General features: G+C 39.0%; 1 protein-coding gene across 2 annotated transcripts; it reads left to right on the top strand.

Annotated features, from left to right (window-relative positions):
* Positions 1-2,773: 2,773 nt before the first annotated feature.
* Positions 2,774-64,618, top strand: LOC139714796 (G-protein-signaling modulator 2-like). 2 transcript variants are annotated; one of them, XM_071626450.1, is made up of 15 exons: positions 2,774-2,951; positions 11,435-11,732; positions 12,542-12,677; positions 22,578-22,720; positions 45,797-45,920; positions 47,023-47,138; positions 48,227-48,382; positions 52,821-52,929; positions 53,509-53,594; positions 54,292-54,335; positions 56,562-56,623; positions 58,322-58,495; positions 60,208-60,346; positions 62,200-62,402; positions 63,444-64,618. In XM_071626450.1, exons 2-15 carry the CDS (start codon positions 11,506-11,508, stop codon positions 63,609-63,611), a joined length of 1,887 nt encoding a protein of 628 aa, XP_071482551.1. In that variant the 5' UTR covers positions 2,774-2,951; positions 11,435-11,505; the 3' UTR covers positions 63,612-64,618. The 2 variants fall into 2 exon arrangements, with proteins under 2 accessions (XP_071482551.1, XP_071482552.1); XM_071626451.1 differs by lacking the exon at positions 58,322-58,495.
* Positions 64,619-103,856: the final 39,238 nt, after the last annotated feature.

The following is a 103,856-nucleotide window of genomic DNA, read 5'->3' as shown; positions in this document are numbered from 1 at the left end:
ATTTCCATGACACTCGCCTCAACGTATTCATTAAATTCCTCCATAATATTGAACACAAGGGATAAACTTTTTCATTATTGGATGATATTTGGCCGTGAAATTTGACCACGGAAAAAAACAAAAATGTAAGACTGCCCATGGCGTCAGTCTAGTAACACAGGGCTCCGTATAGAGCTTGCTGAAAAAGTTGCAGTAATAGTCAGCACTGTGCCGCTCGTGCGTGATGTCCATTATTCCGAAGGTCCGTTATGCCCCTGTCACACTTTGCCGGATAAGGCAACCGCATGGGAACCGAAGGTCGATTTTTGGCATCCGTTGATATCCGTTAAAATGCGTTTCATGTCCTTTTTATCCTTTGGATGGACGTTTGTCTTCCGGTGATGTTCGTCAGAGCGGCCAAAAAACTTTGTGCATGCACAAAGTTTTTCCTCTCCAAAAAACGGATAGCGCGATCCGACCCTTGTCCTATAGTTGCACATTTTCGTCTCACACTACGTCACCTATTTGTTCCTCGTGCGTTTTGTCCTGTGGGCAAGCAGTTCATATTCGTTTTTCATTCGTTTGCGCACGTTTCACTGTCCTGTCTGTATTGCCCCAGTTTCGTTGTTTACTTGTTTGGTTCGGCCCCTATACCGTGCACGTACGCTCCTCTAAAACGGAAACTTTGCACTTTTTGTCCACCGGATTGACGATTTGAACAACGGATGAGCAAAATATCGCCCGTTTTTGTGCGGTGGGCCTGTCCGGCAAAGTGTGACAGGGGCTTTAATCCAAAAATGAAATAGGATTCGTTAAAAGTTCGTCGTTCCGGCCGAAACAAATTCCGTATAGGCCTACCTATGAAGATTCGCTAATCCCAAAAATTAAAAAGGGTTCGTTATTCCAAATATCCGAAAATGTAAAGTATTATAGGTGTGTTCACTAACAGGCCTTCAGAACTTCGAACCTTATTTCAATTTATTCCGGATCAACGAACCTTCTGAATAATGAACCATATTCATTCTCGGATTAACGAACTTCGAAATAACGAACCACATTTCGTTTTCGGAAGATTCGCTGAAAAAGGGTTCGTCACATTCCGAATATCCGAAAATGTAAAGGTGCGTATATAGACTATATAACAAACCTTCAGAATTTCGAACCTTATTTCAATTATTGTGTATTCCGGATTAACGAACCTTCTGAATAACGAACCTTCTGAATAACGAACCATAATATTCCATTTTCGGAATAACGAACTCATCAGGTGACCCTGCTCGTAATTCTCCTCAATCTCTTTATTAGAAAAACACATAAAAGTGGCCGCCGATGGAGTCACCATTGGCGTATATGGTTTTGTTTTGTTTTTGCTCTGTTTTGGGGTTTTTAAGTGGTGACCACACACTATAATATTATTTCTTGTTATAGTCCCGGGCCATCAGCTGGTCAAACGTTAAGCCTATTAATGGTGAAAATATGAATGTCTATTCCATGGATTCTGTTTAAAATGCTATTTCAATGAAGCATTCGGTATATTGTCTTTGATTATTTGAAGTTCATTTTTTAAAATCGATCTTGACATTAGCAGGGAGCCTATAGGCCTATTTCCCTAAACCTTCTATCATCAAAATCACTTGAGGTTATGAACTGAGGGATTTTCATCTTGTCCTCGTAGAATCCATATGTCGTTCTAGAACTATCTCTGCATGTATCTGCCGTAACTCAAACGCTGAAGTGGAATATTGGACTGATCGAAAATGATGTATTTATATCAATTCGAAATTGGTACATTCATCTCATTACTCTCGTTTTAAAATGGGCCCACTTGACTGCATAAAATCAATCGCAATTACATGAACCTAATCGAATTCAGTGCGCCGAATAATTAACATAACCAGTCTCTTTGAGGCTTTTTTTTATATGTTAAGCTGGCCTAAATGGCTCTTGTTGTTTTTTTTTTTTTGTTAACAAATATCAAAAGATCAGGAAGAATAGTGGTGGGCATAATGAAAGAGCTGGATACAAAAAAGGATAGACGGATGTAATATTAAGATTTTCATTGCTTGTTTTCTTTTGATTGGTGAAAAATATTTTCGTTTCTGTGGCAGCTGTTCACAATGATATCGATAGAAAAGTAGGCCCTAGGTACCTATAGGGGTTGCATATGGTTTTTTGTTTTTTTTACAAGCTATGCAACTAAAAAGTGATTGACCATCTTTTCAAAATACATTGTCTTCCATTTGCACTTATCTTACATTTTGTTTTAGCACACTGTCCTACTCCTATTGTAAGAATGATAGGTTTCCTATAGTCTTACTTGAGTTTGCGTCTGTCTAATTCTGTTGACATTGTTTGTTTGTTTGTCTGTTTTAGCCAATGCATCAATAACACTATTTCAAGTAATGTATTTTCTTATTTGTTTATCTATGGCTCTGCCTTTATTTTTTTTCCTGGTACTGTTCTAACAAAATTATAGGCCTATATAATAGATACGCTCTGAAATTGAAATGGAGACAACGTGTTACGTGTTTTACAGTAATCATTCAACTGCACATTTTTCTAGTTGCACCGAAGTTGCTCGCCTTTGCCGATGGCATGATTGAGCGTACCGTGACCGATGTACGGTAGTAACAAGTGTTGTAGCAGCCGCACCAAACCGAAAACTGATCGACGGTTTTCATTCAATCCGCCTTTGCTTTGACGTCCTTTCATTTACCGAGCGAGCAGAAAGCGACGAAATTTCACAGCCAGTTGAATGATCGAGCTGCGGTTCTTGAAGACGACAAGAAGCGGACGCCAGCAGCCAGCTAGCTAGCAGCTGCTCCTTCAAGCCTGTGCGCATAAAATAGATTGTGCTGAATGAAGAGATTTGCTGGTTAAATTTCACATTAACTCTCTTCGCTTTCAAGATTTGTGCACTCTTATACCTCGTCGGAGGATTTCATGATGTGCGGAGAAGAAGCCACGGAATGGTAAACATTTCACTGAGCTCTTCATTATTTGCTACCCTGGCATTGCCATGGGCTTGGCATTGCATTTGCCTTTGCTTTGGCTTTGCGTCGCCCATCGGTATCAGAACCACCTCATCCTACGTTTAGAGCGTCTAAAGTTAGTCAGCAGAAAGAGCTAGACAAAGGTTCTAACAGTTAGTTTTATTTTCTACCATTGATACCAGGCACAGTTAGAAGTGTCTTCCAGACCATTTTGACAGTTAAATATGTCAATGTCAACAATAAACTGGCGTGTGGCACTGTAAACGTTAGACCTTGTTATTATCAATCATATCGTATGCAAGATTGATGAACATGACTCGTGAGTGATGAGTGTTGTGAATGCGGCAACAAAGTCAAGGGTGAGCATGGTGAGTGTGAACAGTGTCAGTGCAGTGGTGAACAGTGACAACAAACACTTTCTGGAAATTCTAAATTCTATTTCTGAACGTTACCAGCCAGCTGCCTTTGTTTGCATGTCAGTGAGTGAGTGTTCCAGGGCAGAGTGGTCCACGACGACCACAACTTGAGATTTGAACATGTTGCAAGCTCAGAGAAGCTCAGTAGTCAGAATCTGAGAATATCGCAGAAATTGTATGTGCGCAGAGAGCATGTATTACGCAAATTTTATTTCGCAGCTTATCTCTCTTTTTGCAGCTTACATTCACCCTTCAATGTTCTCTCTCATGTTTTGCACACAAATAGTACCAGATAGTTTGATGTTTCGTATGTTTTGCACATATTTTTTCACATGTGTGGATACCTTAATTGGTCCTTATTTTGAGGATGTTGCACAAGAATTCAGTCCGGGAAACCCGCTCACGAGGCCTGCTCCCCCGTACGAGCACTCCTCCGCCTCACGAGGCCTCCGGAGAGCCTCATTACGCCCCTGGGGAGAGAGACTCATGAAGCTCCCTGTTCAGTTCGGGAAACCCACTCACAAGGGGGGCCCCTCCTTATAAGTAACCCGTCCCCCTTATAAGTAACCCCCGGGGCACCCCTTATAAGGAGTCTCCACGCTTTTTTGCAATGCAACGCGAAAATGAAAGGACTGCGGCGATTCGCTTGATTATGTCCATAAAGCTTCACAAGTTTCCTAGTTACTCACGAAATTTGAGCAAAATCGGTTTGAGGCATCATATCTAAAATCATGGATTTAAATGCGATGTCAAACGACCCCTGCGAATGCTGAAATGCGAGCGATTACTGGCGTGAGTGTCGCCAGGCGCGGCGGGGCGGCAATGCTTGAGTGCAGACGTGGCGACTGAGTACAGTCGCCATGTCTGCACTCAAGCATTGCCGCCCCGCCGCGCCTGGCGACACTCACGCCAGTAATCGCTCGCATTTCAGCATTCGCATGGGTCGTTTGACATCGCATTTAAATCCATGATTTTAGATATGATGCCTCAAACCGATTTTGCTCAAATTTCGTGAGTAACTAGGAAACTTGTGAAGCTTTATGGACATAATCAAGCGAATTGCCGCAGTCCTTTCATTTTCGCGTTGCATTGCAAAAAAGCGTGGAGACTCCTTATAAGGGGTGCCCCGGGGGTTACTTATAAGGGGGACGGGGTTACTTATAAGGGGGACGGGTTACTTATAAGGAGGGGCCCCCCTTGTGACTGGGTTTCCCGAACTGTGTTCACTTTTTATTCATCTCACATCTGACATATATATTGTCGCAACTATTCACGGTGAATTTTTGTTATACACACATGTCCACTATCCATGATGAAAAGAAGAAAAAATTCTTTTTTTAAAAATAAATCTTTACAACAATCAAGTTTTAATCAACCGATGCACAGCGACCCATCGAAACACGGGCGCCAGCAGGTTCGCTCAATGCGAGGCTGCCGCACCTAGCGACCTGATCCGACTATATATTTTCGTTGCTTTTTTCTGCGGCTCTCACCTCTCCGCGCACGAATCAGCCTCGCGAAGGTGAAGTCTGACATCTTTTTACAAAAATTCGTAATGAGAAAAATAAAATCAGTACTAACCTGATATTGTGCATTATCAGAAATAACTATTCCACACTGATAGAGTAGGTGGGTACTCCAGTTTGTTAGCAAACTGATCACTTTGTAGGTATGATGGGTTCACTTTCTTTGTCAATTCCGCCATCGGCCAACCTTTGGGCGCTTTTTCTGGAATCATGCCGCAACGCGACGTCACATCACATCATGCATCCAGCACATACAGACAGCGTGCAAGCTGTGAGATTTTCAGAGCAAGCTTGCGCACGCACTTGAGGGTATTTCAGAGCGAGCTTGCGCATGCACCGGAGGGTATCCTCTGGTGCGTGCGCAAGCTTGCTCTGAAAATCTCACAGCTTTTGTGCGCTGTCTGTATGTGCTGGATGCATGATGTGATGTGACGTCGCGTCGCGGGATTCCAGAAAAAGCGCCCAAAGGTTAGCAGACAGCAGAATTGAGGAAGAAAGTGAACCCATCATACAAACACCTACAAAGTGATTAGTTTGCTAACAAACTGGAGTACGGTACCCACCTACTCTGTCAGTGTGGAATAGTTTTGGGAATATATGCACAATATCAGGTTAGTACTGATTTTATTTTTCTCGTACAAATTTTTGTAAAAAGATGTCAGACTTCAGCTTCGCGAGGCTGATTCGTGCGCGGAGAGGTGAGAGCGGCAGAAAAAAGCACCGAAAATATATAGTGGGATCAGGCCGCTAGGTGCGGCAGCCTTGCATTGAGCGATCTGCTGGCGCCCGTGTTTCGATGGGTCGCTGTGCATCGGTTGATTAAAACTCGATTGTTGTAAAAAAAAGACAAACAGAATTTTTTCTGCTTTTCATCATGGATAGTGGACATGTGTGTGTAACAAAAAATCACCGTGAAAAGTTGCGACAATTTATATGTCAGATGTGAGATGAATAAAAAGTGAACAGGGAGCTTCATGAGTCTCTCTCCCCGGAGGCGTCATGAGGCTCTCCGGAGGCCTCGTGAGGCGGAGGAGTGCTCATACGGGGGAGCAGGCCTCGTGAGCGGGTTTCCCGGACTGAATTTGAGCATGTTGCAGCGACATGCTGAAACCCCTGGTGGACCACCCTGTGGTCATGCTTGCTAATGCCAGTTTAGACCAGGGAGGTGGGAACTTCTCTTCCCACCTCCCTGTTTAGACCTAATGTAATGTAACGTAACATGACCAAAAAATCTGTCTGTCCAGAGGAGTGTTGTTTTTTTCTAGTCATTTTTTTCCCATTTTATGGCTCTCCAGAGATTGTTGGAGCCAGTGGCAGTAGGAGTGTAGGACAGCCTTCATTTGGTCTGTATAAGGAGGGGATTTTGTAAAGCCAGACGTAAACATAGTCTTCACAGAACAGATCTTTCAGTCAAGTCTGGACTCTAGACCATTGACATTGACTTTGTCCAGTTCTAGACCTTGACATTAATTATAGTTTGTAGTTCTAGATCTAAATTTAATTTGATTTAGGTCTAGAGCTACATGTATGATTTCAATGCATGGTGTATTCCTATTTTCCTATTCTTGTGTATCTTTCAAGTACAAACAACGGGGGAGCTGAAGTTAAATGACAATATACCATATTTAATATTCATGAGTAAACTCGGCCACTAGCACGCCCTCATTATGAGTGGCCAAGTTTACCCGCCAGGCTGAGCGAGTTTGCCCATAAGTACATGTAGGGTACAATTGTAGGCCCTACATGATATTAATTTTATGATGATTATCGGCACCTGCACTAAGGTTAGACCTCCTGTGCCAAAGACATGCATTTGTACAAAGGTTCCACTGTGCGCAATGTTTTAGGTTTCTACAGGCTATTCTATGTAGCAACCGGTCGAATTAAGGTGGCTTGCAGGTTGAAAGTAGTTTGCTGAGAAATATGCGTACTATGTGTGAGTGTGTGTACAAGTGTACAATTTGTATGTGTGTGGTGAATGCAGCGCCCTCTAGATCTGTCTGTCTGTGTTCTTGTTTGCTCAAGGAACTTCATTTAATTTCCTATATTTAACTGACTTCACAAACTTGCCTTTAAATCATTTCTTAAAGGGATGGTACAGTATTGGTGGAGATGAGAATTGGGCTTTTAACTTTTTGCAAGATACCAAGAAAACATTTATGATATACAGTCAAACTCGGATACCTCGACGTCGGATAAGCCGAATATCACTTACCTCGGGGGCAAAATGAAAGTCCCGATTGTTCCTATGGAGTTTCCGTGTATTAAAATTCGCGTAGCTCGAAAAAGATAACTCGAAGTTCGGTTACCTCGAAGGGAAATCTAATGTCCCGATCTTAATTAACTTATTGTTTTTCCCAGCATGTTGCTCGAATCGAAATTGCAAACATCACTCAGCATCTCCGATTAAGCGCGCGTGGACAGCGAAGACATGTCCAAATGTTTTCACACTCGATTGTAAATATTCTGAGACCAGAACAATCGCGCGCCCAAGAAGAAATACCCGATACACAGCTGACAAGGAAAATCCCCAACACCTACCAACACACGTACATGGTATGCACATAGCACCCGTGCCAATGGAGTGCTTTACGATAGCACCACGCGCTGCCTCATCATTTGCTTTTCTTTAATCACTGTGTTTTGATTTTTGATCGAGACAGTCATACCGTGCGCGTAGATTTCTCAACCGTCGGGGCGCACCTGCTTACGTTGACAGTTACATCTTTGCCATTAATCACGCTCCACTGTCAAAACATCAATCTCCCTCGTAGTGCCTTTTCTTAAACTATTTTTTTTTTTGCCTTTCACGAAGTTTACTTCCCCGAGAACGCAAGCACAGAAACTTTTTTTTTCCAGCAATGCGATTATGAAAATCTGGAAGTATAGGCCGATCACAATGAAGAATAGAATACACAGGGCTCCGCACTAAGTTTTATCGGGCCACCAATATCATTGATTTTTATTTTCTGGTGGTCGAAAGTAAAATCTGGTGACCAAAAAAAAAAAAAAAAAAATCAGGAAAAACAGAAGAACTAAATCGGTCCTACTAAATATAGACAAATTAATATTAAGCATTATTGAAGTGATACAGATGCCCATGTCTAAAACAAATGAATAGAAAATTCAATCATCTTACTCTGTGTTTAAAGATTTGACAAATAGGTGTAGAGATTATTATATAAGTTGATGCCCATATATTGAGGAGGTCAAAACTTACGTTTGAAATGAGAAAATGGGAGGATTTGCTGACATTTGTTAGCATCCGACATTTGTTTTAGCATTGTAAAAAGCCGAAAGTTACCGTTATTCATTTTTAAATGTAAAAGCAAACAACCGACATTCATTTTAGAATCTTACGGAGCTGAATACTATCCTAATCCATTTCCAAACGTGAAAGCAAACATCCGCTATTTGTTTTAGCATCTAACTGAGCGGATTAATACCATTAATCATTTCCAAATGATAAAGCAACAATCTGTTATTTATTTTTGCATCGTACGGAGCAGAATATTACCGTTATTCATTTCCAACATCCGACATTTATTTCATTATCGAACGGAGCCGAATGTTACTGCTGTCCACTTCCGAAAGTGAAATGAATCATCTGGCAATTATTTTATCATCGCACGGAGCCGAATGTTACTGTTTTTCATTTTTGAACGTCAAGGCAGACATCAGACATTTTGGACCATAAAACGTATAGCTGAATGTTAGTGATATTTATTTCGAAATGTACCGTAGCAAATATCCAATATTTTTTTATCATCGTATGGGGCAGAATGTTACTGCTGTTCACTTCCAAATATGCCAAACGTAAAAGCAATCATTCGACATGTATTTTAGCATCTTCCGGAGCTGAATGCTATTGACATTTACTTTCGAACGTAAAAGCACACATGTCCGGCATTTATTTTATCAGCGTACGGAGTTGAATATTATTGTTATTCACATCAGAACATCAAAGCAAACATTTAACATTTATTTTAGCATCTTCCGGAGCTAAATGTTATTGCAATTTAGTTTCGAGCGTAAAAGCAAACATCCAGCATTTATTTCATCATTGTCAGGAGTTGAATATTATTGTTACTCTTTTCCGAACGTCAAAGCAAACATCAAACATTAATTTTACCATTAAACGCAGCTGAATGCTATTGTTATTCATTTCGAAATTTAAAAGCAAACATCGTACAGTTATTTTAGCATCATATGGACATGATGGAGCAGAATATTACTGCTATTTTCTTCCGAACATAAAAACGATCATCTGACATCTATTTTAGCATCTACCGGAGCCGAATGCTATTGCTATTTACTTTCGAAAGTATAAGGAAACATCCGACATTTATTTAACCATCGTACGGAGTTGAATGTTATTGTTTTTCATTTCCGAACGTCATAGCAAAAATTCGACATTTATTTCAGCGTCTTCCGGAGCCGAATGTTATCCTTATTCATTTCCGAACGCAAAACCAAATATCTAACATTAGTTTTAGCACCATACGGAGCTGATTCTTATCGTTATTCATTTCCAAAAGTATGAGCAAACATCCGACATTTATTTTAGTATCATACCGAGTCGAATATTGCCGTCATTCATTTCCACAATTAAACGCAAACCTCTGACCTTTATTTTAGCATCTTACGTAGCCGATTGTTACCGCTGTTCATTTTCAAAAGTAAAGGCAAACATCCGACTTTTTTTTTTCCTTTTTTTGGTGGCGCGATCGGGCCACCAAAATCTTTATTTCTGAAATTTTGATTTCATTTCCGATTTTCACTCAAAAGTTGATTCAATTCAAATTGACAAGCATGCAAATAATCAATAGGCACTATAACAGACACCATGTTGAATATCGATAAACGTCGAACATCGATAAACATTGGATAAGTCGAAGAAAATTCGACGTACGCGTACCTCGAAATTCGCGTACGTCGAACCATTTTCTTCAGTCCCGACGAATTCGAGGTATCCGAGTTTGACTGTAGTACAGAGCATACCATTTTAAGAGGAATTCAAAGTTTATTTGATGAAGATCGGGTTTGGAATGACTGAAACATCCAAAAACAAAGTAAAACAAAGCGATAGTAATGAAGTGTGGGTCCCACACATTATTAGAATCGCTCTTTTTGGGATATCTCGGCCATTTCAAAACCAATTTTCATCAAATTAACATTTAATTCATCATAGAATTACATGCTCTTTCATATTTCATAAGAGGTTTTCTCATTATCTCACTTAGGAATGTTAAAAACCTGAATCCTCACCTCAACCAGTGCTGTACAGTCCCTTTAAACAACCTACAATGATTTCTAGCTCCTGGTTACTTGAAAGCTGCGTCACAGGATATTATTACAAAGTAGATGACTAACTCCAGTCTTAAGATTACCCAGGCAGTGAGCATTGCGATTGCTCGCGAAGAGTGAGTTGTTTTGAGTGACAACATGAAAGTTGACACCTACATGTACAACATGATATTAATGCTTCCTGATCTGATAATCAATTTACAAATGTTATGTAGTTGAAATTTATGTGAGTGATTGGTAAAAAGCTATGATGTATTTCCTCTGATTTTTGTGCAATTTTGACATGCGGAATTTGAAATACACTCTACTGTACCTACACCATACATGGATACAAAAGTACATTGTACACTAAGAGTACTTGTTCTTTTGCATACAATACTTATTATTTGGTCTTACAGTGTAAGTGCAACATACAATTGTACACTTTGTATATGAAATTAACCATGTGAACAGTGAACTTGCACCTGTGCAACATGTATCCTACTACTCCTAGCTGTACTGTTGTGTACTATTATGTAACTTTGCCATCCAGTGTAGATGTGGATACGTGAAGACTTGGTGGTTAGCACACTGTAGAGCTGTGAATACATAACAAATCAGATCTAGTCAGAGACTCCAACCCCAAGCACCTTCTGATCTGGAGATTCTCCCGCCCGAAACCCCTAGCAAACGGGAGACTCCAAGTTGATGTGTGCGAAGCGCGAAGTTCCTAGGGTTCTAGATGTTCTTTGGTGCTATCTAAGGCTTATTTTTTCAACATACGATAGCAATAAATAAGAAATCCTTTCCACCGGGAGACACAGAGCCAGGGCGGGAGAACGGGAGATTTTGCAGAAATGGGTTTTCGGCGGGAGATCTCCCGTTGAAAACGGGAGGGAGAGTTGGAGTCTTTGTCTAGTGAGTCACATGGTTGGTGTATAAAATGAAAACATTCAGAGCTGCATACACTGTAAGTGCAACTGTGTACAGTAGCAAAGTGTTTAGGGTAACCTCAACTCACGTGGCATTTTGTTCTTTAGTAGATATGGAACAAACTGCAACTGGTATTACATACGCTGTAGTATAGTATTGAAAGTCTGCACAATCAATCAGCTTGGGAGAAATTTTAAAAGGCTGTCGAGTGTCATTTCTAGATATGATATGTATACTAATACAGTATACTAAACATGCATGTTGTATTTTCTCTTGTATTCTTTTCTTTGTATATCCACAGACAATTTAGATTTTGTGAAAGAAACAGCAACTCTAGCTCTATCCTGTCAAACCGGTGACTAAAATTGTGCCATGCAGAGCGAAGCATCATGCATGGAGCTAGCCCTGGAGGGCGAGCGGCTGTGTAAAGCAGGAGACTGCAGGGAGGGGGTGCGCTACCTGGAGGCAGCAGTAGAGGTCGGGACCGACGACCTGAAGACACTCAGTGCCATCTACAGCCAACTGGGGAATGCCTACTTTTACCTGCAGGACTATGGAAAGGCACTCACCTACCACAAGCACGATTTGACACTCGCAACGTAAGCATCAGTAGCACTGTAATCATTATTGAAATTTGTTTATTTTTTCCACAACACACATCCTTGAATGTTTATACTGCATATATGCCATATATTTTACTTAAGGTTTTCACTTTCACAAATCTCACGAGATGGGTGCAATTTGCAAATTTGACAACATGCGAAAATATCAAATTGTTGGGAAATCGTGATTGGCAAAATTTCAGACTCACTAAATATATGGTGTGTACAGTAATCAGAGCTGGATCTTTGCAAACTTGGCAGGAAGAAAAGAGAGCTGGGACAAATTATTTGTTGTATAGGGGCCATTTTTTTCTCTGTCTCTTTCTTTAAAACACAACAACAAAAGAGAAGAGTGGCATGCTAAGTTTTCGCTTCTTAAAGTAGCTTATTTGGTATTTTTCTATAATACCAAATATCACATTTTACCAAGAGTTTGAAACCAACCAGAATCACAATGTCTTCTGGTGGCTGACATGTGAGTAGCTAATTAAGAAAGAGATGGAAGGAATTCAACCTTTAGTTGTGGTGACCTTGTATAAAATATTCTTTTGGATACTGTATTGTATTACAATATGTTTCACAATCTTAATGTATTGACTGAGTTAATGATAGAGCTGACATCTAAAGCAAAGTAAATTGAAGGGAACAGAAATTAACATATCGGGTACTTTCTGTTTTTTTAGTTTACACAGTGTGATATTGTTTCGAGATGAAACGTTATGACGCCAGTTGACAGAACTGATGAGAAGTACAATGTGTGATAAATGTAATGTAATTTATGTATGAATGGTCTCTTCACCAATCAGCAACATTGGCGACAGATTGGGCGTGGCCAAAGCCAGCGGCAACATCGGCAACACAATGAAGGTACTGGGCAAGTTCGACGAGGCTATCTTCTGTTGCCAGAGGCATCTGAATATATCCAGGGAGCTCTCGGACAAAGTAAGAGAACTTGTTGACTCTTCACTGTTTACACTGTTTTATTTGGGGTTTAAAGGGATGGTACAGTATTGGTGGAGATGAGAATTGGGCTTTGAACTTTTTGCGAGATACCAAGAAAACATTTATCGTATAGTACAGAACATACCATTTTAAGAAGGATTCAAAGTTTATTTGATGAAAATCAGGTTTGGAATGACTGAAACATCCAAAAACAAAGTAAAACAAGCGATCGTAATAAAGTGTGGGTCCCACACTTTATTAGAATCAATCTTTTTTGGATATCTCAGCCATTTCAATACCAATTTTCATCAACTAAACGTTAAATTCCTCATACATTGTAGAATTACATGCTCTTTCATATTTCTTAAGAGGTTTCTCATTATCTTACAAAAATGTTAGAAACCTGGAATTAGGTCTCAACCAAAACTGTACGATCCCTTTAAGATTATGCAGTAATCTGGATCAATACTTCATTGCCAACTGGATGCTCTTTGGAAGAAATCCCTACAGTATATAATGTTTCATGCAGATCTCTACGGTTCTATTAACAGGCAAAAAAAAGTATGAAAAGATGGTGAATTGCTTTTTATGTGACACAGTGGAATACTGTAAAAGTTGATATTTTCGCGCGACTACTTTTTCGCGCTTGGCCGGGTAAGAAGGGTTTCGTGTGTTTTTAATTCCGCGGAATCAAGACATCACGCACAGGAACATATGGCAAGCAAAAATATTCGCGTGCTTTTATTTTCGCGCTATTTTCTGGTTGCGCGAAAATTTCAACACCGCAAAAATTTCCACTTTTACAGTAGTTGGTATCCTCAAGGAGTTTTAGCTTATTAATGTATAAAGCTAGTACAAAACATAGTGATACAAATCTTATGGATAATGCAATGTGATTGAGTGTGGTAAAGTATACTTTGGTACGTGTAGAAAATGTCTGGAATCGAGACTATCTGTACCCGCTTGAATGGGTAGAAAGCCAATGTTTATCTAAATGTGTTTTTCTTTAATCAGAGTTAGTGCCACTCTATATTGCGTTTTGGCTCTCAAGGTAGCAAGCACACCATTTCTTTTCCTTTCAATTAACTATATTTGATACAAATAGAGAATGTTATTGACTGCGCTGTGATTATGGATGAACATGTTGTTTGAAGGCAGTCATAACACAAGGTCTTATCCATTGTGATGAACATGAAGTTACGAAGGTTATGGTTAGCTTGCAAGATTCTGTTTGCATTCAGGAAAAAAAAAAGTTGTGAAAAGTTACACCAGCACTTTCATTTGGTTTGTGTTACGTGAGACATCGGATTTGATTCTGATTTAATATGAAAAGGAAAAGCTGCAGAATAGGGCTTATGAAAATTGCCTTTAGCATTTATGTAGCAGTGTAGGTGTGCAAGCAGGTTTTTTATCTGTTCATGCATTTTTATGTAGGGAGTAATCGTGGGAAGTCCTTGTAGTAACAGGAAATGCTGACAATGGGTGGATTAAAATGACCAAGGATTGACTGATTGCTAATTTGCTTGATTGAATTATTACCAGTACGGTACTTTAAGAGTGGAAATTTTTGCAGCATAGGCAGTAGAAATTTTCATGTATTTCATGTGACCAGAAACCAGCACTTGCAAAAATAGAAACACACAAATATTTTTGCACGTCATATGGTCAGTTAATAAAAGTCTCGATTCTGCGAAATTAAAAACGGTCTAAATTCATCTTCCCAGCCGAGTGTGAAAAACGACTCGTGTGAAATTAACCACTTTTACAGTATTAGATTGATGGGTAAATGCATACAATGTATGAAACGCTGACACTGTTTATAGAGTACCTCCATTGACAGTCCTACCTAATTGCCTTCAAAATATGGTTATTCACCATAGGTTTAACATACATTGTATGATTCGCTTGGTTTCGAAAGGCTGTTACTTCCTATAGATAGTGTGCGATTTGGTAATCCAATTTTAGCAAGCAAAGTTAGCAGTGTTATACAAGTGGTCTTTGAGACAATAAATCATTATTTTGTAGTAGTGTAATACATGGAGGATATATTTACAATGTAGCATTGTTGACAGTTTTACACTCCCTAGTGGACTTGCAAAATTAACAACCCCCAAATGGGAGGGGGGGGGGGGGGAGGGGCTACACCCCTCTACAGCCCCCCTGGTTCCGTAGCCCATGATTAATGAAAGTAGAACCACTGCACGCAAGTACATGGTGTATACAGTAGTTCAAATGTATGTGGTGCCAGTGTGTTGCAGAGCCTGCAGTTTGCAAACTGTGGAGACAGCATAGTTCAAAAGTCATAGAATCAAGGTTTTTGGTACCGGTACTTCCTTTTGTAATGGAAATGTCATATCGTTGTTGTGGTTTATTTTGTGTCCTGTATCAATTATACACTGGATTTGGATTAGCTTTATAAATGATAATGTACCCTGGCTGAAGGATAAATATGTGAAAATACTGCACGACCCTAGGAATTGGAAAAAAAAAATATTGGCTTTGGCATGCAATACCCCCTCAGAACCAGGAAAAAAAAAAAAAAAAAAGGAAGGAAAAAGCCAAGCTAAAGATCTTGAACACTTTTAGAAAATATTTTCCTGTCTGTCATTATTCAACAACCTTTTCTACCAGCAACAAACTGATAAACTAGTGTTCAATTCCATTTTTTGCTGATTTTGCACAGGCAGCATTTATAATACACTGTTGCCTGATCCTGATTCAAACCATGACACCAAAACAGCATGCATTGACAACTAGGCATTTCTTGCTGGTACAAGACTCCTATTTTAAACATCCAGGGCACAGCTACTGTGATATATCGTATTCCTCTCAGGTAGGCTCTGGAAAATTGTCTGCATCCATCTCACTGAATCCATTAAAAATACACCCATCAATTTCCCTTCATTTGTTGTACAAGACCTGTTGTTTCACCTGGCTGTGCAATCAAAAACAAAGAGGAAAAGTTCTGCAAATGATTTCATGGTCACATGACCCTGATACCCACAAAAACTAGCTGGCAGGACATCAGAACCTGTATCATTTACTGGGATCCAAAATGTAAGTAGTAGTTGCAATTGTTTTTGTCCTCATTTATTATCATTATTATTTTAGTTCTGTCAGTATTTGTTCAGCATTTTAATGTTAACATCAACAGTTCTCATAAAAGCAATGGCATCATATCACTTTAAATCTTCTTGCTAGAATGCAGATAACCAAAGAATGATCCTGTAGTCAGCCTGGAGATGTACAGAGAGAGAGAGAGAGAGAGAGAGAGAGGGGGGGGCGGGGGGGGGGGGACAACATTTACTCTGGGTAGGCTTATACGTAAATCTAAAAGACACTTCAGGCAGAATCACACTGGCAAACATGTTTTAGGCCTTTTTGGGTGATACGTACAGATGCAATCGTGTTTTCAAATGCATTCAGAAATGCTAATTTGAAATGCCATTCAAAGGGCGATTTGAAACGTTTTGAAACCACGATCGCCTTTCTGCCAAACGCAATGACGTTTTGAAACGCGTTTATATCTCATCTCCGAGCTGCCATGGTCAACATCCAGCTGTTTCTGGTTGCGGAGAAAGCGCACACCATTTGTGTTTTCTACCCATTGTTCGTGTGTGAATGATGAAAGCATGTTTGGTGGTTCGCAGTTGACCTCTACTTCCCGGGTCGAATGGCGCAAGCAACTGCGCAGTGACAACACTCGAATCGGGATTGTATGTGTACAATGGTATCAGATAAACGCGACAGAATATCTCAAGAATCGTGTTTCAAACCACGTTTGTAAACACCATTCCAAGCGCGTTTTGAACTGTGATTCTCTCTCTCGAGTTTAGATAAGTGCATCCTCTGACTATCAGTTCGTCCATCGAAATAGTCTTGCTCTGGAGTTAATGCTATAGGACATTATAATGCAAATAGAAGGCAATGGAAGGAAAACTGTGGAAGCTACAACTAAGTTGTACAAAGTAGGGATGAGGAGCACTTACAGTGAGGAGAAACTGAATGTGTTTCGAATCAGTTCAGTTTAATACAGTATCAAACACTGAACCGTTATTATCCAGTGAATATGATTGTTGTGAGACCACTCCAGCCCTGAAATATTACATGCTGGTGACATCACGCTCTCTTGAGTTAACAAGTAGCTGAAGCATATGATGTATTATCAGGCACTTGCATTTTGATTCGAAGCAGAAAGGTGATTTACCGGTAGTACCCAGTACTCCATTGTTGCATATCCTGTGTCCCCTCTTGTAATAAGTATGCTGCTTTGGTAGTCAGCCTTCCCCACTATAATCCCTCGAAGCTACCATTCTATTCAACTCGAAAATCTCTATTGTGTCAAGGGTGTCTGGACTGGGATCCGTCTTTTGTTTTGCTTTGTTTAACACTTGCCCCCACATGCACATACAATTGTGTAGCAAGGACTTGGCAAGTGTTCTTTCTGGCAATGGGTTGGGTCACTTCCACCTCCCTGTTGTGATGTACAACAAAGTTTGAGATGAATCCACTCAAGTGCAACCGCCCGGCCCCTTCATCCTTTAGATAGTCTATTGTGATATCAAAGAGAAATTGAGAGGAAGGAAAATTGAGAGGAAGGATTTAAGTACATGTAATCCCAATGCACTGGCGTTGGTTTAAATTTCTGCAGATACAGTGTGTGTGTGTGTGTGTGTGTGTGTGTGTGTTTTGTTGTTGTTGTCATTGTCGGAAGGGGGAAAGGAGGGGATTACTACCCAAAGCCAGAGTAAAAGATACCACAGGGCCTAGTGTTTGATTTCATTCGTTTATTTCCCTTTTTTTTTAAATTAAAATGGAATAACAAAGCTCTGCATTCCAAAAAGCATGCTATTACTGCACGTATGTTAATTTCCCTCAGTAATGTTGCATGTGATACAGTATGATACAGGATAGACAAGAGGATGCATTTACATGAAAACATGATTGTGATTTGACTTGAGTGGGTAAAGGTGCATTATTGAGCACACTGTCTCAATGCCTTTAAAGTGAAACATTTGTTGTTCACTCTAACAAAACTTCAAAGGGTGTGTAAATAAAATCTTCTTCTGTTTTGCTATTCAAACATTTATTTACAACCCCTTACCACTAAACGTTAAATATATTATGAGGCACTTGCCTTTTTAATGCGAAAGAGAAAGTGTTCAATTTACAGTACATGTTTATATTCCCCTGTTCTTGTCAGTATACAATTGCAGCAAATTACATTGTACATTTAGTGGGAAGGTACATTTTTTACTTTTGTATGTAGGATAAAACTGCCATAATCAGTAGAATGTACATGTAAGGGAGCAATGGAATGCTGTTTTTTCTGCATTGATGACCAAAAAATTTGAAACTACATAGGACCTTGGTTATCAGGCCAGCTATTATTCAGATTTCTCTATCATCCCGATGTGTTCACACAGTAAAGCTGAAAAAAAAAAGTGATCTTTCAATCTCATTTAGAACTCCTACAAATTTCACACAATTCCCAATAAGAAAAATGCTTCAACTTCCATGAGAAAGCAACAATCCTCTTTTAAAAGTACAAATTGTACGTGTAGGCTTGCAGAGATTACACCACTATTCCCGAATACGCTATGTCAGGTACCTACATGTTGTACTTAGCTACATTGTACCAATGGGTCATCAGAGCATACTGTAAAACACAATATATTCGCGGCATGAAATTTTTGCGAATTGGAGCCGACAACCTTTTTTTCGGCATGAAATTTTCGCGAATTGCCACTGGCATTCAATGCATATAGTGTAGACTTACTGTGACCAGCCCCATACACATAGCGTAATGGGGCTGCGGACTGTTGCATTCAGGATCATGACAGGGTAGTATCGCGGACAAATATCAACTTAGAATCGAAAAATGTCTTCAATTTGAAGACTTACCAGTGAAGTTGAAGTATTGACAACAGCGTTCGTGCAGCGTTTGGTTCTGTCAATAGTCCCTTTCTGTTCGAATTGATGACTTAATGTTACTCAGTCGAGAGGAACCTGGGAGAGCTACACTGAATTGACAGCTAGCGCATGCGCACACAGACATCTTATCCAGTCAATGGATTTGAAATTTGTGCGCATGTGATGTGTGCGCATGCGCTGGCCGCCAATTCAGTGTAGCTCTCCCAGGTTCCTCTCGACCGAGTCACATTAAGTCATCAATTCGAACAGAAATGGGACTATTGACAGAACCAAACGTTGCACGAACCCTGTTGTCAATACTTCAACTTCACCGGTAAGTCTTCAAATTGAAGAAATTTTTCGATTTTAAGTTGATATTTGTCCGCGATACTACCCTGTCATGATCCTGAATGCTACAGTCTACAGCCCCATTACGCTATGCGTATGGGGCTGCTGGTCGCAGTTAAGTGTAGACCAGAACTTTCCCGTGCATTTTAATTTCGCAAATCTTGGCGCTTGCGAAATGCGCAAAATTAAAATGCACGCGAACATTCCTCGTTTTACAGTATACAGTACATCTTCTCCCTTATCTGGCCAAGTCACTTACGGATTGGCACCAGTCCTGACATGGCCAGATAACAGAGGTTGGACTGTACACAGTTTCCCCTTGATGCAATTGTACTCGCGAATGTTTGTCAAAATACTCAATTCATTATCATGGCAACCTTGAATTAAGATACAATGTAGTATACTATGTACAACGTGTACTTATTAAATCAATCAGCTTGACATTTTTTATCCTTTGTAAACTGCTGGAAAACTCAACCTTTCGTGTCATAGAATACATGACTTGTTCGTTTGTACGTATGTACGTATGTACAATGTATGTATTTCTGCATAGTGTGCATCTTGTAAGCACGGCTAAGAATGGAATAGATGTGTGTTGATAACATGATGTGGTTATCATGGAAACATTAGAGGGGATGGAGTTTGAAAGTGGGCATCTTCTGTTTCATTTCATTTTTTTTTTGGTATAAATAGAAACACTGCAAAATGTCAGAACAATACAGTTCATGTGGTATTAACATTTAGCTAGAATACGATGTAAGACCTGTCAAAAATTTAATGCACTTTGGTTGACGTCACGCTCTGGACAATTTCATCACTAATCTGCTACACATCGGAGCAACATCAGAATCGGCAATCACTTTAAGTGGAAATGCCAAATTTGATTGAGGGACAGAGAAAGAGAGGAAGAGAGGGAGAATATCTCGAGAAGATGTTTACATTTTGTTGTTTGTGTTCAATGTTTATGTGCATGCTTCTGTAGCTGGAAAGGGCGTATCACTAGAACACTAGAAATCTGTACAGTACATGTACAAGATAGCAAATTGATTTGTATCAGTCAGATGTTCCGGACTACACTGTAGTTTGCAGACCTGTACAAACCTTGGTTGGTCTTTAAAGGAGTCTGCTCCAAGACTACCTGTACATACACCACTGGTACTGTCCCATAGGCCCTGTACTGTAGCCTCTCTCAGCAAGGAGCACTGACAGCGAGTGGAGGGAATAGATACGAAACAGATGCTTTGGCACAGACTCGTTTACGTCCAACAAGTTTTTGCGCCTGCAAACTAATTTCGGACTGCCTATGTATCCATATGAGGTAAACCATGCTTTAATCGGCGTGCATCACTTCTCTGCTACTTTTCTGTCATTCAGAGCTAGAAGGCCTTTAAATGAGTATTGCATATATAGATCTTCACTTTCTGACAATACAGTATGTGTGCAACTTGATGCATACTGTGTTAAATGACTGGAAAGTATGGAATAATGAATGTCGTTAAGGCAGACCATATTGTTTGGTAGCAGTGCTATTAACCCCCCCCCCCCCCTCCATAATGATAAAAAAGAAACAACAAAGACAAAGCACCTACACACATACGTTTACAAATTGTACATGTACAATACAATTGTACTGTATGTAGTTTAGGAGCTGTTTCTGATCTCCTTGAGATGAATCATATTTCAATTCTTTAAGTGCAGCTCTGCAGAATGTCTAATTTTAAGTGGGCTTTCATCATGGATAGATTCTGAAAGTGAAATTAGGTAAAATGAATGATACACTGTAGATACAGTGTATTTCGTCAATGGTGGGTTAAGAATCCATTTTCTTTGCTCTCTTTTCCACTAATAAATACATGTATGAAAGCTTGATGGAATTTCATGTCTGACTCTGATAACACTTCTATTCATCACTCTGTTTTTCTTATTTTATTTTGTTTCATTTTTTCATTTAGAAGTCAACTTCATCACATGGAATTGCACTCTAAATTTATGAATATCAGCAGTTAAAGGGAGTTCTGGTGAAATTTCCATTGTAGTATAATGCATTTTACTCAGTCATCTGAAAGAAATATTAAGAATTACAGCCACTCCTCCCCCCCCCCCCCCCACCACTCACTCTCTACAGATACCGGCGCTGTAAACTCCACATCTAACATAGATGTGGCAGACCCTGTCTCATGGGGGCAAATTAGTGATCATGTTTTTGCACTTACATGTAGTTGCCATATTAGGCCATAATTTTTGTTGGGAAGTGTTTGCATAGATCATGTTTTTATAAAAAATTCTGTCAATATTTGTCTCCAAATGTAGCAATTAAGACATACTCAGTGTATTAATCATGTATTTGTACATTGCCATGCTCTGGAGACACAATAGTTGGTGCAATATTTTGTACATAAGCCTCACAAGGCTAGATGACAAGTAATATATTCATCCTCATTATTCCCTAAAAATGAGGACAAAACTTGTTGATTCATGTTAGTACTTGTGTACATGCAAATGAAGCTGCTTTCTTGTTCTCCTAGGAGATCTTTGCAAAACTCCATGCATAAAATTGCATTACTCTACTGTGTTTACTCTAGTGAACATACACAGACATACAACTGTACAGTCCAACCTCTCCTATCCGCCCTCCCCTTATCCAGATCTCTCTATTATCCGGATGCAATCTCGGCATGATTTTATTTTTTCGATCTCATAATTACTGGGAAAGGGGGGATTTCAAACTCAAACAAAATTCCTACACAAACTCACATGAATTAGATATTATTCGCAACATAATGAACATACATTCACATGTAATTCTCATCTAAATAACATGCATTCAGACTTTCATTCAGAGTTTGTGTATTAAAGGTGAATCAGATGTTCTTATACAACACCTAAAAAGAATGTAGCTATCCGATTGGTCGATTGCCCATCATGTGACATTTAGTTAAAAGTTCCATCGCACACTGTGGCTGGCAGCCGTGCAGTTTTGTTTGAGTAAAAATGGATAGCACATGGCTGATGTCACCCATTTCCATTGACTCCTGTTTTAAACTCACGATTGACTCGAAGTTTTTGTTCCATCACACGGCTCTGATGTCACAATAAACAAACATTTGCTGCGCTCACTCAACAATTACAAGCGCACTTAAGCTCATACTTCTGTCACTCTTTTTTTGTAAACAATTTCGATGATTGGCTTCGCGTCCACGTACGTACACGTACACATGACTGTGACTGTGTGGTCACTCATTCGTCTTTCACGAAAAATGGTTGCCATTTCTCTGCTAAATCCAAGAATCTGTGTGGACCACATTCTGTTGACGTTTGAGATGTTGTATATTGATATTACAAACAGTGTATGGTCTTTACTCGTGCAATGGAACAAGATTTTGCACTCGGTGAAAGATGAGGCGCACTATTTAACTCAGCTTCACCTCGTTGAATAGAGCGCCACTATCTTTCACCTTGTGCGAAATCTTGTACCATTGCACTCGTTACCATTCACTATTTGTATAATATTACATGTCATGTTCACATTTACAAATTTGTTTCTCCTCATGTGTTTGTGTGTGTATCTAATGATGGTTTTATGTTATAGTTTGTTATTATTATTATTATCCTTTTTTAATGTCAATTCAACACTTTCAGATAGGAGAAGGGAGGGCACTCTACAACCTGGGTAATATCTACCATGCCAAAGGGAAGCATGCAGGGCGAAGTGGTCATCAAGATCCAGGGGACTTCCCCCAGGAGGTTACTGACTGTCTGAAGGAAGCCATCCAATTCTACCAGTGAGTCCACCTTACTTATTAAATTCCTGCTCAACCATCTAGCAACTTTTCTTTTTGTGTTTTTTGCTTTGTTGAATGTTTGTTTTGATTTGTTTTGCTTCATCTTATATTTGTTTTTCTGAACTGTTCGTTGTTTTTTTAAGTGTGCACAACATATAAAGAATGTTGACTGTTTTTGTTATATATCAAAGACATGGTTGAAATTGTGTGGCAACAGAGGTTATGCTGTATCTCAAATAAATGCAGTGAGCTTTAAGATCTCCACTACAAGCTTCAGGATTTTAACCTTGTAACCTCAAATGTGTGTCATTCCTAATTTGTGAAAGCAAATTAATTGGTCAGCCACTGCATGTACTGGCAGGTTACATGTACACACAAGGCCAAGAGTACATTGTATGCTGAATTTTATTTTATGTAGTTACTTATCGGTTCAGTTACTGTCAAGGTGCTACATTTATATGTTTTCATTTAGTGGGTTCATGTACTGCTGGTAGTCCACATGGGCATGGCAAATCCTACTGGCACCAACAGGGTCATATTAGACCCTGTTTTACCCCTTCCCGTTCTTTCAGCCAATCAGATGAGAGGATTCTCAGATTAGGCTGTGTAATGCATGGTACAAATACAATCCCCGAGACCATTTGCCAAGGGCAAATAAAATTTACTGTCACTCCTGTTGGCGCTTGCCTACAGTACAGTACCAAAAGTATGAGGTCTTAGCCTCTGCTATGCTCATTTTGACAAGTGGATGACTTTCTCTTTTTATGCTGTGGTACATCTGGTTTAGCCACATGCAAATGATAGCTCTCGTTCTTCATTTTAGCAATCATTAATGAAATTGAAAGCCACGCTGTTTACCATCAGGAACAGTGATTTGAAATGTGTTCGATTTATCACATTTGATGCATTACATATGTAGGTCAGTTGTATCACAAAACCTCCTACCATATGGAATTTGCAATAAAGTCTAAAATGTAAGGAGATATCACTATTTTTCTCAATAAACTATAACTGTAGATGGTTTATTCTAGAAACAATTTTTGTAAAACTATTGTTCACATTTTGGAAATTTAGCAATACTTAACACTGATTATGCTGATCAACATTTTTACATTGGTGTTTCTATCCCTAACTCACATTTTAGAGCTAATTGAAAGCACTATTTTTAAAGCTGTTTTTTCTACATCTGCAAATGGTAAATAATGCCTTCAAGATGTAAATCTAGATAGAGACTGTCCCAAAACTTGAAGCATTGTATTGAGATGAAGTGAGCAATCCAAGGCTTTTTTGTATATCACACTGGCCCAGTGGCAGTCAGTGTATTTGTCCAAATGTCAGTTTTGGTCTCCTATATTTAGTCCACATTTATTCCTTGCAACATTTTCTCTCCTCTCTTCTCAATTTCTTGTGATCATGTGCCGCATTTAATGTGTGGAGGTTAAACAGCACCATTTTCTTGCTGTCACTATTGGCATGACAATTTATACTAAGTGAAGTCGGGCATAAAATCAAGTACAAGGTCTGGATTCTGATTGGTCGTAGGCGATATCTCGTTAAATGTTCATTGCATGCATGATTTGAAATCAGGCTCATTTTCATGCACTACGTGGCTGACTCGTTATGTTACTTGGTGTTTCTAGGTTAATAATACAGGTGTCTCCACAAATGAGCCACATTTCAATGCAATGGTAAACCATGATACTGCAGCATCAATCCCCACAAGTGCTGCATGCAGAATGCAAGCATGCCCCCCTCCATTTCTTTTTTTTTTTTAGATAAAGAAGATGAAGAAGAAGAAGAAGAAGAAGAAGAAGAAAAGTTAAAAGAAAAACGGCTCCTATTTTAAAGGGAGGAGTTCATGTATCAGCAATTTCCAACATAATCGTTTCCATAAGGCTGGGATACAGGAGTGTATTGGGTTGTTTGAGCTGGTAAGGTTTATACCGGTTGCAAAAAGAGTTACCCAAGACTCTAAGATGCAATGCTTAAGCTTGAAAAGCACTAACATAGGATGAGTGGGATGCATTTCCTTTCCTGCTGTCGAATTGATAATCACAGTCAGTGAACGTTAAATCCTGCTTTTCAAAGGAAGAATATGGACATTATGAATTACATGGTTTGGGAAGAGAGGGAGGGAGGAAGCATCATAATGCTACCAAAACAGAAACACCACCGTTCAATATTCATCGCTTCTCTGCCAGATGATGGTCACACAATTGTAAGCCACGTTCCAGTGGACAAGACTCTCCATAGTTTTGAGGTGCAAGAGCATAAGGACAGGCAGGGAGAGCTTCACCCTACAGTTCGTGTTTTAGTGTCTGTAGCAACGCTGGTCTGTAGGCACAACAACATGAAAATCAAACTGCTTCCAACCTGTCATTTGGATGCAGTTGCACTAAATGTGAGGATTTTGCAATTGATGATTGCAATACTGTATATAAGCTGTTATTTTTGCGAGGGTTTGATTTTCGCGAATCTCAGTTGGATTGCAAATTTAACAACATGCGAAAATGTCTTTATGCGCTAGGGTAATAGCGCATTTAGTTTAGCGTTGGCATCAGTTCATGAAAACAACATGTCGCGAATATGTCTATGACCTCCTCATTTGTGAAAATATCTGTACGCGAAAATAACAGCGTATACAGTAAATCAGTGGTGTATCCCTGATTGAGTCATACTAATTGATTCACGAAAGAACGGTTCTGCAGGCCAGGCTATGTCTTATTCTTTATCCTTCTACACACACTTGAACTTGAGGGTTTTTAGTCTTTGGTTGGAGTGTGTGTGTGAAATTCTTTCTTTTAAATCAGAATTCAAGATATTGCTACAAAACTGGTAAAGTTGTTTTCAGTTGCATTCAAGACCATACAAGGATGAATGGACTGAAGTTAAGTCATGAGAGCAAAGGTCAATCATTGCACAATCAAGGTCAAAGACCCCCATCCCCCCCCCAAAAAAAAAAAAAAATAACGATAATGTGCAATTATTGCTGTAAGGGAGGTGAATAAACATCCAAAAAGTTGATGCCATGATGACCTGTAATAACAGCAGTTCACCTAGTCAAGCAGCTTCTTAAAATGCAATATTACAGACTGTAAGTCATTTTCTGATAAAGTTAGAAAAGCTGCCAGGATTTCATCAGCTTATGAATATTCTAAAATGTTGCCAAGCGTGATGCATTCATTTTGAATAATAACTGTCATGCATGATATGGGCAGTCTTGGATGGGGGCTAAAAAGTGAGGTCAAAAGCAATTTGAATCTTGTTAACTGTTTCTTTGCTTTGAGATACGCAGAGTCAAATTCACACAACCCAGCAGCCTTCATTTCTGTTCTACTGGGGGCGTATATAATCTACCCGTTGGCAACTTCCAGGAAAAGTCAAGAATATGAAACAAATTCACAGTTTTTTGATGCCGACATGAATGCTCCACTCGACACCCTTGTTTACAGAGTTTGCAACCTGGTCCCATACATGTATCACTGGTGTCATGTAATGCAGGGATGCATTATTGACCTGTCAATCATGTTGTGTATTGAAGGACTGATTGCAATTCGCAGTAGCTGGCTCATCTTCTTGACTTGATTTGAATTGACTTGAGCCTGATTTTAGTTTTTTTTTTTTGCTGCGGGTGTCACAGGTTCAGGGGTAGGCGGCAGGCGGCAGGCGGCAGGCGGCAGAATTGTGTACTGACAAGTTTTAACAAACTTGAAAATTAGACCCGTATTTTCATCCTGACATTATAAACCTTGCCCTGCTTTCTCAGCTTGCAAGTTTAACACACCATATGCCACTGTATCTGAAAATATCTAGGTACTGTTGTAAGCTGAGATTGCCCCTTCCTGATATAGAATATATTTTTGTACATGAGGAGATATCCAGTGTGTGTTTCCTGATCTGTAGACTTGGGCTGTTTTCATACGTACCAAGGGTGCATAATTTGAATCACTTTTCTAATGCCGATCACTAGAATCATGATTCAAATGAGACATTTTGGCCATGTGTATGTAAACTGGAATCGCAGAGGGTGATTTGAATCGTAATTCCTACTGTAATTCAAATGACACTCTGGAGGTGTTCTCCCATCACGATTCTCCAGAATTTCAGAACAAAACAGTCGTGTGTATGGATTGACGCCAAAGTTGTGTTTTTTTTGGGGGGTGGAGCTTACGGAGACCTTTCTACGACTTCCGCCAAAAAACCGCGCTCCTGAAATTCTCGCACTGCAGTCAGTGTGCATGCTACTTATCACTCAAGAGTGATCGATAGAAACTCAGAAAGAAGCCACACCTCCCCTCCTTACTCTGAAATTCAAAACGGCAGAATCTGCAAAGCCTTCCTCGGTCATGTGTACGGACGATCATTCCAATTCCAATTGTAATCGTAAAATTCAGCATTGCAATTATGTACATGTATCTCGACTTGTGTGAAATGGGCCTGCGAGAGTTGTAGCTGTATTTAAGTCCCGACACAGATATGAAAACATGACAATATTTTTGGTTCTCTCAGGACTGGTAAGGTGATACACCATTGGTGCTGTTTGCGACTTCAGCATACTACCTGCATATTTTCCCTCCGATCTTGTCAATGGCTCATCCTGTTTGCTACGGTTTCATAGGAGGGGTTAACTCCCATATTCTCTCCCTGCATATTTGTACTCATTGGAGTTGTTTACAATTGTGAAAGTGTATCTACTCCTGTAAATTCCCAAATTATGGGCATTAAAATTATAATGTTTTTACTGCCATGGCATGGTCATTAAACTTTTCCTTTCCTATACTCTCTGTATAATTTGTGTTGATTGGAATTGCTTATCAACACAATTGTTCAGTGTAATTCCATCTGCAAACTATCGAATTATGGGCATAAAAATTACATTTTTTTTTTACTGCCATGGCATGGTTATTAAACAGAATTTTAATAGTGTTGATGTAATAACTACTCTTAATTATGTGCTCATGTGTGTGTTTTTTACTTTTGAAAAAAGTACATTTTCTCACGATTCACAAAGAAATGATCGCTAGAGCAGGAAGTATGAAACAAACGCCAATTTTTCGTAGCCAGCGGTTGATTGTGTGAATAGCAGTATGATGGGAGAAGGGAGGAAAAATGTAATTTAATGTATGTATTGTAGAACCAGAAATTTTCGTATGCATTTTAATTTTGCGAATTTTGCAAGAGCCAAGATTCACAAAATTGAAATGCACATGAAAGTTCTTGTCTGAACTATATATGCATTGGATGCCAATGGCAATTCACGACGATTTCATGGCGCAAATATATCTTGCTTTACAGTAAGTAAGTTTACTGTAAAACTGCTTGTTATTCAGGAAACAGGAAGCACTTCCCTGAGAAATAGGGCCCCTCAAAAAGTCAAAGTCCAATGAATGTCTTGTATGCAACGTCCTCGCCAGGCGTTTTACGCGTGGCGGGCGCGCCACGCGTAAATTGTGGCAGCCAATTTTGCGCCACGCGTAAATTGTGGCGACCAATTTTGCGCCACGCGTAAATTTGGACTACCACGCGTAATTTTCAGAGTTTTTGTTATCTTCCTTCCCCTTTTTGTAATTGTTCCCATTAAAACAAAAAATCTTTTGCAGTTTCCTTCGAACGCATGCTCGACAGTTACATTGCTCGGCGCTCGCTTTAGCCGCAAGATCGTCGATCGTGTGCGATGTACCCGCATCGCACGCGGTCCATTACCTATTCCACTTTGCTTGCCAGCATACGCAGGTGCACAGTGAGCGCAGTATTATACCACGTTCACCGAGATTCCGGTGCAGAAATTTTACGGGCGCTTCTCTCCGATCACTGTGAGTTGCACTGTTACTACACGTGTACGCGCGCAATCCCCGGAGCAGCAGATCGCAGATCGAGCCATGTGCGAGTGATCCAGCAACCAAAGCTGCCAATGTTTGGAAGCACGAACTACTGTAAAAGTGGTTTCTTTCGCGGTAGTTTTATTTTCGCGCTTTTCGCGCTTTGAGGTTGAACCGCGAATTTAACATCACGCGAATATGTTTTGAACTCGTCGCTTGTAACAACGCTATCATTACCGACCGTGAATTCAAACACACGCGAAAAAGTCGGCACCGATGGAAACCGCGAAAGTTTCTGTATGCGAAAGAAACCACTTTTACAGCAGTAGTATTGTACTCAGCAGCTCTAAAATTCGTATTTTTTTTTTCATTTCATACGTTTCGACCTCCCTTTTTTCGGATGTTTGCCTTTACTTTTGGAAATGAACAGCGGTATCAAACAATCGGCTCCGGAAGATGCTAAAATTAATGTCGGATGACCTCTTTGACGTTCAGAAATGAATAACAATAATATTCAACTCCGTACGATGATAAAACAAATGTCTGATGTTCGCTCTTATGTTCGAAAGTAGATAGCAATAAAATTCAGCTCCGGAAGACGCTAAAATAAATATCGAATGTTTGCTTTGACGTTTGGAAATGAATAACAATGATATTCAACTCCGTACGATGCTAAAATAAATGCCGGATGTTTGCTTTTACGTTCGAAAGTAAATAGCAATAACATTCAGCTCCGGAAGATGCTAAAATGAATGTCGAATGACCCCTTTGACGTTCGGAAATGAATAGCAATAATATCTAACTCCGTATGATGATTAAATAAATGTCGGATGTTTGCTTTCACATTCGAAAGTATATAGCAATAACATTCGGATCAGGAAGATGCCAAAATAAATGTAAGATTACTGCTTTTACGTTTGGAAGTGAATATCAGTATAACATTTGGCTCTGTACGATGCTGAAATAATTGTCAGATGATTCATTTCACTTTCGGATGCGGGCAACAGTAACATTCGGCTCCGTACGATAATAAAATAAAATAATGACGGATGTTTGCTTTTAAATTTGGAAATGAATATAACGGAAATATTCTGCTCCGTACATGCTAAGATAAATAACAGATTCTTGCTTTTACATTTGGAAATGATTGACGGTATCAATTGGCCCAGTTAGACGCTAAAATAAATAACGGATGTTTCCTTTCACGTTCGGAACTGAATAAGGATAACATTCTGCTCTGTAAGAAGCTAAAATGAATGTCGGTTGTTTGCTTTTACATTTGAAAATGATTAACGGTATAACATTCGGCTCTGTAAGGTGATAAAATACTTGTAAATGTTGGATGATTGCTTTTACAATCAGAAATGAATAACGGTAACTTTCGGCTATTTACAATGCTAAAACAAATGTCGGATGTTTACATAATGTCTACAAAATAATGCCCCCACTTTCTCATTTCAAACGTAAGTTTTGACCACCTGAATACACATGTGTAGGTATCAACTTTTATAACAATCTATAAACCTATGTTAAATCTTAGAACTCAGAATAAGCCATACGTTTTTATATATAGGCTTTTTTTCATTTTATTTGAATTTAAACATTTTCCCAAATATTCCAGTTTCTTTTCCCATGATTGAAATCAGACTGTCTGCCATAACGATGATTGCTAAATGTCTCGCTGTGTGTGGATGTGCCGATGTGCGAGACACGTCCCATGTGCTCTTGCCTTGTTTGAGGCTACTTCAAGTTCAATGAATCGAATGCGCCGCAGCTGCGCTTTATGGCTTGATTGCGGTAACAGTTTACATTCGATACGAAGAAATCGTCATGTCTTGTACGAGCAAAAACAAAACCAAACAAAAACAAGCAAGCAAACAAACAGACAAGACATAACAAAACAAGAAACAAACGAATGTTGATAGCCAAATCATCTCCGTATATAGTGGACCGTCACAGTTCATAGGTGAAATTCTTTCAAACTTTGAAAAGTAATACACAGTTTTAATGAGCCTGAAATTGTCGTGATTTTACTGTCTAATCGGGTAGTGGCTGCATATCACATACTATTAGTGAATTTCTGTCTGCAATCGAGACGTGTCCTTTCATAATTATTGTCTTTCTGTGATTCAATAAATCGAGTGATTAATCAGTTCCTTTCTATAGTTCAGGAACATCTAAAATAATCAAGTATACACTATTATCCCGGATTACTAGTATGATCGACTGTTCGATGCTTCTACTGTGGGCCAAAAGAAAGACTAAATTAATAGAATCATGATCTTTGTAATGATTCCTTTAATTCTACTCTCGAGCTAGTTCTTGGAAATTTTTGCAAAGGGGGGGGGGGGGGAGGATGTCAAGCGTCTTCGATCCGGTTAGATTTAACTTTTTGTTGTGAGGGAGACATGTACATGATTTTTATTTTCATCATTCATTTGAGGGGAAATACAGCAAAAGAGGGAGACAAGAAATAAGACGAAGACGTATGCATGTTCTCCTAAATTGCGTGATCTTTGAAGTACAGTATACTATAATATGATGGAAAATAGACGAAAGAATAAAATGTGATACAAACTTACACTTTATTACTTGATAAGTACTAACGATTATAAACGAGATCATAATTTCGGACTCTATAAATGCCACATTTTAGTGACATAAAGCGTTGATATAGTGTGATGTCACGGACTCTGCCATCAGTTCGTTCCACTCATACTTTCTTCTTTTAAATCATTTTCCTTTTTTTTCTTTTCTCTTAAATTTCGCGATTCTTGAATGATAAAATAAAATAAACTCTAGATAAGTCACATTCTCAGCGACGCAAGAAAGCTTTGATAAAACGCAGCTTTCATATAGCGGGATGCCGGGCTTCTGTTATCTTGTTGCACCGGTATTTTCTTCTTCTTCCATTTTTCTTCAAATCAGTGTAATCCTTGAAATAAAAAAAAGAACTTAATATAGCGCAAAAGAAAGTATGAAAGCAATGCAAACCCTCACTATATTAAGTGATAAGTATCCACAATATTGTCATAAAAGAATCGATAATTTGGGAGATATTTTTGAAGTCACATTTAGTGCGAGGCCGCTGACTCTGCGCTCAGTTCGTTCCACTAATACTTTCTTCTTTTAATCTTTTCTAGCTGTTATTTTTTCTTCTAAATTGCGCGACTCTTGACATAAAAAAACACAAAGGAAATTATACAAATGCGATTGAAATATATGCTTTAGTTACGTGATAAATATCAACAATCATGTCATGAAAGAAAAGAATTTCGGACACTTAAGTCACTTCACAGAGACGTTTAGTTAAACTAAATGCAGAGTTGATAGAGCATGGATGCTGCTTCCTTACGACAGTTGCACTATTTTTTTCTTCTTCATCATCTTCGTTTTCTTTCCACATTCTTCTAAATAGCGTGATTTTTAAAGAACAGAACAAAAAAAAAAATGAGACGAAAGGAAATAGTGCACAGATGCAAACCTTCCCTTTAGTTACATGATGAATAACAACAATTACGTCATTGTATGATGAAAGAAAACATAATTTCGGACACTGGAAGTCACATTTTCAGCACCGCAAAGTTAAGCTATAAACGCAGCTTTGATACCGCGATGCCGTTTTGTTATACTTGCATCAATATTTTCTTCTTTTTCTTTTCTTTTTCAAAACTTCTTCGTTTGCTCATTTTTTCTTCTTAATCGTGTGAGACTTGAAATAGAGAAAGAAATGGACAAAAATAAAGGATGAAAGCGATGGAAACTTGCACTTTATTACGTGACAAGTATCAACAATATTGCATTAAAGGAAAGATAATTACTACGACTTTTAGTCACATTTTCAGCAACGCAAAGTTAACGTAAACGCAGCTTTTATGGTGGGTTGACGCTTCGTTATAGTCTAGTAGCACCGATATTTTCTTCCTTTTCCTTTTTTTCTTCAAATCAGTGCAATCCTTAAAATAAAAAAGAAACGCAAAACAAAGTGTAAAAAAAAATGATGCAAACCGATACTTTATTAAGTTATACACGTATCCACTATTGTTATAAAAGAAAAGATGATTTCGCAGACTATAAGTCACATTTTCAGCGACGCAGAGCCAAGCTATACGCAGCGTTGCAGTGTGATACCGGTCCGTTAGAAAAATAAAAAGAAAGTATGACTGAAGTGATGTCTGAAATAAATGAAAATCAATCATCTTACCGTTATTCAGAGTTCTAAGATTTAGCAAATAGGCTTATAGATTACTATAAAAGTTGATGCCTATTTAGGTGATCAAAACTTACGTTTGAAATGAGAAAGTGGGATCATTTGCAGACATTTGTAAACATCCGACATTTGTTTTAGCATTGTAAAGAGCCGAAAGTTACTGTTATTCATTTCTGATTGTTGAAGCAATCATCCAACATTTACTATAATATTTTAGCACCTTACGGAGCCGAATTATACCGTAAATGATTTTTAAATTTAAAAGCAAACAACCGACATTCATTTTAGCACCTTACGGAGCTTCATGAATGTTATCCTTATTCAATTCCGAACGTGAAAGCATGACATCCGTTATTTATTTTAGCACCTAACTGAGCCGATTGATACCGTTAATCATTTCCAAATGTAAAAGCAACAATCTGTTATTTATTTTAGCATCGTACGGAGCAGAATATTAACGTTATTCATTACCAAATTTAAGAGCAAACATCCGACATTATTTTATTATCGAATTGAGCCGAATGTTACTGCTGTCCACTTCCGAAAGTGAAATGAATCATCTGGAAATTATTTTAGCATCGTACGGAGCCGAATGTTATACTATTTTTCATTTTTGAACGTCAAGGCAGACATCAGATAGTTACTTTATCATCAAACGCAGCTGAACGTTACTGTTATTCATTTCGAAATTTAAAAGCAAACATCCGACATTTATTTTAACATCTTATGGAGCAGAATATTACTGCTATTCACTTCCGAACGTAAAAGCACTCATCTGACATTTATTTTAGCTTCTTCCGGAGCTAAATTTTACTGTTATTTATACCTTCGAACGTCAAAACAAATTTCCGGCATTCATTTTATCATCGTACGGAGTTGAATACTTTTGTTATTCATTTCCGAACCTCAAAGCAAACATCAAACATTAAATTTACCACCGAACGCAATTAAATGTTACTGATATTCGTTTCGAAATTTAAAAGCAAACATCCGACAGTTATCTTAGCATATGGAGCCGATTGTTATACCGCTGTTCATTTCCGAACGTAAAAGTATTCATCTGACATTTATTTTAGCATCTTCCGGAGCTGAAAGTTATTGTTATTTACTTTCGAACATAAAAGCAAACACCAGACATTTATTTCATCATCGTACGGAGTTGAATAGTATTGTTATTCATTTCCGAACGTCAAAGGGATCATTCGACATTTATTTTAGTATCTTCCGGAGCTAAATTTTATTGTTATTTACTTTCGAACGTAAAAACAAACTTCCAGCATTCATATTATCGTACGGAGTTGAATACTATTGTTATTCATTTCCGAATGTCAAAGCAAACATCAAACATTAAATTTACCATCGAACGCAACTAAATGTTACTGTTATTCATTTCGAAATTTAAAAGCAAACATCCGACAGTTATCTTAGCATCGTATGGAGCCGATTGTTACCGCTGTTCATTTCCAAAAGCAAAGGCAAACATCCGACATATATTCTATTATCGTACGGAGCCGAATGTTACTGCTGTCCACTTCCGAAAGTGAAATGAATCGCCTGTAAATTATTTTAGCATCGTACGGAGCCGAATGTTATACTATTTTTGATTTTTGAACGTCATGGCAGACATCAGATATTTACTTTATCATCAAACGCAGCTGAACGTTACTGTTATTCATTTCGAAATTTAAAAGCAAACATCCGACAGTTGTTTTAGCATCGTATGGAGCAGAATATTACTGCTATTCACTTCCGAACGTATAAAAGAACTCATCTGACATTATTTTATTTTAGCATCTTCCGGAGCTAAAAGTTATTGTTATTTACTTTCGAACGTAAGAGCAAACATCAGACATTCATTTCATCATCGTACGGAGTTGAATAGTATTGTTATTCATTTCCGAACGTCAAAGGGATCATTCGACATTTATTTTAGTATCTTCCGGAGCTGAATTTTATTGTTCTTTACTTCCGAACGTAAAACAAACTTCCGGCATTCATTTTATCATCGGACGGAGTTGAATACTATTGTTATTCATTTCTGAATGTCAAAGCAAACATCAAACATTAAATTGACCATCAAACGCAACTAATGTAATGGTCCTGTTATTCATTTCGAAATTTAAAAACAAACATCCCACAGTTATCTTGGCATCGTATGGAGCCGATTGTTACCGCTGTTCATTTCCAAAAGCAAAGGCAAACATCCGACTTTTTGGTGACCCCGGGCCACCGTTAGTGTCGAGCCCTGCATATATAAGATCTGTTACAAACGGAGGGATGATTTCGGACACTTTTAGTACCATTTTTTTAGCTACGAAGCTGTAACGTTATAACGCAGAGTCGACAGTGCGATATCGCACCAATTTTGTCCCTTTCTCTCTCTCTCTCTCTTTGTTTTGTTTTGTTTTTGCATGCTTCTCACGCACGCGCATGTCGGTGTGTAAGCGCCGTTTCTTCCCTCGACGACCCGACCACGTGTTCAGTTTGAGCCACCACGCGTAAATATTTCAAACTACCTTACGGCACTTTTCCGCCACGCGTACTTCATTTTTTGGCGAGGACGCTGCTTGTATGACATTTTCTTTCTTTTTCACTGACAGCAGGACTTCATACAGAATTTCCCTTGTTCTGTAGTATTTGAGAAGCATTGGTCAGCTGCTCACACATTTCCATGTATTTTTTAGGGGAAAGCTGAGGCAAAGACAAAAATGCACTGCCATTAACCCCCCAGGGGGGCATTTCATGAAGGAACTTGTCGGATAAAATATCTGACAAGTCAATTATATCCGACAAGTTCAGAGAAATCAGCCAATCAGACTAAAGAATTTCTCAAAACTTGTCGGATATAATTGACTTGTCAGATATTTTATCCGACAAGTTCCTTCATGAAACGCCCCCCTGAAGTCATTATATTCATGATTAGTTCATGTCAGCGGCATTCTGTATGGTTTCCAAATGAAAAAAGTAACTCTCTGCATCATAATTCTCTATCTAATAACTGGCAAGATACTGCATGCAGTGTCAGTCCAAAGTAGCTCCATGTTGAGATGAGAGGCATCTGATATGATTAAAGGGTGTGTACAGTTCTGGATGAGGTGAGGATTTAGCTTTTCACGTTTTGCGAGATATTCAGAAACCACTCTATGAGATGTCAAAGAGCATGCAGTTCTAAGGGGTATCAAAAGTTTATTCGACGAAAATCGGTTTTGAAATGGCTGAGATATCCAAAAACAAGGTGAAACAAAGAGATCCTAATAAAGTTGTGGCATGTCGCCTTTTGTTATTAGCACTTTTTTGGATATCTCGGCCATTTGAAAACCAATTTTCATCAAATAAACGTTGAATCCTTCTTAAGAGTACATGCTCTTTCATATTTCATAAGAGGCTTTTCATTATCTCACTTAGGAATGTTCAAAACATGAATTCCCACCTCAACCAGTACTGTACAGTCCCTTTAAAGTGATGGTATAGTTTTGGTTGTGGTCCTAATAAAAGATGGGTCCCACCTTTTATTAGGACAACTTTGTGTCTGGATATCTCTGTCATTTCATAATGGATTTTCATCAATAACTTTGAATTCCCCTTAGAATTGGATGATCTTTCATATTTCATAAGTGGTTTGGTAAATATCAGTTTTGAAATGGCTGAGATATCCCAAAACTAGGGTGTGGTCCTAATAAAAGATGGGTCCCACCTTTTATTCGGGCCACAAGCAAAACTATACCATCTCTTTAAAGTGCTAAGTCATGCTGTAGATACAGATTCCTCATTATGTTATCAATTCATGGCTCCTATCGAAGATTACATACAGAAATGTCTCATACCTGTAGATCTCTAATATGCACTAATATTTGAAGTGCACCCTTTATGTTTGGTATACTTCCAACCATTTTTTGTTGTTGGTTGTTTTAAAAAAGAAGAAGAAAATCACATTATCAGTTGTAAACACTGCCTTTGTGCGGATGGACCACAAGACATCTAAAATATCAGAGGAGAGTACCATACTAACCAAGCTTCCATTTGATGTCTACTCATAAAGCTTTATTCACACACAAGGGTTTCATGTGCATTTTCTTTTTGCATCATGGTGCAAAAATTGATTTTATCTATCCCTGTTCACACACACACACACACACACATGCAAAAAAAAAAAATCTTTTGGCTGCAAATGAAGGGCATTGAATGTCCATACTGCTTACAGTAAATATGGCTAAACAATGACCAGAGTGTGACCGTGGGCACCAGAGTGCATGGACCAGGGGGGCATTTCATGAAGCATTTTCTCAGATATTTCGTCTGACAAAATGTTAAAAGCTACTGAAATCCTTGCATCTGATTGGCTGAGAGCAAATTTGTTCGACAAGTTGTCGGACAAAATGCTTCATGAAATGCCCCCCTGGTGTGGCAAGTTGCGTTATGAGATAAAAACAAAGAATTTATGGTTTCTTCACATGCCCTCCACCGCACACTGCACAGGGCAAATCATTACAAGATTTTTAAAAAAAATCAAAAAAATCAAGCTGAACCAATTTTCGTATCAGATCAGTTTATACTACGTTAATAAAAAAGAAAATAACAGTTCAAGTTTGATTGGGTTTTATGATGACAATTAAATCATATAATTAAATCATATACACTGTGCCTCCATCTTCCTGGTTTGACATGATTCATCTGCAATGTTGTTGCCAGCATTGTGTTGACTATCACACAGTTACATGGCAGCGATTACTGTAAAAAAGGAAATTTCTGCATATTTCGTGCAACCAGAAGCTTACACAAAAATGAAAGCATACAAATATTTTTGCTTGCCATATGGTCCAGGAATTAATGTCCCGATTCTGCGGAACTAAAAACAATCGAAATTTATCTAAAAGGCTGTGCATGAAAAATTATTCATGCAAAAATATCCCTTTTACAGTAGCTTACATCAGGTGTGAGGCAATCTGAACTAGATGTGGACATTTTAAAGCTGAAAACATAGGATATTCAATAAAGATCTTTTCTTCAAATAGTGCGTTGGTGTCACGACAGTATGAAAATTACTTCTAACTTGAATTCAAAATCTAAACCATGCTTGGAGATTGCCTTAAAACAAAAAATGTCTGTGAACATGATCAGTGTAAAGATGCTATATAGTGTGAATACTGTCACACAATATCAGTGGATTTCAGCCCTAGTAGATGGAATGTACCGATGTACAGCGATCAGCTCTGCGGTTGTTACACTCTTATCTCCCAGTTTTTCACACATAGTTTACAGTTTGTGACGTGCATTTGATGTCCATGATAATCCTTTCATACTGACATACTGTACTGTACATGTACAACTATATGTGTGTCTTTGTCTGGGCCAAGGTTACAGACCCTGAATTCTAGTACAGTCTGTACCAAATAGCCTCAACACATGGCGTACCACCTGCAACGCTCCTGTTGTCTATTCCTTTAAGACTCATTCTTGCACAGTACAGGCTGTTAAGGCCGTAGAGGTTGCCCCATCATGTGGTGTGTCATGGGACAACTTGTCCATATCCATCAATTTCAAGGTCCTTCACCCTAGAATATACAGCATCAAATGTTTAGGCACAGGTCCAGCCTATATAAAGACAAAATCTGCAATGTGCTTCAACTGTTTCATGCAGCACGAAAACCAATACATCAGACTGCGTAATTCTTAAATGCTATGGATTTTACGTTGGTCACAAACAACAGTGGTCTCGTTTTTTTTTTTCCTAACATAACCGTGTGGCAAATATTACAGAAAAGATATTTTGAACGCAGTATGGACATACTACCACAAGTCATATACAAGTTTCTTTTTGTGGCAATAAAGGAAAATGTAAAAAATTAACACTTTTTTAGCTCGACCAAATTTTCTTTTTTTGGAGGCTAAGTGTCAACGTTATTTTCACAGGTTTATCCTCAATAAAACCCAAAATAACTAACATTGCCAGTTAAAGAATAGTTTCTCCTTCAATTTGCAGGACATAGAATTTATCATTTGATGGCTTCTGAGGCGAGATATTGCGATTGTCCTGCAACACTTCTCCAGCGGTTTTGCATACACCAGCTGTTTACTTTAAATAAGGCTTCGAGGTCATATTCTTTTGGTGAGTTAGTTGCACCGTATCAGCGCGCTTGCATACAGACTGCTCAGTCCATGTGCTCTTGACAGTGTACACATTGTATCTAGCCCAAAACTGAAAAGAAAAAAGAATGTGATATGTATATCGCAAGCTTTGTGTTGCAGCATTACTTTAATAAAAGTCAAACATCACATATTGTGCTGGCAGATATTTCCCAGTGTAGAGTAGGCTCAAAGTTTTGTTTGTCTGTTTTTTGTGTTTAGACAGTACTACTAACTCATGAATGTGATTTCTCCACATTGCATTTCATCCAGAGAACATTATGTCCTGTATCCATGTGACTGGGCAATTAAAACGTAATGCATGCACAATGGATACATTGTACTTCATACAATCAGAGTGATTGCGTCATGTGATCAAATACAGTATATTATGTGAGTACGTACGTACATGAAGTTGACGGATATTTGTGGAGGAAAGTGTTAATGGTTGGGGTAGGGGAACACAAGTTTCTCTTTTTATCTCAAAAGCTTTGAATGAAATATCTGATATTCCCCCTACACCTTTGGCAACCAGTTTGTATTTTGAGTTTCTACACTCTTTATAATGCACGTAAGATACCTCTTCTCTTAATTGGCAGCTCCATTGTGGAAACAGTAGAATGCTATTAACGGTGTGACGTCAAGACCTGCCAGAAAACTAATCAGCGAAGGTCGCAGATACAATGTAGCTCACTGGAAAGCATGCCTCGCTCTTTATGTGGTGGTGTTGTCTGATTAAACACCATTTGCGATAGTCATTGGGGTCAACTCTCCGCGCAACAAGTGGAATGTTTCTTCATCAAATCAACCCTTTCTTCATCAAATCAATCTTTTAATCATCAAATGGACCCTACGCAGTGATACCGAGATACCCAATGGACATCTCTGTTCTCTTATTAATTTTACTTGACTTTTAGTTGTTGTTGTCATATATAATTTAGATTCTGCTGTGCAGATTTCATGTCTTGGCCACAGTAAGCTCAATCTATGTTTTTCATTTTTTTTTTCTTTTCGTCTTAGGTCTTTTATATTATTGGTAGATGTGAATTACTGGTATATTAAATGAAGTCAGCTAATATTGTTCTTTAAAATCAAATATGTAAACAAGAAGATTAAATATGTTGTTTGACGCACGCATTTCGAGACAATGATTTCTAAAAATATTGCAGAGAATCCGATTGTATTCTTTTATTGGGGGGGGGGAGGGAGAGGGAACATACGATACATTATCTGGTCAAAATCTAATAGTCTTTTGTGTTCCTTTTCTCCAATTTTAGTGACACTTTTCTCCATTCCACTCTCACTCATCCCTTTGTTGTCATGTATCTGTATATCTCACTTCTCCATCTCTTTTTTTTCTCCCCCTTCATTCATCTGTGTCATCTCTCCCCCTCTCCTCTCTTTCTCTCTCTTTTCTTGCATCTCTTTCTCTTTTTTTTTTCTCTTATCTCTCTCTCTCAGTCTTAGATTGCTCCCCTGTTTAGAGTAGTGTGACTCTTTCTCCGACACTATTTCCCTGTGCCCCCACTGTGTCTGTTCGCCACTTCCTTGGCTTCCCCCGCCTAGGTGATATCCTGAGTGTCGTCCACTTCAGCCACATGGTATGCAAGCAGGGAGACAAGCGGTGCTAGGCTGTGATTTATCGAGCAGGTCTCCTGCTCAAGCGGCTGGCTAGCGACTGGAGCCCTCCTCCCTCCTCCCCCCCCCCCCCCCCCCCTTCCACCATGGCACAGTGGCCATCTTTCCTTCTAAAGCGCTCGTGAGGGCTCAACGCAATTGTTTTGCCAATCTCCCCTCGCCAACGTCCATTAAATTCTCACTTGTTTGTACACCTCCCCTCTGATATTGACGGAGTTGTGGCAGGATGCGATCATTCTGACGAGCCGCACTTTTGAGAAAGACAGAAGTGCTCGAACAAAAAAAGAAACGGGAAAAAAAAAGTCAAGACTGCTAAGCTGCGAATGGGAAAGCGTCATAGCGTTATATCATCATGTCTGGTAAAATGCATGCCGGTGCAGGTCTACGACACGTAATGACATTTGTGTGCAGGCTAAACGCTGATGTTGTATTCAAGAAGATAAAATGGCACTTGAGTTCAAGCAGTAAGAATAAGTTGAGTGTGCAAGACTTCACTCTGCACAGTATTCGTGCTCTTTTCTTCCTCTGTTTCTTTTTGTTTCGTTTATTTGTTGTTGAGCTTACCAATATCAAATTCAGTGCACTCTATGCGCTTTTACCGAAACTTGTGGGTGGTATGGTGAGGTGTGTATGTGAAAAGAGTTTGTGGCATCATCACATGATGATAGTGTCACATGGTGGCACCGCAAACTCTTTCCACAAGGGTCTACGTTGAGTTGTCTTCCATTTTGATCTTTTTAGTTTAAAGACAGTACGTCAATTGAGGAGTCGTGTGGTTTCCAGGATTCTGTTTGAAAACTCAAATCCTCTATTTTCCCCACTTCTTACTTTCCTATCCCCTCCTCCTCCTCCCCTCCCCACGCATACACACCCCCCATCCATCCCCTTCCAACTTCACAGCGTTCTATGTCTGCCGCTGGACAAATGAAGCCAGCTTTTCATGAGGCCGAGAGAGAACCGAATTATGACCAAAATAAATTCCTGCAAATTTGCACATTTGTCGTGCACCAGGGATCTGGGGCATGGGTGTGTTGTGCAGTACCTGAGCACGTACTAGGGCTAATTGCTTCGGGGCAAATGCTAGGTATTGTCCACCTGTTGCGATTGTTCATTAGCTCAAAGTGCTCCCATCATTGTCATCTGAGCAGTTTGCTATTCATTCAAAGTTTTCTCTGTCCCAGAATATGACTGCCAAACGCTATTTGGAAATTAATTTTTGAAGGACGCATGCTAAACTGATTACAAAGCAAGTTCAGCGTAACGTTGTTGTGATGTTTTTTTTTACATTGCGGTGAGAGGTAAACCACAGGGCGCTACCTACATCAGCAGTTATTAATATGTAGATATATCTTCTACCGATGCCCACCCAGACATAAAGTTGCCATTTATTGTAAATATTGTCCCATTAGATTACTACACTGAAGGATTTGTTTCCATCATGGACAAAGACTTTTTTTTTAATCACTTGCCTGGTCCAGCAGGCAGATTTTTGCATTGTTGCAGAACACTTGCCCAAACATGAATTTCACTTGCACGAAAAGAAATGTCAGAAAATCATACAGAAAATCATGTGTAGGTCAAGGGCTTTATAAAACACAATCGTTTGAATAAACAGCACACATTGATTTTCATGCTTTTAAAACACAGTTGAGTAATAGTGTAATTTAAACAAAGTTGGTTCAATCAAATGTTGGCATTGCATTGCATTGGGGCTTCTTCACGTAAGTGTTGGAAAGTTGCTGAAATGAAAGTAAAGTGCATTGCATCACTAAAACAGTGGTTATCTTTGAGCCTCTGTAATGTTTGACTTTATGGGTTTGTAAGGGGAAATAAGTGAAAAAAAGGTGGCTTCAAACATTTTGCTTGCCTAATTTGGCCAAACATATTTTCTCATTGTTCCAAAACACTTCCCTGACTCTGATTTTTACTTGTCCCGGGCAATCGGGCAAGCGTTTATGTAGCACCTTAAGATATTAAACGATACATGGACAGGACAGTCCAAGCTGATCTGTGTATCATGTAATGGGACATCTCAAAGACATTCACCCATCAAAACAAATACTGAAAAAGGATGAGAATATTTAATAAATTATCATTTCCATGCTTGATAGCCAGGAGAAAAATACACTTGCAAAAGATAGCGACATTTGACCAATGATAAGAAAAGAAGATATTCCCCATGGTTTGTGGGACTTAGAAAAATGTGTTTTTCTTTTTCTTTTTTAAAGTCAAAACACCTCTTAAAATATGTTTTAGCTTCTTTGGTAATATGATAGGTACAGAGCTCAAGTTTACAAAAGAATGGTTTTATTCAAATGAAATATTTGATGTAATCAGTGTTGGCGATGTCACATTACTTGTGGGACAGTTTATAGTACTTATGGTTATTTGAATACTGTACAACATATGTCATGAAAGTATAATATTTGATGGTTTCACGTTTGCAAAGTTCATGAGTTGACTGATAAGCACAGGATTAACAATACAGCAGAATGCTTCCCTCTCTTAACCTGTTGAGGACGAGTCCTGAGTATACTCGGGCAAGTGTCTAGATGGGAAATGTGTGTTGTAGCAAAATCAGCCCATCCTCAACAGGTTAAGATACAAACATTAATAAGCAATGTGAAATCGCCTCCGAGATATTAGGGGGGGGGGGGGTTCGGTAAGGGGGCAGGAATCGAGAGCCATCGTAAATCTCAATGCCTTGTGTGATTGTCCTCCGGTTGTGTTAATCATGACCGATTTATAAATTTTCAGAAGCAGTTCGAATGTCGTCCATGGTGCCTCAAAAGACAAATGATGGCCAAAAAGCCCCTCAATATATCTCGTCAAGAGCTTAATGCCTCACCCTTTGCGTTTGTATTAAGCCTGAAGGGTCCAGAAATGTAGTCATGTAATGATATCAAAATTGCTAAAGATATTTCTCAAAAGATTTTGGACAAATTACCTATTAAATGTTACATTATGACCCTTCAAATTGGCTACCGAATGGCTGTCATCATAGACTATCATGTACAATGCACGTCATATACTGAAATTCATTTTCCTGTGGATTTGACTCGTACAGTAGATGATGAAAGAGTAATTCAAAATTGATACCTACATGTAGCTATATACTCGTTGGTAAGGTGATTGTGATCATTGACATAAAGACCTTAAATTTACACATTCATTCCCAAAATTCAAATTTATCATAGATTGTAAACAGTATAAATCCAATTAAAAACTGTTATTTTCTCACCACTCCTGCTGGGTGCCTTTATTAACAGGTATCTCACCAGTCGAGATTTCTCTTTCCATTTTTTTTTTTTAAATCGTACTTGTGCTATCATCGTCCTTCTTTTGTACTTCAGCCTTGCTTTCAGACTGCTCATTTTATTTCTCCCACAAATACCCAATCCACAGGTGTTTTTGTGATCTTGTGATCTTGTGTTCTTTTTTCTGTTTTATTTTGCCTGGTTGCCTTGCACAGCTTTCACTGAAATGTCTCCATTGGTATGCCTCTGCCACAAACTGGTACTGGAGGCATTATGTTTTCCATCTGTCCATCCATCCATCCGTCCATCTCTAATCGATTTTGTGGACAACATAACTTTAGAGCCGTATGAGGTATCCAAACGAAACTTAGCATATTAAATGTAAGTGTATGAGTTTATGAAGCTGTGCTTTTCAACTTTTGGGCACACATGCTAAAGGTCAAAGGTCAAGTTTAAATGCTAAAATGTCACAATTTCTCCTACATGTATATCTCTGCAATGCCTGAATAATGTCATTACAAAACTTAAGACATGTACATGTATATGTTACCAGATTAAGATTCTCTAGGAAAAGTTTTGATTCAGAAGGTCAAAAGTCTACTTTATATGCTTAAAATTTTCCCCCATATTTCGGAAATGACTCAAGATATCTGTAGAAACCTGATACTTATGCATGTATTGCCTGATATTGATTCTTTTTAATGGAACTTTTTAGTTAGAAGTCAAAGGTCAAGGGTCAAAGGTGATGTTAAAATGGATGCTGAAATTATATACTACATAATATTTTCTCCATATCCTGCAAATAATAGAATGTGTACTTAGCAGTGTACATACATGTGATTAGATTGGTATCATATCTAATACTATTTTCTACATGCTGTGCCACACAGTGATTATCTAGGAAATGTTTTGGGCCATGGGTCCAAGGTCAAGTAAAAATGCCAAAATTTCACCTGCTTCCCACATTTTGAAAGTGGCTGAAAGCTTTGTCATGAAAACTGGTGTATTTCTAATTACCAGATAATTATTATTTGCCAAGCATAATGTGATATTGTCGTCTCACATTGGCAGTATGTACAGTAGACCTATTGGGGATAGTGATGTGATATGGCTGGGGCATACCAGTTGCCATAGCGACATTTCTAGTTCCTGATCGCTGCAATTTTTCAGTGTCGAATGTGAAGGGCCCTCAATGGGTACTTACACTGCAATCATACAAATCATGATGGGTCATTCCCTCTGATTGACTGACTGTGTTTCCTCGTTATATGTTTTAGCCGTAGCGACTGGCAATATTCCAACACTAGACTGATTTATGATACTGTGTGTGCAATGTGAATATGATGCAGACTGAGAATTAACAGCCAGTAGTCTTCGAGACAGACTGTATTACTTTTGCTGAACTCTTCCAGGAGTATCCTCCTTTTTCTAAATGGAGGATAATACATGTTTATTTAGCATGCTGATATTATTTCAGAGAGGTACATGATCTCTGTAATGCATACATTTCTCTGTGCTTTGCATGCCAATTGGAAGACAGCTATCAATGCACCCCAAATTCTCTCTTTTCCTTGTTGTGGTGATATAAAACCTCCCTCAAATATGCTCAGTTTGATGTTCGACTGTGATTTCATGTGAGAATTCGCTGTATCTGCTGAATCATTCCGTCACGAGCCTTCAGTGCGAGAGGTCCCCTGCTGTGCATCTAATGTTGAATGGAGATGTAGTGTACAAAGAACTACAGGGCATTCAACACCAGGCAATCAAGTTCAACTCCCAGAACTCATGTTCCCCATAGAATATAAGAGTTCATGTCCTCACACATCAGTGGACTGAGTCTCAGGGTTTTTTTTTTTCTCTCTCTGTTAATTTTCAAACAGTGAACCCTAGATAATAAATCTAATTCTCTGTATTCATTTTCTCCCTCCGTCTATTTTCTCTTCCTCTCCCCCCCCCCTGTCATTTTCCTGATGCTTGATGTCTTCCCGCGCCATCCCTGTCTATCTGTTTGTTCGTCCGTCGGCACCAGAGCAAATCTGGCCATTGTCAGAGAGCTGGGAGACAGAGCTGCCCAGGGCAGAGCCTGCGGTAACCTTGGCAACACGCATTATCTTCTGGGCAACTTTGAGATAGCGATACAATATCACACGGAGGTAAGACTTGTGGAAAACGAGAGAAAGAGAGAGATTGGGTAGTGGGGGCAGAAAATTAGGCAGCAGAGTGGCAACCGTCCACTCTGCTCACATACTTCTGTTTTGGTCAAATTTACCAAATGGTAGAACAAATAACAGAGCTGCCAAGTCTTCATTGCTTCAGCAGGAAGCTGCCTGACAACGTCAGTATCTCCTCGTGTCTAGATAGGAAGAGAATATGAAATCCCCCTGATTAAGGAATTATTTTTGCCCTTTGAGGTACATGTAACACACAAGTAATCTGCTCATTGCCCTTTGGAATCTCCCTGATTTTGATGTGTGAATGTTGGCAGCCCTGAACATGAGAAATGCCAATTTTTGTTTCCCTGTTCATTTCTAAAATTTCTTGATTTTACTTCTAAACTTCACTTTCTAACTTGTGAACAGTTTTATAGACCTATGCAAAGTGCACATTATGTGGGACAGGTTCAGTTGATATTGGCACCAGTCAGTGTAAAGTTGTACGGTATCTCTCTAAATATCTGTCTCTTTTGGTATTTCCCTGTCTACCTGTCTGTCCTGATAGCATTGATGATTAACCCCTGCTAAATACCAGTGGGTAATAGGGTTAGAATAAAGATCAGGGTTAGGGTTAGGGTTAGCAGTTGGGTTAGGGTCAGGATTAGGATAAGGATTAGGATTAGGGTTATGGTCTGGGGAAGTGTCTAGGGTAATTGTCCTAGAACCCTATACAGAGAGAAAAGGGAGGATGAATTTATAAAGTAATAGAGAGGGAAATAAAGCGAGTAATAAAGGCATGTAGTAACTAGTAGTAAATTGCAATCCATACCATACATGTGAACCTGTAAAAGATCAATTCACACCGGAATGGAATTCTTCAGGTATTCTGGTGAAGAAGAATAAGAAGTGAATCTTCTGGTAGTGAAATTTCCTGTCCAGCAGTGCAGTATCAGACGACGAAATGACGTCTCACTCGAATCGATTCGCTCTCAGGTAGCGGGGGTATGTTGGGGTGCATCCTGTTTGAATTGTTAGCATGTTGAGCACACGTAATGGCTGTACCTCTCTCTCTCTCTCTCTCTCTCTCTCTCTCTCTCCCCAGCGGCTCTCCATAGCAAAGGAGTTTGGCGACAAGGCGGCAGAGAGACGTGCCTACAGTAACCTTGGCAACGCATGTGTCTTCATGGTGGATTTTGAGTCGGCAGCAGAGTATTACAAGTGAGCAAACCCAACTTTCCATGGCCACAATGCTCTGAGACAGAAATTAACCCCATGGGAAAGATGGCCATGTTCCTTCAAAACCTTCCTTCAAAGCTTATCATTCAACAAATTTTGCATTACTGTAAAAGTGGAAATTTTCGCTGTGTTGAAATTTCGTGCATTTCGTGCAACCAGAAACTTGCGCGATGATGATAAAAGCACGCAAATATGTTTGCTTGCCATATGTTCCTGTGCTTGATGTCTTGATTCCGCTGAATTTAAAAACACATGAAATTCTTCTTACCTGGCCAAGCGCGAAAAAATTAGTCGCGCGAAAATATCCACTTTTACAGTACTTGATGACATTTTTTTCATTTCTTGTGAAGGCAAATATTCATTGACTAGCATGCAAGCTGTGGCCTTGAGTTCACATTGTAGGCATGAAGTCTGGCTCATCATACCTCATGGAGTCTCCTCTTTCCATTGGCAATTTCCTGATACTTTTCTCCTGAAAGTTTTGTCTTGCACATTGTTCTATTTTTTTTTGTTAGTCTTAATTTCTCTTAAAAAAGGGGGAAATGCATACATTGCAGATCCAGATCATTTATTTCGTACCAGGTACTCTAAATTTTGCAGATGTTACACCAGTCCTTGATAGACTTCAGATTAAGTACACTCAAACCTGCCATAGCGGCCACCTGCCGTACACGGCCAGTAAAAAAATCCCCCCAAGAAAAAAGCCACGCTAGAGATCCTTTCTTTAGTGGCCACCTGTCTGCAACAGACACTTTTTCGTCTCATGTCCAGCTGGATAGCTGCTGTGGACAGGTTTGACTGTGGTTGGAATGCCAGAATGCTTTATTATTATTATTATTATTATTATTATTATTATCATTATTAAAGTAATGTGTATATCTTTTTCAGATTTGTTAGTCTAATATTATCTGGGGGAAATGTACACTTGTACTATGATGTAAAGTTAGATGTGTATGAAATGATGTGCTGAGCGCAAAATAATTTCCTCTCTATTCTCTGAGATGTTGAATCATGTTAACACCTTTGTGTTCATTTGCGCGTGTCTGTGTGTACTCGATAAAATTTTGTAGGAAATCCTTGCACATCGCTAGGCAGCTGGGCGAGCTCGCGATGGAAGCGCAGGCATGCTACAGCCTCGGAAACACATACACGCTCCTACGGGAGTACGAGAAGGCCGTGGAGTACCACATGAGACACATGGAAATAGCCCAGCAGCTCAATGACAGGTGAGTTTCTTTTTCCAGTCAAAATTGGCTGTATGATTTCCAGTCTTTCTGTATCATAGTAAGCCATCTGAAAGAGTTTCTGTATATGCCACATATTTAGCAAGTCTAATTTTTCGCGAATTGCGACTATAGTAAAATTCATGATTGTGGAGTACAGCACTGAATGGAGAAATGTATGTGTACACGTTGCATTCATGCCAAGATCAGAGTTAATGATTTTGTGTCTTGCTAAATTCACGAATAGCACCCTACTAATGAAATTTGCCAATATAAAAACCTCGCGAAATAAATGATGTGTACAGTGTACAGTATACTGTAAAATAAGGAATGTTCGCGTGTATTTTGATTTTGCAAATTTCGCGAAAGGCAAGATTCGCGAAATTAAAATGCACGCAAAAGTTCTTGTGTACACTATATGCATTGCATGTTAGAGGCAACTCACGAAAACTTCATGCCGCATAAAAGGCTATCGGCTCCAATTACCGAAAATTTCATGCCGTGAAAATATCATGTTTTACGGTATACTTGTCCCATCACAGGAAAAATTTTAAGGTCCATTGGCTGCCGGTAGTCAAGTGCATAATGATGTCTGTCTCGCAGTCGGGAGGTGGCATATTCAAGTCTCAACCAAATATAGCGGGCCCATGATTTTAAAGGACAAGTCCACCTTCATATACATAAGGATTGAGAGAATGCAGCAATATTAGTAGAACACATCAGTGAAAGTTTGAGGAAAACTGGACAATCCGTTCAAAAGTTATGAATATTTTAAGTATCTGCGCAGTCACTGCTGGAAGAGAAGACTACTACAGTGTATGATGTCACATGCGTACAATTAAAGGAAAATAAAAAGAGAATTTCACAAAACTTTACTTTCTGAATAAAGTGCACATTTCTTTGACTTGCTACTGACGTATGTTAAGGGTAATTTTATTCCCCCTGCCTTCTGAAAGAGAGAAGTCGAGTGTTCTTTTGTTATGCGAGAAAAATGGAAATACGTTGAATTTTCTTTATTCTTTCTTTATATCGTTGTACTCATGTGACATCACAAGCTATAGTAGTCTTTTCATCCAGCCGTGACTGAGCAGAAACTTCAAAAATTCATAACTTTTGAACGGATTGTCCGATTTTGCTCAAACTCTCACTGATGTGTTCTACTAATATTACTGCATTCACTCAACCCACATGTCTATGAAGGTGAACTTGTCCTTTAATGAAGGGTAATTTGTTACTCAGTTGCAATAGAAAACAACTCAATGCAGGAATTATTAATTCTAATTGCCATCATTTTGTTTTTGCTCTCTTGCTGCCTAGCACACCAAGTTTCTGGATTGTGCAGTCCATAGTTGTTTTCTGGTAGTTGAAAGTTTAATCAGTTGAGACACAAAGACTCAGCGTGGTGTTTGTTGGTTCATTTGGCACATGCATTGGATGTGATTGTGTCTGTTGTCCATTACTGGATGATGGAAGAAGTGAAATATGAAGGAGAAGAGACAGTAGGAGAATTGAAGAAGCTGATTTTTGAAATGTGAAAGAGTGAATCGCATTTGACAAGTCTCCTGTGCCACATTCCCACAGGTATCCGTGTCATATTCTTAGCTTTTCATCGGAAATGATGTCTGAGTCTGAGTGGAGGCATGTGTCATTTAGCGCTCCGCCAGAGCCAGTTTGCTGTATGCCTGAGTTAGTCATTAAACCATATCTGGGGCGTATTTGTCACATTATGAGTGGGACTTAATCGAATTCTCCGTGGATCATATCTGGACGTGAAGTGAGCCAAAGCCCCTGGGGGGAGCCCTTCACCTCAAGAAAGGTTCCCTTCCTCCTCCCCCTTTCTTTTTTGCCTCCCTCCTCTTCAGTGCAGTACATGTATTTTCCACTTCACGATGCCGAATTTGTGGAATATTCAGCAGTATGATGACTCACAGTTCTGTTTGATTTAGCAGTCAGTGAGATGTGATTTATTGCAAAGGAAAGAGATTCAGTCCATATTGTATGTGGTGCATTGAAGTGCACTGATGTGGAAGGGACTTCTTTTGGTGGGGAAAGAGCAGTGAAATGCTTCATCGTTCAGTGCACCATCATTTCAACCGATCGAAACCCTAGAGAACTTTGCTGTGTGTGCTGCAGAAGTCATCACCCTCTTGACGTTGTCAAATTGGCAACTCTGACTGTCACTGTGTATCTTATCGGAGAAATGGAAATGGTTTGATTCATGACGTCTGAATAAGATCAGACTGAAATTTACAATTTACAAGAATGTACAAACTTTGTAGGGAGAGAAAAAAAATTATCTTCTAAAATTTGTTGCCAATTTGGGTATCAGCTATGAATTAAGTAATTAAGAGGCTTCTGTACCTGAAACAAGCTGTTGATACTGTATATGAACAACAAAGGGCTAAAGGGACAGGTAAGTTGTTATTATGATTATCATCTTTTTTTTTCACAGGGTCAGAACACTTATGATCACATGGTTTTGATCCTTTCCCTGTCATGTTAAAAAATATAATAATGTTGTCCATGAATTGTTACTGCAGCATAAAAGCTGACAGCCAGTGATTTTCAAAATCATTTCTTTGATAAAGACTGTTCATAACATAGTAGAGATAGATTTATTATGTTTGTGGAGGAGCTGCTGTGTTTTCTCTTATGTTTTTGTTAGGGGAGGGGGGAGGGGAGGGAGAATCAACAATCAGGTCATAATTTTTGTAGGTTGAGATGATGAATTGCCATCTTTGCCTATTACAGTATGTGGTTGCAGATGTGTTAGCAGATGTGTAGAAATATGGGAAATTGTAAAATTCTTTTTTTTTTTTTCAATTGTTTCAGGTCCATATTTTCTTATGTTGGAATATTAAGTACATCAATCTGTTAATCTGTAATTCACTGTTTTCATTACAGCAAACTTGCACACAATGTGGAATTATATTCTAATATTTTTTTCCATTCATTCTATCAGTACATTGATTAAAATGCTGTAAACCAGAAGTGTAAACTAAATCAAATGTCATTACTGTGCATTTCTCATGTCTGTACAGTTTGTAGTAACACCAATATTGGTTTGTTTTGAAATTGTGGGGGAGGTGATAAATTTATACAAACATAGAACTTCGTGGACTGAGCTGAATCATGTTCATTTTGGTTTAAAAAGAAAAAGAAAACTGGAGAAAAAAATAAGCATGCAAAGGTTTTTGACAATTTGTAGTTACAATCAATTTGCCTGCGAACAAACATCACCGTGAAATTGAATCGATTATGTAATTAAATTGTTTGTTCAAACACTTCTCCCCTTGAAAAACATTTAGTCTGGTAAATCAAGTCACTCACAGTTTTCTGTCCTCCAACCAAATGGCAATCTTTTATGTTGCTGCATTTTCTTCCTTACCGGTAGCATTTAAAACCATGCAGCTCAGACAAATAAAAAAAAAGAAAGAAAAAAGATAAGCACCTCTTTATATCTGTGCATTGATGCATGTATACACGTCACATTGCATATTATATTCACGGCTGTTATGTCTTGGTGCATGAAATGCCACTCGATTCCTCTGTGTGTTTGTGGGCGTGTGTAAGTGTGTGGATGTGTGGGCGGATGGACGCAAGATGTCATTTGATTTCTGCCTCGCAAGCCTCTTTATCCACTTTGTTCCTGTAAAACATTTCCGCGCGAAGCTGAGTAAGGAGATTCAACCGTAGTCGATAGGCAAATCAGAGGAAAGAAAAATGACATATTCAAGATATTTTTTTATTGTGTGTCAGGAGCATATGGTTTCTGCTTCGATGGCATCAGTGCCATATCGTCTTGGTGAGAGCCTCCAAAAGGATGCGATATTAGTCAATTCGTTAATGCTCAAAGAGTCATTGTATTTCATTTGTGAATATTTTTCTTTTGTTTTTTGCAGAGAAGAGCATTCACCCAGTAATCGCTCTTACTTCAGCTGTTTTGAGCACAACTGACTTGTTCTCCCCCTTGAGAATTTCATCGCGTATAACAAATAGGGGTACTGCACTGCACTTTTCATGACACAAAGCCGCTTCATATTCCTTTCTTTCCAGTGCTACATTACTGTACATGCCAGACTTTTATGAGTGACTTCAAGTCTACCCTCCTCCCTTGAGGCTATTGCCCCAAGGTTCTGTAAAGACCTCTCGAGCTGTTGCTCTCGTAATTAGAGAAAGTGACCTGAAATCGGGCGGAAAGTCCAACGTCATTTTCCTAAACTCCAGAGAGCAATTATTAGTGGCAAGCGAGCAGAATAATGGTTGTTTTACATTTATGCAGTTTTTGCTTGCGAGGCACAAGAGAAAAGGATGAAAAAGGTTAATGTGTTTGTATCAGTTTTCATGCTGTAAAACTTTGAATGTTTCTTCTCCCTCATGTCATTTTCCTGATATTCTTTCTTTTCTTTTTTTTTTTTTTGTCTTCAATCTTCCCCCACAGGGTTGGCGAAGGGCGAGCATGTTGGAGTTTAGGCAACGCCCACACATCACTCGGCAACCACGAAAAAGCTCTTCACTATGCAACTCAACATCTCCAGATATCAAGAGAGGTACAGTAATTACTGCACCGAGAAAACATTCAACTAAGTTACAGTCAATAGCAGCTGTTTGTCTGGTATTGCTGCCTGTCCATGGCTAATGGAATGGTGATCAAACTTTACTCATTGCTTGAAGCTGAGGACAAAAATGTTTTTTTTTTTTCAGAAAGGAGGACTCAGAGATTAAAGGGAAATATCAGAGCAAGTTCATATTGGCCTTCACTCCTAGATTTGTACCAAAGGAAGAAACACAAAACGAAATTCTTAATAATCACACAAAAGATCAGAAAGTGGTGGAGTTATGAACTGCATCCTTTTGCAAGAAAATAAGAAGCTTTATTATATATACCGCCTTGCATTCCTTCTGGTAATTATGAAGTTTGGGATATTGATAAAAACCTCATCTTTGCAAATCTTACTCCTATTTTGTGTTATATATCAAGCTTGAAGATTAGCAGTTATGAAATGACCTCATATAGATTCACTGCTGTGTGTATGGTCCCTCAAAACTGTAAGGAGGTATTCCCGCATCATTCATGTTATCACAGAGAAATTTGACCACAGTTTGCCCACATTTAAATAATTGATTAGGTGGGTGACCGGACGGGGGAAGTGACCGCCCAGATGAATCTCGCCGATCTTAGGAGTCTGTTTGGCATCAGTACTGGTGATACCAGGTAGGTACAGAAAGGGGGCAACATCTGACCCGGCCGAACTTCCAAACTTACTTTTCCATTCAGTGATGGTTGTTATTTACACCAATTTCTTTACAGTAGTTATGTTTATTTTGATTTTTATGTTAATGTGTGGTCAGGACCCCTTCAGAAATCAGCCCAAGCTATGGCTTCGGGAGCAACCCTTCCCATGGATGAAGAATACAAATTCTAATGTAAGTGAATACGAAAGAATAATAAAATAGAATAGGCCCAATTTCCAAGTATGTACAAAAATAATTGGTGTGAAGGTAGCATTTGATTTGTTTTCTTACAAAGAGTCACACCCTACTACAATGTATGTCAAGCATAAAAGAGAAGTATTGCTAGTGTTTGTTAATCTAAATCATCAATCAATGTCAGTGCAAGATCAGTACAAATATCAATTATTTGGATGAAATTGTATCAGAAATATCTCATCATCGCCATACAAAAATCGTGCAATTGCTGATGTGAGACATGAATTTGGAAGATTTTACAATGTTTGACCGATTAACACCTGCTCATCCAAGTGCATTTTGGAATGTTTTAGAATTTTACAATGTCTCTTTCAAAGGAATGTTTCATTTGTTTTACACATGATAGCGAAAAGAATATGATGATTGTATGTGTAAGTGTTTTTGTAAGTTCTGGCATAAATAATCTTTTCATTTTCTTTCAGTGAGGCCAATACACCATGTAAAACAACTACACAGACTGTGAGAGGTGAGCATGGCTGTAATAAATGTCGTACAAGCTGTATAGATAACTCATTAATTTGATTTGTCACAAATGTGTGGTCAGACCGTGTAATATTCTGTCTGCACTTTGAATTTTGAGCAATGGTAATATGTATCATGTCCAGATACGTATATCTCCCAAGACAAAGACTGCTATTGTATCTTGTGTTAATAGCCCTTGAAGCTCCAAAAATCACATTTTCTGTGTTTGTGTGCAGTATTGTTTTATCATACTGTATAAGCCATCTATTTAGCGAGTCTAATTTTTAGCGAATAGGAACTTCCTAGTAATTCCGTGAGTGGTTGAATTTGCGATTGGGGATTGCAGCAATGAATGGAGAAATGCCCATCGCGTTAACGTCGTGATCAGAGTTAGTATTTTCGCATGTTTTAATATAGCATCTGACTCACAGAATTTGTGAAAATATAAAACCCCACAAAATCTATGGTGGATACAGTCGTTTTTGTTTTGTTTTGTTTGTTGGTTTCATTGTTTTTGTTGTGCTATTCTTTGTTTGTGTTTCAGAGGGTACAGTAAAGACAATTCCTTTCATTTGGGCCCTTCCATTGTTCATATTTGATTGTTTTTTAGTTGGAGAAGTTTTGATTTCTTCTTAATTGCTAAATTCTCAATTTGGCTGTACCTTTTCAAAGATGAAATATATCTGTTTCTTGCAAATGAACAAATTTATTTCTAATTTGTGCAGCTTTAATGAATTAATCCATTTCTTTCTCATCTTTCTCCAATGTATGATATGTAAATAACATTCAGAGGTGCCAATTTATGAATGATGAGATCATAAAATTTCTGCAGCAAAATTCTCCCAGCACTTGATGACTAGATTTTAGAGGGATGATATAGTATCGGTTGAGATGAAGGCTGAGCTTGCTCATAACTTTTTTGCAAGATACTAAGAAACCACTTTGATGAAATGTTGCAGAGCATACAATCATAAGAGGAATTAAAAGTTCATTTGATGAAAATCGGTTTTGAAATGGCTGAGACATCAACAACAAAAAAGTAAAACAAAGCGATCCTTTCAAAAGGGGAGTTCCACCTTTTATTGGCATTGCATTGTGTGGGATATCTCGGTCATTTCAAAAACCATTTTCATCAAATAAACTTTGAATTCTTCTTAGAATTATATGCTCTTTCATATTTCATACGAGTTTTCTTATCTCACAAAAAAGAAGAAGTTGGAAACCTGAAGCCCCATCTCAGCCAAAACTATACCATCCCTTTAACCCTAAAAAGACTGGGGGGGGGGGGGGGGCCTAAAAGGCCCCCCCCCTCGACATTTCGCGCGATTACTCAGCAACACGCAATGCTCTCACCGCGATGCTCTATGACTTTTTTCTTTCGAGTTTCCCGCACATTTTGACACCAAATTTGTGACACCTGGGGGTACGGTTCTGAAGTTACATAACTTTTTGTACATGCACGTGAGACCGAAAATGGCTCAAAAATGTGATTTTGTGTACAAAGTCAATACAAATTGAGTTTTATCACATGGTTCATATAAATATGCTTATTTTTACTCTCAATGGCTAAAATCAATTTGTTTTAGTAGTATTATGCTTCAAAAAGGGTCTGCCACAAATTTTGCTGAAAAAAACAACAAAAACAAAAGGTCGAAAAAACAAAGAAATACATAAGAAATTCATAAAACAATAAAATAAATAAGAAATTAATTTTGATACCGAATTTTTTTTCAAGTACATTTGCTAAGAATGCTACAAAGAATATCTAGACCAAAAATGAGCACTTTTGGAGCTTTATTTACTGATTTAGATAAAAAAGTCTGATTTCTCACATAAATTAGCATAATTAATCAAAATAAAATAAAAGAAGACTATTTTGGAAAATTTGAATATACGATCTTGTAGATTACATCGCACACTACCATTGTGCAAATTTCCGCGGCGATCGCGCGATCCACGGCCGAGATCTTAAGGGGGGGCCCTTTAGGCCCCCCCCCCCAGTCTTTCGAGCTACCAAAATAGCCCAGTCTTTTTAGGGTTAACCTTTCACACTTACATTATTTGTAAGTGTAGTAGAGTGCTCACAGACATTATCTAGCGTAAAAGGACTGCAACATACAAAGAGGGAGCTTGGAGAACAATATTAAATGCCTGATTGGGATGAGCAAGTGATAATCAGGTGAATGACATGATTTTGTTTTTCCCCCCCATGAACCTTGACCTCTCTCAGGAGCGAGACCAAGGAGAAGAAGCATGGAGAACTTGGAGCTTGTTGCCATGACGCCCGAGAAGGTAACCATCTTCAGAGCTCTGTGGATAGTTTGAAGTCTGTCAACTTATCTGGGAAGGGTTTATTTTGTGCGTTTTGCTTTTTTTTTTATATTCATGTCACGATTGACTAGGACAGCAAGATTCTGTAAAATTGTTGACCTGCTTTTGTTAGAATTTGTTCTTATTTGAAATAGATTAGGAAACATGTGACAGCTCGCTGGCATGCTTCTCATAGTTTCCTCGTGATTGTACTTTTTTCTTTTCTTTGAATTTTCCTGTTAATTTATTGCTGCTTGAATTTCTGTTCTAAGCTGAAGGCAAAAGGCCTCATCTGATGGCATTTTCTCTTGGTGATATGATTTGATGGTACAATGACTGGGCTTTTGGATTACTGTTGTTGTTTATGTTCTCTCTGTGCCTTTTAGTGGAAAATACTGGCCAGAATTCACAAAGGACATTTTTATCAAATCTGTGGTTTGAATAAGTCCATGGACTAGAACAATTCCAAACTGATGGGTACCTTGCACATGCACATGTAAGCGAATGTTCACTGTAACATATTTTTCGGCAGACCTTGGGTGTATTTAGGCAGTTGCAAATATACGTAATCCACAGACTAGATTTGAATTAACTTTGTGAATTCCAGCCATTTTAGTTACTCCTCTTCCTCTTCGTTCTTCCATTGCATGGCTACGTTGAGCACAACGTCTTGTGATGTGATAGTGATTGTAACAGACAAGAGCACTGTTGATGTTTTTATCTATTTTACTTTTTTTTTGTCACCCATCCCTCACGTTCTGCCCCACACTCTCAGTGTAGATGACCTCATAAACAAGCCTCCATTAGTGGCAATTACCCGCCAGATCCATAGAAACCACACTTTGGGAGATTGACGTTGTGTCTATTCATTATAATTTTCACGATTCAATTTTAATGTTTCATACGGAAGAGAAAAAGGCTATGCTTAATTTTAGCCCTCATTTACCTCAGACATCAGAGAAAAATCACAAATTTTTGAAAAGAAAAGAATAAAAAAATAAAAGAATGAAAAAAATCAAACAAAATAATCAGGGTGGATCTTTAAACAAAGCAAAATTTAGAGTATTGGAATGATTTCAACTGAATCATGGGGGCTTGCGCTCACAGCAGAAATCCCATTTCACCAAGCTCCTTTTCTATACTCTTGAGGGCTTCTGCGTGCAAGTTTCATTTTGATTTTCTTTACATTTTGGTCAACATGTCAATGTTTTATTATTTTTTCCACATGTAGACAGTTTGAGTGACTTCCACTATCAGTAGTTGTTGAGTAATTTTGGGGTATTTACTGCTTAATTCTCTTTTAAGAACAGGATGGTACAGGATGCTGTTGACGTGTAGAGTTTTTATTTGAGCTATCCACAAGAGGGTTGCAAGTTTTTCAAATGCCATCGGGAAGATGGGAGTGTTCAATCAGAATTTGCCATGTAATATGTTTCTTTGTAGTGGCACTCTTTTATGAGTTTTCACAAATATGCACAGAAAGATGTGGTTCGTCATTGTCATTTTCCCCTTGAATTTGATTTATGCTATGTTCTTTTTCCCAAATTTGTATTTCTTTTTATTGATCATGGGGAATTCATCACCTTGGTGCTGTTTAGAGTATACATTTTCATGTCCGATCATGGTATTGCTTTCTTTCTTCATGTCACTTACAATGAAACTTACCACTCCCCCACCCAGAAGACTGAAATCAACCCAGTTCCCAATGGCAAAATTAAACCTGCGGGGAGTAAGTCCAAAAGAAAGAATGGCAAAGAAAAGCTGAGCCATAAGGCCTCCAACGCGTCCAACGGCAGTGCCAGCAGTGGCGCGTCCAACAAATCGCAAGCTAACTCACAGGCTCCGGCGCAGAAGGTATTACAGGCTGCAGAACACAGCATCGCAGCACTTATACTTTTCCTGCCCAATTAACCAATATCCACAAACCTTGAGAAATTATATGACTGGTAACAACATTATCTGTGTGAACCTCTTATATTGTATACACCAAGAAACCCATCACTACTAACCGTATATCATTATCGCCATGCAAGCTCTTGCTGTTGATCCCCCCCCAAAAAAAACAAAAAAACAAAAAAAAAAAACAGAAAAAAAAGTAGAAGGTCACACTAAGACCAAAATATACACAAACTGATTGAAAGTAGCACATAGAAGCACCCTAAAAGTTCAGCAAAATGAAGTGACATTCCTAACATTTTATTTTATAATTTGTGACTTCCCCCCCCCCCCTTAGTCTTGTTTCAATAATTTTGTAGATCATGCATGTCAATTGACTCATTTTGTCCTTAGTTTGTTGTATAGTGCATATTACATCAGTTGCATGAAATTTTTGTGTTGTCACTTCTCAATAAAATATTTTGCTACTTTCGATGTCCATCATTTTTGTGTCAAATTTTGTGAAATATAAACCGTGGCAAATAATAGTTATTCTCTGATGACTGGTAAGTAATGTGATGTGTTGTGTACCTTGATGATTATTATGATTGTGTGTGTCTTGGTCATTTTATAGTTTTTATGTTGCATGTATCACAAACAATTCTTCTTTTTCCTCATGGGTGGGGAGCAATGAAGAATGGTAATATTGAGATAGTAATCATGAAAAATACTGTGAAAGTGGAAAAATTAGTGCTATGATTATTTTGGTACTCGGCCAAGGAAAATAAATTTTTTATGTGTTTGCAAAGTCGATTTCATGCCATGCTTTTGTAGACAGTGAAAGAGAATTTTACATGGGTGAAGTTACAGGGTGTTATCACGTTTCTGCCAGGGATAACTAGCCTTCATGAATAACATACGATTCTGGCCACACTCAGTGTGGAACATTCCTTTAACCTTGACCAAGATAAAGCCAACCTGACTCTCATGTAAGCATGAATATTCCTTGTTCTTACTGAATCTACAATTCTCTCATGACCGCATGAATCGCGGCATGACTTATTCATGAGAGTCATCGTTACGCCAGTAATTCAAGCGAGAGCATCGTTCAGAGTAGCATGAAGTGCTGGTCTGAGGCAAAATTCAAGAATCAGATACACTCCAGTATCAGTCTAGACAAGGTTGTGATAGGCAAGTCTTTATTGTGAAATGAAAGGGAAAAGGTCTAGGTCAAAGGTCATTTTACTGTATCAACAATGTCACTTTCCAGCCAAAACGTAAATGAGGAGTGTCTAGCACTGATATGACTTTTTTTTTTAAAATGGTTAGAAATAAATAGAACAATATTTCTGTTACTGATATCCATATGGGCATGTATATTTTTTTCTGTGCAAGGGTCAGAGGTCAACTATTATGGTCAAGTATCAGAATCAATGAACCTCCTGTACATATTATAAAGGACCATTCCTTCTGTGGGGTATAGTGATTTGATAAGAAGGCATAGACATCCCAAACAACTGTGCTTGACTGTTAAATTGATCTGATTTATCTCTAATTTTCTCTACTTGCATTTACTAACTATACTTACCCAATCTCAATCTCTTTTTACAACTGAAAAATGTCCTTTGACAGCCAGCAAGGTATGAAAATGTGTGTCAGCAGTTGAGTTGATTTCCTTCCTTCTCCCGCAGGGTGGAGAACCCACGCAGATGCTGGATGACACAGACAACTTCTTCGAGGCCATCAGCCGTTTCCAGAGCAACCGCATGGATGAGCAGAGATGCTCGTTTGGGAGACTGCAGAAGAAACTTCAGGATGAGGAGGAGAATGGTGAGAGATAGCTTGACTAGACAAGAGTTGTCTTCACTGAAATTTGTTTTCATTTTTATAGTAGATGATGTCAGGAAATCACAATGTGCCAAGCAGTCTAGTTTGTCTGCTGTGAACAGAGGTACATGTGTAGCATCAATCTGTGTGTTGGTTGATTAATCTTTTTACAAATTTGTTGCACCATGCAGTAAGTGTAGGTTGGACTTTTATGAGGAAATAGTACCACAAGACATCTCATTGTCTTATGGAATGAAGCCTAGGGGAGCAAGCATGAACTTGACAGATATATAGTCAATGTGTTTATCAGGGCAAGCAGAAGCACACTTATCAACTAGAGAAGCACTCTGAGAGCGCAGATCTCCGCCAAGCATGCAGCTCATTTCCATCACTGATCTTGTTCTTCCGTAGAGATATCATTGATTTCCACCCATACCTATACTATAGCATGCTGAAAGTATTTATAATAGTGTGCTGAAAGTCTCCTGATATCCCAATACTAGTATACAGTTTGTAGAAGCCTTTGTTACGTCATAAATCCTCAGCTGCACAGTGCGCCTCGCCCTAGCAGAAACTAGAGCGCGCACTGCAGTGCGCGCATGCAAACCTCAAATACGCGCAGCCTGAACTCCCAAGTTCATTGACCCTACCTGCCAAAATATAAAAAATCCTTCATAAATTCCCCAAAAATTCTCGGATAACTACCAAAAGTTAATCGTTTGTTACTTGTATCATTCTAAACCTTTCCTGCAAGTTTCATCTAAATCCGTTCACTACTTTTTGAGTTATTTTGCGCACAGACAAACGAACGAACGAACGAACGAACAAACCAACGGTAATGAAAACATAACCTCCTCCCTTATGGCGAAGGTAATAATTTAACCCTTTCTGTGCCAGGGACTTTGGACAGTGTGTGCAAGGCTTTGCCAATCAGCATTCAAAGCACACAAAGGGTTACTTTGGAGTTCTTCATGCTTTGAAGTCACCTCAGCCATTCTCTGTCAGGATTCCCCCCAAGTCTCTTTGCTCTTTGCAAAAATCAGCTTTCATGCACAGTATCAGGAGGTGATCCAGAGTTAGTAACCATTTACCTCTGAAGGGTTTTTTGAGTAGTCTTAACTTCATGATCATGGATGTATGGAGATATGACTTGCAGAGTAAGGTCATGCAGGGATGATCAGAATCAGGCAGAGAGGAGCACTCGTGTTGGCATAGGTGCACCCTGAACATGCACTCACAAGCACTCATGCTTGAGCAAGGATGGCAGTATGCTATTCTGAGTTCCAAGTGGTTAACCTACTTTCTTCCTAACAAACCACCGCCCACCAATGTATCAGTATGTCAAAAATTGTCAAGTAAAAAAAAAAAGATGTGAAGTAATTTGTTACTGTAATGACTATTGGTCTCATAATCAGTCTCAAAGTATGAGAGTGTGAAGCTCTGAAAGAGTAGATGTACTGAGTGGGAGATTATTCCAACTAGCACTTGAATTTAGACTAGTCAACAGGCACTATCAATAGGCATCAATCGCACAGATTGGATATTTTTTTTTTGTGGATGGTTCTTGGTACTGAAACAAGATGAGATGCAATGTATGCGAGCATATGGTACATAGCGTGCATCCCTTGTTCTTCGTGATTGCACCGCTCCTTAACAGCTGCAATGAGCAGACATTCACATGAAAAGGGCATGTATGGATTTCATTCTCAAATGAACTCTGTAAGGGATGGGGCATGAAATTAATTTCTTTAAACTATGGAGGAACTTGGCAAGCGATGAGAAGCATATTTGGGGTACCTCTCAAGTGCTCTTTCATCTCACAAGAGTTAATTTTCGGGGTATTTATGCACTTCTAGGCCTACCAGAGAAGGAGGAGCTGCTGGATGAGATCGCCAAACTCCAGGGCAACCGGCTCAACGAACAGAGGGCGTCGTCCAATCAGCGGTTACCGGGGCTACCGGGCCTGAGGGCCAACGACAACGTCCTGGGAAAGCTGCTGGCAAAAGGAGAGCTCACCGGGCCGGACGATGAATTCTTTGAGATGCTCATGAGGTGTCAGGTAAGAGCTAGTTTAGGTTTTAGGGAACATTGGAGAACATTTATCTGTTCATTTTAATAGTACCAAAGTGAAATGTCAGTCTTTTGTTATTGCTGTAGTTACAGCGGTAATGTTCACAGATATTCAGTCCAGGTGAAATTGTTTAGAACCAATTTCCATGGCAACAAATGGCTATGACATCACACCTTGGTACTCTGTGATGGGATGTTGCTCAGTGAACCCTGAGTTTGCTAGTCTCATGATTTATGTATTTAATACAGTCCTACGTACTCATTTCTGAGTAGGTCTTCTAATTCAGCACAACTTCATAATAGTATGAAAAGTTTGCATTGCATAGCAATCGGTTCTTAACAGTGTGTCAATGGTTGATATTTACTGAGCTGCCACCAAATAGCTGCATTTTTCCAGTTCCATGAAGAAATGAAAAAAAACCCACAAGTTCTAAAGAGAACTTCAGATTCTGTATTGATATCGATATGCTTTGAGAGCCTGAATCTGTGCCAGTTTTATCTTTTTATTTTGGTTTGGACTTTGAAATTGGGAACATTTGTAATAATTGCTTTTCAACAACAAAAAAAGGAAATGTAAAATGCATATTTAAATTTGTTTGTAAAAAGTATATACTTTACTAGAGATCATGGTATGTCTGTCATTGTTGATTAGATATTGGCAGGTTTGTGCATGTAATATTCTTCAAAGACCCTAACCTTCATTTGAGACCACTCATCTAAAAGTTCAGGTCAAGCTATAACCTGTTATGCAGTGGGGGAAATTCAATGCCATGATATGATTTGAAGATATTATGACCTTTTTACAAGATTTCATGATGGGTAGTATTCATGTCCAAATTTTAGGTTGCAAGAGTAGCTGGCTTAGTTCTACTTCAACTGACCCGCATTTCTTGTCAGGGGTGCTGTCTTTGATGTCCTGCACAGTTTTAGCAGCTCATGTCCTTTCCAGATTTCTGCTCTCGTTTCACACTGTGAGGGTCACAGCTTCTAATGTGCAATGTTTTCCACCGTCTTATTTTGCGTGCTGCAGGGCGCGAGGATCGAAGACCAGCGAAGCACCTTGCCGATGCCAGCCCCCGCCCCCACGGTGCCTGACGAGGACTTCTTCTCCCTCATCCAACGAATCCAGTCCAAGCGCATCGAGGGACAGCGGACCATACCACCGTGGGAAAAGGGTGCAGAAAATTGTAGCAAATAGGAGGGACTGTTCCTCTGGGGAGGGGCGTGTACATGTCTTCGTAGATCACAAACTTAGCTCTTACATACCAACATCAAATTTTAGGCTGTAAGATATCTCTAGCAATCAAAGAGGGGTGTGATACTTGAATCAGGTGAAGTGGACTTCAGTAAAAGAGATTTCCACTATCTGCAACCAAAGGAGGAGTTCAACTGTGTAGGGCTTGACATTAGAGGTGTTTACATGACTGATTGCGTGTTGTTATTGCTGTTGCTTAGACCAATAGACCCAGGCAGTTTAACTGTCATAGATCGATCAGATACTCAGATGTATAAACAAGACATATAGACCAAACCAACAAGACTGGGTACCATGGCAACGTATATCCCTGTGAAGATTTCCTTTGGGAGGCTGTGGAAATCCTGAAATGCTTGTATCCAATGTTTTTGAGAAATGAATAATTTTTATCATTAAACCACCAACATTTAGGCCAGCAGAACAAATGATGTGCCCAGTTAATATCAAAGTTGATATGAGCACAAATGTCAATGTGATGGTGAAACCATAATTGTAGCTTTCCAGGCTGCCAGATGTCTATTCCTACAGCTGTTTCTATGTCGAGATCCCTCGTGATGTTGCTGAGCCGTCTGTTTTTGAGGGGGTGCTGAGGGAAGGATGGGGGATGGTGAAGCAAGATCAGAAATGACAGTGTGTTTAGAATAGCAGAAAGAGAGAAATGAAACAAGCGACTTGAGAACTATCAATCTCTTTGTAATTCCTTCAGAATATCATACACTCCATCTTGTTCATATTTCAGGCATGGCTTCTTTTTCATTGTGCGTGCATGAAAGCACCAGCCTCCCATAATCACGTCTTGATGGGAATGTTTGCGTGCTTGGTACCCAGTGGATTAATCGCAATGCCATGCATAAAGATAAGACTAGTTCCCAAAGCTGAGATTGTAAATTTTGGATATGTCATGCATCTAGCGAACTTCCATGTTATTCTATATCACAAGTCTCATTGGATGCTCCATGCCATTTTCTTAGAAAATTCTTTCTGTATCATTGATCTCCTGTTTTACGTATGATATTGGTGATATGTTGGAATTTTGGGCCAGAGAGGGGTGAACCCATGTGCTTATGTGGATGTAAGAATCAATTGATAGATGTAATGATAGTGGACAAGTGTAACAACGTACTAACTTTTACATAAGTATCCGAACTGCATCACCATCATCATTCTAACACTGACACCAGTATAATGCACCCACCATCCCCAGTGTTGTCAGGCATTTCATTTCTCTAGTGGTTCTAACACCAAGAATGTCATCATGTCCATGTCGGGTATCTTATGTTATGAGTCCGGTCGTGTGGTGACCTCATTTTGACCCCATCTGTTCACACTGTGTAGGGTCGTCCGTTGAGCTCAATACACATAATTGACCAATTGCTTGTAACTTTCCTGGAAGAATGTTCCCAAGGGCGGGATAGAGTTCATCATGGGACATCTTGGATGTTAACTGGAATCGGGTGTGGCTGTACTGGACCTCATATTTTCCTTTGGGTGTGAACTCAAGCACGACAGAGAGAGAGAGAAAGTGAGAGCAGCATGATACATGTAATATTAGTTATGACGTGTATGGTCTGTAAATGTTGTACTTCAATGAATATCCCACCAATGAAAGGCACTGACTGGAACTAGCCCTGTGTGTGCCATACCATGGCCTTTGCTGGAGCTAGAGGTGGTGTCGTCTTCAAGAAGCTGATCACCTCTCGTCTCCTCTCTGCTGCCTCCACCGCCCCTCCGCCTCCTCCCGCATTCCAAAGAAAGCATCACCTCCCTCACCTACAGAATTTGTAGCTATTGTAGCTACACGTTTTGGAGTCTGCTACCAGCCTGATTCATGTTTAGTAGACCCAGCAACGTGGGAATGCCATTGAATGGGAAGGCTGACCCGGTTCGAATATATTCGAGAATCCCTGTAGCATAGTGTGTACAATGTACAGTTTCATCACTGATCTCTTTGGGTGCGTTCGAGCGCTCTCCTAAAGCGAACTGTACCGTACCTTACCCGCGCCAGAGGAGTGCTCGAACGCTCCTAAAGTGTACCGTACCGTACTTTACCGAGCCAAAAGTGGACCACTTCCCAAAGTGCTCCAAAAGCGTACCAAAGCGTACCAAAGGTTCGCTGTAAAGCATGCGCGTATCATGCGCATACGTCACAATGCAAAGACATCATTCTCTTTGTTCGGGACAGCTGTAAGTAGGTCAAGCGCAAGGTCAATGACATTCTTGCTGTACACAAGCGTGACCTTTTCTAAAAATAACTTGTTGGGTACGCTTTCTCAACAGAGCGCTCGAACGCTCCAAAACTAGCACAGTTCGGTACGGTACGTTTTGGTTCAGTTCGCTTTGGTTCGCTTTAGAGCACTTGAACGCACCCTTTGTAAGTACACACACAGCCGAAGAATCTCAACTTGAGTCGACCATTACCGATGAGCGTACACTTTGATTCACATATTTGCGAAGTCCTGTGCTATTTATGGTTTCGATTGTATCCCGGTAGGCAGTAAATGAACCGGGCCAGCCATGACTCTCCATGGTACCGGGTCTTTCAATGTCTGCTCCTGACTCGCAAGAGATGGAATTTTCCCAGCTCAGTGACTGCAAGTCCTCATTGTCATGGCTGAGCTGTGTCTCCATGGCGACCGGAGTGCATCCTCCAAGATGTGCAAGGAAATACACTGCCAAGATAAAGAGAAGAAAGCGAATTATACTCTATGCCCAGAGCTTTACCCGTAATGAATCATTTATGCTTTCAGTTGTATTGAATAACAGATGCTATGCTTCTGTTTTCTTACATCATATTATCACTGTGGCTTTAGAGTCAGATTGTGAAAACATGTCAACTATACATGAAAATATTTCTTTAATAGTTAGGTGAAGAGTTTTTGAAATTAAGTGTTTTTTGTGTCCAGAGCAAGTGTTCGTACATGTAGCTGGACATCTAATGAATAAGAGGTTGAATGTTGTTATAGTTCAGTTTGGGCATAGGTGTGAGGAAAGACCAAAGTAATTAGATAGTCCAAACGAAAAGTGCACACAGGAATGAAATTCATGGCGAAGTGCCTCAGTAAATATTTTTGTTTGTGTGTTTGTTGTTGTTTTTTTATTTTCAGTATTGATTTGTTATTATGTTGAAAGTACTGTGCCAGTTCTCACCTAGGGACCAAATTCATTTGTGTATGAAGCATGCCAGCACTCCACTCCTATCCATTTTTATTTTTAAACTTCTTTTTACAGCCAGCTGATATTGCTGCTTTTTAACCTTCCCTTACATCAGTCTGAAACTGAGGGATGTTTTAATGTGTCCCTAATGGTTTTGCAGATACAATTTGACAGGGATTTTTTCTTTTATGAAGCATTTTTGTCTGTGATTGAAGTTTTGTGATGTGATATAAAGTGGCACTGCCTACCTGTGAATAAGATATGAGTACAGGCAACTTCTCTGTTATAATGAAATCCTTGGGACCAGCAGTTTCCTTTCGTTATATAAAAAAATTTTATATCCGAACAAATAAGGTGTTTAAAGATATATAGCTAATAATTTTGGGCCCTGAATTTTACTTCATTGTATCCGAAATGTCGTTATAATCATCAAGATGTTCATTGTAATGGGATTGCGCTGTACACTATCATAACATAATGTCGTAGATACTGTAGAAGAAGGTTAACAAAACATTGCCCCACACCCCCCCCCCCCAAACGTATTAAAGTGATATTCCCTTCTAAAATCTATGCTGTGAATTTATGAGAGAATTTTCTTGACCAGCTTTGCATCGATGAGAAAAAATCATTAGCTTTGGATATGGCTAGTCATACAAAGAGCTTTTCTGATTGTTGCTGATTTTGAGTGTTTTTTCCCCTTGTTTTTTTGTTTTGTTTTGTTTTGTTGTTGTTTTGTTGTTCTTTGATTGGTCTCCTATGTATTGCCCTTTTCCTGGACGTTCCCATATCCAAGATTGTCATGCATGGTAGGTTTCTGTTGTTTATAATATGCTCACTGACAATGCAGTCTTTTAAACGTTGATACCAAAAGTGGATCAATTTCACTCTAAAGCCAGTCTTGTCAACAGCAGTTTGAATGAATTTTTAGATATAATATGTGACATGATTCAGCAAAATTTGCAGCGGAAGATGAACTTTTAGTAAATATATATATATACACAGAGAGAGAGAAAGAGAGATAGATATTAGGTAGTTGCAAAAGTTTGGGTAAATAGGTCCAGGGGATGTGAATGGTAGCAGAATGAAATCACCTGTTTTTTAAATCTTTTGATGTGATTAGAAGCAGAATTGTGATTCCTCTGTGATTTTTAATTGCCATTAGGGATCTTCAATGATGTGATTGTTTTGACAATGTGTAAAGGAAATTCCTTGTTCTAACTTATATTTTTGTAAATTATATGTTATATTTCATAATTTGGTTTTTATAGATATTCATAGAGTTTTATATCTCGTTGATGGTGAAAAAAAAAAATGTTGCAGCTTAGTGACATTTTAACTTCCTCTTGGTATCATAAATGTAGGAAATGTGAGAAGGAGTTCCTGCTAGAAATTTGAAAGTGACTTTAACATGAATCTTGAGGTGAATTTGTATGTTTTCCTCGGATATCACTTGTACCTTGTATCTGTGTTCCAGACTTGTAAATAGCTGTCTGTACATGATGTGTTCTCGCTATACCTGCTATCTAGAAGAGTGAAGCTGTTTGAATTTGTATATCTGTGGCAAGGTAATATATATAGTTGCATATGAAATGTTATGGATGGTGGTAAGCAAAGATAGAAAATGTATATACTACGGTATGGCAAGCTGCAGAATTTGTCAGGTAGAATTTCCAGAATATGCCAGTGGTGTTGGCGTCTCCCCATGCACACGTACTAGAATCATAATGCTGCCCTTTTTCTATATCACCTTTGACCTTTGGTCTCTTTATGTAATCTTAACTAATCAAGGGGTTTGAGATCGTCAGAACGTTACAAGAGTGTAACGGTGACTCGTGAGTCACTTTGCGTATTAACCCATAGAGGACAGGCTGATTTTGTTACAAGACACATTTCTTACAGAAACCTGCCTGAGTATACTCAGGACTAGTCTCTAATGGAGCAAGGAACATTCTACAGAAACCTGTGATTTCTTGGTACATGATAGCAAGTTTATCTGTGTAAGCACTGTATGTCATGTACTTGACTGAGTTACTGATAGGGTTGCGGTTTCCCCAGCATATAAAAAAAAAAGAAGAGAAATTAGAGAACATTTGTAACCAAAAGAATAAGCACCTTGACTGTAATTGCCATATTTACAAGCATTGCCATGGCTAGGCTCTTCAAGTTAAAAGTTTCCCCCTTTTCAGCAGTTTTCTTGTCTCTACCTTTCAACTTTGGGGCAGAGAGCATAAAGCCAGTGAAAAAAAAAAATGGAAAAAATAAAGCTCATAGTGTTTTCCGTTAGCATTTCGGGTACACATGTGAGTTATAGCTCTTGTCTGCACAGGAGAGGTTTTAACCAATGAGTAGGCAAAAGGTCATGTTATGCAGCAAACCTTGGTGTAAGGATGCTACCACAATTCTTATCAGCTCCAAATTCTCTCCAATCTCTCTCTATCTCCCTCTCTTGTTCTAAGCTCACTCAATCTCACCCTTCTATTTTCTGAATGCCAAACAGCCTCAGAGCAGTTTTCACTACTCATGACATCTGAAGCAAAGTTATGATTCAATGAAATTAAAAAAAAGAATAAAAGAAAACAGTTCCTGGCCATCCAACACAAAATTAGTTCAAGCAAGTGTTTCTTGATTGACTCTCGAGTGGATTTCCAGCATGGTTATCTCCAGGGAAAAACAAAAAATGGTGCTTTAATAAAATAAAAAAATAATACAGAGACAAAGAACAAGTGCGTTAGCATGTGATATAGCATAACGTTTTGGCTTCAGGTCCGTGTACAGTGTATTGTTAGTGCTTCAGCAATAGCTTAGCATTAGCAGCCAGCATCCGATGCAGTAACCTGATAGTGTGTTATGCCACCATCCATGACTAGTCTTGACCAGCCAGTTTTGTAATGTGGGCCAAACCAAAGCTCTGAATCTCTTCTTTTTATTTATTTTTTTAAATTTAATTAAATTTAATTAATTTTTTTTTTTAATTTTTTTTTTTATTTTATTTATTTATTTATTTATTTATTTATTTTTTTGGGGGGGTATTTTTACTACTGAGGAAACTGATGTAGTGCTCACTGTGGCTTGAGAGGTAATTATTAGCTAAATGTGCATTGTGGGTAAAAGTATATGTCTTAGATTGTGAATACATACAATGTACAAACTGATACACTGTGCCACTGACTGGAGTGTACAATAAGCCTTGATGGATTTGAATTTGTTCTAGACCTCTCACTGACAGAAAATTTGTGGTTTGAACAGGTCCTCATTTTCTTTTTTAATACCATAGTGTCAAGAGTCTTTGTGTTTTGTTTTTGTTCTTATTTCATTTGTCCTCTTTTATTCTGGTGGTAATTTTCTCCGGTCCCTGTAAGATGTGTGGAGTGGTTGTTAGTTACCTGAAATTTTCAAGAGTCTGTATCAGTCAGCTTATATGTAGACCCTATGTGTTTCTTACTGTGAGATTCAGCTGTGGTTGTAGAATGAGATAATGGGTGAGAGCATGCAAGTATGTTGTGTTTGTTCTCATATTTGTGTATGTATGTATGTATGTGTGTGTGTGTGTGTGTCTGTCTGTCTGTCTGTCTGTCCATCCATCTGTGTGCTCAACTTTTTTTCTGACACCACAAGGTGGTGCCCTATTCTGCCCGAAGCTCTATTAAAGTAACCACAGTACATGTGTACATTTACATCAGCCTGTTCTGTGTGTGTCAGTGTGTGTGCTTGACAGGAGTACAGAGAGTTAATGGGGAGGGGGGTTATTTTCTTATATTGTATGCTACAGATATTGCTTTGATGTATGCAATACAGGTCACTCCCGTTATAACATACAATGTAGGGTTGGGGGTACCACCTATCGTCACCCTAAGGATCTGTAGCTTGTTTATTCTAAAAATATAACACAAATTCGCCTAATTCTTACCTCAAATATGCCGTAAATACTGCAGTTTTGAATGTCGTGACCGTCTCGTTGATTATGAATCTCCATTTTAAAATAGCGCAATTTTAGTGTGTGTGTTCCGTTTTCTTCGCGCAGCCAAAATGGGTACCTTGCGATCGGCACCCCCTCCCCTCCATAGGTAATACACGTGAATTTCACAGCATAGGTAATACACGTGAATTTCACAGGCCATAGGTAATACACATGAATTTCACAGCCATGCGTCGTTACTGAGCGGATGTGTAATTTTTAGCTTGGTTTGTTACTTTGTTTTTGTTTTTGATTTTCGTTTCTTCGTTTTTATTGTCTTTATAGCTAATGACACTTAATCCTGCGCGTACCTTTTCATTCTATACGCAAACAGCCATGATACGCAGGGTGCCGATGGGAAGGTGCCCTGCCGATAGGTGGTACCCCTACCATACTCCTTGGGACAGGCACTTTTGTTTTGTTACACAGAAATTTTGTTATTGCCAAACAATACAGAATATAGAGATATAAGCCTTTGTATATAGACAATAATTTGGAGATCTGAATTACAATCATATAGTTGCAGCAAGAGTTTCATTATAACCCTGTTTGTTAAAAAGGGAGTGCACTGTATTGCAGTTGCACACTGATAGGTAGTGAAGCTCTAACAAGTACAAATTGTATCAGAAATTGAACAGATACCTTGTATAATAGTCCCTGTCCTTGTTCTGGTTTCCTGTGACCTTTGACATCCGCTTTTTCTCACATAGTACCCCTGTAAATTGACACGAATCCAATCATATGGTGCAAATTTTAGTCAGCCCTGAATACATCCGCTTGCAATCAATTCTAACTGTTGTCTGTATTGTTAATAAGTCTGCATTCTTATTGGGCCAGTAATTACTGGTAATTTAAATCCCTGGGAAAGTAATATGCAGATTGTGATTTTTAAGCACGATTTCTTGAAGCTACAATGCTGATGTGAATTCCGACCAGTGGATAGGGGATTGGATGAAATGGTAGAAGGGTACACTGTGCAAGTGTACAGGTAAACAAGATTTTGACACAGGCTTCCAATGTCATATTTGATCTGTACGTACAAATTTGTATGTCTGTGTTTGTGTGAGCAAGTGTTTGTTCATGTATGTCTCTGCCTGTGTGTGTGTGTTGTGTGTGTGTGTTTGTTTTCAAGACATAGTATTTCGTCCGGGGGCGTGTTGCTTCCATGACAATGTGATTGATGTGATGTGACAGTAGAGCCCTGTTTGGGTCATACAGTGTAAGCTGGAATCCATCTCAAGAAGTAATACATGCTGTGATAATTACTTGACTGTGTAATGAGTGTATACACGCTAGAATATTGTTAGTCCAAAGTTTAGAAATGTGGATATCTTAGCAGAATCTAGCGATAATGTGTGTCTGAGGGTGTGTCTCCTCACACAACTTATGGAATATGTAGTCCCACCCATTGCCTCAGTGATCACCAGAGATCTTACAAGTAGGCAAGCTCTAAATTACACTGCATTCTCGCAGCGAATGGAATTACTATACAATCTCCTGGAATTTTTACAAATGTAGCAACACTGACAGACTGTACAAACTGCACTGAAAGTTGCTGTGGACGTACATGTACAAGGTTGTTGAAACTGAAGATATGTTGCAACACGACTATGTTAGATACTATGATATGTTTGTGGCAGGCCCTGTGTTGTTTCTAACAATCTCGTGTGTGGCCATGCTGCGTGCAGACATACATTTGTACACTTGACAGGTACTTTTGCGCTGCATTTTATGCTGTGATTCACAGGTAGAAGACACTTTCATGTAAAGGTGTATTTTCATTTTGCCATCATCCAGTATTGTGCTGAAAGTGCAGAATCAGACCTCACAGTGCGTGTCAGTTTCTTGTACCGTGGGCAGGCAGTGTGGCTGATATGTTTGCCGCACCAGCGTGAACCAGGCACTCTAACGTAGGAATTTCTGTCACGTGATCAAATGTCAATACGCTAACATCGACCACCGTAGAACATACTTTGCACCGTGTTAACACTGTACTGACGACTGATGACTTGACCGAGATGTTGTGTATTAACATAAACCTGCACTTGTTATCAGGGAAACCGGAATTCTGGTATCTCATGGATGTGGTGTAGACTTCTCAACAATAATAAAACCATTTGAAATGAATTGATTTTCAGAAAAAAAAAAAGAAAAGAAGAGTGGTCCATGTTGCTTCATTTCTTGTATGTGTCATCAACCATTTCATTTCATAATCAGAGTACAACAATGTATGTGTGCATACTGTCAAACAAGAAACATTCGCCGCATGAAACTTTCACAAATTGGAGCCCACAGCATTTTTCACGGCATGAAACATCTGCAAATTGCCACTGGTATCCAATGCATTGTCTGTGCAGACAAAACTGTTCGCTCCCATTTTCCTGTCCAGAATCTTGTCTCCTCGCAAAGTTTGCGGAAGTTTCATGTGTGCGAAAATTTCTGGTTTTACATTAAATGGAGACTAGAAAGCAGATGGGAGATTTGAGCACAATGATAACTCACGCAATTAACCTGACATTGTTTAATGGACAACTCATTGTGTATTAATTTGTGTTTGTGCCACCCTTTGTGACAGACGTACACCATTGTTTCCAACTTTATGGTTTCAACTCTTCAGCTGTTTGTTCTTGTTCTCACTCCATTTGTCGTCACGTTCACAAACTGTGCGTCCTGCTTTAGTAAGTGTACCGTGTTGACTGACATTCGTGTACGAGTGTGCTTCATTACGTCATGTGGTAAGCGCATGTGAATGTGTATGTTGTTTGGCGACAACTCGTGGAGGTTTTGTTGTTTTACACATTAGTTTTATATTTTCTTGTTCACTGTGGTTGATTTCTTTGATGCCAAAATAAACAGAGGGTATTGATCAAAGTTGGTTGATCAATCATTTTACATCTGTACATGTGACTGATAATTACTCTGCATGTCTTGATACACCCACGTAGTTCAGAAAACTGACTTGGCGTGTGTTTCTCTGTACATCTTGTCCCCACCTGTCTATCTGTCCGTCTTTCCGTCTCCAGGGGCGTCGTCTTACATGTGTTTCCTTCAGTTTGAGACGTCCCAGATGCGAACCTCTGCTTGCTGTTTCTTGCGCAGGCCCATCCTCGAGTCCGACCTTTGACCTCTTCCATTTTGCATATTTCGTACATGCTCAGGCTGTGCCTGTGTTTGTTTGTGTGTGTATATACGTGTCTGTGAGTGTTCTTGTAAGAGGCTTCATTTAGGGATACATTGTAGTGTTTCACTCCAGGCAACTGGGGATACATTTCACACCAAGTGTATGCCCATATGTTCAGTGTACTTTAAAACAAATGAAAAAAGTGCCCTCTTCAGGCCCTTGTGGTACAGTACCTCAGGGGTAGATGTATGTACTCCACCTGCCCATTCTGTATACTAGTATATAGTACCTGCAATGTAGGCAAATAGTACCTCACACTACTCAAATGGGGAAATTCTAAAATGTTCATACTTAATTGTTGTGTATGCACCTGTGCAACACATGAAGCAATTTTTTTTTTCACTTACTGTACAGCTGTAGGCCTACTTAAGTGAATTTGAATGTTATTTTTGATAGTTTTCTATAGCAGTTGGTCAATTGATTCAAAATACAGAAACATAATTATTTTCAGAAACATATAATGCAATATGCCTTGTTACCCTGAGCAAACTATCATATCCCCATTTGAAGCCTTTTTCGAGAATGGGTGTTTGTTGGTGTGTGTATGTTTAGTTGACACTGGTTTTTATCTCACGAGTATTTTTTTTTTTTAATGCTTTGTTTACCTAGACAGGCCAAAGACAATTTTGTTTCCCCAGGTTGTATATCTTAATTTGCCTTATTTCTTGTTATTAAAAGACAGTGACATCCTGCATCTTAATGAAAATGTGTACATGTACGTGGGTATATGTTGTGTGTCTGTGTGTACATGTATGACTGCAAGGATGAATTGATGAACTTAGGGGTCAAGGGGAGGTAGGAGGTCATGCCTGTGGAGGTCAAAGGTTAAAGTTCAACATTGTAGGACTACTGTATGATTAGAGAGCGGTTTGGTGCCGCTCCAAGTTGGTGCAATGACAGGTTGTGGTAGAACAAGTCACTCTAAATATGGGACACTGTGTACACTGTGTAATTAGTGAGTCTGAATTTTTGCGAATCGGGACTTCCCGATGATTTCGCGAGAGGCTAAATTTGCGATCGTGGAGTACAGTACTGAACAGAGAAATGTATACATGCATGTCACATTCATATCCGGATCAGAGTCAATATTTTTATGTGTCTTTAAATTTGCGAATAGTAAGTGACTCGCGAAATGCGCGGAAATAAAAATATTCAGCATATACAGTAGATGGGATGGAAGTCCTCGGTTCAAGTTAATGTCATGAATCAAGAATCTTCAAGTGGTACGCCAGTTCATAGTTCCACTTCGGGCATGAGGAGAAAAAAAAAGGTCATTTGTACAAACAGGCATGATAATTTTTATTATAAATGACATTGAGATAAGCATCTGTGATGCAATGATTATTCATGTTATCCTTGTCAATGCTGCTTGCCAGCACATCCACCTAACAGCAGGCGTGATATTTTGGCCAGATTGACAGAAAAAATTTGATAAAGTAGGCAAACCAAAACACAGAAATGGATGCTTCCCCAACTTGACGGAGCATTCTGATCACCTGGTCTGGTACACGTAGTATGCAAGTTCATTCTTTATTTGAATATGAATACCATAAAATGTTACATCAGGCCAGCATATGCATTATGACACTTTTAAAGCGAGTGAAGTGCCTAACCAACAGAGAAAATATAAAGGTAGTTTATACCAATGTGCAAGTGATCTAATTACGCACGGGCTTATTTCAAGCAGTTTACTTAGTCGATATTTGCATGCTTCTCTTATGACTGAACAATCTTTCAAGCTTGTAGGGGGCACAATTTTGTGGGTGTAATACCACTTCGATACAGTACAGAGAAATAAGGTGAATTACGGTACTATCGCCTTCACGAAGCAGAGAGTTCCGCTGTCATTAGACAAACTGATAGATTTTGAGAATTCTTTGTCACATTTTCATAAACCAGCACAAGAGGGATGTTCCAACTGAATACCAGCTGCTCATCTTCAAGTAGTCAATTTGAAGTCAGACATGTGTGCATGTCATTTACAATTCTGGCGAGCTTTTGTGAAGGTGAACCCTGTTATAACAAGATGCCTGGGACCACTAGACTCTTTTATTTCTTTTGAAATTTTGTTAGCATATGTTTGTACTGAATACGGTACAAGACGTGTGTTTCAAACGTTAAAGGACAAGTTCACCTTCATAGACATGTGGGTTGAGTGAATGCAGCAATATTAGTAGAACACAGTGAGAGTTTGAGCAAAATCGGACAATCCGTCAAAAAGTTATGAATTTTTGAAGTTTCTGCTCAGTCATGGCTGGATGAGAAGACTACTATAGCTTGTGATGTCACATGAGTACAATGATATAAAGAAAGAATAAAGAAAATTCAACATATTTCCATTTTTCTCGCATAACAAAAGAACACATGACTTCTCTCTTTCAGAAGGCAGGGGGAATAATATTACCCTTAACATACGTCAAAAGCAAGTCGAAGAAATGTGCACTTTATTCAAAAAGTAAAGTTTTGTGAAATTCTCTTTTTATTTTCCTTATATAGTTGTACGCATGTGACATCATACACTGTAGTAGTCTTCTCTTCCAGCAGTGACTGCGCAGATACTGAAAATATTCGTAACTTTTGAACGGATTGTCCAATTTTCCTCAAACTTTCACTGATGTGTTCTACTAATATTGCTGCATTCTCTCAATCCTTATGTATATGAAGGTGGACTTGTCCTTTAATGAACTCGCATCGAAACCGTCCGACTAATTGAAATTTGTGGGTCTGTATGTGCAAACACATCATGGAGAAGGAGAGGTAGGGGGAGGGGGGACAAAACGTTCTACAAATGTACTCGTTTCCAATAACAATCTTTTTATGAATTCCTACCATCCACATGGTAGTGGAAGCATCCGTTTATCATCGCTAAAGAATCCATCGAACCTTATCCTACAACCACAAGCCCAAAGTGGCAGATAATGCATGAAATCCTGTTGTATCCGTGTTTATCATACGTAATGGGGTTTGCCTGTATAACATTTCTTCGTACAAGAATTGCCAGAATCGTAAGTCGACCATTTGTTATTGGACCACGTAATGTTGTGTAGTGTGTTTGTGATAGCAGGTATGAGATCAGTTTCCCTAACAGACTTTAGTAACCTGTACAAAGATGGCTGTGCCTCAAACTTCATGTTTCAGTAAATCTTTGCATACAAGATAGTAGGTGGAGATGACTGGCATAAAATTTCTTGTGAGGGAGGTGCATTGTACATCGCATTGTAAATGTACAGCAAGTGTGTTATTATTAATCTGTTGTCAGTACATTGTAGTAGCATTTTCTTAGAAGCCCTTATCAATGGCTGTTGTGGAATGAGTATTAGGGAATACCGCATCATTTTTTCCACACGATGCGCTGGTTAAAACCCTTTTTCAACCAACACGTGAGTGATTGTCTTGTTATTGTGGTCTACAAACTGCTCATTTTAAAACACTTATTTCAATTGTCTGCATTTATGTCATTGTGTGCTCCCTGCAACACAGAGAGTGTGAATAGTTATGGACTCGAGGCGAATATACACACACACACATACTGTAAAAGTGGTTTCTTTCGCGTGCAGATACTTTCGCGGTTTCCATCAGTGCCGACTTTTTCGCGTGTGTTTAATTTCGCGGTCAGCAACAAGTCTGTAAATTCAGTCGGCAAAAACTGTTTTATTTCGCACATGAAAACCCAAACTATAATCCAATTATTCTTTTATTTATTAAATTGAAATTAAATTAAATGCAGGCTTACCTGAAATCTTGTCTCTCGAGTACTTTATAACATGCTTGTACCTATTATCGCTGCGTGTGTGTTGACCATCAATACACTCAATGCGCGGAATCTTCGTGTGTGCATGTGCGCAATAGCATTATAACAAGCCGCAAGTTCAAAACATTTTCGTGTGATGTTGAATTCGCGGTTCAACCTCAAAGCGCGAAAAGCGCGAAAATAAAACCACTGCGAAAGAAACCACTTTTACAGTATACACATACACATAGGTCTGTGGGGTACACTTTTGTTATATCTATATCAATAAGGTATACCGGTAACAAAAGTAAAAATATTGTTTTGTATACCGCCCACAGTGGTTTGTTTAATCTGAAGTTATTCATTGTGCTGTATTGGTCCTCATACCAACCAAGGGAGGGATATGAAAGAAAGCACGCACATACATGTACGCACACATCCACCCACACACATAGCATTCTTACACTACTCACTCCTGACTTTAAAAAAAGATTGGCGCTAAAGAGAAACATCCTTCATACTCCATTTTCGTAGCCCCACATGTACACATCTGTGTGTGCTTTGAGCTACTAACTCAGTGGAAAGGACTTTTCAAGGCAAACAAAGTACAATATACACTGTATGATACTATGCTCCCATGATCCAGTCATATGGAGTGAATAATCGACTGCAGAGACTCCAACTCTCCCGCTTTCGATGGGAGATCTCCCGCCGAAAGCCCAGTTTTGCAAAATCTCCCGTTCTCCCGCTAGAGATGTAATTTCTCCCACTCTGGCTCTGTGTCTCCCACTTGAAATGATTTCTTACTTAATTTCATCGTATGTTGAAAAATAAGCCTTAGATAGCACGAGAGAGCATCTAGAAACTTAGAGCTTCCAGGGCCCTTCAGCGGGCCCTGGATGCCGGCCGCAAGGAATTTCGCGCTTCGCGCTCGTGATGTGTGCTTTGCGCACATCAAGTTGGAGTCTCCCGTTTGCTAGGGGTTTCAGGCAGGAGAATCTCCAGATTAGAAGGTGCTTGGGGTTGGAGTCTCTGCTACTGATATTTCTGTGATGTATCTGTCTAGGCCTACAACGACAGGTTGCTCCCTATTGCTAATTTGGCATGCTCTGGCTTACTATTGGTCATGTCTACAACTCCTCAAACTGCCACTTGCAGATTCAACTCGATTCAACCACATACCGCACATGTACAGATAAACCTTGTTAAAATGAGAAGGACACCACTAACAATAACATGCGTGCTTACAAAGTGTTGACAGGAAGAAGCAATTAATACCATATTAGCTTTGCCATCGTTGAAGATATTTCATTTATTGTGGATCACTGAAATTAATGCATGATTTCCCCAGCTGGGATTAATAAATATTGCTGACATTGCCAATATGTTGATTCATACATGTTCACGAAATGAAGAATTACAGGGGAAAAAATCTGGACAATTTGTTAAAATGTCAACTTTTGCAGTGTCGACTTCAGTGAGGTTTACTGCAGTGGCAAGTCATGGTTTGAAACGTGACTAAACCATGCTTGATAATGTTTCAACGACACATGAGCTCTGCATGTGAACACCAAAGAGATTACAGACGACGGTATGGAAGCAAGTTTGCAACTGCAGTCACACGCTGGAAGCATGGAGACCAAACTACAATCATGGATCTTTGCCAGTTCTTCCATAAGAGCGTAATATACCTCCTCTGCCATATGCTTGGCAAATTGACAGATAGTTCCTGACAACATACCGGTAAAAAAATCCCATTTTCAAGCATCTTTTCAAGACACCAATTCAATCTTGCTTTATTTTTCATGCAAATGCCATGTTCCTCTCGTACAACAACAAAAAAAGTTGCCAATAACTTTCCCTTCTGTACAGCGACTGAACAAAACTTCAAAAGTTACCCCAAGTATGACTTGGCTTCATTCATACAGAACACATCCACTGGATCCCATGCCTGCAACGATCACGAGCTCTGGGTCAAAGGTTAGCTTTGAATAGGGTCGGTCATGGACAGGTTTCAACAATGAGGGAGCTACACCCAAACATCCTGGTGCTTGTGACCTAATGCCCATTGCAACACCGCAGCTCTCAGTGACCGCACTTTCCATGCCAGCAGCTGGTAATGGCCAACATGCCCCATGCTTCTTGAGTTGCCATGGTACCTTCTAGCTCACAATTACTAGATTTCTCTTCTGGGAGGATTCTGGTTTGGTACACTCTGACTCAGTGCTGCCTCTGCAGGTCAGAGGTCAAAGGTCAGAGGTCAGAGGACAGCAGGGCTGTAGTTTGGATCAAGGTAGTTGTAGTCGCCAGACATCCCCGTGAAGCTGGTGTAGTCAGAGTCGACGAAGCCACCCGATTGGCTGGAGTGGACAGCTTCCAGTTGATGAGAACTTGCGTGCACCTCTGACTGGAAATCACTGTAGGTATGTTTGAAAGAAAATATATAGGAACAGACAAGTTTGCAAATCAACAGAAATGAGAAACTGAGAGCATTTCACTATATTCTATGACAATCTTCTCACAATTTTCCTTTTCAGTCACTGCACAAACTGAAAGATGTACAGCTGTAAAGTAAACCTCCTGTACCCCAAGTAAGAAACTGTGAAAATGATGGTGGTATCTCAACGTGATGGTACATTGTATCATGCACAGAATAGTTTATTATCTCCACCCAGGAAGGAGGTTATGTTTTCATTGTTGTTGTTTCACTTGTTTGTTTGCAAATAACTCAAAAATTTGTGAACGGATTTGAATGAAACTTGCACGAAAAGTGATGGCACAAGGAACAGATTATTAAATTTTGGTACTGATCCGCATATTTTTTATGGGTTTTTAAAGGATTTTCTATCTTTTGGCAGATAGGGTCAATGAACTTTTGAGTTCAAGCTGGGCATATTTGAGGTTTTGCATACGTGCTCTAAAGCGCATGCTCTGCCTGGGCGAGGTGCCACGCAGCTGAAAGCTGATGACGTAAACAAAAGGCTTCTATATTGGGAAATTGCCTGTATGGGTAGAAATGAACTGCTTGGCGAAAGTCTGCGCTCTACGAGTGCTTTTACATTTGATTGTCTGTCTGTCTGCCTGTTTGTCTGTTTTTATCTTGACCTGTAAAACAATCTATCTACACCCATGTATCTAAATATTGATATACTGTATACAAAAAGAGGGGGGGACCTAATACACTTGCTTAGGAGAGTCTAATGGATGACACTATCGTTTGATTGAAACAAATATGTATGCAAACACAACTTCTCTGATGGTAAGGTTCGTAGACTGATCATGGGGAGGACCAGACCATGAAACATATCCTGGTCCGCCCTCTGGTGCCCCATTGGTGCATCCAAGACGATGTGGCCGCCCTAAACGACACACGAAGAAGATGTGTCAAGAATTGGACAAGTGTGGAGTAGTGTCCAGAGAAGAAGACATGCCCCATCCCCATCCTCTTCCCCACCAACCCATCCTCCACCTCCTCCCATGCTAATGGGGGATGCATGTTTTTACTGCCCCACTCCTCGGGACTCACTCATTGGCACAGTTCTGGCACAGGTCAGTGGAGACTTCTGGGGGACAACTAACGCAATGCCACCTCAGTCCCACGATGGGCGACATCTCGCATCCATCACAGCTGTACCCGCTGTGGCTTACCTCAGTCTGCCGCAAAGTGAGAAAGAGCAAAGGAAGAGAGGGGCAAGTAAAAAGAAACCCTAGCTAAGAGGCATAAAGCGTTTGTGTACTTTGAGTGCCAATTGGAACAGAATTGTACACACTGTTCAAAGTCCTTGGCACAAAAACGGTTAATGTGAAATTCCACATTATATTCGTGTAGACTTATACACAGGGTAAAATCTGAGGAACAGCATGATAGATGTTTCATCAAAATCAGAACCAGACTCCGAAAGTTAATGGAATTTTAACATTACATATGTTCCCACTGAGTACACACAAATTGGAAGAGGCGATGATGTCATCATCTCGTAACTCTCCCATTCGTTTGTACAGTATACTCATGCTTTTGATTATGCAGTGACTGCAACCCCTCCCCACCCCCATTTAACAGTCATTGTTGCAAAGTTATAATAAACCAACAATATGATGTGAAGGATGTATCTTTTTCTACGATTACATGCCAAAAAGGCAAGTTAAAGAAGATTTGTGCACAGTTCAATGGGAGACTTGCCACATGACGACCTCACTTCTGCCTATTAGAATGTGTAGCCAAGACTAATCTAACTGATTCATGTGAACAGACACAATCAGTATGACAAAATGGAGATATGAAAGTATTACAATCTTTGCACGAAATATGGGACATCAGTCACAATTACATGTGGAAATTTGATGCAACGACATACTTCTATCAAAACTCTCCCATTGGTCTGTACTTTCTAACAATCACACACAAATATTTTTTCTTATATAATCAAGTATCTGTACACTTCATATAACAAGTTAAAATAGCCAAATCCTAACAACTCCAAAATAATTTCATGTGAAGGATTCAATTTCCTTTTAAATCTTTTTTTTTTTCTTCAGAAAACAACATTCAGAGAAGATTTGTAAACAAGTCCAAGGAGTCACTATAGTGAGTTCACTACACCACTACATCACATCTATTGCCTTGGTCCCAAGATCCTGTTTGTTGAACTCACCTGCTGTTTAAGAGTAATATTTCTGAGTTTTTTTAGTCGGACCAGCTCCTTGTACTCTGCAGTCTCTTTCAGCTCTGTAGGAACGTCATCATCCTCCTTCAAAGACGAAGCATTAGGCAGAGTTACAGTCAAAAGGTTGTTTCATATAGTGTGAAATATATCTGATGCCCAGACAGCCTGGGTTACACAACTTTGTAAAGGGAGCAGGGTCGCCATGAACAGACTGAACTAATCGTACCTTAAAAAGACAGCTCATGGCTAAAACCAAAATTCTACTCATGATGCGAAGGTAACATATACCATTCATGCCGGATCAGACCATTAAAAAAATCTCTCTTTTGTGACGAAATCTGGGGCTGGTATCTACTATGTCCAAGAAATTAACATTGATTTGGTATACTAGTATTCAACATCACCATATATCGGGGATCGACACTTAACTCTTTTCCCTGGAAGCCAATTCAGATCACTACAATCTTTGAATTGGATATTTTTGGGGCTCAAAAACGAAATGAAGTTTCCTGAAATGAAAGGAAATATGAAATTCATTCCAAATTTTAGCTGACCAATCAGGATACCAAAAAATAGCTGTTTTGGAAATTTGGTGGCCTGACATAACTTTTTAGTGGCCCCAGGCCTCTGGGCCATCGCTAATGTCGAGCCCTGCATATATAATCAGACAAAATTGCATTATGATAGGTTGTTTGGAGATTAAGATTGTTAGCGCATGGGTACTTTCACGGTTACGTTATTTGCAACAAGCCTAGACTAAAAAAAAAACATAAAGAATGCAGCAGCAGTCAAGTTACCATGATGGAGTCTGCGTCATAGTCTAGATCCATCTCCATTGGCTCATCGTCATCCGTCATGAGGACCGGTGCTCTCACCGACTGCAGGAATGTAGAGGGCGCTAGAGTCAGTTTGTTGAAGGGATTTGTGTACCTCCGCTGAGACGGCTGCAATAATGTACACAGGGCAATAGGGATGTGAAAATGAAAATTGTGAGCAAGTGTGAACAGTACAGGTGGTCATCCAAAGACAACCTCTACTCCATAGCTCCATATTGTGATCTAGATTACTAGCCAGATTCCAGGGATCTAAAAATTCTTCCGTAACAATCTACACTTCACCTCATTCCACTTTTAGGACAATTTGTAACTACCTTCCCATGATAGAATAAATGCAGTCATTACTAAATTATTCAACTCTGGTGAATGAACGTATAATTGACTGAAAAATGAACCAAACAAAACTTGACTTTTGATGTACGAAGAGCAGACACAAGTTTTCTTTGGCATGGATATCCTCCAATTATTTCCTACATATTCCAAATGATGCATACACAGAGGAGTGTGTCATATTGAAATACTCGTGTTGATGACAGTTTATACAAGGGTGCAATGATCAGTTCTGGGCACTGTTGCATGAAAAAATGGAATCAAGCATAAGTTGAAAAAAATCAAACATTATTTAAGTATCAGCCGATCAGAATTAAGTATTCAGAGACATACGTTTGACTTTCTGACTTGTGTCTGATTGCAACTTTAATGCAACAGGGCCCAGTAAGGAAAACTTACCATTACCAAGTAGCTGAATGTTTTGACTAACTACAAGTAAAAAAAAAAATAAGACAAGAGACAAAAACTAAAATTTCATGGATGACAGCAACTCCTCCACCAGCCCAAGTGTTACCTCACCTTCTTGGTACAGTAGGTGGACAGGTTTGGTGTCCTCCCGGGGACAGGTAGACCGGCCTTGCTCAGCTTGATGAAGTATTTCTGAACTCTGCTGGCAACCTGGTGAGATAACAAGACAAAAACATACATTCAATTCCATCATGTACCATTCCACAGTTTAAAATGTAGGATTCTGGGTCAAGCAACATCAGTCATGGCCATGGTATCACCTGTGTGTTCCCAGGCAAGGCACCCTTAATAACTTATTGTAAAAGGGATATTTTCACATAATTTGTAGCGCTACGCCGGATAAGATGATTTGTCACATTTAAATTCCACAGAATCAAGACATTAATGACTGGAACATATGGCAAGCAAAAGTATTTCTGTGCCTCCATTTTTGCGCCTGTTTCTGGTCGCGTGAAAATTTCTACACTGCAAAAATTCCACTTTTACAGTAATTACCTAATCCAGCAGAGGGGATAAAACACCAGTGGTCCCATGGTACATGTAGCTTGGTCATCAGCATTTAAGAGCATTCTTAGTTGTCACAAAAATAAATCCAAACTCATGCACAAATACACAGCAACTTTGTACTGCCTTGCAGGAGACAGTATGTTTGGCTCTTCAGTGAACAAAATCTATAATATAATTATTGTCAATGCCTTAACCTTTTTGAGAACTAACGTGTAACAACTATGCATCTTAGAAACCTTGCAAATATCTCAAGCCAGTATCAACGAACACTCACACACTCACATACACATCTTAAAGCAGCAACACAACTAACTATATTCATTTCTCATAAGAAAGTATCAGGGTTCTATATGAACATCATTCGATAGAAGTGATCTTTCGTCAGCATTCTTGATGGCACACAGCACACTTCCAGTTGCATCTTGGGATAATTGCAATTAACGTGGTAATGAGCACAAAAATTCAAAGCTGACTGAAATTTCCAATTGAGATAGCAATCGCACGAGGTAACTCAACTTTGAAAAATGTCTTGTGAAACGAGGCACAGCTCTTCTAATACACAGTAACACAGGGGAAAGACTTATTAGATAGCAAGCATTTTCCATGTTCCTAATGAAAGGGTGCTCAAGTTTCAAAGCTGACTGAAACCTGTAATTGAGACAGTAATCGCAAGAGGCATCTCAACTTTGAAAAATGTCGAGTGACAGGAGGCACAACTCTTCTTATACATAGTAACACAAGGGAAAGACTTGGCAAATATAGGGCGTTTTTTTTAAATGTCCTTGTTTCTAATGAAAGGGTACTCTATTTTATCCTCCACATATTGCAATTATATCACTTGAACCAAACGAGTGAAAGCAAATAAACCCAATTCTTGTTTTTCATTTCACACCTGATGTCTTGTCCTGTTGCCAAGATCCTTAGCGATCTTCTCCCACCGCCTCGCCTCCACTTCCTCGGATGGATACTTGACAAGAAGCTCCTCCAGCCGTTTCTACACAAATGAGATGATGGGGGGAAATATGTCAGGACCAGAGAGCACAGGGCAAAATCCTGGTGAACAAGTCTAAGACAACCATCTGCAGAATGTCCATATCCATAATCACTCACCCCTTCCCATGATTTCGAAGGGAGAAAATTATGTTTCTGAACGCGAAGACATGTATGAGCAGACTGACCATTCTTTTGTAATTGGAAGATGATAATTTCTCATGTTTGGAGACATAATGCCATATCACCATCACCTCCAAATACAATCAAATTAATGCAGATTACTAACAGGATGATTACCACTAGGTACTGAAGTCCCATATATGTACATCTGTGTGTAAACTTTGAGAACATGCCAGTTCAGTATACTATCACTTACGAATGTATTAATGGGTCTTACTGTTACCAAACATTACAGAATGGAATCTTTACTTTACGTCTTCAGAAAATACTTGCAATGCCCCTATTCATGATAACTATTGGACAGCTCTTCACATTATACATCTACATATCACCAATCTATCAAGTTGGGAAGAACTCCCAAAATCCATGGATTAGTTTGTTTCCAGCCTTCTCTGTCTTTCATGATCTCATTGATGTCTTACTCCTGCTTTATATCTCCCTAAAAAGCATGGGAATGATTCAGGAATACCACCACAATTACTGCAACTTTCAAGACAGAGGAAATGCAAAATGCAGACTATAGGTAGAAAAGAGGAGGAAGAAAAACACTTGCATATGGATTGTTTGCCAACCTGTTCTTCCACTGTCCACAGACGATTAAACGTCTCCGGCTTGCTGTCATCCCAAACACGTCCACGAATCACACTCTTCAACTACGATAGGGAAAAACATAACAAAAACAAGGAAAAGGCTCAGTTACTAGAAATGGTTATTTCCAAACAAGAGCAACAAGAGTGAAACAAATAAGTCATTGATAATTACATACTACATTAATCATGAGGACATTACATTGTACATGATTTCATCATTCTATTTCAATGCATTTCAAATCATGGATAACACCTTAATCTACTAGTGATCACTTCAGACGATTTCCAGGTGTGATTCACGAGTTCTATTAGGTACAGTCAACCTCACCTAAGTTGAAAAATTGGCTAAGTCCAAAAAAATATTCCACCCCCAGATGTAAGTAAAATGAGCTCGTCAAAAGTCATGAAGTCAAAGGATTTTCTCTTGTGTCTTTGGATTTGATGTGGGTGAGGTTGATTGTACCCGGAAAAGATGTCACATGTAAACAATTAATCTGACATGTAAACAAGTTTTACTGCCTTGTCACTTTTACAACACGGAAAACTTAATTCTCAACAAAATGGGATTATCATCAACAGAAGGCAACGCTATCCAGCCGAAATAAAATACAATCAAACAAACAAACAAATTACAGCAACAACAGCATGAAAAAAAAAAAATCTAATGCAGTCTTTCAATATGTCTTATGTGTGCAGTAAAGAGAATAACATTCCTACTTTCTCATCCTCGAGTGGGTCTTGGGTCTGAACGCTACTCGGCCCAGCAACAACTGAAGGAGCACTCTCATTTGTCCCATCTGGGAAATGGAAAAAAACAAAAACATGACCACAAAGTGTCCCTAAATATCTCTGTTGGCTATGCCTGCAGGAGAGCAGTGATCATGATGTGGAACTTCATATGATGATGGAAAATCTATGCAGAATGTAAGCAACAAATATGAAAATTCAAATTATGCAATGTATTAATACTACAACAAGTGCTACAACTTTGCAGACATGTCCTTCCTCACACAGTGGAATAAAAAGACAACAACCTGATTATCTATCTACTTCACGATGTAAATTATGTGTTGGAGCATGTTCATAAAACAGGATATCAAATTTTCCATGAATTTCTTGTGAATCACACCATGTTCTGTCACGATGCCTTTTTCCAAAAGAAAATGGACATTGTAACGGTAATTAATTAAACATAAATGGATACCAGTACCTCGATGTTCACACTATAAATTGCAATTCTTCGCTTTTGACTGCTTCTTGTTAACTTGTTTTACTTACGTCCAAGAAGTAATGTGATGGTTTTCTCTCCTCATGTCATCTTTTTTTTAATAACATGGTTTCTATTCATTCCATGACTCAAGAACTTTCATAATTGTATGTCACACCCCAGACATCTTAGTGAGACAGTTAGAATTGGCAAGCATTATGCTTGGAAGAATTAATTGGTCAATTCCATTGTGACTTATGGGACAAAGTGACAATTTTTGGCAATTTCAAACCAGTATTTTGAGAAAATAGTTGCATCAAATGTATTTTTCTCAGTTCATGGTTAGATCCATCATATCACAGTTTATGAAAACACCATACTTAGTTTGAAAAGTATCATTGCATTACGTACAGCAACGAAAAATTGCTGTCGTGACTTATGGGACATTTGAGGACCACCGTTTTTCACATAGGAAAGTAAGTTCTGAAATATTCTTACACATAGAGTCTCTGGAAAGATATTTTCTTTCCTGAATGTAGCAAAGGGTTGGTGCTTACCCTGAGCCAAGTGGAAAGAATATCTACTCATTGGTACAGTGTGACTGATGGGACACAAAAATGTGACTTATGGGACACTATCAACTACCACATTTTGAGATTGAGAGAATAATATTTACTGATGCCGGAACAAGTTCTAGAACATCATAAAACCAATCTATGACCAAAGAACATTTAGAAAATAAGCCATCTGAGAATTACACAAGCTGTATTATGGTCATAATAGTGTATCAGAAATGATACATAAATTCTGCAAAAATTGGCAATTTTCATGAAAAATGAAGGTTTTTTGGACATAAGTCGACTCCACGTTCACCGATGTTCACAAATGAGGTATCAAAATATCCATTGTGAAAGGCTACTTTGAGTAAACACACTCAGATCATCTAATTAAGCTTCATTAATCATCTATACTCAATAGTTTGATTTTCATAAAATGCAACCTTTCCGTGGAATTGACCAATTACCTTTCTGTTTAATGCTCCCTCTAGTTTGGTGTGACAACCCCTGAATAAGCTCCTTGCTATCAGCATGGCCTAGATAGCGCCCCCAGGGGATTTCCGGAAGGAGCACGATTCGCTGAGCTGACGGGAGATGCAGAGTGTCCTACCCAAGGAAAAGTACAATTATTTTTTTCCATATCAAATCATCGTGGGTGTTACACCAAGTTATGAAAATGTCTGAATACATTTATACACCAAAATCAACTGCATAACAATAAGGAAAGATTTAGATACAGATGAAGATGAAAGAGAGGCTACTCAACTGAGTAATTTATGAATTAAATTTTATTTTTAAGCATCAAAATTACGATTCAAAATGACATGAAGCAATCACTATTGTTATTATTATTATTATTATTATTATTATTATTATTATTATTTCGTTTTATTTATACAGGGTGGCCCCATCAGTAATCAAGTACTGTTTTCCAGGGGGCCCTGTAAACACATACATACAAGGTAACAATCACAAAAAATAACATTAACATAACACAATAGGTCTACATCATACAGACCAGAACTGTTCATAAAAATGAGAAAATAAGGAATGAGACTAAATGTATCAATTTGCAACCAGGATGAAAAAAAAAATACTGACTGGGTTTCTAAAAAAAATGGACCTTCTATAATAAATATGGGAATATCATATGTATCAAAATATACGTGCCTGAAAAAGTACACAACCATTGAATTCTGTTTCTATCAATATACAAAATCAATAACTATTATCTATACTAATCTCTTATTTCACTTAGGCCAAGTAAAAAAAGAAAGTAGTTTCTCGTCCGGGTTTTTTGAGCAAGGCGATGAGGGAGGTCCTTACTATTTGATATCTTACTATTTTTTCGACGATTGTCAAAATGAAAGTAACATGTGTTTCTCGTCCGGTAATTCTGAGAAAGGTAACGAGAGAGGGCTTTACTATTTTCTATATCCAATTTATGAAATGAAATATCACTCTGGTATGCGGTAGCTGTGTTATGAGAGACCAGGTCCCAAGTATATGTCTTGCCTGCACTCTGTGCATTTTCAAACAAATAGATATAAATATGCACCATACTTGAAATGAAACTTCATGCATGCAGAAATACATTTGCTTTTCCTTTCCACTACAGATGTCAAGGGAAAATGACCATCTTAATACTGGTATTTAGTGTTGTAATGGCATTTCTGATACCAGTGTACTTGCAATTCTGATGTATTGTGCTATTAATTGAAACAGGTATAAAACACTCTATCAACAAATGTATGACTGACATAAATTCCATGATATTCAAAACACTGCTTCATTTATCATTGGTGTTTGTGACTTTTTGTGTCCACACAGCTGCGCTGTAGGCCTATCTGCATCTCTTCACAGTACAATTGTAGCACATTCAACTGGAAACTGGCTGGTACATGGATGTCAAAATGATACTGATATGGCATTATAGCATTAAACATAGGCCTATAAAGATGTTTCTTCATGTTCTAAAAAGACATTTGATAATCACTCATCATTTGGATGATGAATGATTCAATCACACTACAGGTGATACGACTCACAGCCGTGTCCATGAATTTACATCGTAAAGAAAAGTATCCCGCAGAAATACGAGACAAACCAGAATCCGCGGAAAAGTTATTCATTTTGTAGATACACCCATTTAATAATTCTACATTTGCTGGAAAAGCGCATTCATATTCTCTTAAAAATAGAATACTAGTATATCGCCGTCGGGCTGCGTTCACATAGAAGTATTCGGTATTCGGTATTCGGTATTCGCTATTCGCTATTCGCTATTCGGGCACCGAATACACCATCAACCGCACCGTCAACTCACCATCTCATGCAGTGAGGATTTCTTCCTCCTACATCCCAGCAAATCTTATTAACAATTTCTAAACTGCATCAGAATGTCAGTCTACACGCTTATTTTTGCTAAAGGGCAAATCCAGACCAAAATTGTCATTATTTCATAAACGACGGACGGTATACGCTGCAAGAAAATCGAACAAGCTCGATTCCCACTTTGCTATACTTTTCGCAGCTATTCGGTACTTTCGAATAGTGCCCTCTTATGTGAAACGATGTGAGGAAATCCTATCGTTCGATTCAAGCTATTCGCGTGCCCTCGAAAAACGAGCCCGAATACCCGAATAGTATACAGTTGTACATGTACTTCTATGTGAACGCAGCCTCAGATGCAACGTTACAGAGCAGAGTGTTTGGGCCTCTACACATTCGAATGTGTTCATGCGTGCGTACCTGCATGCAGACAGCTGACAGACCAGGGGGATGGGGACCCTGACAGCTACAGACACGCATATGCGGCCGGCACGGCCACTGCACTGGCACCGTACCTTCCGACACTGCACACACATGCACATAGTCACAATGACATGAAAATGTATACATACAAACTCGATACAATCTTCACAAGCATTTGCAACACAGTACAATTCATCCGCTTAAAATATGAGAAACGGGGAAAAATACGAACATTGCGCGAAATATGCGTGGAATATCAGCGATTGTTCGAAAAAAATGTTGCTGCTATCGCGTTCACGACGTACCGAGTGCGCTGTACATATACATCACAGCCCAGGCCCGCCGCGCACCCATCCAAACTACAGTTCGACTGCTTTGTGGGTCATTCCTTCTTGCCGAGCTCGCAGTGTGAAATGCATGCGTTATATTACATACGCACTATACAGAAGCTACAGCTGTACTCAAGTAGAGGACGCAAGGCGTATTTAGCAATGAGAAATCACGATTGGCGGCCGAAAAAATAGTAAATATCAAAAAAAGTCGATGCGGCAACTGAAATTCGATGCGGGCGGGGAGCGGGCTGGGACGAGAATTATTAATTTCTTGGTACTTTCAGCGCCATTTTGAAAATAGTAAATAGTATAAAAAATCGATGCGGCGGCCAAAATCGATGCGCGCGAGGACGAGAAACTGGTTTCTTTTTTTACTTGGCCTTATACATAATCATATTATATACCTCAAAATTCTCCATTCATTTCTTATAACAAAAATCAGTTATAAACAACATCAATCATCTTACAATATTCAACAACATAAAATTTGCTTCTTCTACCCCCCAGTGTTGCCCCATAATATGTGACGCCATGAAGGCAATGATGTCAGCATCATGCCTGTCCACTTGTCAAACCAAAAACAAAATAACCCTAATTTACTGCACAACCACAGAGCTGACACTGAGTTCCACCTTGTGGAACTCAGTGGTGGCTGGCTAGGTCACTTTGCCCATCAAACAGAATATTGCCTATGAGGGATATCAATGTCAGAAATAACCTGAAAATTACAGACTGCACCCTAGAGTATTAAAATGCAGAAGTTGCCAGTCATTTAACAGACCTTTTTCTGCAGCTTCTGCACAAACTTGAGAGGGTTTCTCAGAGCTTCTCGCTGGGCGGTAACAAGTTTGTCAAGATCTTTCACGGCTTGCTTCCTCTGGGCCTCCAGGGTTGTTATTGTCCGGAGCAACATCCTGTAACTAAAGGGCAAGTGGAGACAAACATGCAAATATTTGCACTGCACATAAGAAATTCTTGAAATCGCTTTACAGTGCCTTGCTACAGATGTGAACACTTCTACTTTCACTGACTTTACACATAATTCATTGGTCATTCATGGGCAATGCAGTTACTTCCATGTTTAGTAGGCTTCATATTATTCAGCATTCAGCTGATGGCAATGTCCTTTTAGGCACTGAAAATGAAAGTCACAGATGTATACAAAGTAAAGAAACCTGGAAAGATGACCCATCTGCAAATGATTATTTTTTCTTCCTTTTTGTGCCCCTGCAATTTGCTTTTTGTGGATGACTGCAGTAACTTGCACATGTTGATTGACTATGCAATATATCAGTGTAAGACTTCATTTCTCCGCAAGTACAGGGCAGCTTCATGAGATTGAAAGAGCATTAGCCAGAAATCGCATGTCATCTAGACATGATGTTAAGTAAGGAATACCTTAGTACTTACTCTTTATTCCCCTTCAGAGCCATGTGATCGGACTCAAAGTAGAAAGGTTCTCCTTCGTCAACCTCCTCTGCGTACCACTCATCTCCCTGGAAACCAACGCTGTACTCTTCCTGCAGCTTCCACTCTTGCACCTTGGCAGCTACATCGTCTGAGATCTCAGACACATCAAATTCCTCCTTCTCCTCCTCCACTGCAATCATCTCACTCACCAGGGGCTGCTCCTCCACCATTTCTTCTAGACTGTCTTGAAGAATGTCCTCATGGTTCACAATCTGATCCTCTAAGTTGTCACTCTCTACCACAGGAGTTACATCAATTGGTGCAGACAGCAGTTGAGATGCTTCCACGGTGACGACATGAGCTTCCTCCTTGTCTCCTGGAGCTTCAAGGACAGGTTCATCAGGGTTTGGAGCAACTCCATTCTCTGCGGGCTTGCTAGACCTCAGCCCTTTCCTTGGCGACACTTGACCACTATCCCTTGGAGATTTCACAGGACTTCTGCTTCTCCTCGCCTTGGGAGACTTGGGGAGAGTGAGCAGCAGTTCATCTTCTGTTGGCTCAGGACCTTCGCACTTTGGATTGGACTCCGAGTCTCTCCTGGCTCTGGTTTGCCTGGTGGGAGACCTGGGGCTTTTCTTTGTGCCTTCAAACTCTTCTGACAAATTCTTGCAAACTGAGCTGGACCTTGTTCGCTTTTTGGCGGGCTCTTCATGCTTATCTTCTGTCACACTGCTCTCAGCTGTTGCTTCTTGGTGTGATGGTGACACAGCTACCACTGCCTCACTGGCTGATGGAGGATCCTTTGCCTGCTGAGACTCTGTTGGATGATCTTTCTGTCCACTTGGTTGTCTCGCTCGCCTTGGACTCATTCTCAGTGGAGGACTCATAGCACATTTTGAGGATGGCCGTCCACTCTTTGCGGACCCCTCGCTGACATCAAGATCCAGTTTCAGCAATTCAATCTTTTTCTGTCCTTCCTTTCTTTGTTTTCCAGGACTCTGAGGAGGAGACCTTAGTTTTGATGTGTCATCCTTTCCCTTATCTGGAACACTTCTGAGAGATAACTTCAACTCTTTGTCTCGTACTTTGGGCTCTCGGTCTGGTTCCATGGGATCACTTACTTTTTCACTCTGATCATTTTCAGCACTTTGAGCATCCGTCTGTCCCTTTTCCACATTCCCTTCCTCATCCTGTCCATGTCTCCCAGATCTTGTCCTCCTCCGCTTGGATCCAACTGACTCTCTTGGAGCTGCTAATTCATCTTTCTTCTTTTGGTCCTTTTTGGGACTCTCTTCATGGATGGAATCCTTTGCTTTACTCTTACTTTCCCTCCCTTCTTTGCTTTTGCCATCCTTTTCTTCCTTGCTCCTGCCATCTTTCTCTTCTTTGCTTTTACCATCTTTTTCCTCTTTGCTCTTACCAATCTTTCCTTCTTTGAGTTCGGTATCTTTTTCTTCTTTTCCTTTCAAATCCTTTCCCTTCACATTATCATCGTGTTTTGCCCTTTCCTTTGAACTTTTCCCTTTGCGTTCAACAACCCTCTCAACTGTCGGTGACAGTTCCTCTGGTTCATCCTGTTTTTTCTCGTGGCCATCGCCTCCATCTTTCTCCTCCTCTGCATCTGCAAGTCTGCCTGATCGGCGCCTCCTCTTTGTAGAGAGATCTGTCTTTGCCTCGGCAGGAGACAAGCGTAGGACTCGCTTCTCAGGCTTTGAGGATCCATCAGTAGTCGTTGCAGCAGCGCCCTCGCCCTTCAGGACTGTCTTGGGAGGGTCAGGTGATTTGCCTGTTCGTTTGAAGTTCCGGGTAATGCGCGGCAGCTCCAAGACAACAAGGTCTTCTGAGGCTGTCCTGGACCGTGTACTCCTTTCTTCCTGCAGTAGGGGCACTGGACTGGTTGGCTGACCCGACGCTGATCGCGTTGATCTCCTCATCTTTTGTTTGATTACGGCAGACTGTACTGCTTAAACAATCAAGCAGATGAAAAAGTACAGGAACAACATTTATCAAATTATTTGCAGCTGTTTATATCATGGGGAAATTTAATTATAATGTATACAGTGTACCCACTCGTATCTGGAAGCATTTTGATAATATACACATAAAGGTAAGACCTACACACTCTGGGAGAAAATTTATTGCATAACAATAAGTTGCAACAGTGACAAAGAATTCAGAAGAGTGGCTAATGTCAAATTTATGAAAGAAATATAATGATGGATGCTTCGAACATTTTCACATCAGCAGTAACTCCAGTTTGACAAAAACACACTCAAAACAAAAATTTCTTGCATCAACAAAGACCGATAAATCTTTGTTCAGTGGTCTCTTCTTAACTGTATGGTTGGTAATACGGTTTTACCGACCATACAGTTAACAAGAGGCCACTGAACATCAAAAGACAGATTTATTGGTCCATCATCCTTTCTGTTGGAGGAAATACAAAACCCTGCCCTGGCCTTCTGATGTGCTATTCATCCCCCCCCCCCCCCCAACATGACATTAGATGCATTCTATAGAATAGATTTGTATTTACTACTCATGAAGTACTGTACCGGTACGGGTACTGTTTCATAGATAGGATCTACTCATCAATCTGTAGACCTGGGTCCTAGCCTTGCACTTGAAACTGAATGAAAAATGGCTATTATCAAAGCCGAAGTAGAATAAAGAAAATGTATTCAACTATGATATACCACTGCAGAAGCGTGTGCGAACCAACGAGTGATAAAACAATGGCCGAATACCCCGTCATAACATTGAGAGCAGCCGTTACTAGACTAGAGTAAAAGCACCAATTTTTGGACACTTAAGCTTTTCCGTAATATTTTTTCAACTCAAATGATACTCTACAAAATTATATTTATAACAATGTATGTTAAATAGATCAACCTACGTTTCCCCAATATTGATTTTGTAAAATACATAAAATTTCACAAAATCCCCAAATATCATCACCTTGTCAATTCCCCTCTCCAAAATTCGGACACACGCGCAATGTCAATACGCATACAAGGCCGCTGAAAAATGAGCGCGCGCCATACCTTGTTGGCACAAGGTTGCATCGAAGACGTTGCGGCGCCTGTTCGTGTCCGAATTTTGGTGACTCAGCACTTGCATTCAGCCCCTGTACATTTATTCATAGCATCGGCACGTACGAAGATTTTGTTTTTCTTTTGAGATTTTGAGGATATCATCACACTCTGACTGAGCTTGCAATAAGCGAAAAATCTCGAAACAGAACGGCGTGATTTTTCAATTTTTAGCGCTTTTTCGGCGACCCCAATTCTCTACACGGGACCTAATTCGCGCGCGCTTTGGAAAAGTTGCGCCGATTCTGCGTTTTTTACGGCAAAATTTGGGATTTTAGATGGATTTTTTTCGGTGACTCAGGCACTTTCCTGCAGGCTGTAGTGAATGAGTGTGCCAGTACAGTATGTGAAACGATGTGATATGCGTGTGTTGTGACGGTAGAATTTGCTGGCTTGTGATAAGTGACAAGTGTCCAGATGTTGGAGGGCGGCCGAAAATTGGGGTTTTTACTCTATATATCAGTCTTCACTACCCTACCCTTCCCATGCCTTACTTGCTAATGCATGGATGTGCACGCTCGCGCTCCCGAGTCCTAGTCCAAGCCACATGGGCTAGGTGAGGCGGGCCAAGCCCAAGACATAAGTGATATAGAATCTTTTTCTTCTTATATATGTGCAGAACCTCCTGAGACTACACACACACTCGTACAATCTAATTCTAAAATAGGTCGACTCAACATCTCTATAACGTTAAGTTTAAAGTTTTACTTTTAGAACTTTGTTCGTTTGACTTAGAGTTGGTTTACTAAATTGGCCATCTGATGTCTTGTAAAAAGTACTATGAATAGTATGATAATGTTAGTAACAGTGATTACAGTTTGCTTAGTTGTAGAGCTCATGAGACTTACAATACACTCACACTGCACTGGCACTGCACTAGTCACACGGAGTCACAAGGAGTCACAGGCACACACAGCTCCACAGCTGCACGCATGCTGCAGAGAGCAAGTATGAAACACCAACACAGAACTCGATACGTGGGACAAGGCACAGCTTGTCACTGCACTGCACTAGAACTTGCCAGTTGAGATAACTCCGTCGGGCGTATATCATCTTATCTTTTCGACCATCCAAAACAGTTCTACAAAAAGTCTATTTCTATCATCTAACAGTGTCTATATAACTGATACATCCTCACGCACGAGATGAAACCAAGCAGCGACAAAGAGATCAGAGTAACAAAAAAAGTGTACCGTACCAGGGCCCAGGGGTCATTTCGGGTCACGGCGCTTATTGTTGTTGTTGTTTTTATTTTGATTTTAAGGCAAGAGCTCGATTCTGTAACCTGTTTTCAGACGTTTTCATTTTGTTCTCGGTTGATGAAATTACACTGTATTTTATTTGAGATGAAATTCGAAACAACGTTCCACTGGTTCAGCAGAGATGGATTATTCATGAGCCTCATTCACTATCCATGTAGTTTTCACACATCCACACACCTACACACATATTAAACAAGTAACTTTGATTTTTCTGTCCTTGATACGAGTACAGTGTATGAGTGTGCGTGTTGGTATGTGTGTGCGTGTATGTATTTGTGTTTGTGCGTGTGTAAGCCTATGTATGCAGGGGCGGATCCAGGAATTCTGTAAAGGGGGGGGGGGCACTCTCGCCCCCTCCATTTTTTTTTCTTTTTATATCTTTTGTTTTAGCAAATAAACAAGAGGGGGCGCGGGCCCATTGCGCCCCGCCTTGATACGCCACTGTGTATGTATGACGTATACAGTCATTATATGCAATGTATGCATCAATCTCTTCCTCCCAACCCCCCCCCCCCCCTTACATGTATGTATGTATAGTCCCAAGATATAGAAGGATCGGTAGATAGCTGACAGACAGACAGAAAGGTAAGTATTGGAAGGTACTGGTAGGTCAGTAGGTAGGTAGGTAGAGATAGATAGAGATAGATAGAGATAGATGGAGATAGATAGATAGATAGATAGATAGATAGATAGATAAATAGATAAATAGATATAGGATAGATAGATAGATAGATAGATATAGAGATAGATAAATAGATATAGGATAGATAGATAGATAGATAGATATAGGATAGATAGATAGATAGATAGATAGATAGATAGATAGATAGAGATAGAGATAGAGATAGAGATAGATAGATAGATAGATAGAGAGATAGAGATAGATAGATAGATAGAAATAGATAGAGAGATAGATAGATAGATAGATAGAAATATATAGATGTAGAGATATAGATAGAGAGATAGATAGATAGATAAATTAATAGATAGATAGATGGATAGATAGATAGAGATAGGTAGATAGATAGAGATAGACATTGATAGATATAGATAGAGAGGGAGATATAGATAGAGATAGATAGAGATAGAGATAGATAGATAGATAGATAAATAGATAGATAGATAGATAGATAGATAGATAGATAGATAGATGGATAGCTGAGACTATTTCACTCTTTTTCTTTCTTTATCCCTCTGTTGTTCCTTATCTTGTTTGATGTTGCCTCCCTATTCATCCTTTTCCTTCAATGGTTGTCCCCATGGTCCTCAGGATCATTACTGACCCTCCTCTGCCCTTTGTCTATCCACCCTCCTGCTCTAATCCACCTCCTTTGACCTGTTGGGCTCCTTGCCCATGACCTCCTACCCTCTCCTTTTGTTTTCTTTGTTCCGTGTACCCAGCCTGTCCCTGACTGTTCCTGTTGTGTGAAGTCCTTGTATGTGATTGCTTTCCCTGCCCATTTGTCATTTTGTCTCTGACAAAGATTCTGCTAGGATCAAAAGCTCAGGCCCCTTTTGAGTCCAGACAGACAGACAGACAGACAGACAGACAGACAGACAAACAGACAAACAGACAGACAGACAGACAGATAGATAGATAGATAGATAGATAGATAGATAGATAGAGGTAGACAGATAGAGACAGATGGATAGATAGATAGAGAGAGATAGATAGATAGACAGATAGATAGACAGATAGATAGAGATAGATAGATGGGGATAGATAGAGGTAGATGTAGATAGATAGATGGATAGATAGATAGAGATAGAGATTGATAGATAGATTTGTAGATAGATAGATAGAATAATGATAGAGGTAGATAGATAGACAGATAGACAGACAGACAAATAGAATACATGTAAACAGAAAAACAGACATCTAAACTGATTGATAGATAGATACATCAGAGAGCTAAACTATCTCCATGGATACATGTACTGGTATCACTTTATGATACTTCTCACACATTTTCCATCTAGTCATCATTTCTTCTACACAGATGCATTTTTCTTTCTTCCTCTCTTTCTCAGAACATAAATCCTGTCACAATGTACTAGTATATAGGAAAAGGCATGAAGATAGGTCTACATTTGTTTAACATTTATAAATGTCTTTAATATAAAAAACAAAGAAAAAAACAACAACAAAGAACAAATTGCAAAGTACGGAGGCAAGCAAACACATGAACACAGTACACTTTGAAAAAAAAGTGAAGAAACACAATGAAAATAATGCTTTCCATAGGCATAGCCCATATAATAAATTTCTCATGAAACATAGGCCAAGAGAACTGGTTTAATAAAATACCAGTCCAGAAGATGCGAAAACTTTGCGAGGCTCTTTACTGTGTCTCCTGTTTTGCAAAGCAGTGTCAACCTCGTGAACGAAGAGAGACTTTTGGCTTGCCATTTGGGGTAAAAGAATCCAGTTGAGAATCTAGTGTTCATATTTGAAGTTGCTAGGCAGCACAACTAAACAGTGTATGATGATGATGATGATGATGATGATGATGATGATGATGATGATGATGATGATGATGAGTGTGTGTGTGTGGGGGGGGGGGGGAGATATGTGTGTATGTTAAAACTAGTTCTACATCTTTGTATCAGAAAGACACAGCCTCCTCATTCATTGCTACAACTTACCATATGTTTGGCGTGATGCAGTTACATACAATATTCACCAATTTTTGTTTTTGTTTGGTTTTTGTTTTTGTTTTGTTCTTTTTCTGAATATACTGGCCCAGATGTAGAGACTTTAAACAAGGAAGATTACAAAGCAGGATGAATTCTGTTTGTTGGATGTGTGAACCTTTGAGCAATTTATGCAATGAATACCTGTCATAAGTTTCCACACAATAAATACAAATTAAAAAAAAAAGTGGTTGTAGCTATTGCTGGTGTGAATAAATCTAGGATATAACTCTAATATATCTGCCATTGACAATTCCACATGTCTACTATACAGCACTGGGTTTCTGTTTATTGCATGTGTTATATTAAAACCTACACTATGCTCGCAAGGGTAGCGAGAATAATAGCATTTCTCACATTGCCGTAAGTATTTCATTTTGGACTTCAGTATTTTCTAGATATCCAGTCAAATGGCAGAGTAGTGACTTAACAGACACAACCCTTTGAGAATGCTAAAATAAGATATTGCATCAGATGACACTTACTGTAAATATCGCTTAAGTCAACCTCGCATTAGTCGAATAATCATCTAAGTCAAAGGTCTTTTCAAGTCCTCTTCTCTGTATATTCTATTGAATTTTAATCCCCAAGTCAAATTTTCTCTAAGTCCAAGCTATTACTTCAGTCCAAATAGATTTGACTTAGGCATGGTTGACTGAATTTCTAAATAGTTGTGGCAATAAAATTTGTCCAACACAGCTTAAATGCTTGTTATTATGTGCCGCCCTGATAATCCTGTGTTTACTCAGAATAACTCCCCTACTCTGGAACAGTTTTCTTCAGAAGATGCAACATGATTATGGGTGTGCCCTTTAACCCAATAAATGGTGGGTTCATTGAGCACACACAACAACAGACTCTTTGTCTTGAATAATGTTATGAAGTCATTCCCATGTTATGTGGGTCTGACGTCTTGACCACAAAACAATCAAAATTCAAACTTTTTAAATTCACAACAAAGAATCACAATTGAAGCAAGAAATCAAATCTCGGAAATGTTGTAAAAATTCATCATTATGTACATCATTCGAGAATACAAAATCCAACACAATATGATATGTACACATTTGTAAAAAATGATAGCTGTACAAGAATTTCAAGGTGATGGAATGCTCTCATAGTCTATATACACTCTTACAATGCGTTCAGCATTTTTGTTCTGAGTCTTGATTGGTGCTGATGTAACAAATACCACATTTGATCGACGGCAAAAATAATGCATGGTGGGAAATTTAACTTACAGCTACAGCTGCACATCTCGTCACATTTTATCTACAGTGTACAAGACAAACTTGACTCCCACTTATTCCTGATGAAAAAAACAAAACAAACTATGTTTGAATATCGCCTTTGCCCTCCAAATCGTATACAACTCTTCCAAGAGAAGGTGGCATCTGGATATCGAGTGAAAGGATATGTATCATTGATTTCAAATCAATTTTACTTCATCATCCTAGAACAAGACAATTTTAATGAAACATTCCTCCTTCTGTTGGAGATTTTCCAATAATTCTTCAATGATATCACTGCATCATCTGCAATAACTAGCCCATGCCTAAAGCTGCGGGGCGGGAAAATGTCACCTTGGTTGATGGAATATGAAGTGCTTGGAAAAAATCACAGAAAGGCATGATTCCAGTGGTTATCACTTCTTTCATAATGTAATATGAAAATATAGGTAGTATGTGCAAGTAGATCATAAGTTTCATTCTCAAGAGTCACAACAAAAGCAACAAATTGCAGGAAAGTACATGACAACTTCACTCTTAATAACAGCTGAAAAGCATAGTATTTGTGAAATGAAAATACATGTAGAGAACATAACTATGAATACATAACCCATTTAGTATTGAAAGTGCAGAGCAAAATATTATCACCATATCAAAATTTAGGCAATTTGCAACACACATTTGAAAATTTTGAAAACAGAAATCCAATATAACATAGTTTGTACAAGTCACATCAAAATTAGCTCACAAATCTAGAATGATAAATTGGAAATACATGTACATTGAGATAATGCATATCAATCAGCAATCATTTGAAAGGGTGGGTGAAAACCAAAATGTGATGGGAACGTCTTGTAATCAAAGAATAACTCTCAATGCTGGTGAGACAGTTAAAAAATAGAAGAAAAGATTGAAAGAAAGTGTGCAGCAAGTTTTATTACCAGATACATACTGCATCTCTTGTCCTGAGAAGTAAAATGAAGATTGATCAATTTCTAACAGTTTTGCTCCTACTCAAACAGACAAAAAAGAATATTTCCATATGTAGGAGGCTCCAGTACAGTATATAGAAGAATAGGCCTGTGCTTACTTCGGGAGTGAGGATATTTTAACAGAACATTCAAAAATAAATCTTCTCACAACTATATATTTTGTATCAACTTATACTTGTACAGTACTTGCTAATTTCTTACACTCCCTGGAATACACATTCTCTGGATAATCACTCAATTTTGATGTCCATCTATTATTGATTTCTGAGTGATACAGATCTAATCACTATGCATACAAAGACATTGCACTTTCTTTAGACAATGAGATTGAGTATGTCTCATCACACCTCAACAAATGTTGGGTCTGCCACATTTAAAAATTCAGTGGGCTAATTTTCTGATGTATCAAATAATAAATGAATTTTTGTTTTTTGTCTCAAACTGTGAGACAATAACAGGTGAACACAAACGTTATGTTCCTGTGTGTGCAAGTATACATGGATGTAACATCTTTACAATTCTGTTTACAATGAAAACGTGTACAATAATTCGGAATCTCAAAACCACAGCAATAGGAATAAGACAATGTCACCTCTTTCTCTATATGTAATAAATGCATCTAAACAAGTATCTATGCTACCTCAAAAACTCTGCATAAGCAAGTAGTGTAACTATGGCAACTTCAATCCTGTAAGGCAAGGTATCTTTATTCTTCAAAAAGGTACAATTTATGCTATGAATAGTTCATAGCAAAAAGAAATCACCATCAGCATGGCGCAGGCATTTTTGACTTTGCAAAGTCAATCAAAATTTGCCTGCTGTAACTCATTACATAAAGTCATGTTTTACCATAATACTGCTCTTAATCAATATGTCAGAATCACTTCTCCTGGATAACAGTTAATGCGAAACAGATAATTGCCTCTTTGTGCTATCTTCAGCTGTCTGCATAAAAAAAAAAATAGCTTAAATAGGTGTCGTAATACCAAGAGTGATGCAAGCATATGAAGACTAAAGCCTCTTAAATCTTTCAGACCACATGTGTGCAATCATATCACAATATGCAACATCTGTCGACAAAAAAAAAAAAGAGAGAAAGAAAGAAAAAAAAAAGTTGAATACCTTTGGCCATATTATGTTCTTTGCAGAAAGTTATGGAAGCAGGTACTGATTTCTTCTGCAAAGATCTATTTTGACAATGTCACTAACCAGTTAATACAAATCATCTTTAGAATACCATACGCCCGAGATTAGTGATGTTAATGGCGTCAATAGGCAGATGGACAAGCGAGCACTATCAATGTGTCATGGTCCTTTAGGTTGACAAGAATAGAATCATTTCAGGCAGAATAGAAATACACACCTTTTGTAAAACACACATGATATAGACTCTTGGATATATAACTCATGGACAGATTCGAGATTGAAATAGCTTCATGAAGCTCGTTTAGGTTTCCTTTTTGATTTCTGTACACTCCTGACAAGTCAAAGCAAGCATCCATTTCAAACAACAATCCCTTTGGTGCTTCTGTTGGTACTTACAAAAGAAACAACAGATATGATCAGACCTCAAAACCTTTCTGACTGAGAAATAGGGGTGATTTGGCTCAAAAGTAGGAAAGAAAGAGCAGTTCCCATATAGGAGAGTGCAGTAAAATTACATAGAAAAGAAGGAAAATCCCATTGACACGAGAGCTGGGAATGGCCAAAATTCAGGTTCTTTTCTCTAAAGTCAGAATGGTTAAGAGGTCTGCATACAAACCTCAATTAAAACTTTAGATCATGTCGTATGTCCCAAGTCTGTCCTAGATTCATTATTTGGCAAATGCAAGATATGTTTACAACTACTAATACTTTTCTTGATCTGGTTTGTTTGGTGGGTACACATGAATGCTCAATAGCAAAGCAGCTTTACAAGCACAATTTTAGAAGGAATATATTTGATAAACTTGAATACAAATTTGATATACATGTAATTCACCTTACTCACATTAAATTCCATGTGAAAAAATATCTGTGGTATTCAAGCGTATCACATCAAGAAATAATGCCTTTCAATATAAAAATCCAAA

Source organism: Diadema antillarum, unplaced genomic scaffold (assembly GCF_040938485.1).
Source record: "Diadema antillarum isolate AM-2024a unplaced genomic scaffold, OU_Dant_1.0 seq00002438_RagTag, whole genome shotgun sequence".
Lineage (NCBI taxonomy): Eukaryota > Metazoa > Echinodermata > Echinoidea > Diadematoida > Diadematidae > Diadema > Diadema antillarum.
Note: the sequence above shows the minus strand (reverse complement) of the source record. Positions and strands in the feature narration are given on the sequence as shown.

Coding starts and splice junctions, on each gene's coding strand:
- LOC139714796 (XM_071626450.1), top strand. CDS start 11,506: ATGCAGAGCGAAGCATCATGCATGGAGCTAGCCCTGGAGGGCGAGCGG. Junction 22,721..45,796: donor GAAGCCATCCAATTCTACCA/GTGAGTCCACCT, acceptor CGTCGGCACCAG/AGCAAATCTGGCCATTGTCA. Junction 45,921..47,022: donor CGATACAATATCACACGGAG/GTAAGACTTGTG, acceptor CTCTCTCCCCAG/CGGCTCTCCATAGCAAAGGA.